General features: G+C 38.1%; 2 protein-coding genes and 1 long non-coding RNA gene across 4 annotated transcripts; 2 read left to right on the top strand and 1 right to left on the bottom strand.

Annotated features, from left to right (window-relative positions):
* Positions 1-35,357: 35,357 nt before the first annotated feature.
* LOC107767234 (phospholipid-transporting ATPase 2) lies at positions 35,358-92,226 on the top strand. 2 transcript variants are annotated; one of them, XM_075232908.1, is made up of 25 exons: positions 35,358-35,494; positions 39,773-40,001; positions 40,340-40,553; positions 40,948-41,064; positions 42,136-42,228; positions 42,329-42,503; positions 44,234-44,400; positions 46,767-46,871; positions 49,045-49,142; positions 49,232-49,374; positions 55,021-55,117; positions 55,286-55,395; positions 55,489-55,653; positions 63,055-63,221; positions 63,382-63,462; positions 63,632-63,752; positions 65,795-65,901; positions 68,362-68,493; positions 75,615-75,768; positions 76,168-76,285; positions 76,368-76,541; positions 76,735-76,786; positions 79,304-79,431; positions 90,321-90,471; positions 91,381-92,226. In XM_075232908.1, the coding sequence occupies exons 2-25, from the start codon at positions 39,877-39,879 to the stop codon at positions 91,714-91,716; spliced, it is 3,330 nt and encodes a 1,109-aa protein (XP_075089009.1). In that variant the 5' UTR covers positions 35,358-35,494; positions 39,773-39,876; the 3' UTR covers positions 91,717-92,226. The 2 variants fall into 2 exon arrangements, with proteins under 2 accessions (XP_075089009.1, XP_075089010.1); XM_075232909.1 differs by having other exon boundaries at positions 63,067-63,221.
* A 1,040-nt stretch (positions 92,227-93,266) lies between these two features.
* LOC107829007 (uncharacterized) lies at positions 93,267-95,810 on the top strand. Its single transcript, XR_001657822.2, has 2 exons — positions 93,267-93,406; positions 94,436-95,810. It is a non-coding gene; the product is annotated as an uncharacterized LOC107829007 (long non-coding RNA).
* Positions 95,811-96,571: 761 nt separating this feature from the next.
* Positions 96,572-101,737, bottom strand: LOC107767235 (tetratricopeptide repeat domain-containing protein PYG7, chloroplastic). Its single transcript, XM_075232910.1, has 5 exons — positions 101,386-101,737; positions 100,379-100,439; positions 98,556-98,848; positions 97,572-97,718; positions 96,572-97,157 (listed from the first exon to the last, which is right to left on the bottom strand). Exons 1-5 carry the CDS (start codon positions 101,548-101,550, stop codon positions 96,876-96,878), a joined length of 948 nt encoding a protein of 315 aa, XP_075089011.1. The 5' UTR covers positions 101,551-101,737; the 3' UTR covers positions 96,572-96,875.
* Positions 101,738-144,179: the final 42,442 nt, after the last annotated feature.

Here is a 144,179-nt window from a genome sequence, read left to right on the forward strand (position 1 = left end):
TGTTATTTATAACCTAAGTATCAATAATATATGATTTCTACTTCGCTTCATAACCAATTTCGTGGAAAAATCTAAGTTTTATCAAAACCCTAGGTTTTTCTCTAACCCCATGATTTTACCTTAATCTTAGTGTTTAATCTAGGTAAGACACAAATATTAAACTAAGAATATGTGGGATAAACTTATCTCAAGATTCTAGGTGGAAGTCTTCTCTCAAAAGCTCCAAAATTGCCCAATGAAGGAGTGAAAATGACAAAAATAACTTAGAACACGTATTAAATGAAGCTCACTGCTTCAGCGATTTTCGCATTTGCGGTCCTGGGCCGCACCTGCGGCCACCGCATATGCGGAAGGGAGCCCGCTTCTGCGGAATTTCACCTGGGCCGCTAAGCCGCATCTGCGATTTGCCAGCCGCTTTTGCGGCTTCACTTCTGCGGAGGAATTGCTACTTCTGCGGCTTTGGGCTTGGCCTGGCTTGGCCGCATCTGCGTGAGATTGACCGCTTCTATGGTCTCGTACCTGCAGTTGGCCAACCGCAGGTTCGGTTATGACAGCAACTAAAGCTTCAACCCTTCTCCAATTTTCCCAACTTCACTCGAGCCTCATTCGATTGACGCTTGGGGCTCCCGGACCCCGCCCGAACATACCGACAAGTCTGAAATCATAAAACGGACCTGCTCGAACCTTCGGAATGCCCGAAACAATGCTAAATCTAAGAATCACCCCCTAAAATCAATTGAATCATACTTATGAACTTCAAGTTCTTAGTTCACCTCTAACGAGCCGAAACACACTTAAACTACTCGTATTGACACCAAATTTTGCGAGCAAGTCTTAAATGTTCTATTGGACCTGTATCGGGCTTCGGAACCAACATACGAGCCCGATAGCAATGTGATCAATCATTATTTAGTTTCTTTAAATCCTTAGAATTTCAGTTTAACAATTTTCAATAAAAATTCATTACTCGGGCTAGGGACCTCGGTATTCGATTCCGGGCATACGCTCAGGTCCCATATTTTCCTATGGACCCTCAGGGATCGTCAAAACACAAATTCGGGTCCGTTCGCTAAATATGTTGACCAAAGTCAAACTTAGACTTTTAAGAAAATCTTAAGGAATCAAGTGAGCCTATTTCAACCCAATCTCTTCCAAAACCCAAACCAACCATCCCCGCATGTCATAGATCAATTAAGGCAAGCGCGAGAAGTTTTATTTAGGGGAACGGGGTTCTAAAAAGAAAAATGACCGGTCGGGTCGTTACAAAAGGTATTCTCGAGAACTGATAAAATGTGCTTACTTGCAGGATTATTGGAAAATGAGACAAAGAGATGAAAATCAACTCAAGAAAGAGTAATTTTAGACAAGGAGTGAAACAAAACAAAAAAGAGCAAAGTGCGGACCGCACAACTTTGTGTGCGGCCACAGAGCATGAAGAGACCTCTATTAAAATTTTTTTGCAAAGTACGGACCGCACAATTATTATGCAGCCGCAGAAGATGAGGTTCAGAGAGATGTGATTTTGGTCCATGAAGAAGTGCGGACTGCACCATTATTGTGCGGCTACAGAATCAAAAGTGCGACCGCACTCAGAAATATGCGGTCTGCAGAAGTCTCTTATGTTAGAGCTCAAGTTCAAGAATGCGGTCACACTCATAAATGTGCGGTCTGCAGAATCTGAAGAAGTGCGGCTGCAACCCAGAATTGTGCGGCCGCAGAAGTTCATCCTGTAAAGACAATATCTAAGTGCGGACCGCGCACGGAATTGTGCGGCCGCAAAACCTTCGTAGGGGCAATTTTGTCCGATAATTTTAGCTGTGTATAAATAGTATTTTTGTCAAGATTAGGTTAAGTTTGAACATCAGAAAATAGATAGCCGTTTTTCCTTTACTGCTTTGGGTAATTTTGTAATAGTTTATCATTTTAACATTGGATTTTCTTCCCTTTATCATCTATTATGAGTTTAATCTTATTTTTTTCTTTAGTTTCTTCAATTTTTTCTATGAGTAGCTAATTTCTTAGCTAGGGTTGTGACCCAACCCTAGTGTGGATAACTAATGGGTGTTTAATTTAGGGTTTATTTGTGATTAGGTGAGTGATATTCATCCTAGTTCTTGCTTGAATTTAAGAATTAATGGTTGCAAACATTGATTCAGACTCTACTTGAGAAAGAGAGACTAAGTCTAGGAAACCTTGGCTAACAAGGAACTGGGGTGAACTCAGGAAATTAATAGCCCCAATTAAAGGGTTGAATCTAGAGATAGTAAGCCCGACTTGAACATCTATCACTTGTTTTGTGCATTACCCATTTAAACCCGAGAAAGCCAAATTGGGCAAAACCATTCTAACTACCGAGAGGTATTGAGTGGGTAATTGTATGTGATTGCTATATTACGACCCCGACCAATCAAACTTAACCTAAAGCCCACAATCCACTAGGTAACCACCTAGGTGGAAGTCACGACCCTAGATCTTTTATAAACTCGAAAAACAACAACACCAAAAATATCATTTTCTAGCTTTTCATTTGCAAACAATAGCATAATCATTAAAAGTAGAAAGAAAAATCCAAACGTGTGGAAGTGCATTTTGGGAACATCATACACTTAGTCTAGATATATACCTAATCCAATATAAGCTCTCTGTGGAATCGACCCTGACTCACGTTGGGTAATTATAATTGCATCGATCTCTCACAATCCCAATCAGTGGTGTGAATTTGGGCGACATCAAATTTTGGCGTCGTTGTCGGGGAGCTAAAAATGGATTTAGCTATATATTTGGTTTTGTATGTGATTTGCCTTCCTTTCTTTCCGAGTTACTAATCTTCTCATGAAACAATTATAGATGATACAATGGCTCTCAACAACAATGATCCTCTTGGAAACGTGCAATTGAGGGATGATGAGGAGGATGACCAAGTTGAAGAGGTTCCTCTTGAACCTCATGCAAATAGACGAGGTCGGCTGCCTCAAGACAATGTTCCTGTTCCATCCCCACCTCCTCCAAGAGCGGTGGCACACCGCATGTTGCCAAATGAAGGATACGCAAGTGCCATAGTCCAGCCCCACATTAGGGCAAAAAATTTTCAAATCACAAATGTTATGCTTACGCTATTGGAATAACGGGAATTCTTCATCGGGGCTTCGAATCAAAATGTGTACAAGCACTTGAAAGGGTTTTTTGACACTTGCTAGGGAAGTAAATAGACAAACATCTCCGAGGATGCTTTAAGATTGAGGTTATTCCCTTTCGTTCTACAGGGGAAGACTCTGGATTGGTTAGAGAGGTTGCCAAATCATTCTATCCATACATGGGATGAATTGGCCGAGAAATTCATTTCCAAGTTCTTTTCTCCCGGGCATATGGAAACTCTTAGGGATGAGATCCTAGCTTTCAAACAAGAACCTAATAAGACTTTGCATGAGATATGGGAAAAGTAATGTACTATGGTGAAAGAGTGTCCGAACAATGACATGAAGGAGGCTATGATTCAACAAACTTTTTATAGGAGGATCAATACTACCAATCAATGCGTGGTCAACCAACTTGCCAGTGGAAATTTCCTGACAACGCCGTATGCAGAAGCTTGTGAGATTCTTGATGAAATGACAGATACTTCATCGGCATGGCAAAGTAGAGAAAACATTCCTCAAGGCGATCCAAATGTGATTCACTTGCATAAGGAATTACATGATCATGGGCAAGCAATTGCAAAGAAATAACAATCAAGGCCCAAGTCAACAACAATGGCGACCACAAGGAAATCAAGGAAATTGGAATTTAAGTAATCAAGGTGATTGGAACAATCAAAACAACCAAGTGAATTGGAACAATCAAAACAATCACGAAAAATTGGAATGGTCCAAATAACCAAGGCAATTGGAATGGCAATAATCAAGGCTATTGGGGAGGTAACAACCAATGAGGGTGAAACAACAACAACAACCGAGGGTCAGGTTTTCAAAGGCCTTCGATGTTTCAACAACCAAGAAATCCACCTCCCTATCCTTCACAAAGTCCGAGTTCTTCCAACAATGAGATGGTCCAAATAGAGAACATGTTCAAACAAATGATGGAGAAGAATGTTGACTCCGATGCTCAATTAGCCTCTCACAACACTTCAATTCGCAATTTGGAAGTTCATTGGGCCAAATCTCACAAGCTTTGAATACTCGTCCTCTGGGGGCACTACCAAGTGATACAGTGGTAAACCCGAAGGGTGGGAACAACACAGCATATGCCATGGTCGTGACTACAAGGAGTGGAAAAGGTGGGAAAGCAACCACCTCAAGCCAAAAGAAGATTGTGGATGATGGACATTTGGTACAAGAAGATGAGATGCCAAGCAATGAAGTGCAAGCTCAAAAACGATATTGAAGTCAATGTGTAGGAGACTCAAGAAGAAGTGAACCTCTCTCGGGAGTACATAGTTGACATACTGGAACCGGTAGTGCCAAAGGCTAAGGCACCAATGCCAAGGCCTCCTCCTCCATATCCTCAACGCCTTGCCAAGCAAAATGGCGAGAACCAATTCAAAAAGTTTATTGATATAATGAAGAGTTTGTCTATTAATGTTCCATTGGTTGAGGACTTGGAGCAAATGTCGGGTTATACAAAGTTCATGAAGGACTTAGTGACAAAGAAAAGATCGATGAATTGTGAGACTATAAAGATTAAACATTATGTGAGTGCAATTGTGCACTCAATGGCTCCTAAATTGGAAGATTTGGGTGCTTTCACAATTCCATAAACAATTGGAAGTGCCGACTTTACCAAAGCTTTATGTGATCTTGGGTAGAGTATCAACTTGATGCCCTATTTGGTGTTCAAAACTTTAGGTATTGGGAAACCAAGACCCACATCCATAAGGTTGCAAATGGCGGATCGTACAATGAAGAGACCTTTGGTATTATTGATGATGCGTTGGTTCGTGTTGACAAGTTCGTCCTCCTAGAGGACTTTGTGATTCTTGATTTTGAAGTATACTATGAGGTGCTTATTATTTTGGGTAGACCTTTCCTTATTATGGGGAAGGCGCTTATTGATGTGGAAGCCGGTGATCTCACTTTTTGGGTGGGTGATGAAAAGATGGTCTTCCATGTGTGCAAATCTATGAGGCAACCGAATAACAATGAAGTTTGTTCGTTCGTAGATTTGGTGACCGATGTGATTATTGATGATGCTAGTGCCACGATGAATGTTGAGGATAATTTGGAAGCTATTTTGCTCAACCTTGATAATGATGAGGAGAAATAAGGCTATGTGGAATGTGTGAATGCATTGAAAGGAATGGGGTCGTACACTTATGAAACCCACAAGTTATCCATGGATCTTGAAAACTGGAAGACTCCTCCAATAAAGCCCTCAATCGGGGAGCCTCCCACTTTGGAGTTAAAGAGATTGCCTCTGCATCTTAGGTATGAATTCCTTGGCCCTTCTTCTACTTTACCGGTTATTCTTTCCTCTTGTTTGACTAACATGCATGTAGAGTCCACATTGGAGATTCTACAAATAAGGAAGAGAGCAATTGGATGGACATTGGCGGATATCCGAGGCATAAGCCCCGTCTTTTGCATGCACAAGATTATTTTGGTGTGAATTGTGGAAAAGTTTATGGTTGTAAGTAGTCCAGATGTTCCAGAGAATGAAAAGGAAAAGTTGAGTTGTGGGAACTTCAATTCTGTGGTAGATGAATAGAAGGTGAGTGCGTGTATAATGCTCTTTAAGCCATTCAGAGAAAGATGTTGCATGCAAGTTAATAGGGAAGAAGCTCCATACAGTCTGAAAATTGATGCATTCAAAGAATAAGTGTTGGAGCAATCGACATTCTGTTAAGAAATGGAGGGACCAAACTAGGGGTGTTCAAAACCGATCCGAAATCGAAAATCGAACCAAACCTGAAACTTATTGACTTATTGATATCGGGTTAACGGTTTAATGGATGGGGAACAGACTGAATTTTTTTATTAACGTATATATATATATATATATATATATATATATATATATATATATATATATATATATATATATATATATATATATATATATATATATATATATATATATATATATATATATATATATATATATATATATATATATATATATATATATATATATATATATATATATATATATATATATATATATATATATATATATATATATATATATATATATATATATATATATATACCATTGAAGATCCATTCAGAGATTGCATTAATAATCAAAAGACAGAAACCCTGACGCCTAAACTAGCAACCACCAGTAGTCCAGCAGTACTCTATCTCGTCAACTTCCAGGCTTCCAGCACTCTATCTCGTCGACTTCCAGCACTCTATCTTGTCGACTCGCCGTCTCGCCTTTCCCTCTCGCCATAGCCAGAGCAGCAGTCAGCAGATGGTAAGTTTCTTTTCTTGTTGATGTCTTTAAAATCAAAGAGCATCTTAATTCTCATTAGATGGCTCATACATGACTGAAAATGGACCATAACTTAAAGAGCTTCAATTTCAATCTACTTTGTCTTAGACTGTATGTTGCCGATGAAAGGGCTTGAAAATGAGTATGATTTTACTTCCAATTATCCATCTTTTTTACAAACTATGATATCAGTGATGAGTATGATATGAAATTTAGCAGAGAAAACTCTTTTATTTTGTATGTTCTTCTTCCATTGATAGCCATTGTATATTATCTGTTGGATGCTTTCTTGGCTGAGTATGTTTCAACGTAGAGTTCCTTTTGGTTGGGTGTGAAAGTTACAAATGCAGAATTTCTTGATTCAAATTGGTGGCAGGCTTATCATTTGTGCTTCTGATTTGGTGTTTTTGCTCTTTAAGTTATGGTCCATTACAACTTGATGTCCTTATTCTCACTCCTTTTCTTTTCTTGTTGTAGTGACTCATACATGGCTGAAAATATAAAAAGTGATAACGTGATGATGGGTGAAAGGTGGGCTTCTACTTCAAATGTAATAAGCCAAGCTCAAACAACAGAGTCAAATATAACCAAAAGAAAAAGAAAAACGTCTGTTGTGTGGGATCATTTTACAGAAATTACTTCTTCTGAAGGGAGTACAAAAGCAAAATGTGACTATTGCTTTATTGAGTATGTATTTAAGACCAAAGATGGTACGTCGACACTTCTTTCTCATATGCTTAAGTGCCCTAAACGCCCTGCTATTGTTGATAAAAAATAATCAAATTTAGGCTTTCAATTTGTTCCGAGGGTAGTCATGGTGACGTTGCTATTGCTACTTGAAAATTTGATCACGAATGTAGGAAGGCGTTATGTCGTATGGTAATAGTTGATGAGCTTCCTTTTAGCTTTGTTGAGAAATAAGGTTTTAGAGACTTTATGAAAGTGGCGCAACCTTATTTTCGGATCCCTTCTCGTAGTACTGTAACTAAGGATTGTTTTGATCTTTTTAATGAAGAAAAGCAAAAGTTGAAGAGGTTTTCTATAGAAACAAAACAAAGAGTATGTATTACCACTGATACCTGGACTTCTATACAAAGAATCAATTACATTTGTATCACTGCCCATTGGATTGATAGTGAATGAAATATGCATAAGAGAATAATTAATTTTTGTCCTATTGTTAGTCATAAAGGCGAAGATATGGCAAATGGTATTGGTAGGTGCTTACGTGAGTGGAGGATAAATAAGATCTTCAATGTCACAGTTGATAATGCAAGCTCAAATGATGTGACAGTAAAAGAACTGTCTAAGCAGTTAACAAAAATGTGAACTAATTTGATGAATGGTACACACCTTCACGTGATATGCATGGCTCACATCATGAATCTTGTGGTCTAGGATGGTTTAAAAGAATTTTCAGTGTCTATCGAACGTGTTAGGCATGCAGTGAGATATGTTAGGCAGTCTCCTGCGAGGTTGAAGAGGTTTCAAGAATATTTTAATGATGAACAACTCAATTGTAAAAAAACTTTATGCTTAGATGTTCTAACTAGGTGGAATTCTACCTACTTGATGTTGCGTAGGGCTGTTGAATTTGAAAGTGCATTTTCACATTATGCTTCTAGTGAAACTGGCTTGAGACATTATCTTGAGCATTCTTATATTGATGTTGGAATTCCTACAGGTGAACTTTTGAGTAGTGATTGAGAGAATGTTAAAAGAATTAAAAAGTTTCTTGAAATCTTCTATCTTCTTACTTTGAAGATATCTGGATCACGTTATATTACATCGAATATTCATTTTCTTAAAATTTGCGCAGTTGCTGTTTATTTGAAGCAATTGATAGCAAATGAAGATACAATTTTAAGTGAAATGGCAAAGAATATGAAAGAAAAGTTTGATAAGTATTGGGGTGATCCAGGGAAAATGAACAAGATAATTTTTATATCATGTAATTAGATCCACGTTATAAGATCGAATCAGTTGGCTATGCACTTATAAAGATGTTTGGTGTAGATCCGGGGGCAACTATACAAGCAAAAGTGACGAAGTACATAACTTCATTATTTAGTGAGAAAAGGTGTTGTACTTGCTTCATCTTCAGATTGTTATTCATTGGACACTTCGACTTTTGGGCTTTCTGACAGTCAAGCAAGCACCCAAAATATAGGACTTTTAGAATCACTCATGCAAGATATAAAAAAATATAAAAGTAGGAGCGGAGGTGTTGATACTAGAACAGAGTTAGATAAATATTTAGGTGAAGAAACTGAGGATGACACTAAAGAATTTGATGTTCTTCTTTGGTAGAAATTGAACGCAGCTAGATTTTCTATTATTGCAAAGATGGCTCGTGATGTATTAGCTATTCCGATTTCAAGTGTGGCATCCGAATGTACATTTAGTAAGGGAGGATGTCTTCTTGATTCATTTAGGAGTTCATTAACTCCTAAATTGGTGCAAGCTCTAGTGTGTCTTCAAGATTGGCTTTGAAATGAAAAATTAAAATAATCTATTAGTATTGAGGAAGATCTTGATAAAATCGAGCAACGAACAAGGGAATAATAATATTACTATATTTGTTATATATAAGTGTTGCTGATATGCTTATATTTATCGCACGACTCATTATTTTAATTTTTTTCTTCAGATTTAGCCAACAACGGAAAAGACCCTTCTGTAATTGACGTGTAGTGTTAATATATTTGGTAGGAATTTGAATTTAACCCATCAAGGTTTTAAGTATTTGTTGTATATAAGTGTGTATTTACTCTCTTACGTACTACGCATCAGAAGATCCCAGGCTTGGCTTAGCTTAGCTTAGCTTATTCTCCCACCCTACGTTTATTGTTAATTGAACTAACAGTGGGAAGCACACGTTTGTTAGGAGATCTAATCAACAAGATTGTTTAAGCTGTTGTCTATGGTTCACCTCTGCTTTTGTTTTTGTAAACTAATTCATGTTGTGTATGTATAAATTGGAACCTTCTTTTGTTAGGTTTTGGTTCGTGGCTGGGAACTGAGTTGAAGTATGATGACTTCTCTTGAATGGCTGATTTGGGAACTTCTGCAACTCTTCCTATGTAGTTAATCATGTTAATAAACAGATTGAAAATTCTTTTGTAAGTTTGGCAACAGAAATTAGTTTTGACATTTAAGCACAAGAAGATCGAATGGATCCATTTCAGCTACCTGAGTTAGTGCATCAGATGTTGCCATAATTGACCTTTAGTATACATTATGCAAGAGGCTATTTTGTTTGGTTTTGGTTCGTGGCTTGTGCTTTCGACTTCTGTTCAGATGCTAACGTATGTTGATGATACTGTGAAAAAGGGTTACTTTTACGTTCACCTTGCTCTATTCTGAAATGGTTTGTGTGGTCTTCAACCCTTCTTATTGCCTCAAGACCGTAGTATTTATCAGTCTCTACTTCATTGCCTAATGCTGAAATTTGATGTATGCATATTTTTTCCAGAGATCTACTCACTTATGAACTTTGAAGCTGCAGAAATTCAAGAACTGTTAGGCATTAGCTGCATACCAAATATTTCTGTGCAGTGTGTAGTCTGCTAACTTATGGATTAATCATTTTGAAATATGTATTTTGGACTCAGTTTGAATATAGACTGGAATTTTCTATTCTGAATTTGTATGCTAGGCGTTAATAGACATATGTATTCTGCTTTTTGTATGCTGATTTGTATTCTAAATTAGTTTGCTCACTTATGGATTAACAGACATATGTATTCTGAATTTGTATGCTAAGCCTACAATGTACAATGTGTTCTGCTTTTTTCACTTTCCAACACATGACACACTACATCATTCATATGTAGGCGCTAATAGACATATATGTCTGGACTCAATGTGTAATTTCGATTTCTGAATTTGTATGCTAGGTTGTTAGCAAACAATTAATGCACACAATATAGATTGAATTAGGCTGATAAACCGCCCGATAAGAGCTAAACCGATACCAATCCGCCCGATATCTTATTGGGTGACTAGCGGATTAATACATTTAAAAGTCGATAACCGATAAGCCAAACCGTTAAGAGTAAATAACCGCCCAATCCACCCGATAAGCAGCCCTAGACCAAACCCATTAGATATTTGGTGGATTAGCAGGAAGGTTGCAACGGGTGTTAATAAATAAGTGATATGTGAATTTAGTAGAAAAGAAACCTGAATTGTTCGGAAACCAACAAAAGTCATTTGTGCGTGATGAAGTGGGATTAAAGTAAGTATTATGGGTGAGAAGTGAGATATTGTAGGTAGTTCAAAGGAGAGGGCACTAGTATTCCAATATCCATTATGAAGAAGATGATCTAGTGTAAGATATTGCTTAGTATAAGTTAAAGGACCGTAAATAATACTACGAAGAGGAGAATTATTTGGAAGCCAAATGTCATTCCAGACGTTAATGGTTGTGCTATTGATGATGTGCCATAAATAGCATTTTTTTATATTTATGTCACAACCGAAAATCTGACCTTGAGGATTGTGATGGCACCTAATCCCTAAGACTAGGTAAGATTAAAACATGATGAGTTATTATCACGACCCAAATCTACCATGTTGTGATGACGCCAATCGTGGAACTAGGCAAGCCGATACATTACCAAAACCAATCAATATTTTCATTCTTAAGATAAAATCAAAGTTATTTAACAATAAATCTTCATAAAGTGTTTTAATCAAAACAAAAGTGCGAAAAGAAAACCCGGTATCAGGGTGTCACTGGTCATGAGCATCTACTAAGAACTGTCTGATAATACTAAGACCAATACAATCTGGAACCCAACTAATAACATCTATAGGAAGATAGGAGGGAGAAGAGCAAGGTTGCGATCGCCATGCAGCTACCTTGCTAACTCCAACAGATCCACGATGGATTAAATCAACACTCACAAGCACGTCCAGCAACCCCCTGGATCTACACATAAGGTGCATGGAGTAATGTGAGTACGCCAACTCAGTAAGTAATAAAAGTAAATAAAGACTGAGCAGTAGTGACGAGCAATAAAACATATACAGTCCATATCACGAAATCTCAGTAGAATACAACAAGCTTTTAAAATCAGGATTTTGAATCAACTCAGCTCATTTAAATCCAGTTTTCGTAAAAACCATTTAAAACATCTTTCAACAGTTTTCAAACAAAGTGATGAAATAGTGAGTAAAAATGATGAAAGCATAATCAGCCCCTCGGGCGAAACTCACTCGTATACAGCCCCTCGGGCATAACATGAATCATGAACAACCCCTTGGGCAAAACATCATATCACTCACTCATGGTACTCGCGCTCACAGGGGAGTGCAGACTCCGGAGAGGCTCCTACAGCCCAAACGCTATAATAAGCACGGATAACTCACATGCTATAACATCAATATCAGAATCCGTACGGATAACTCACGTGTTGCACAGACACCTCATATGCCATAGTCTCAATATCTCACAATCAGGCACTCGGCCTCACTCAGTCATAAATCAGTAACAACACACTGCGGTGTATAACCCGATCCCATAAATATCCTCACAAAAATAGGCCCTCGGCCTCACTCAGTTATAAACCTCTCAAGCCACTCGGGCTATCAGTAAAAACAGGGTGCTCAGCTCAAAATAATATTTTTTTATGCATCAAAACGGGTAATGAAGACTGAGTTATGAAATCAGTAAACATAGCATGACTGAGTATAGATTTTCAATCAAAACAGAGAGAGGATAATAAGAAAACACCCTTAAGGGTCTAAACAGCTCTCGCACAAGGCCCAAATATGACATTCAACCTAATTTATAAAAATTCTTTCTAAAACACATAAGTATCATATAATTCCAGTCAAGTACACAACATTATAGTTTCTACGGGACGGACCAAGTCACAATTCCAATGGTGCACTCTCACACGCCCGTTACTTAGCATGTGTGTTACCTCAAAGCAGTAAAACAATGTGAAATTTGGGGTTTCATACGCTCAAGACTAGATTTACAATCATTACTTACCTCAAACCGGTCAAATCCCTACTCTGCGACGTCCTTGCCTCTGGAATCGGCCTCCAAATGTCCCGAATCTAACCAAAAGAAATATAATGCAATCAATATAGGCTAAGGAACCAATTCCTTACGAAAAACTATCAATTTATACCAAAATCCTGAAATTCACCCCAACCCGACCCTCGGGCCTACGTCTCGGAATCCGATATAAATCACAAAACTAGAAACTCCTTTCACTACCGAGTCTATACATACCAAATTCATCAAAATCGGACATCAAATGGTCCCTCAAATCCTCAAATCAAACTCTCTAATTTCCAAGCTCTAATCCCTCCATTTCATCCCTAATTTCTACCAATTGCATGCTTAAACAACTGAGAATCACCATAATCACGAGTATTGAGCTCAAGAAATTACCTCAATGAAAATTCCCTTGATTCCCTCTTCAAAACTCTCCAAAAAGCTCCAAGTCTGAATAAAAATGGTGGAAAATAATCCAAATTTCGCAAAGTCTCCAATTTATAGGTTCTGCCTAGCAAAACTGCATCTGCTGGACCGCTTCTGCGAAAAACTCTCCGCTTCTGCAGAATTTCATTAAAAGACCACTTCCGCTTCTGTGATTGCCTGACCGCATATGCAGTCATCGCAGATGCGGGGACCAAAGTGCACCTGTGATCCCACCTGCGCACATGCGCCTCAGACTCGCTTCTGCGGACATCGCACCTGCGGTTCCCACTCCGCAAGTGCGGTAAGACAGAATCAGCAGCTTCAACTGCATTACAAAATTTCCAAACTCCCCATTAACCATCCGAAATCATCCCGAGGCCCTCGATACCTCAACCAAAAATATCAACAAGTCACATAACAACATAAGAACTTAGTCGAACCTTCAGAACACTCAAAACAATATCAAAAACCCGAATTACCCTCGGATTCAAACCTAAGAACTTCTAAACTTCCGAATTACGCAAGCGATGCCGAAACTTAACAAACCTCATCCGAATGACCTGAAATTTTGCACATATATCACAAATGACATTACTAACCTACTCCGACTTCCGGAATTCCATTTTAACCCCGATATCAAAATTTCCACTGTCAATCGAAAAACGCCAAATTTTTAATTTCGTCAATTCAAGCCTAAATCTACCACGGACCTCCAAATCACATTCCGGACGCACTCCAAAGTCCAAAATCACCTAATGAAGCTACCCAAATCATAAAATTCCAATCCGAGATCGAATACTAAAAAGTCAAAACTTGGTCAAACCTTTCAAATTTAAAGCTTCAAGTTGAGAATCATTCTTTCATATCTATTCCGATTAACCTGAAAATCAAAATCGACGATTTACATAATTCATAATACATCATATAGGGCTAGTCATGCCCGAGAACTGGCGAGAGAAGTGCAAATACTCAAAATGACCGGTCGGGTCGTTACATCCTCCCCCACTTAAACATACGTTCGTCCTCGAACGTGTCCAGAATTGTTCTCAAAGCCATCAAACCGCCGTATAACCTTACCATGCACATACCCGGGGGTGATCTGATGTCACCCTATCCCATATAGGCCCGATAGCACAACATAACTGTAGTTCTTAATTCCACCCAGTCCTTAGAATCCAATTTCCAATATCCACAATTTCTATAAGATCAGAATCTCGCATCTACACACTGTATAAGTTTGAACAAGCTGTATCAAACCATATCCGTAACCCAAGATGTAATCACATGATATACTACATAACTCAAACACTCATAGCGATAACTTCTAATCACAGCAGTTGCTCAAACAACTCAATACCAGTAATAAACCTCTCATCAACAAAGCCTCATTACAATATTTTCGTATACCGCAAATGATGAAAGAAACATGCATGAATTATAACCATTCTTCTGATCAACCAGTCATGGAGTTCCCTCTTCTTCGGCAAGGACTATAGTAAATTTCTAAGCCGAATTTCAATATTATCCTTCCAACATGCTGAAATCGATTCCGATAGCAATCATCCTAGATCCCCAATGACCTCATCTCATCCATCACAACTACTCTAGCGACAAGACACATCGATACAATCTAAAGCCATGACCCGTGCAACCCGTACACCAATAAGCAACAGTCCAAATGTACTCAAATCATGGAAAATGACTCAAATGAGAGAGTTGTACCACAAGCTCACCAGTACCACCACAACACGATGCTAAGAATCCATCACACACCGTAGAACTAGAACACACGAATCTAACCCGGAGGAGCATACCTCCACATAACTCCGCTACAACGATGACCCCATCCAAATGCTGGTCTGCATTATATACCTCGAGCCGCCCTGCTCAAAATCCATAACCATTCAGAATTCAATATCAAGGACCTAGAGTGTATTACCATAACCACGAAGAAGCAAATGACATAACACCACATAAAACCCGTAAGAACATAACCAATACACCATCCATCAAGCAATACCACATACTCTTGCCTCTCAAATTCCGTTTTGAGACCCTAATAGAACAGTACCATATGTGTATATAACCAACAAATCATAACTCCCCATAACACGGAAAGGTAACTCATAGATCACTCCAGAACACGAATAAGCTCAATAACAATCGAACGACACATTCCTTAATAATAGCAATTCAGAGTCAACAAATCCGACTCGATGCAGAACTCACATCCATATTGGCCTACCAACAAACAAAATCAACTCTAGTCACGCACACTAGATAAATAACTCTCTGAAAGTTCACAATGATTGAATCATGGCACATACTATCATCTAACTAGCTTTGCCCACATCTTCACAGTCCGCAACCACGAGATAACTTGTTTATGAGAACTCTCAGTCTCCAAATCCATAAAGCACACTAATCATTATATCCAATCCCAACTCCACTTCCCATACATATAACGCACCTCTAATATTCGATCATTCCACGAGGGATACTCCTATAATTCTTCTGTGCCACCAAGCAAACTTGAATATCAGTAGTCGATCAAACAAGAGAGTGCCGCAATACTAATGAAGTATCCTTAACTCAAACACATTGCCCTTTCTGAAATGTATACCCTCATCAAGCCACCCCAATTAGTAATATCATTTACCTAGTCATTTGAAACTAATGCTGCCTAAGAATTTACGACCTTCCTTTCAAAACTGAATCGTGATCTTACATATGCAAATCTCAACCAAACACAACATACCGCATATATCATGCCATCCTATGATAAACATGAGAACTTCATAATCCATTCCGAGCAACAAGCAACTACATACTCAACTAGCCAAGAACTTTCCATTTGATCCTATCTAGAAAACAAATCACTATACATCACATGCTCCTCACGCCAGTGGAAAATATACATATCTAACCGTGGTAGAAACCATCAAGAACTCTCTGAATCCCATTTATACAAAATCGAACAGTAAGGACTGAATCCTTCTAACTCAACTAAACTACGCAGGTCACCAAAAACACAAGAGCATTGCCATGAAACACTTGTAGAAACTCATTACCTCATAAGCACCCAAAAAGTTAATCATATCCCTTACCATGCCGATCCGACCTACTACCAAGCTGTCCTATTTATCTAAGTTCCATCTGAATTACCTTCAAATTGATGCTTCTCTTTGCCATAATACCACAATCCTCAACCCAGACTCACCGCATGAGACGCAAACATAAAACCACACCGTCTAAGGCTCATAATCGCCGAATACTCTCTTAAATATCCCCAAAGTACCACATTCAAAATACTTATCCTGAAGAGACTTTCTGCGAATCTAAAGCCATTACATTTACCTTCCTGATACTGATATGTAGAATTCATAATGATATAGAAATGCCACAAGTCTTAACACCCTCCAATGTAAACCTCGGTTTCTAGCCAAATAAACATCTTGAAGATCTCCAATTATTACTTGTAAATCTTTAATCCATTAAAACCATTCTCGGGAGTTATCCACTCTACTCAGGTTTAAATTAAACTGATCAAACGAACCGAATGACATGTGCCCCATTAGTACATCAACACCTAAGGAAATAACCCATCCTTCTAAATAGCCGAGTGATTTCCTACTTCATACCTGTTACATCCCTTAATACAACAACTAATTCATCCAACATTTCTCATATACCTATAAATCATACCACAACCCTTATCCAAATTTCCTTTACTCGAATCATCCTCGACCTCAACCTCTGTAAGCCATAACTGATTCACCAGCATACCTCAAGCTAAAATTAACACGACACTTAGCCGTGCAATCAACTTGTCAGTAGTAGACTCCCCCACTTGGCTCAAAGCCATAGGTCAAAAACACACAGAAACTTATAATACCCCTACTCTATTACTGCCATAATACCATATTGAGATTAAACTAAATCCTTCATAAGCTCGTGCAACACAAACCATCTAGTACTTCAAATCATCTGCAAATCTCGCATTCACCCTCGTAATAGTCAAGTCCACTCTCATAAGCGATCCAAACTCAAATTACAACACATATATTTCACTAGTAAAAGAGGACTTCCAACAAATAACATAGGGATCACACGCCCTTAGGACACCCCGCAGGAGATAACCCACCTACTTCGCCTCAAACTAACATCTCTTCATACCATTCCACCGTCATAAACATCACACAATCACCTAATCTTACTAAGTCTAAACTCATATCACAACATGAAATCTACGTCACTCCCTAACTAAACAACATGAAAAGATCCTTCAACAGACCCATAACTCGGGGCTATACATCAAATCAAGATGGAAATCAAGAACCAAATAGTTCTTTCTACCCTTAAGCAAACCATTCTCGTCATATTCAAATAATATATAACACATCTCATAGTCACAACATACTCATCACGTAGCCATCCAGCCATCACTTCCACTAATAAGGACACTACCGAATAGATAAATCCAAAAGCACATGCTCACACAATCAACACCTCAGTGCTCAAGCTATAGGAAAAACCCGACGTTAAGTCATCCAGACTGGCCCAACATCAACACATAGAAATCACATCTCGCTCCTCGTTTAGGGAATCACAAGCCATCAATACATATATGATACCGAGCGCTCATGCGCGTATACGAACGCGTGGAAGGAATTCAAAGAGTTGCATTTCAAGCTGAATCAATGTCACACGATAAGAATTCAAGAATGTGGGATTTCCTAAAAGTTCAGCAGCCTCTCGAAGATAAGTACAAACGTCTTCGTACCGATCCGCAAGACTCTACTAAACCTACTCATGACTCGTGGGACCTATGTAACCTAGGCTCTAATACCAACTTGTCACGACCTAAATCTACCATGTCGTGCGCCTATCGTGGTACTAGGCGACCCGACATATTATCAAAACCAATCAATATTTTCATTCTTAAGGTAAAATCAAAGCTATTTAACAATAAACCTTCATAGAGTGTTTAAATCAAAACAACAGCGCAAAAAGAAAATCCGGCATCGAGGTGTAAGTAGTCATGAGCATCTACTAAGATTTGTCTGATAATACTAAGACCAATACAGTCTGGAACCCAACTAATAACATCTATAAGAAGATAGGAGGGAGAAGAGCAGGGCTGCGATCATCATACAGCTACTTTGCTAACTCCAATAGATCTGCGATGGATGAAATCAACACTCACAAGAACATCCAGCAACCCCCTGGATCTGCACACAAGGTGCATGGGGTAATGTGAGTACGCCAACTCAGTAAGTAATAAAACTAAATAAAGACTGAGCAGTAGTGGCGAGCAATTAAACATATATAGTCCATATCACGAAATCTCAGTAGAATACATCAGGCTTATAAAATTAGGGTTTTGAATCAACTCAGCTCATTTAAATCTAGTTTTCGTAAAAACCCATTTAAAACATCTTTCAACAATTTTCAAACAAAGTGATGAAATAATGAGTAAAAATGATGAAAGCATAATCAGCCCCTCGGGCAAAACTCACTCGTATACAGCCCATCGGGAAACATAAATCATAAACAGCCCCTCGGACAAACATCACTGTCACTCATATACAGCCCCTCGGTCATACCTAACAATCACTTGTAAACAGCCCCTCGGGCATAACATGAATCAAGAATAGCCCCTCGGGCAAAACATCATATCACTCACTCAGGGTACCCGCGCTCACTAGGGGTGTACAGATTCCGGAGGGGCCCCTACTACCCAAGCACTATAATCCGCACGGACAACTCACATGTTATAACATCAATATCATAATCCGCATGAACAACTACTGTTCTGTACAAACAACTCACGTGCCATAGTCTCAATATCTCACAATCAGGCACTCGGCCTCACTCAGTTATAAATTAGTAACAACCTGCTGCGGCGTGCAGCCCGATCCCATAAATATCCTCACAAAAACAAGCCATCGGCTCACTTAGTCATAAACCTCTCAAGCCACTCGGGCTATCAGTAAAAATAGGGTGGTCAGCCCAAAATAGTATTTTTTTATGCATCAAAACGGGTAATAAAGACTGAGTTATGAAATCAGTAAACATAGCATGACTGAGTATAAATTTTTAATCAAAATAGCGAGAGGATAATAAGAAAAAACCCCTAAGGGTCCAAACATTTCTGGCACAAAGACCAAATATGGCATTCAACCCAATTTATAGAAATTCTTTTTAAAAACACATAAGTATCAAATATTTTCAGTGAAGTACGCAACTTTATAGTTGCTACGGGACGGACCAAGTCACAATCCCCAACGGTGCACGCCCACACACCTGTCACCTAGCATGTACGTCACCTCAAAGTAGTAAAACAATGTGAAATCTGGGTTTTCATACCTTCATGACTAGATTTACAATCATTACTTACCTCGAAACGGTCAAATCCCTACTCCGTGGTGCCCTTGCCTCTGGAATCGGCCTCCAAACGTCCTGAATCTAACCAAAAGAAATACAATGCAATCAGTATAGGCTAAGGAACCAATTCCTTACGAAAAACTATCAATTCATACCAAAATCCCAAAATTCACCCAAACCCGGCCCTCGGGCCCACGTCTCGGAATCCGACAAAAATCACAAAACTAGAAATTCCTTTCACTCCCGAGTCTATACATACCAAATTCATCAAAATCTGACATCAAATGGTTCCTCAAATCCTCAAATCAAACTCTCTAATTTTCAAGGTCTAACCCCTCAGTTTCATCCCTAATTTCTACTAATTGCATGCTTAAACAACTGAGAATCACCATAATCATGAGTATTGAGCTCAAAAAACTTACCTCAATGAAAATCCCCTTGATTCCCTCTTCAAAACTCTCCAAAAAGCTTCAAGTCCGAATAAAAATGGTGGAAAATAACCCAAATTTTGCAAAGTCTCCAATTTATTGGTTCTGCCCAGCAAAATTGCATATGCTGGACCACTTCTGCGAAAAACTCTTTGCTTCTGCGGAATTTCATTAAAAGATCACTTCTGCTTCTGTGATTGCCTGACTGCATTTGCGGTCATCACAGATGCGGGGACCAAACCGCACCTATGATCCCAGCTGCGCACCTGCGCCTCAAACCCGCTTTTGCGGACCTCGCACCTACGGTTCCCACTCCACAGGTGCGGTAAGACAGAATCAGCAGCTTCAGCTGCATTACCAAATTTCCAAATTCCCTATTAACTATCTGAAATAATCTCGAGGCCCTCGAAACCTCAACCAAAAATATCTACAAGTCACATAACAACATACGAACTTAGTCGAACCTTCAGAACACTAAAGACAATATCAAAACACTGAATTACCCTTGGATTCAAGCCTAAGAACTTCTAAACTTCTGGATTCCGCAAGCAATGCCGAAACTTACCAAACCTCATCTGAATGACCTGAAATTTTGCACACACAAATGACACTACGAACACCATATATTAGTGCAGAATCCAACATACAACTCTACCCAGAATTTGGTGTCACAATCCCACAGACTGTCCAAGAATACTACTAACAGTGGTCTGAAAGATAAATACAAAGATGTCTCTGAAATACATAAAAGAAACAGAATGGAAATATATAAGGAAACGCCAATGCCTGCGGACGCCTGCAGGGCTACGTCGGGTTGCCTGATTGACTGAAGGCAGCAACCTCACTGTGGTCCAAAAGCTGCAGCACCGGGATCTGGATAGTGCAGAGTGTAGTATCAGCACAACCGACCCCATGTGCTGGTAAGTGCCTATCCTAACCTCGGCAAAGTAGTGACGAGGCTAGGACAAGACTACCAAATAAATCTGTACAGTTAAATCATATACAGCGGAAAAATAAAGGCAGAAATTTACAGTTAAAGATAGGAGGGGAAAACTTGATGTGGGGAATATCAGGTAACAACAGAAAATCAATAGAGGAATGTAAAGAAAGCCATAATTCAATTATCAACAAGAATCAAGAACTCAATAACACGTGCACGACATCACCCTTCGTGCTTTTACTCTCATCCTCACCATAAAAATCAATAGAATTGACACGACATCACCCTTCGTGCTTTTACCTCACATAATCATGGCACGGAATTATCTTTCGTGCATTATCACTCATATCATGGCACGGTAATGTACATCGTGCGGCAGGGCATCACCCTTCGTGCTTTTACTTCACAATATCGGCACAACATCACCCTTCGTGCATTAACACTCTCAAAATCATGTACGGTATCACCCTTCGTGCTTTACACTCTTCCTCACCCAAGCAACAATCACAAAGCAATTTGGGCAAAAAAATCAATAATATCACAATAAAATCCCGGCAAGGGAACAATAGCATAACAACAATATCCCGGCAAGGGAATAATATCATGAGTAATAAAATCCCGGTAAGGGAGATAATATCAAAAGCAATAAAATCCCGGTAAGGGAGACAATATCATAAATCTCTTCTCTTTTCCATAATTACTTCACAACTCAATTCTCAACTTGATCCAACGCTCTACAATGTTCAATTACCAATAATATTTCCACAAGCCTTGTTCAACAATAGAAATTATCATATAAAGCATGAACAATACGAAATGGAGTCACATTAATCATAGTATAAGACTCAAGGGCATGCTTGACACAGACGTATAGATACTCGTCACCACACCTATACATCGTACTCAACAATTAACACATAGCAAATAAGACACAACTCTTAATCCCTCAAGCTAAAGTTAGACCAAACACTTATATCAATGCCACGAACATAATTCAAGCCTCAACTACCGCTTTACCTCTTGTTTCCACCACCAATCCGCTTGTATCTAGCCACAATTTACTTAACGATATCAATAAATGCTAAATGAATCAATTCTAATGCATGAAAATAGGTTTTCTAAAGATTTCCTCAAAAAGTCAAAAATTGATCCCAGGCCTACATGGTCAAAACTTGAGGTTCGAACTAAAACCCGATTACCCATTCACCTACGAACTCAAATATATAATTTGTTTTGACATCGGACCTCAAATCGAGGTCCAAATCCCCAAAATTTGAAAATCCTAAGTTCTACCCAAAACACCCAATTCCCCCATGAAAACCCTTGATTTTGAATTGAAATCATGTAAAAAGATGTTATAGATTGAAGAAAATGAGTTAAAAATGACTTACAGTTGATTTGGAGAAGAACTTTTCTTTAGAAAATCGCCCAAGAGAGCTTAGAGTTTGAGAGAGTTTGAAAAATGAAGAAAATGCATCTAAGTCCCAATTAACTGGTCGCAGATGTCGCAATTGCGATCTCATGTTTGCAAATGCGAATTCACAATTGCGGCCAAAGCTTCGCAATTGCGAAGAAAGGCTGGCCCTGTTAACCTCGCAAACGCGAACTACTGTTCGCAATTGCGAACACTGTTGGAGTTGCTTTTGCGACGGGAGCTTCGCAAATGCAAAGGTCACCCCTCTGCCTAATCATCACAAATGCGATGGTTAGTCCCAAATGCGAGCTCACATTCTCGAGCCAGGCTTCGCAATTGTGAAGCCTGCAGACATGCAATACACCAGCAGTTTTCCTAAGTCCAATTTCACTCCGCGGCCTATCCAAAACTCACCCGAATCCTCGAGGTTCCAAACCAAACACGCACGCAAGTCCAAAAACATCATACAGACTTGCTCGTGTGATCAAATCATTAAAATAACATCAATAACTATGAATTAATCCTCAAATTCATGAAATCATTCAAGAACATCAAAATTTTCAATTTCTCAAATAAAGGTCTGATTTATACTAAACGGGCTTCGATTCTTACCAAACTTCACAAATTCAACTTAATTATTATATCAAACTTGTACTGGGCTCCGTAACCAAGATACGGGTCTGATACCATCAATTTCAAACATCTTTTCATTTCCAAAACTCTTATATTTTCCAGAAAATAATTTTCTTTAAAAATTCATTTCTCGGGCTTGGGACCTCAGAATTCGATTTCGGGCATACGCCCAAGTCCCAGATTTTACTAAGGAGCCTACGAGACCGTCGGATCATGGGTCCGGGTCCGTTTACCAAGAATGTTGACCAAAAACAACTTTATTAAATTTTAAAAGCCAATTTCCTTATTTTACTTAGTTTTCACATAAAGCTTTCCGGAAACGCGCCCGGACTGCGCACCCAAATCGAGGTGAGATAAAAAGAGGTTTTTAAGGCCTCGGAACACAGAATTTACTTTCAAAGCGAGTGATGACCTTTTGGGTCATCACAACATAACATGAAGTAGAGTATTGCTCTAAACCAACTAGGAACTCAACAAGAAAAGATGAAGTTATTTTTATGGAATCTTTTGAATAAAGAAAGTACAATTTTCAATTAATATACAACATTGAATGAGTTATCACCTTTACCATGGGATTTAATAAATTACAACTTAGTAGAAATTCCTGTTTAAGTAGAATACAACCTCAGACGATGTAAGGAAATTTAATTGAGAAACTAATTGAATCAAAAATGTAAAGATTATTGAGATTTGAGGTATTGAAATATATATATATATATATATATATATATATATATATGGCAATCTATTGACAACACTATGGGTTCCAACACAAAAGATCACAGCAGTAAGGAAATCTAAACTGTTAAAACACTTGAATTGATAATCAACAAATAAACACAGCAAACAGAAAGTGCACGGCATCACCCTTCGTGTTTTTACTCTCGTTCTCACCATAGAAATCAACAGAAACAGCACAGCATAACCCCTCGTACTTTTACTCTCAATAATATGGCACGACATCACTCTTCGTGCTTTTACTCTCAATAATAAGGCACGACATCACCCTTCGTGCTTTTACTCTCACAAAATATGCACGACAACACCCTTCGTGCATTAAAGCTTACAGAATATGGCACGACATCACCCTTCGTGCATTAACTCTCATAGAATATGCCACGGTATCACTCTTCGTGCATTAACTCTCATAATCATGGCACGACATCACCCTTCATGCATTAACTCTCACTCACAATATCATGTACGACATCACCCTTCGTGCATTAACTCTCACTTACAATATCATGCACGACATCACCCTTCGTGATTTACACTCTTCATCACAATATCATACACGGCATCAACCTTCGTACTTTACACTCTTCCTCACCCAAACATTAGAAACAATACATCCCGGCAAGGGAATCAACAATATGAATAATAACACCCCGAAAAGGGAATCAATAACAATCCAACAATCCAATCACAAGGAATTCCACCACTAAGAGTATGATTACATAGCAATAAGAGAATCACAGAGAAACCAAGAAGCGCAATAACCTTAACAAAACAACAAGACATAATAAGCACGTGATAACTACACCGACAATCACAACTTTTTGAACACAAAGCATATATACATAGGGTCATAGAGGAATTTCCAATTAAGAGACAAAAAATAATAAGGAGAACAATTAATTCAATTAAGGCAAATAAGGCCAAGTAACAGGTAAGAGTTAGAGGAAGGCTAACAATATCGTATGGAGCATATAGAGGTAAATTATGCAATTAGATAACTCAATCATAATGGAATACTTCCCACATAATGAACATAAGGACCTAAGAACCCTAAAGGCAATTTTCCTAAAATAAGTTCGAGCACACACTCGTCACCTCGCGTGCACGGACTACAATTAGCATAAAAGACTCAAATCCTAAGGGGAAGTCCCCCACACAAGGTTAGGCAAGATACTTACCTCAATCCGGCCAATTCAATACTCAATTTAGATTTTCTTTTACCAATTCATCAACATTCGGCTCAATCTAGCCAAAAAATGACTTGAATACATCAAACAATGCAAGAGAAAATAATTTCAATTGACGAAATTATGATTCTAATACAATTTGCACAAAGTCAACAAAAGTAAACTCCCTAAGCCCGCACCTCGGAACCCAACAAAATTCACAAAAACCGAACACCCATTCACCCACGAACCCAAATATTTGTTTTGAAATCCGACCTTAAATCGAGGTCAAAATCTCCAAAATTTGAAAATCCTAATCTGTACCCAAAAATCCCAATTTTTACCATGAAAACTCTAGATTTTTAGTTGAAATTTTGTTAAACGTTGTTAAGGAATGAAAGATGTAATTAGAGATCACTTACCAATGATTTGGAGAAGTTTTGGTCTTTGGAAAATCGCCTATTTAGGGTTTGAGAAAGTTGAAAAATGGGTGAAAATCCCGTCAAAAATCTCACTTAACAGGCCTCAGATGTCGTATTTGCGACCCAGGGTTCGCAATTGCGAACCCTCGCAATTTGAGAACAAGGCAGGGCTGGAAGAAGTCGCATTTGCAAACTAGGCATCGCAATTGCGATGAAAAAGTTCGCATTTGCGACCACACCAGAAACCAACAATTTTTTCCGACGGGAAAATGAGCATAACATCCTCATACGATGTCCAAATTCGATGATTCTTTTTCCTATGGATCCGTAATTTCGATACGGATCTAATGGTTCAATAAAAACTTAATTTAGATCTCATTTTTTCAATTATATATCATTTTTTTCTTGAAGTAACGACGATGAAGTATCCAAAAACAAGCGCAACATAGCCTAAACCTATCCGAAACCCACGCAAGCCCTCGGGACTCCAAACCAAACATGCACACAAGTCTAAAAACATCGTACAGACTTGCTCATGCGATAAAATCATCAAAATAATATCAAAAACTATGAATTTAACCTCAAAAGTCATGATTTTCTAACTTTTCAACCGAACATCCAAATCACATCAAATCAATTTCGATTCTCGCCAAATTTCACAAATAGGACTTAAATATCATAAAAAACTTGTACTAGGATCTGGAACCAAAATACGGGCCCGATACCAATGAGTTCAAACATTAATTCAATTCTTTATTTCCTTTAAAAATCAGCACAACAATTTTCTTCAAAAATTGTTTTCTAAGGCTAGGGACCTCGGAATTCAATTTTGGGCATATACCCAAGTCCCATATTTTATCGTAGACCTCCCGGGATCGTCGAAACACAGATCTGGGTCCGTTTACCAAAAATGTTGAACAAAGTCAACTAAAAACCAAATTTTAACTCTAGAAATTATTATATTTTTCATATTTTCACATAAAAGCTTTCCGGTTTCACGCCCGGACTGCGTACGCAAGTCGATACATATAATATGAAGCTGCTCGTGACCTCAAACTACCGAACCGTACGTAATTTCTCAAAATAACTGGTTGGGTCATTACAACAAGTGTTTAGAGTAAGCTGGTATTGCTTTTAGCGTCACCTGAGAACGATGTCCTGTGTAAGAGGCTTTGTTACTGATTTGCGGATTCTCGATATGCTTTACAACATTAGCATGGCCGGTGGTACGGATGTGCAAACTTTGTTGCCTGGTGCGGAATGTCATGGGGAGTGAATACCACAAAAGGTTGTATAAGTGTGACATGTAGTCACTTGATTGATTAAATATTGAAACCAAGTATGGAAGTTGTGGTACTTTCGCTAATGTGAGAATTTATGCCTGAAGGGAGCTCTATTCATTTGGTTGTAGATTGTAGAAGTTTGTTCCGTATTTGACGATTACTCTTGTGTGTCATGGGAAAAAGGTTATTGTGGATCCTTGAAAGGTTATTAGCCCAGTACGGCACGATCAAAATCGTCTTGAGGTCTGTAGATAGATCGAAATGTGAATATAGGCTCTATATCAGGCCGAATGTGTTCATTTCAACAGAGCATTTTTTACGAAGGAGTCTTCGGGCTTTCGATGTTATTTCTATCGTCGGCTATTCTATGTAATCTCTATATGCCATGTGGTTTGTGAGATGGTATGATTATTCAGACTCATATTGAGATCCCATGTAGTTTGTGGTGTTGTGAGAACATGATGGCTCTCGAGATGCAGGTCATTTATTGCACCTCAGTTGTGCTTGACTTTAGTAGCGTATGACACTATCCGTCTCCCCAGGATTTGTATTATGCATTTGGAAGGCTTGTGGTTGATATTCAGGCATTTTGTGAGTACAAGCGTTACGACTTGATGTGTGTTTTCTTTTGATCGTATTGTTTGGATCGGGTGGCACGCCTCCACGGGTACATTATTTGGATCGGGTGGCACGCCGCCATGGGTAACATGGTTGGATCGGGCTGCACGCCGCAAAGGTATCATGTGTGGATCGGGTTGCACGCTGCAACAATGTGATGTTGAGTACAGTTACCCCATATCTATTCTTGTGTTTTGTTTCTCATTTTCGGAGGAAGGTTCATAACATCTTTTCGGTTGTCTAAGTAGTTATGTGGGTTGAGTAGTCCTTTTTCCAGAGTTCATTTTTCCTTATGTGTCACATTCAAGTTGCAGCTTATTGGCGCATTGATGGCATCATATGAAATCTTAGATAGTGTTTGTGGTGGCTTATTGCCGGAGCAGCTTGTACTGGGTGGACAAGATTTTCAGACATGGGATCAGTGAGATCAAATTTATATAAGGCATATTAAGGATCAAATATCATTATTTAGTTCAGAATAAGGTAATCCCTAATTTGTGATTTGGCAAGTGGCTATGAGTTTCTACACTTCTCTTCCGTCGTGGCAGTATTGTGAGAGTTAGAACAAGGCTTATATTTGTTATGAGGTATACTACGGGCTTCAGGTCAGTGGAAATTTTAGCTGTTTTGCTTGGGGGAGATTGCCTTAGGCAAATGAGTTACGCGGTGCATGGTGTGAATTCAGTAAGGGTATACAATCATGTTTGGTACAATGTGTAGTGATTGATACGGTGTTTGTATGTTGGAAACAGACCTGGTAGAGAATTTCGGATGTTGGAATTTGGCTCTAAGGCTTATTTGACTAAATAAAAAGGAGGATCTTCAGACTGGCTCGAGCCAATGTACTCAACTGGGTTGTGGTAGCACGGGTAAGTGCTCAAGGGGTTAAATAGTGATTTCGGACAACTCCGAAGCAATTCTTAGCACGTTCGAGGACGAATGTATGTTTAAGTGAGAGAGAATGTAACGACCCGGTCGGTATTTTTGAGCTCTAGCGTGTCATTCGGAGGCTTGAGGCCTTAAGTAGCTTCACTTCAGGTATTATGACTTTTACGTCGGAATTGAATTTCGGGAAGTTCGAAGTTGATTTGGAAAGAAGATTCTTATTTTGGAAGCTTTAAGTTGGAAGAATTGACAAAGATTTGACTTTTGAGTAAACGACCTCGGAATTGCGATCTGAAGGTCCAATAGGTTCGTATGATGATTTTGGACTTGGGCTTATGTCCGGATCAGGTTTTGGATGACCCAGGAGCGTCACGACGCTTATTGTGGTAAGTTGATATTTTGGAAGAATTTCATGAATTTGGAGTAAAGTGTATTTCAATGTTATCAATGTCACTTTGGGATTCTGAGCCTGGGAATAACTCCGCATGGTGATTCTGGTCTTAGGAGCGCGTCCGGATATGGATTTAGAGGTCCATAGGTCATTTTGGGGTCGTTTGGCCAAAGTTGAAAATTTGAAGTTTTTTGGGAAGTTTGACCTGTAATGGACTTTTTGATATCGGGGTCGGATTCCGATTGCGGAAGTGGGAGTAGGTCCGTGATGTAAATAATGACTTGTTATAAAATTTGAGGTCAATCAGACTTGATTTGACAAGTTTCAACGTCGAATGTAGAAGTTTGAATTTCTAAAGTTCATTAAGCTTGAATTGGGGTGCAATTCGTGGTTTTAGCGTTGTTTGATGTGATTTGAAGGCTCGACAAAGTTCGTATTGCTGTCACGACCCAAACCCCGCTCCGGTCGTGATGGCGCCTCTCGTGAAGACAAGGCCAGCCAACAAATCCATACCACCTTTTCAAATATAGCTAAACATTAATAAACCGTTTAAATATGATTTAATGATATAATTAACGGAAGCACAACCCGACACAGCCCTAACCAGGGTGTCACAAGTCACGAGCATCTACTAGGGTATAAATACAACTAAAAGCCTGGAGTGTACAAATATAGACTAATGAAATGAGGAGAGAGAAAAGCAATGCTGCGAACGCCGGCAGCTACCTTGCTAAACCCTGATGACTCTGCCTCTGATCAGCCAAAACATACCTAAATCTGCACACAAGGTGCATGAAGTAATGTGAGTACTCCGACTCAGTGAGTAATAATAATAAATAAAGACTGAAGGCAAGAAATCACGCAAAAACACAAGGTATTCCATACTGAAGCAGTAAAATCACTTTAAATAGTAAAGCAGTGAGAAATCAAGTGAAAATCCTTTTTTTCCCAACAAGTAAAGCAAGTAGTTTACAAGTGAGTAACAAAAATGATAGAAATGTAAACATCCCCTCGGGCAAAACATGTACAACAAACCGCCCCTCGGGCATAATATCAACATAACCAGCCCCTCGGGCTCAATATCAGAACAGTAACAGCCCCTCGGGCTCAATATCAGATCAGTAACAGCCCCTCGGGCTACCTCACAATCACCCATATCAGCCCTTCGGGCATAGTATCAATCACTCAGAACAATGGGTACCCGTACTCACTATGGGTGTGCAGACTCCGGAGGGGCCCCTTACGGCCCAAGTGTTATATCAAGCCACCTCGTGGCATCATCACTCAGCATATCCTCACATCACTCAAGCCAACGCGTGGCATATAAAGTATCTCAGGCCCTCGGCCTCATATCACTCGGCCTCACATCACTCAAGCCACCTCGTGGCATAAATAGTATCTCAGACCCTCGGCCTCACATCACTCAAGCCACCTCGTGGCATAAATAGTATCTCAGGCCCTCGGCCTTATATCACTCGACCTCACATCACTCAAGCCACCTCGTGGCATAAATAGTATCTCAGGCCCTCGACCTCATATCACTCGGCCTCACATCACTCAAGCCACCCCGTGGCATAAATAGTATCTCAAGCCCTCTGCCTCACATCACTCAAGCCACCTCGTGGCATAAATAATATCTCAGGTCCTCGGCCTCATATCACTCAACATATCCTCACATATGGCCCTCGGCCTCACTCAGTCCAGAAATCATCATAAGCCCCTCGGGCATTTGTAAAACAGTAGTTCTCAGCCCAAAATACCATTTAGAAATATCATTTGAGTTTTCAAATCTGCATAAAAGCGGTTGAGTTTGTAAAACAATAATTATCAACATGACTGAGTTTAAATATAAGTCAAAACAGTGAGGAAATAGTGATAAAAATTCCCAAAGGATTCAAATAATTGGCACGAAGCCCAAGTATGGCAATTAGCCCAAATTATTATGATAACAAATAAGTTTCAATCAAATATGCGGTAAAATCATCAATCGAAATGGACCAAGTCACAATCCCCGGCAGTAAAAGACCCCGCGCTCATCATCCAGCGCGTGTCTCACCTCAATATAGCACTATGATGTGCAAATCCGGGGTTTCAAACCCTCAGGATATCATTTACAATCATTACTCACCTCGAACCGGCTAATCATCTAGCTCGTGATGCCTTTGTCTCTCAAATCGACCTCTGAATGCCTCGTATCTAGACACAATAATTCGATTCAGTTAATAAAAATTATAGGAATTAATTCCATATGAAATTCTACATTTTCCATTAAAAATTCGAAATTGCACTCAAAATTTGCCCGTGGGGCCCACGTCTCAGAACCCGATAAAAATTACGGAATATGAAACCTCATCCAACCACGAATCCAACCATACCAATTTTCCTAAAATCCGATATCAACTCGACCCTCAAATCTTCAAATTAAACCAAGAGGGTTTTCAAGGTTTTCCCAACTAAAATCACCAATTAAATGCCAAAACTAGTACGTAATAGATTCGGGTAATCTAACCAACATTAAGTTAAGAACACTTACCCCGTTGTTTTCTCTGAAAATATCCCGAAAATCGCCTCTCCCCGAGCTCCAATTTGGTAAAAATGAAAAATGGGACAAAGTCCCATTTTCAGAACTCAACATTCTGTCTAGAATTTTCGTGGTTACTGTTCACGCATTTTACTGTTCATGGGTACTGTTCATGGGTACTATATATGAGGTATTGTTCATATGCACTGTACATGGGTACTATACACGGATACTGTTCATGTTTACTGTACATGGATACTGTTCACGCAGCTGCGATTACTGTTCACACGTGCGAAAAATGCAGAAACTGCCCAGAAAATTGCAGCAGCTTTTCTTTTCACTAAAAAGGCTCTAACTCCATCATACGAACTCGGAATTCGATAATTCTTATTCCTATGAGTCAAAAATAATAATACGAACATAGACCTTCAGTCGAAAATCAATTCTGAGCTCATTTGCTCAGTTCAATACCCATTTCGCTCGTTAAACAATTAACTCATGTTTCGTGTCAAAAATCCAATCGCAACTTGATAAAATTAGACCAAACTTTCCATATCAGTCCTATAATTCATTATCAAAATTCCGGAAGTCTCAAAATCAAATTTCGATCTCTAGAACTAAAAATGGACCTTTGGATCATTACATGCTTATGCTCAAAACGACAAAATCTTCCAAAAACTCTTCCAAAACATATCCGAGCCTCATGGGACCCCGACCAAACATGATAACACACCCCATGACATAATTCAAACTTGTTCCAGCCTTTGGAACACTGAAAACAATATTAAAACATCGAATCACCCTCGGATTCAAGCCTAAGAATTTCAAAACTTCCAAAATCCGAATTCGATCAAAAAGTCAACCAAACGACGTCCAAATGACCTGAAATTTTGCACACACATCAGAAATGACATAACGAAGCTACAACAACTCTCGAAATTCCATTCCGACCCTCGGATTAAAATCTCCCCTATCAACCGGAATTCGCCAAAATATTAACTTTGCCAATTCAAGCCAAATCCTTCCACGGACTTCCAAAATGCATTCCGATCGCGCTCCTAAGTCATAAATCACCCAACGAAGCTATCCAAATCATAAAATTTCCAATCCGAGCTCATACACAAATAAATCAACTCTTAGTCAAACCTTTCAAATCAAAGCTTTCAACTAAGACTGTTCCTTCAAATTCATTCTGATTTTTCCTGAAAACCGAAACCAACGATCTACATCAGTCATAATACGTTACACGGGGCAAGTCATGCCCGGGAACTGGTGATCAAAGTGCAAAAGTTCAAAACAACCGGTCAGGTCATTACAATTGCGTTTTGGGATGTGTTGGTATCAATGGTTGAAGTCCCGAGGGCCTCGAGTGGATTCTGGATAGTCAACAGATCGAATTTGGATTTAGAGGAAGAGTTGAAGCAGCTGGCAATCTGGTGCGATCACACCTGCATGAAAAGGGCCGCAGGTGTAAGCCCGCAGAAGCGGCCTAGTGGTCGGAGAAGCGAAAAGGGAATGAGGGACTGGGAATCCGCAGGTGCAGAAGATTTTCCGCAGAAGCTGATGTGCACCTACGGGTGAATGGGCACAAAAGAGGAGGAGCTGGCCTTGGGGGAGAGCCACACTTGCGAGGAATCCTCCGTAGAAGCGGAGGCACAGAAGCGGCTAAAGGACCGTAGGTGCGAAGGCCGGGCTGGGCAGTGAGTTTTTTTAAGACGGGATTTGGCCATTTTCTTTCATTCTCTCTTGGTTAGGGGCGATTCTTGGAGAGCTTCAAGTGGAGGTTTTCATCATCAATGGCAAGGTAAGTTATCCCCACCTATTGTGAGTCAAATACAAGGATTTTATATGGATTCAAGAATGAAAATTTGTAGAAATTTGGGATTTTGAAGAAAAACCTAGAAATTGGTATTTTTATATTTTGACCATGAAATTGGGAATAAATTATATATTTGAGTTCGTAATGTTATGAGTAGTATTTATCTTCAAAAAATTTCGAAATCCGAGCACGTGGGCCCAGGGGTGACTTTATCGACTATTCGAGGGGAGTTGGAAATTGTTATAAATTAAATTATAATAAGTATTAGAGTATATATTTATGAATTTGCACATTAATTGACTAGTTTTGGAACGATGAGCATCGGTTTGAGTTGTTGGGGGAAAAGCTTTGGAGTCGGTTATGGAACTTCGAAGCGAGGTAAGTCTCTTTTCTAACATTATAAGAGGGAATTAACCCCGTAGGTGAATTGAATTAATATGAGCTTCTATTTGTGGGGGCTACGTACGCACAAGGTGATGAGAGTCCGTACATAACTACTAATTATGCTTATGTTCGGGTAATCTTAGGTTTACACCATGCCTTGTTGGTACTATTATTTGATTATGCTTATTATTTGCCTTGAAAAGTGTTAAGATTGAGGATTTCGAGATTTAAAAGTTTTCAGTTTGAATTTCTTATTTTTTAAAAGAATTGAGGAATATTATGACAACTTTGAGAAATCTATATTCACTCGCATCGCAAGTATATTCCGCGAGCTAGGTAAATTCCATTACTTTCATGGGAGCGGGTCGTTCGCCTCGGCAGGTTAATAGATGCATCTATGGTTCGTGCCATTCGACCCTCGATAGTGCACATTTTATATATTTGTATGTTGGATCGGATTGTACGACCTCGGCATACTTCGTGCTAAGAATTCTTGAAGTCCAATTATAATTGATATTGTTTCATTGGCTTGAGAGATTAATTTGTTAAATGATGGAAATTAATTTGGGATTTATCATTAGTGAAAAAATTGTTTATGTATTTTTTGTTATTGAATTTTCAGCTGTATTTATATAATCCATGCTTAATTATAATTTCGGTACTTTATTGTTAGCCCATGGTAAGTGTCGAAGTCGACCCCTCGTCACTACTTCTTCGAGGTTAGACTAGATACTTACTAGGTACGCGTTGATTTACGTACTCATGCTAACTTGCTGCATATTTTGTGCAGGTACATATATGTTTAGTGGTCTTGTGGGCATAGAGGCACGACTATTGCGGGGACTTACGCTGAGCTGCATTCCATGTATGGATCCACAAATATAGAGTCCCATCAGAGTTATTTACATTCTCCTGTCTAATTTGTATTCTAGACAGGTGTTGTATGCTATCATATTTCCTAGTTGATGCTCATGCACTTATGACACTAGGTCTTGGGAGTTCCTACTGGATGTTTAGTATGGTAGTTCACATAATTATCATTGTTTCACCTTGTAAATTCTATTTCGTATTATTTATTCGATGGAAATTATGATTTCAAAAATAATAAAAATAAGTAATTAAGTGGATCAATCTACGTTGCCTTGCCTGACGGCGACGTTAGGAGCCATCACGACCTATAGTGGATTTTGGGTCGTGACAAGTACAATATTTATATATTTTGGTTTGGTATTTTCGGTATTCAGTTTCTTAAAATGCTATACCAATACCATACCTAATTAAATTCGGTATGGTTCGGCTTTTCACGTTTCGATTTTTGTTTATTCGGTCTGGTAACTTCGGTTTGATCGACTAGAATATTAACTAGTGTATAAAGCCATAGATTGCAGTATTCTTAAGTAAGATACTCACATATACAAAAAATAAGAGTATTATAATATATAGTAAAAAGAACGAAGGAAAAAAATTGCTAAACCTAGATGGGGAAGGTTGAAACGTAAGTAAGCAACCAAAGAAAAGAGGGGAAAGACAAGTACATTGGAAAAAAAGCGATAAAGGTTAAGGAAAACTGTAAAAGTAATAGAAAGTAAAATTTGAAACTTTAATATTTACTATGTTATAATCAATAATATGTAACTTAGTATATATTTTGGTATAGTATCAGTATTTCAGTATTTTATTTTTAAATACCAAATATTATACCTAATACCATTTTTAAAAAAAACTTAAACAAAATACCATATCAAATATCAAAATATCGAATATCAAATATCAAATTTTTCACGTGGTAATTCGATATTAGGAGCTATTCCTATTTCAAAGTAGTGCAACAAATTTCCAAACATTTAAATTATCTCATATTATTTACATCCTATGTAATTAGATATATTTTAATGGTCACAACTCATAATCACCACTATTTATTCAATTAATCTCTCAATAAAACTATTAATTCTGAATCAATCATTTCGAAAATAGCATCAAATGATTTGAAAAGTAAAGCTAAAAGTATAAAAAGGTTTTATATCCCGATTTTAGCCATCTGGACAATATTTAGCATTTTTCTAAATATCTTGGGAAAGAAATGTTAGTTCCAAATAAAAACTTTGCTTAGAAGAACACATTAAAACCACTTATTAACTTTTTTGAATAAACGTTTAGCTAAAACCTGTTGCAATTCTTTTCTTAAATGAATACGTTTGTTTGAATTATTTAAGCTACACTTACAAGCAATAATTTTTTTATATTATTAATACAGTTTAATTTGTTATAATATATTATTATTATTATTATTATTATTATTATTATTATATTTCTCTTTCATATAAAACTTTTAAAATCTTTGCAAAGATACCAATGATTTTTCCACAAATAAAGTTTCGTTCCATATAAAGATACAAACGCAATTGCATAACGTACAATACTTACGTAGCACATAATGCTCTGTCTAAAATAAAAGTTCATCTGACAAATATCACATCGTTGATTTTCCTGAAACTCACCGTTTGCGCGTGTCAACGGCAGAGCTAACACCACCTCCCTCAGCCACCATCGGCGGCGACTTCATTATAATCTCCGTGATCCTCTCGGATTCCGTAAGCATCTCCTTTTATCTGGACAACTCACTGTAAATTGGAAGATTCTAGAATCAAAGTCTATTGGCGACTCTATTGTTTCAGTAGTAATAATGATTTTCTTTTCTATTCCTTTTTGCTTAAATTTCGGTTTATTTGTACTGGAAAGTCTGATAGGTGACTAAGTTGCTATAAAAGTAGTTTGCAATTAATTTTACTTTTAATTTTTGTGTTAATTAATCACCTTCTAATTGTCGACTATATTGTTCTGGAAGTAATTGCGATTTTGCTCGTTCATCTATTTATCTCCTTGGGTGAATTCAGATCGTTTCCTTTAGAACTAGCGTCTCATTGGTGACTGTATTGCTCGTAGAAGCAGTTATGAATTTGCTTTAGTGCTACTTTTTCGTTTTTTCTGTCTCATGAATTTGGTTCATTGTGCTCTATAAACATAAAACATAGACAAACTATGAGAAGAGGGAGCATGGGGCTTATAGGGGGAGTTGGATATTATGTGGAAGGAAATGTTATGTTGCATTTAAAAAGTTGCACGTGAAGTGTTAGGTTTGTCTAAAAGTTTAGGTGATCCTGGTGGTGGAATGAGGAGGTGCAAAGAATTATTAGTGCTAAAAGAGAGTGCTATAAGCAGTTACGAAAAGCAGAAGAGGGAGAAGCCTTTGAAGAGTATAAGAGATCTAGGAGCGAAGCTAAGAAGGTGATTAGTAAAGCTCGAGTGGAAGCCCTAGGTGACTTGTACCAAAATCTAGGAACAAGAAAAAGAGAGAAAGAAATGTTTAAACTAGCGCAATGAGGAGAGAAAAAGAGTAAGGATTTAAATCAAGTGAAGTGTATTGAAGACTGATTCTCTGAAGTTTTGAAAAGGTATAGTGCACGATGGGACTTTTGCTATACTCAATAGAATTAGACGACAGAGAAAAAGGATGCTATGAAAATTATGAAGATGAGAAATGCTTGTGGTTCAAATAGTATTCACGTAGAGGTTTGGAAGTGTCTCGGAGGGTTTCGAATGGGTGACTTATCAAGCTATTTAATGCTATACTAGGAAGTCATACGATGCCCAATGAGTAGACTTTCTAATTTATTAGAAATAAGGAGATATTCAAAGTTGTGTGGACTATCGTGACATTAAATTTTATGAGTCATATGATGATACTTTGGGGAAGAGTGATAGAACATAGACTTAGGGATACTACAGGAGTGACTGAGAATTAATTTGGATTTATGCCCGGTAGATCTACAACAAAGGCTGTATTCTTGCTAAGAAGATTGGTGAAAAACTAAAAATTTATTGCGAGAGGAAGAAAGATCTACACATGGTGTTTATTTACCCGAAGAACATATGATATGGTACCAAGAAAGACTCTTTGCTGGGTGTTGGAGAAGAAAAAATTCATGTTAAATATATAAATGCCATAAATGACATGTGCGAAGGAGGCATCACTAGCATGAGAACAGTAGTAGGCGATACAAAAGATTTCTCCATAATTGTGGGTTTACGCCAATGATCAACAATTATTGCTTATAAGCAATACACTAAAGATCGATATTGAGCCCCTACTTATTTATCCTAGTTATGGACGAGCTATCTAAAGGTCCCATAACATGGTATTTGTTGATGATATTGTGTTAGTTGACGGAATCAGTGATGATGTCAACCAAAAACTTGACTATAGAAAAACATTCTAGAGATTAAGGCTTTTAGGATTAGTAGAAGTAAGATTGATATGAGCTGCAAGTTTACTTTGCATAAGTAGAGTGACTGTGATGTGAGATTAGATGGTATTCTAGTGCCTAAATGCAATTGAGTATCAAGTGAGAGAAGATCGCTTGAGATAGCTGGTCATATCATCCGTTGACCTCTAGATACACTGGTCATAAGTGTGAAAACATGGCGAATTAATGTGTTAAAAAGGGACGAGGTAGACCTAAGATCACATGGAAAGAAATTGTCTCGAAAGACCTACAATCTCTTGGAATCAATGCAGATTTAGCGAAAGACATGGCATAATAATAAAAAATATTTATATAGGCGATACCAATTAGTTGAGAATATGTATTGGTCATGTCAATACATTTACATTAGGTCCTATGCTTTCTAGGAGTCTTTTAGCCCCATTAGAGATTCTTATGTTATGAGGAAATATAGAGAAATTCTAGTACTTTTTATTTTGTATAATGTTAATTTGAGATGAGTTTAAATGAGAAAACATGGTCGGTGACGATTCATTAACATATCAATAACTGATCCCCAATTTGGATGTTATGAGTTCTAAGTTGGAGTTTCTGTGTCCCCCAAAAAAGGGAACCCATAAAGAACAAAAAGGAGTGTACATTGTGGGACTCAAACCCAAGTATTACTGCTTAATACCATTCAAACTTAAAGGCCTATTGAACTGGGTCCACAACTGAAACGTAGTCTGATCGGCGACTCTATTGCTATAGAAATATTGTGTCATGTTATAGATTTACTCAACATTCTTTTGTCTTTTTTGTATGTGGTTGTTTGCCCTAGAATTATTGTCTGATTGGCAATTTGTGTTGTCGTAAGAGCACAAATTGGTTGTAGAATCACAATTTATCATTGTTCTTGAAGTAGTACCATTTCAATTTTGTGAGACTTGTGAGTTACACAACTTGGGTAGGCCAAGGATTCTTGTAGAGCAATAATAATTAATGATATCATGAGCTAGGTGATTCCCTCCCATCCACTAAAGTCTTAGAGAGCAGAGTTACCATAGTAAGGTATCTGTAGTGGTGGAGATAGTAGATATCTACCAGAATAGTCAAGGTGCACCCTAGCGGACACGACACCGCCATTATAAAGAGTGATATCATGAGCTGAGCTGAATGCATGGTTAGTTGGTTATATGCTATTAGGGTGTGCTTTGGGCAGGGATGGTTTCAAGATAAAAAGTCATCTAAACCTTAAAGGTATGCTATAAGATTCGTCTATGTTCGATTCGACCCCACATTTCAGTATGATAAAGAAATGGACATTTGGCCTAACTCAATCCTAAAAGTTAGCTCATGAGGTGAGGATTCTCCAAGACTATATAAAGAAACCTTCCCTTCCCTTGATGACCTATGTGGAACTCAACACCCCCTGCACAGCGGACGCCGTGGATTGGGCATCTGGAGCATGAACAATATAAGATGGAGGCCTAACATCAAGCAAACAATGAATTATGATGGATACCATGTTAAAGAAATAGACCTTGGGCCTACCTCAACCACAAAAGTTAGCTCATGAGGTGAGGATTGTCCAAGACCATATAAGGAGACCTATTTATATTTTTCCACTCGATGTGGGACTCAACACCCACTCCCACGCCCAAGGTTGGGCATCTGGAGCGTGAATAGTAATGGGGCCCAACATTGGGTAAATTGGAATGGACATGAGCTCTGATACCATGATAAAGAAATGGACCTTGGGCCTAGCTCAACTCCAAAAGCTAGCTTATGAGGGAGGTGAGGATTGCCCAAGACCATATAAAAGAGACCTTTCCATCCCTTGATGGCCGATGTGGGACTCAACACAATACCTTTAAATAATTTTTTTTTTAAGGAAAATTAAATAAACTTTAGAATTTGAGGTTCTCTAAATCTCACACTTATGTCACATTGACATAAAATTTCTGATTAAACTAAAAGGAGGCTAAAGGAACACTCGGAAAACATTGGACATATTGTATGTTAAACTACTAAGTTTTAATCCCAACAAGTTGATATCGCTTGTATAAGAAATTTTCTTTCGTTATGTTTTATTTTTAACGAGACGAAGAAGCACCGGTTCCATGAAAGTTTACGTTTTTTGAGACAACTTCCTTCCATATGATTTTAGGTATACTCATATCCTTCTAGTGCCTCCAATTATCAACCTTTCAGTAATCTGGAGGAGAGATATACCAAAAAGTAGAGAATTTACAATAAAACACGATTCTCTACGAAAGACACCAATTATCTAATACAAATATGAATCTCATGCGTGCACCAAAGAGCAATCAAAGACAATAGGCTATTCCGAAATGTTCAAAATCATGCATTATGTCTGTTGTTAAAAGATAAAATCCTACATATCTGTCTATCGGACTCCTAAGGGGATGGTCTCATGCTGACCATTATCTTTGAGCAGCAATTCTTGTTCTGATAATGTTTGGCTTTGGATGAGTCAGATTTTCTGGTCTTTATTGTTTTCTGATCATTGTCCAGTTTCTTCCGTAAGTCCTTATTGTTTTTGTTATGTAGTTGTTAACCTTATCAGTTTTATCAATCTTGCAGGTGTACTTCTAATTCTTTAGTAATGAATAGACCCATCTGACGCTAAATGTGCTTTAACCTCAAAATCAGCAGCTATTACATGAAAACGTGCATATAAGTCAACAATGAAGCGTTATGTTTATATTGACGATGATGATTTGTCAAACAATGTTTACTGTGACAACCGTATCTCGAACAGAAAATATACCGTATGGAATTTTCTTCCAAAGAACTTGTGGGAACAATTCAGGTAACTTTTTTAATTTGTTTCATAAAATTTTTGCATTCTATTCTATATTGCGTCAGTGAACATGTAGATTTGACATTTTGGGTTTCTCACGAATGTTTTGCTATCATGCAACATTGTGATTTAGTGCGCCAATTAATTCATTTGTGCTTGTTTCATTACATTATCAATTTTATTTTTAACCTTCTTTGGGGTCTGTTATTATCCTATTCGTTGTTGTCTAGATTGTTTCTTGCATCGAACTTTGTAAAAGGAACCAACTCTTTCTTAATTTGTTGTGAGCTTGAATTTCTAAATCTATCTCTCCCTTTTCCTAACAGCTTTATCTTTTTTGTTTCCAGCCGATTTATGAACCAGTACTTTTTGTTGATTGCTTGCCTTCAACTATGGTCACTCATCACTCCAGTAAATCCTGCTAGTACATGGGGCCCTCTCATCTTTATATTTGCAGTCTCAGCAACAAAGGAGGCATGGGATGATTACAATAGATATCTTTCGGACAAGAAAGCTAATGAGAAAGAAGTTTGGGTTGTGCGGAAGGGCACCAGAAAACATGTATAACATTAGTGTCTACATTTTTCATTACATTTTTATTCTCTTATATCAGAAAGTTCATTTCTTATTTGATTTAATTCAACTTTGGATTTGTCTGATTTCTTTCACCTATTCTGTCCCGAATTGAACATACCCCCAAAAGTTACGTGGTCAAACTTTAGTTTCTTAATACGACCTTCCATTGTTCTTTTCCACTAAGTTGAAAAGTTAATGTGCAGCTTCTCGTATAACACCCTTCGTAGTCAGAATATGATTTTTACTTTTGGCTTGAGCGAGTATCTTGACTCACTTTTACGTATTCTATTTCATCATCTCTGTAATTATTTTCTTGTTTATTGTTTCACCAGAATTCTGATACTGATTAAATGTCTACTTTACTTGTATTTCCTTGTAGATTCAAGCCCAAGACGTTTGTGTTGGTAACATAGTATGGCTTCGTGAAAATGATGAAGTGCCTTGTGATCTGGTCTTGATTGGTACATCTGATCCACAAGGTCTTTGTTACGTGGAGGTAAATCATTATGCCTTCATCAAAGTTTTTCTGTTGTAGAAGATTATGTTGCACCTCTTCCTCTTTACCTGAAGTACTAAGCAGACGTGTTAGGATCTGAAGGTTGTCGTTAGTTAGGATAAAGCATGGTTGTTATTGCTTGGAAGGGTATCACAAGAGTCATGAGATTCTTGAGAAAAATTATACTTGATGTTTTAGACTTATCTTTCTTTTTTATAAGGTAAATACTCTTATTAATAATGGGAAAATCACCCGTATACAAGTAGTATACAAAAAATGTAGAGATCAACAACATAATATATTTCTACAAACAACACCCAATCTTCTATACACACTGGAGCTTCATGGATGCACCAAAAAGTAACCAGAAATGAGGATAGTCCTCAAGCGCATTGTTCTCTATCCCATCAAATGTTCTCCTATTCTTTTCCTTCCACAGGATCCACATGAGTGCTAGTCGCTCAACATCCATGCTCTTCGACTTCTCTTTCTTCTTCTGAATTTTCCGTTGGAGAGTACATCCGTAACTGTGCCCAGATCAACCATTGGATCCAAACCATCTCAAAATCTCACACCACAAGCAAGCTGCCAATCGACAATGTAGTGGTAGGTGATTCACATCTTGACCTGAACTTTTGCACATGAATCACCACCTGACATATGTAATCCACCTTTTTTCCAAATTATGTGCTGTCAATATAGCTCCTCTCACTGCTATCCAAGTGAAAAAGCATACCTTTTTTGGTGCTCTGGGAATTCAAATGGATAAGTGTGAAAAATTTGGCTCCACGTCACCAAGAGCTTATGATAATATAACTTTATTGAAAACTTGGTGCATGCAAATTGTGGATGCTCCAATGTAAACAACGGGACTAAATCAAAACACTTCTTACTTGCATCTTTTACTGATGGATGTGCTCTATTTGATTTTAATTATTTATTAATAGATTTGCTGGCTTTTTCCTGATGGATGACCCTATGCTTTTCAGTCTTCTGGAATAATACACTTTGATGGTCACCTCTATTCAAACTGACTTATAGGACATTTTTTATTGCTATATCATATTACAGACAGCTGCCCTTGATGGTGAAACTGATCTTAAGACAAGGGTGGTTGCCTCTGCTTGTATGGGAATAGATTCCGAATTGTTGCACAAAATCAAGGTAAATAATACTGCTTTCTATTGCAGGGAAATAATCTGTTAGTATTCGTTCTGGTGAAAGTTTCTTTTAGTGTATTCTACATGTTGATGTTCTTCTACAGGGTGTAATTGAGTGTCCCATTCCGGATAAAGACATCAGAAGATTTGATGCAAATATGAGGCTATTTCCGCCGTTCTTGGACAATGATGTATGCCCTTTGACCATTAAAAATACAATTCTCCAATCATGCTATTTGAGGAACACAGAATGGGCATGTGGTGTTGCTGTTTATACAGGCAAGTTTTCATGTGAAGAAAAAATAGAATGAGGGAACATTATTGATGAAAGCATAATTTGCTATCAGATACTGCAAGTTAGTGATGTTTGATAGAAGAATTAATAGGATACCAATATGCGTATTTTTTAAGCTTGGTGATATTTCTTCTAATTAACACCAAGCTGACAGATGACTAATAGGAGGGGAATTGGTCCAAGTTTCTTGGATGTATTACAGGACCATGGTTGGGGTTGTCTCATAGCTGCTTATATGCGCATGATTTTATCGTGATGACCAAATATCGATATTCGTTATGTTTTATGATCTTTTTTTCCTTTTTGTGTCCCTCTAAACTCATTATTTGTGCAAGAAATAGTTTTCCGTAAGCTACTGCAATTTAGTGAAGTTTGGCAGAAGAAGTAAGAGGATACTCATCACCTAGCTTATTTTTGATGAATATAAGGGAAATTTGTGCAATCGTAGATTTAAGTAGATCAGAGGTTTGTGTGATTTTTAGAAGTCCCCTTAAATTCTGACAATCTAGAGGGGATGTCAACTTAATGTAATTTGGGTGCAACCTCAACTTTTCTGCACTGAAACATATCCTGATTCATGTGTTTTGAAGTGTCCACTAACTTGGTCCTGTATCAGAACTGAAATTTGGTTTTTCTATCATCCCACTTCTTCTCCTGCATAATCACGTTTGTCATGTGAAAATCATTTAATATAAATATTTGATGGACAAAATGAAAGTAGTTTTCCAATTAAACGCAGGCAGATTTTGTAAGTTTTGGTACCGAAAATGCGATACTTTGTTCATCTTTAGAGATACAGATTTATAGAAAGAGAAAAAACAAACTAGAGAAACTATCCCTTGACTTTTGTCAAATTGATTTTCCTGCTTGTTTCCTAATTTTATTGTCAAATCAATAAATGTTTCAGCTGACCGACACCCACACACCCTGTCTCTTTCAGAAATCTAGCACGTACTTCCTTTGTGACACCATAATGCCTTCTTTTCATTAAGGGGCCTCCAGGCCCAAAAAAATACTTCAAATAACCCAAATCTTTGATCATAGACTCCGAAGCTAACTGATCTCTTAAATTCTTCAGTTCTGGCAAGTTATCTTCTGTAAGTATGATCTCATCAACATACACTATCAGGATAGTTGTCTTTCCCTCAAGTGAATGTCGAATGAACACATGGTATGATCTACTTGCCCTTGAATATACCCTTGTTTTTTAATAAATTGAGTAAACCTCTCAAACCAAACTCTTGGAGACTGTTTGAGCCCGTAGAGATTTCTTTAGCTTGCACACTCTAGTTCCATACCTTTCTTTAAAGCCCAGAGGAGGATCCATGTAAACCTCTTCTTGAAGTTATCCATTCAATAATGCATTCTTCATGTCTAGCTATTCAACAGGCCAATCAAGGTTGGCAGCGATGGTCAGAATTTATTTATTCATTTGTTCTTTTTCCCTTTTTATTTTCTTGCAGTCTGTTGAAAATCAGTTCAATTGCCCTACGCACTTTTAATATTCAGTTATCTTCTTGTCATACGCAGGGAAATGATTTCTCTAAGATTAATTTTCTGAATTGCCCAACTTGTTTCTATTATTTTCCTGTCCTCATAAAGTTCTAAAGTATGAACTAATGCTATCATCTTACTTATAAGCTATGATAACCTTAGGTGCCTCATTTTTCTTCCTTCGTGAAGTATATTCATGACCTCTCTCTCTTTCTTTCAGGGAATGAAACAAAGCTTGGCATGAGTAGGGGCATACCAGAACCAAAGCTTACAGCCATGGATGCCATGATTGACAAGTTGACAGGCGCAATATTTGTTTTTCAGATAGTCGTTGTTATTGTTCTGGGTATTGCTGGGAATGTCTGGAAAGATACAGAAGCGCGCAAGGTTTGCATCATATAAAACATGTTAATGATATTATTTTTAAAATTTTGAGTTAATATTCAAGTATATGTAGGGAGTTATTGAACCTATACTGGTTAAAAGTCCTTCATGCTGTAATTGTAAAACAGAATTATGTTGTGACCTCTTTATATTTTACTTTTTATGGGTAAACCTTGTTAATTATCTACATTGTTGAAGTATGTGACCATCTGATCTAAAACTTAAGCTATTAAAGAGACCACAATGTAATTTACATAATTATGCCTTCACCCCCCCCCCCCACTGCGAGCTTGATCCTATTTTTTTGGGGGCCAAACACAGGAAAAATTTGTGATAACAGGTGAACGTGAGACTTGAACCCAAAACCATGTGTGTGACCATCTCATCTAAAAGGTTAAACTATTAGAGAGACCACACTTTAATTTATTTAATTATGTCTTCAACACATATAAATCATGGTGTCACCGTTTCAAAAATTCTGTTTTGGGTGGACTAGACATCATTTTATAACATATAAGAAGATTTCTGCTTTTTGATTTTTTGATGCATTTCTTTCATCCCTTTCTTTTTTTCTTTTGGGTGGGTGGGTGGGTGGGTGGGGGGGGGGGGGGCGTAGTTTGACCAAAAATTTAAGGCCTTCATATTAATTACTTATCCAGGTCAAGGTGAAACGAATCTAAAATAAGGTTGACAGGAATGCTAGAATGACAACTTGCATTCTGATGCTCAACTATATTTCTTCTTCCAAAGGAATTCCAACGAGAACTTCTGAATGATGTGCAATCGTATAAGGAATAATGTGTTTCGGCTGTTTTTCTTCGACATGGTAACCCCACCCCACCAACCGCTTCACCTAGGAATCAAATTCTGGCTCTTTCCCACCTTGCTTCCTGGAGACTCCATATGGTTTTGGAGGTGGAGGGTCCTTATCACTAGGCTATGCCTCCCTTGTCAAAAGTGTTTTGGTTATATATATTATGTATAGAGTGTTAGGACTTGGGACCTTGTTATCTATGGAGATACTGACTAAGTTGTGGACTTGGGACCTAAGTCTTGTTTTAATGACATGTGTTATTGTTGTTGCCCAAATCAGTTACTCCGTCCCAATTTATGTAATGGTATTTCCACTTCAGTCTGTCTCAAAAAGAATGGTAGCTTTCTGTGTTTAGAAAGAATTTAACTTTAAACTTCTCGTTTTCCCTTAATAAGATGATTTATAGCAACACAAATACCTATGACTTGTTTTAGACCCAAGTTTCAAAGTCTCTTTTTTTTCTTTCTTAAACTCCTTGCATGGTCAAACAACATCACAACTTCTGTTTCCCAGTAGTTCTGGAATTTGCTTGAACATTATTAGAACTCAGGAGCAATTGCCTATTTTACTATATAGATGCATACATATGCGTCTGTGTATGTATATATATATCTACATGTATGTGAATCCATTATAAAAAAACTGTCTGGGGAGGGAGGGAGTCAGGGAGGTGCACAACTCTGAACTGCTATGGAGTATTTGGAAATTATGAGCTCGGTTGAACTAACTCTCAATCCCAAACTTTTATGAGCTCAGTTGACTCATAAATATGGCTCTATGCTTGCACTTGATCTATGTTCCATGAGTGATGATGCCAGTCAAGATTGAGCGATGAAATCAAGATATATGTACCATTTGATATCACAACAACAAAAACAACAACCCAGTGAAATCCCACAAATGGGGTTTGTGAAGGGTAGTGAGTACGCAGACCTTACCATCTGATATCACACTCCAGTTAAATGTGATTCTGCTGTAGATGTATTTATGAGAATTAGATCAATAAGAAGTCACTGAAGATGTAGCATGTGGTGAATTAATTTTGCTGTCTCATGGGGTATCCGTCTTGTCTCAATCAGCATTGCTGTGTTCTGGGAGTTCATAATGTGTTTTGTGTCTTTTTCTTATATGCATGTTGAGACATAATATATCAGGTATTAAAACTGTGCTCTCTCTAATAGCTTAAGCTTTTAGATGAGATGATAACATGGTATCAGAGAAGGCAAGCCATCCAAATTCCACGTATTTGGCCCATGAAAAAGAACCAGGCCCATACGTGAGGAGGCATGTTGCAACATAATATAATTGGGTAATTAAAAGTATGCTCTAAGCTTTTTGATGAGATGGTCACACATTCATTATTTTTGTATATAAAAAGAGATTACATAATGCGTCTTAGATTGTTTCCTCTTGGAATAGTTTGTTTCCCCTTTCTGGCTTGCTTTCTCTATGTTTGATGGTTGAGATCTCAAGTAGCAAGCTCTTGAGGTCTGTAAGATCCTTGTTTGGTGTGGATTTTCATCTGTCTGATTGCAGGTTTTTGTTCATCTTGTAGCTATGGTATGTCCAATATCCAAATGAAGGTCCATGGTACGAGTTACTGGTCATCCCTCTTCGGTTTGAGCTTCTTTGTTCCATCATGATTCCCATTTCAATAAAGGTATGCTGTAAAGTATCCTTTGCAATATGGTTGTCGCATTATGGTATTTTTTGTCATATTCTAGAGTATTTTTGTAATCCTTTTTTTTTGGGTAAGGTAATAAATTTCATTAAAAAAGAGTAAAACATGCCCGTATAGAAGGAGTATAACGAAAAGTAGAAAACCTTACAAAGGGACATGGTTTTCTACGAATAACACCCAATCTTCTATACAAATAGGAACCTCATGGGTTAAATAAGGGAAAAGAGGCTACTACTCCTCAAGGGTGAACAAGATCTTTTTATGCTCCATCATAAGCTCTCCTATTCCTCTCATTCCAATCAACCCACATGAGTGCTAGGGGAGCAACATTCCAAGCTCCACATTTTCTCGTCCGTCTTCTGAAGGCCCAACTAAACATAGCTTCTTTCACCGTGCCTGGCATCACCTACTTGAAACCAAACCAACTCAAAATTCCTCCCCACAAATAAGATGCTATCCGGCAATGAATAAGGAGGTGATTCACATCTTCTCCCGATTCTTTGCACTTGAAGCACCAACTAACACATATAATCTTCTTCTTCCTCAAATTCTCCGCCGTCAAGATCACCCCTCTTGTAGCTAACCAAGTAAAGAAGCACACCTTTCTCGGTACCCATGGAATCCATACCGAATTATATGGGAAGACATGCTCCTCCCTAGATAGAAGCTTCTCACAATAGGACTTCACAGAAAAAATGCCATTTCCCCCATCACTCCATCTCCATGTAACATGACTATCTAGTGAAATTTTTTGGCCGTGAAGCAATCCAAGCTAGTTTTGAAATTCTTCTACCTTCCATTCTTGCAAGTTCTTCTAAATCTCACATCCCACTGCTCTTCTCCTCCTTGTAGACTCCACAACCGTTGGACATGCGTTTTTGTAATTCTTAGCAGTCCTTTATCAAAAAAGTTCCTTTTACAGCAGTTACGTTTTTCTATTGTAGAATGTCCAAAAGCAAGGGTACCTAGGCAGAAGTAGCAAAGCAATCTGCTATACTTTTATTCAGATTAAAAAGTAATTTGTGCGTTCAAGTTGATTGTTGTACATCTTAAAGACCCAATTTTCTTGAATTGTCCAGTTTCACTGGTAGCCTAAAGTATGAACTTTTGGGGAGCAAATAGAACTCCAGGCTGGTAGTGGCTATACAACTGGAGTCATAACTTCAACTTCCACTATTTTTGGCTCCTTTGAATCATATTATTACAATATTACTGTATATACCAGTGCAGATGAGTGTTCTTTTCTTCAGATCTTTATTATGTTCTGGTCTGAATGTTGGTTCTTAATGGTTAAACCTGTCCTATGTTGCATGCAGTGAAGAGGAAATTAATGCATAGTTAAAATATATCTTACTACATTCTATACCAATTTCTAGTTATATCCGATAATAGAGGTAGTTGATACTTGATAGCTACTTTCTTGATAGTTCTGCATAATTCTGTCCTTCGTCCCTTTCTTTGATGGATCCTGGTGTGATTTCCTCTCGCTTAATTCTGGCATATGCTGACTATAATTCCCACATTCTTCATCCTTTTCACCATATTCAGCGTCTTAACCACCATACACACCTTTTCTGTATTTTAGATTCAACTAGTTTAGTAATTTGCTTTTAAATGTTATTCTGTCATCTCCTTTTACTTTTACTTTTTCAATATTTCTTGTGACATTTATTTCATAGGACTCTATGAAGTTAGATGTTTTGAGGAATCGACAGTGTTACTCAAGTTATCCTTAATATCCTGATCTGATTGAAGTAGCTTTGAAAGTGGTCTAGTAAACTTAAGCACATTATAGAACTAATGGCAGTAGGTGATTGAATTCTTTCTCAACCTTTAATCTTAGAGGAAAAAGAACATATTTTTAGTTCTATTTATTCTAACTGAAATAATTCCTGCTGAACCAATATACATACTGAGGGTAACTGTTGACACAAAAATGTAGGGTATTGTCTCTATTCATGCTATTGTAGTGGTATAGACATAACAGTAAATATATGCAACTTTACAAGGATAGGTATGATAATGCTCCCAATTTAAGTTTTTAAATTTAAAAATAAAATTGGCAAGGTTAATTTATGCAATTAGAAGTGTACTTTTTCCTTTTGGATTAGAAGATATATGGCTTCAAATGTCTGTTTGTTCTTTTTGATAGGTATCGCTGGATCTTGTGAAAAGCTTATATGCCAAGTTCATTGATTGGGACAATGAGATGGTTGATCCGGAAACTGGTACTCCATCCCATGCAACAAAGTAAGAAACATTGTCTTAGTTTTAATTTTTGTTTGCTGGCATATTTGCTATTCCATTTGCTTATGTATCTTCTTTCTCTTTCATGGCAGCACAGCAATTAGTGAGGATTTAGGGCAAGTAGAATATATATTGACTGATAAAACTGGGACGCTTACTGAGAACAAGATGATTTTTAAAAGATGTTTTCTTGGTGGAACCTTCTATGGGAATGAAAATGGAGATGCTTTAAAGGGTAAGGCCTTAGTTATATTTTCCGTGATTATTTATTATTGACTCGTGTATTTTCAACTTCTTCCTATATGCTGTCAAAGAAATAGATACAGAAACAGTGTCTCGATAACTTGGAGTACGACCTGATGTGGACTCAATTATCCCCACTAATGAATTTCATGTACCCATTAAAATGCTTTCAGCTTTCCAATGTGCTATTTGAGATCCTACTTTGGTGTTTAAAGATGCCTATAAATTGGAAAAAGACTTGATTTTAGACTATTGTCCAAATAAATTGCAAGCAGATTTTAGTTCCGGTTTTGATACAAGGTGCTTAGTGTAGGGCAATCCACAATCCTAAGAGTTATAGATCTATTTTTCTATTTTTCTACATCCACCTCTATTTAGCTTTTTCCTTGGTTATCTTATTGAGATGTTTAAATCGGTAGCTAGCTTTCGCACCCAAGAGCATGGCCTAGTGGTCGATGAAGTGGGTTGAAAACCATGAGGTCTCAGGTTTAAATCCCAACGGAGGCAAACATGCTAGGTGATTTCTTCCCTTCTGTCCAAGCCTTGATGGATAAAGTTACACGGTACCAGTCATGGTGGGAGATAGCAGGTACCCTGTTGAATTAGTCGAGGTGCGTGTTAGCTGGCCTGGACATGACAATTATAAGAAAAGTAGCAATCTTCTTTCTGCAAGTTCTTGTTTAGTGCAAAATACTATTTTTGTTAGTCTTGGGTTTTGAGTTTAGTTTCAGAGTGGACCATGATTTCGCTACTTTGTTTCTTGTTAAGTAGTTAGTCATGTATAGTGTCCCACATCGGGAAACAGATACTTATTATTATGTAATCACCGTATATAAATAAGGTTGTACAACACTTTAATTAAGCACTAATATTTTCTCCTGTGCTTTTTCACATGGTATCAGAGCATTGGTGAGATAATTATCGTTGTGCCTCATTCCAACGACATCCGGGAAGAAATCAGTCGTCACCGTGCAATTTTCCGGTGACCTGAGAAGCTGATTGCGTCAAAATCACTTTTTACCGGTGTTGTGCATGAACCAACACCACCACAGTGTTCTCCATCCCCGGGCGACCAAACCCCACCGGAAAACACCTCCCCACGCGCTCTCACGTGCCAGTCAAAGAAATAAATTCCAGCAAGATTTGCTCCACGCGCCGGCACGTGGGGACCTTTCCGGAAACTTTTTGAAAAAATTTCTTTAGGACAGCTTGCTCGCAAGGGAATTCCGAGCCTACCCATCCAGATTATTTTTCCGGTGTGAACAATAATTTCCAGAAAATTTCTGCTTTTTCGGCGCAACATTATAATGGCATTCGTATCAGAAGCCTTTAACTCACAATCCGTTGAATCCAATTCATTGGATCCAATCCAGACGGTTTCTTTATCGGATTATGTTGAGTTCCTTCGGTACAAAGTGTCAAAATAGACATCTTCAGGGATAGCTTCTGTTGTTCAAACAGATAGTAGCGTGACTTGTGTCTCCCAATCTTCAACCTTTGAGTCTTGGGTCATTGATTTAGGTGCATCTGATTATATTTCTGGTAGCAAATCTCTTTTCACTACTATTTCATATTCTCAATCTCTTCCAACAATCACAATGGCCAACTGATCTCAAACCATGACAACTGGAATAGGTCAAGTAAGCCCACTTCCTTCTTACCTTTAAATTCAGTTCTTTATGTTCCCAATAGTCCTTTTAATCTCATAGCCGTTAGTTGCTTAGCCAAATCACTTAAATACACTATTTTATTTCTTAATAACCTTGTTTTTATATAGGAATGCAGTACGGGGCGGATCATTGGTATCAGGCGTGAATCAGATGGACTTTATTACCTTATCCTTGCAAAATCACATGGACTCACATCTTGTCTTCCTTCAATAACTTGTCTTGTTACCGATTCGCCAGATTTATAACATAAACGGTTGGGACATTCCAGTTTGTCAAAACTTCAAAAAATTGTACCTGGTTTATCTCACTTGTCCATTTTAGAGTGTGAGTCATGTCAGCTCGATAAGCATACCCGCTTCCATTTCCCTCGGCGTCTTGATAATCGAGCAGAGTCACCTTTCACTTTAGTCCATTCAGATGTTTGGGGTCCTAGTCGGGTTAGTTCTACCTTGGGATTCCGCTACTTTGTCAGTTTCATTGATGATTATTCCAGGTGCGCTTGGATATTTTTGATGAAAAAGCGGTCTGAGTTGTTTTCTATTTTCCAGACCTTCCACGTTGAAATTCAAAATCAATTTGGGGTTTCTATCCGCACATTTCGTAGTGATAATGCCCTAGAGTATTTGTCTTCTCCATTTCAGCAGTTTATGAACTCTCGCGGGATTATACATCAAACATCTTGTCCGTACACATCTCAACAAAATGGGGTAGCTGAAAGAATAGCTGAAAGAAAGAATAAACATCTTATTGAAACTGCTCGTACCCTACTCATACAATCTCATGTTCCGTTGCGTTTTTGGGGGATGCAGTTCTTACATCTTGCTATCTTATTAATCGTATGCCATCTTCAACTATCCAAAATCAAGTTCCATTCTCTGTCCTGTTTCCCCACTTACCTTTGTTCTCTCTTCCACCCCGTGTCTTTGGAAGCACGTGTTTTGTTCATAACCTTACTCCAGGAAAAGATAAGTTAGCTCCTCATGCTCTTAAGTGTGTATTTTTGGGTTACTCGAGAACGCAAAAGGGGTATCGATGCTACCTCCAACGATACCTTATGTCCGCTGATGTTACCTTCTTTGAAACCCAATCATACTTCACAGGTCCAGGTAATCACTTAGATATTTCTGAGGTGTTACCAGTTTCATCTTTTGGAGATTCAGTCACTATCTCCCATTCATCTTCCTCTACAACTCCAGTTGCAGCTCCACCACCTACAGCTCCAGTTCCACCACCTAGTCCAGTTCAACCTTCTGCAGCTCCACCACTCTTGACTTATCATCGTCGTCCAAGTCCAGCATCAGGCCCAGATGATTCACGTCCTACATCAAATTCTGCACCTATAGTGGACTTGTCTCCTCTTAGTCAACCAATTGCACTATGCAAAGGTGTACGATCCATACTTAATCCTAATCCTCATTTTATCGGTTTAAGTTATCATCGTCTGTCATAATTTCATTATGCTTTTATATCATCTTTGTCCACTATTTCTATCCCTAAGTCTACAAGTGAGGCACTATCTCATCCAGGATGGCGACATGCTATGATTGAGGAGATGTCTGCTTTACATGCGAGTGGCATTTGGGAGCTTGTTCCTATTCCTTCAGGTAAGTCTACTGCTGGTTGTCGTTGGGTTTATGCGGTCAAAGTCGGCTCGGATGGCCAGGTTGGTCGGCTTAAGGCTTGTCTTGTTGCAATAGGTTACACTCAGATTTGGGCTTGATTATAGTGAAACTTTTTCTCTCGTGGCTAAAGTAGCATTTGTACGTCTTTATTTGTCCATGACTGTTGTACGTCATTGACCTCTTTATCAGTTAGACATTAAGAATGCTTTTCTCTACGGTGATCTTGAGGAAGAAGTTTATATGGAGCAACTACCTGGTTTTGTTGCTCAGGAGGAGTCTAGTGGTCTTGTATGCCGATTGCGCATGTTACTATATGGTTTGAAACAGTCCCCTCGAGCTTGGTTTGATAAGTTCAGCACAGTTATTCAGGAGTTCGGCATGACTCGTAGTGAAGCTGATCATGTTTCATCGGCATTCTGCTCCTAATCTGTGTATTTATCTGGTGGTTTATGTTGATGATATTGTTATTATTGGCAATGATCAGAATGGTATTACTAATCTGAAGCAACATCTCTTTCAGCACTTCCAGACTAAGGATCTGGGCAGATTGAAGTATTTTCTAGGTATTGAGGTCGCTCAGTCTAGCTCAGGTATTGTTATTTCACAGCGGAAATATGCCATAGACATTCTTGAGGAGACTGGAATGATGGGCTGCAGACCTGTTGACACTTCTATGGATCCAAATGCTAAGCTTCTGCCTGGACAGGGGGAGCCTCTTAGAGATCTTACGAGATATAGGAGGTTGGTTGGCAAATTGAATTACCTCATAGTGGCTAAACCTGGTATTTCTTTTCCAGTGAGTGTTGTATATCAGTTTATAGATTCTCCCTGTGATATCACTGGGATGCAATTGTTCGCATTCTTCGGTATTTAAGGTCAGCTCCCGGCAAAGGGTTACTATTCGAGGATCGAGGCCACGAACAGATTGTTGGGTACACAGATGCTGATTGGACAGGATCACCTTCTGATAGATGTTCTACGTTTGGATATTGTGTTCTAGTAGGAGGTAATTTGGTCTCTTAGAAGAGCAAAAAACAGAATGTAGTTGCTCGATCTAGCGCCGAAGCCGAATATCGGGCCATGGCTATGGCAACGTGTGAGCTAGTTTGGGTCAAGCAGTTGCTCAAGGAGTTGAAGTTCGGAGAAATCCGTAAGATGAAACTGGTGTGTGATAATCAAGCTGCTCTTCATATTGCGTCAAATCCGGTGTTCCATGAGAGGACTAAACACATTGAGATCGACTGTCGCTTTATCAGAGAAAAGATACTCTCAGGAGGTATTGTTACAAAGTTTGTAAAGTCGAATGATCAGCTAGCAGATATTTTCATTAAGTCTCTTACTGGTTCTCGTATTAGTTACATCTGTAACAGGTTCGGTACATATGATTTATATACACCGGCTTGAGGGGGAGTGTTAAGTAATTAGTCATGTATAGTGTCCCACATCGGGAAGTAGATACCTATTATTATGTAATCACTGTATATAAATAGGGTTGTACAACACTTTAATTAAGCAATAATATTATCTCCCATGCTTTCTCACACTTCTTTTGAAAAAGAAAAAAAAAGTACGAAAGTGGCTGCTTGTCTGCTTTAATCACAACTTTGCTGCTTGCCTGATGCGGCAAAAGTTCAGAAAAAGGTATTTCCAGCTCTTTCTTTTCCTTTTCCTGTCAATCCAAACTGTGTTGACTCTCTGTTTGAAATGAGGGAGACTCCTCAAGTGGGTACCCTACAACTTGAGCATGTGAAGTATGCAGATAATTAGCATTGCATGAAACAAACATACAGGACCTCACTCAATTCTAAAGCTTGGGATTTAGATAGTTGCTTCCATGTTTGAGAATGATGAATTGGAATAATATTTATAACTAATTTGTGGAGCCTATGATTTATAAGTGAAAAGGTTTTGTCAGGTTGTTTTCTCAATTCAACCTATCAACTTTTCCTGCTTATCTACATCGTCTACTCTTATCTTACTATTGAGTTCCTTTCTTAAGGAAAACACTTCCAATCCATGTTTGAATGTTTAGCTAGTATGGGCTTGCATTTTGTATATCTGGATAACGTTGTTTGTTCCAGCTGGAAGTTTTTACTGCTCTCTTCTGTGTCTTGGAAATCTGTTGATCAACACAACTTCAAACTTTTGATCCTAGGGAGGACTATAACATCTTTCGCATAAAGTAGTCTCTCTTCTGTGCATCATCTTCAACTTATTTTGACCTTTCCTTATCTGATTTTCCTCTTTCTCTGGGTTGAGAACTAATGTGTTCTCCATACTCTTTTTCCTTATCAATTACCCTTCTCGCAAAAAAGAAGGTTAAACAAAACTTTGTTTCTCGTGCAGATTCAGAGCTGCTTAAAGCTGTTGCCGCTGGTTCCCCAGATGCTATCCGATTTCTTATTGTCATGGCAATATGTAACACAGTAGTTCCTGTACAAAGGTATTGGATGATTTGTCTCTGTCTTGATGAAGTCATCAAATTTTATATATTCTAGGATGGTCATTATTGGTGTCTCTGTTTTCTTTCTGCAGTAGAATTCTGTTTCCTGGTACCTTATAATTATTTTTCTTTCATTAACTTTCATATTTCTTCTATTACTGCCCATAGCAAAGCTGGAACTATTTCATACAAGGCACAATCTCAAGATGAGGAAGCGCTTGTGCGTGCTGCAGCTGGCTTAAATATGGTTTTTCTTGAAAAGAAAGGGAATATTCTTGGTATGAATCTGTGTGAGGAAGACAATAATACTATTTACATTTTTTATATAATTGTAATATTCTTTTCTCTTGGAACCTTCTTTTCTCACGCAGATATCAATTTTAGTGCTTCATTGGTCCAGTATGAAGTGTTGGATACCCTAGAGTTCACTTCTGACAGAAAAAGGATGTCTCTGGTGGTCAGGGACTGCCAAAATGGAAATATCATACTTCTATCAAAGGGAGCAGATGAGGCTATTCTGCCTCATGCACATGCTGGTGATAATTCTTTACCCAGTAGTACTGTGTTCCATAAATTAACGGAGGAGAATTCTGAATCTCTGTGAAAGTTGATGTTTGTGTTTTTCTGTTAAAGGATTATACCAACATTTTATCTACAATTTCTTCTCTCATATGACACTATGTATTTGCTGCGAATGTATCATGTCACCTACTCCAATAACTTTGTTTTACTGCTTCTATCATTACTGCACAAGAGTAACCCTAATCCCATATGTATTAGGAGTAGGACATGTTATGTGTGTGTATATATATATAGGGCTCATTGTATTGTGTTTAACATAAGAGAATAATATCAATAATATTTTCTCCCGTGCATTCTCACAACCTACTCCAATAACTTTGTTTTACTGCTTCCATCATTAAACCCACCCAAAACAGTTGCCGTGCATCAATTCCGGCGACCTTTTAGGGTTGTTTTTCGAAAAAAATCAATTTCCATCAGTGTTGTGCAAAAACCAACACTACCCAACATCCCCCAACCCTGGCGACCAAACCCCATCAAACACCTCCGGCAGACAACCTCTCACGCGCCGCCACGCGCAACCCGGAGGATTTTTTTTCCGGCGAGATCTGCTTCACGCGTCGGCGCGTGGAGCCCTTTCCGGCCATTTTTTGACGACGAATCTTCATAACAGTTGGGTCGACTACTAATTCCGACCCTACCCATCCTATTTTCGTTTGATTCCGACCACTTTGCGTTTTTTCCGGCATCTACACTGATTTTTTCTGGCAGCTACAGTAATTTCCCAGCAAAAACAGTGTTTGCTTCATCTGTTCCAGCGAGTTTTCACGATGTCTTTGGGAGTCTATGCTTTCGGGTCTAAAAACCCGGGTTCTGGCAGTTCCGGTGTTATGATTACCTCATAACCTTTAATGGAGATTCAAACTACTTAGCTTGGGCTTCGTCTGTCGAGTTGTGGTGTAAAGGTCAAGGAGTTCAAGATCATTTAACAAAAAAGGCTAGCAAAGGTGATGAAAAGGCCAAAACACTATGGGAGAAGGTCGATGCTCAGTTATGTAGTATCCTGTGGCGATCTATTGATCCCAAGTTGATGCCTTTGTTCCGTCCATTCCAGACATGTTATTTAGTTTGGGAAAAGGCTCGTAATTTATACACTAATGACATATCTCGTTTCTATGGTGTAATATCGCGAATGACAAGCTTGAAGAAATAGGAATTGGATATGTCTACTTACTTGAGACAAGTACAGGCAGTCATGGAAGAATTTGAGACATTGATGCCAGTTTCTGCTAGTATTGAAAAGCAACAAGAGTAACGAAAGAAGATGTTTCTAGTTCTTACACTCGCTGGACTCTTTAATGACCTTGATTCAGTACGTGACCAGATTTTGGCTAGTCCGACTGTCCCCACAGTTCATGAATTATTCTCTCGATTACTTCGCCTTGCTGCAGCACCAAGTCACCCAGTGAGCTCATCACAGACACTTGACTCATCTGTCCTCGTATCCCAGTCAGTGGACAATCGGGCATCTCATACTATGGAGAATAGACGAGGAGGAGGTCGTTTTGGAAGATCTAGACCCAAGTGCTCTTATTGTCATAAACTTGGACACTCATGACATGTACTATTCTTTACATGGTCGCCAACCCAAAAATGCTTATGTTGCTCAGACTGATACTTCTGTTGCTGGTAATCTTTTGCTTGTGTTTCTCAGTCTAGTACTCTTAGACAATGGGTTGTGGACTCAGCTGCTTCTGATCATATCTCTGGTAATAAATCACTTTTGTCAAATATTGCGTATTCACAGTCTCTTCCCACTGTTACTTTAGCCAATGGGTCTCAAACCAAAGCAAAAGGAGTTGGACAAGCGAATTCCCTACCCTTTGTCACTCTAGATTCCGTTCTCTATGTCCCTGGCTGTCCTTTTAATCTTGCATCTATTAGTCGTTTGACTCGTGCCCTCCATTGTGGTATATATTTTATTGATGATTCCTTTATTATGCAGGACCGTTGTACGGGGCAGACGATTGGAACAGAACTTGAATCAGAAGGCCTTTACTACTTTAACTCACTCAATTCCTCCAAGGAATGTCTAGTTACAGATATTCCGGACCTAATTCACAGACGTTTAGGACATCCAAGCTTCAGAAGATGGTGCCTAGTTTGTCTAGTTTATCTACATTAGAGTGTGAGTCATGTCAGCTTGGGAAACATACCCGAGCCTCCTTTCCTCGTAGTATTGAGAGTCATGCAGAGTCTGTTTTTTCTTTAGTTCATTCTGATATATGGGGTCCTAGTAGAGTCAGTTCAACCTTGGGATTTTGTTATTTTGTTAGTTTCATTGATGATCATTCAAGATGTACTTGGATTTTCTTAATGAAAGATCGTTCTGAGTTGTTTTCTATATTCCAGAATTTTTGTGCTGAAATTAAAAATCAATTTGTTGTTTCTATTCGCACTTTTCGCAGTGATAATGCCTTAGAATATTTATCCTCTCAATTTCAGCAGTTTATGACTTCTCAAGGAATTATTCATCAGACCTCTTGTCCTTATACCCCTCAGCAAAATGGGGTTGCAGAGAGAAAGAATAAGCACATCATTGAGACTGCTCGCACACTTCTCATTGAATCTCATGTTCCGTTGCGTTTTTGGGGCGATGCAGTTCTCACAGCTTGTTATTTAGTTAATCGGATGCCTTCCTCTCCCATCCAGAATCAGATACCGTATGTAGTATTGTTTCCCCAATCACCCTTATACTCTGTTCCCCTCGTGTTTTTGGGAGCACTTGTTTCGTTCATAACTTAGCCCCTGGGAAAGATAAGTTAGCTCCTCGTGCTCTCAAGTGTGTCTTCCTTGGTTATTCTCGTGTTCAGAAGGGATATCGTTGTTACATTTTCGTTGGTACTTTATGTCCTCTAATGTCACATTTTTTGAGTCTAAACCTTTCTTTACCTCTTCTGACCATTCTGACCACCTTGATATATCTGAGGTCTTACCTATACCGACCTTTAAGGAGTTTACTAGAGCTCCTCCTTCACCTTCCACCATAGAAGTCTTACCCGAGTCTACTATAGCTCCTCTTTCACCTTCCGCTACAGAATTCTTACCCATTCCAACTGTTGGGGAGTCTAGTGTGGCTCCTCCTAGACTCCCTACCACAGGAACACCACTCTTGATATATCATCGTCGTCCGCATCCAGCATCAGGCCAACTGATTCATGTCCTGCACCTGACCCTGCTCCTCCTGCGGACTTGTGTCTTCCTAGTACACCGATTGCACTTCGGAAAGGTATACGGACCACACTTAATCCTAATCCCCATTATGTCAGTTTGAGTTATCATCGTTTGTCATCACCCTATTATGCTTTTCTATCTTCTTTGTCCTCTGTTTCCATCCCTAAGTCTATAGGTGAAGCATTGTCTCATCCAGGATGGCGACATGCTATGATTGACGAGATGTCTGCTTTACATACGAGTGGTACTTGGGAGCTCGTCCCTCTTCCTTCAGGTAAATCTACTGTTGGTTGTCGTTGGGTGTATGCAGTCAAGGTTGGTACGGATGGTAAGGTTGATCGTCTTAAGGCTCGTCTTGTTGCCAAGGGATATACTCAGATATTTGGGCTCGATTACAGTGATACCTTCTCTCCCGTGGCTAAGATAGCATCAGTCCGCCTTTTTCTATCCATGGCTGTTGTTCGCCATTGGCCCCTCTATCAGCTGGACATTAAGAATGTTTTTTTACACGGTGACCTTGTGGATGAAGTTTATATGGAGCAACCACCTGGGTTTGTTGCTCAGGAGGAGTCTCGTGGCCTTGTATGTCGCTTGCGCCGATCACTTTATGGTCTAAAGTAGTCTCCTCGAGCCTGGTTTGGTAAGTTTAGCACAGTTATCCAGGAATTTGGCATGATTCGGAGTGAAGCTGATCACTCTGTATTCTATCGGCATTCTGCTTCGAGTCTCTGTATTTATCTGGTGGTCTATGTTGACGACATTGTTATTACCGGCAATGACCAGGATGTTATTACTAAATTGAAGCAACATCTCTTTCAACACTTTCAGACTAAGGATCTGGGCAAACTAAAGTATTTTCTGGGTATTGAGGTCGCTCAGTCTAGCTCAGGTATTGTGATCTCACAACGAAAGTATGTCTTAGATATTCTTGAGGAGATAGGAATGACAGGTTGTAGACCCGTTGACACTCCGATGGATCCGAATTCTAAACTTCTGCTAGGACAGGGGGAGCCTCTTAGCGATCCTGCAACATATAGACGGTTGGTTGGTAAATTAAATTACCTTACAGTGACAAGACCTGACATTTCCTTTTCTGTGAGTGTTGTGAGTCAGTTTATGGATTCTCCGTGTGATATTGGGATGCAGTTGTTCGCATTCTTCGGTATATAAAATCAGCTCCAGGCAAAGGTTTATTGTTTGAGGATCGAGGCCATGAGCAGATCGTTGGATACTCAGATGCTGATTGGGCAGGATCACCTTCTAATAGGCGTTCTACGTCTGGATATTGTGTCTTAGTAGGAGGAAATTTGGTGTCCTGGAAGAGCAAGAAACATAATGTGGTTGCTCGGTCTAGTGCAGAAGCAGAATATCGAGCGATGACTATGACGACATGTGAGCTAATTTGGATCAAACAGTTGCTCAAGGAGTTGAAATTTGGTGAGATTAGTCAGATGGGACTTGTGTGTGATAATCAAGCTGCTCTTCATATTGCGTCAAATCCAGTGTTCCATGAGAGAACTAAACACATTGAGATTGAATGTCATTTTGTCAGAGAAAAGATACTCTCGGGAGATATTGCTACAAAGTTTGTGAAGTCGAATGATGAGCTTGCGGATATTTTCACCAAGTCCCTCACTGGTCCTCGTATTAACTACATATGTAACAAGCTCGGTACATATGATTTATATGCACCGGCTTGAGGAGGAGTGTTAGAATAGTTATGTAAATAGGAGTAAATAACCCTAATCCCATATGTATTAGGAGTAGGACATGTTATGTGTGTGTATATATATATAGGGCTCATTGTATTGTGTTTAACATAAGAGAATAATATCAATAATATTTTCTCCCGTGCATTCTCACAACCTACTCCAATAACTTTGTTTTACTGCTTCCATCATTACCACACAAGAGCAACTATTAGTATGCCTTAATCTCAAACTAGCGGGAGTTGGTTATATGAATGCAACATCTAGTTCGCTCTATTTGGATCAACTTGGCAAACACCAGATCTAGTGTAAGTTTATCAATCTGATTAAATCTTAATACCAATTATTGGTATCACCTCTGTAGATCTTTTGCTTCCATTTTAATTATAGTCTATCTTTTGCTTGCAAAGTCCACATAAATCCAGAGAGATGTCGACTTCCTTCTACGTGATTTTAAGAGTGCTTTTAATGGGACAGAAAATGACTTCGTAAATTTGAAGGAATAGCCTCTTATTCTAGTTTCCTTTTGGTGCATCCATGAGGTTCTGGTTTGTATAAAGATTGAGTGTAATTCGTAAGGAATCATATCTTTTGGTACGTTCTCTACTTTTTAGTAAACTAGTATATGGGAGATGTTCCCAACATTGAGAAAATTATCTACCTTATAAAAAATAAAAAAATTCTACCTTGTTCCTTTTAACATCTTAAATCATCATAGTGTCACACCTACAAACTGGTGCTTCCATCACAAAATCTAATAATGAATTTAATTTATTTGGAAAATCTCCTTTTTGCATCGAAAGTCAAAAGTTGGACTGGGAACTCAGTTAACAAATGGTGACCCCCTTTTTGTCTGTGTTCACCCTCTTCTTCCTCTCTTTCTGCTTGTCTCTTTTCTCTGTTCTCCTCTAGCAGCACTCCTCAGTGTGTCTCGTGTCTTGTCTCTTCTATCTCTTTTGGAGTTCTTGAAATTCTTAGACGAGGCGATAAAAAGGTGAAGGTGGCTCTACTTACTTTTTTCTTTCTTTCATTTTCCTTTTCTTTTTGGTAGGGCTAAGTAGGGAGTGATCTTCCAAGAAACATTTGATTGTATTCCCCACGCTTTACTACCATTTTAGAGTGACTTTTGTGGAATATTTCTGATGAACTAAAATTTTGTTTTTCGTCTTTGTTCTAACAAGTGGGTTTTTGGTGGGAATTTTAGGCTCATTAGGAGTACTAATGAGAAAATTTCAGGATCAGGGTTAACAGTAGTTTGAGAGGTTTTGATATTGTCACTCGAGATTGTGACATAAGGGATATTCCTCTTACCAATACCCATTTCGCTTGGTGTAGGCTAGGACATTATTCAATTGCAAACTTGCACATATTGCGTCCTTTCTTCAGTAGAATGAGACATTTCCTTATATAGTACAAGAGAATCACCCCATGCATTTTCTCAGATCATTTTCGAGTTGTTCTCCATTTTCCTCAAGTTTTGCTGGATCAAGTGGGTTCTATTCCTTTTAGATTTGAACTATGTGGCTTTCTACTAGGTTTATCCCTCCTTTTGGGAAATGGTCAAATGTTGAGTAACGTGTGGTGGGCTTCTACTCTTTTCAGATTTAAAATATATTCTTTCCCATGTAACCTAGCATTCTTCTTTTATCTCTTACTTTTAAGTCATCTTTTGCTTTCAAAAGTTCGTCCACTTTCATTATTTTGTTTTTGGCTGACAAGGAGAATCTTTAGACAACTTTTAGTTTGCACGAGATAAATAGCTCAAAAGCAGCAGCGTGCATTTGAGGAGGACAGTAAATGGCAGATAGGAGGAGACTGGAGTGTAGCAGGATAGGTGCAAAGTAAGGTAGAAGAGTCATCAGGCGAATAGTCCTGAAAAAAGAATCTCACCTTCAAACAAACTGCATCAATGTGGAAATGAGGGCATGGCTGGGAGGATAGCTCTCAGTTTGTCACCCTTTTTATTTTTGGAATTTGCTTTTATTTCTATTGTAACATTTTAAATTTGGCACGGGGGAGAAGAAGTGCAGACAGTGTTTAGTTTGTGCATAACAATAAGTAGCTCCGGAACTCTGCGCAATACTTATGTAAGTGTATTCAGCAATGTTTTTGTTCTTTCATCTTAGTCCCTTTCTTAACTAAGTGTTCCCTTTATCCTTGACCACTGCTAGAGCATCTTAGATCTGACAAAATGATGGCATTCTACTATTTTGAAATACTTTTCTTTGCTACTGCATCATCAATTCATCTGGTTGCTTAGGAGAGTTAAAATCTCTAGTTGCTATGCATATTTTAAGTTTCAAGATTGAGAAAGAGGTGCATTTTTCTTTTTGGTTGTAAATATTTGATAATCTCGTGCTGAATTGTTCTGAAATTTATGCTGAGACAATCTAATTTTGTTATGTAAAGTTGTATATTTACTAAGCCATCCTGCTGCTCAACTGCCAATGCTTCTTATTTATTGATGGAAAGAATATGTACTAGGACAACAAACACGAACCTTTGCTGAAGCTGTGGAACAATATGCTCAACTTGGTCTGCGGACGTTATGTTTGGCATGGCGTGATTTAGAAGAAGAAGAATATCATGAATGGTCATTACTGTTTAAAGAGGCTAATAGTTCATTGGTCGATAGAGAGGTGAGAAATCATCACTATGGTTTATGCTTGCTACTATTTGCTTTTTTCTTGCAGCGAAGATTAGATCACCTGCGTTGTGTACCCAGTGTGCTCTGGACTTTCTGTTGGGTGCTGCACAAGTTTTCAATTGACTGAATGATCCAATACTTGTGTGCTGCAGTGGAGAGTAGCTGAGGTCTGCCAAAGGATAGAGCATGGCTTTGAGATTATTGGAGTTGCAGCAATTGAAGATCGTCTACAGGTGACACTGCTTTCTTTTTCTTCTCTTATCCTGGTAAGGCTTGCTTGCCGTGCTGACACAATTCTTGCAGTTATGCGAAGATGTTCCTTTTAGAACTATAATTCATCTTGTCTCAATGAGTTTCGTAATCTGACTTTTCACTTGTATATATATACACATATACATCCAGGATGGTGTGCCTGAAACAATTGAGACACTCAGGAAGGCAGGAATACACTTTTGGATGCTGACTGGTGACAAACAGAATACGGCAATACAGATTGCCCGTTCATGTAATTTTGTTTCTCCTGGTATGCCCTGTTGATTCTGTTCTCCTTCTGGTTCTTTTCTAATTTGTACTTTCTTGTACAACATCTCCAACTGTTTGATGACATATTCATGCCGCACTCTTAGATAGCTCAAATGCCTGACTGAGTTTTTACAAAAGATAAGAGACAAAGTTATGCTGAACAAAAATTGCATTAGGACTTTAGAGTTGATCTTCTGTTAAAGAAGTATTGCTGCTTCCCATGTTTGTGATTAACAAAATCCTTCCAATCAACTCCTCGTACCTTATGCTTGTTGCTAGATGCATTATCATAAAGGATTAGTTTGAGTCCAGGTAAAGGTTTCCTGCAGTTGTCTGGGAAAGTAAGGAATATTTTGGGCTCCTTTGAATTGTCTAACTAAATGAGCACGAATAGTCTTGTGATAGATGTGAAGTGGAGGGTCAAATAATCAAAAGAAAGAAAGTGGCTTTGGTTCAGAGATTCTTCATTGTAGCATTGGAAGTCGAAGAACTCTAGTGCCGCTAAAGAAAGGAAAAGACATATGATTCCCTACAATGATACTGATGAACAAATGCACTAGAGTCCAAGTTGATACCAAATAAAATGGACAGACGGTGACAGTTTGAGAGCCATTAACAGATTCCTGCAACTCTTGAGTAAATATCAGAAGCTAGGTATCCAACACTCAATCACAGCAAACCTTCTTAGAGCATATATGGAAAAAAGATAAAAAGATGGATGAGAAAATAGAAAAATAAAGTGACAGTTTGAGAGCAATTGATAGGTTTCCTATTATCAGAAGCTTGGACTCCCGAAACAAAGTCCATCCATCTTATTAGAGCATATACGGTGATAAAGATGGGACTAGTGTTAAAATTTGGTCTTAGGTTACCCAACTGCGGAATGGTGCAATGTCTGCAAGTTCCACTTGCAGTAGGAATGCCATGCAGCCTCTGTGCTGTCTTTGTTTGTACTGATTGCATAGAGATCAGGGAATTGTTCCTTTGCTAACCATTTATCTGTCCACATTTTCACTATCTTTTCTTTCCTTATTTTCATTTTTGGGAACGAGAAGTAGCACCTCTAGCCATTATATGGACCATTTTGTTATGGGTATTTCGGGGGTGGGGGTGGGGGTGGGGTGGGGTGGGGTTAAGGGTTTTCGGAATTGGAGATATTTTTTTTTATCATGGCGGTGTTAGGGCCATTTTGCCTACACCTCGACTGCTCCACTAGGTACCTCCTATCTCCCACAAGTACAAGTACTGGATGACTCGACTCACCAAGGCTTAGGACCTTAGGCAAATGAGAAGACATGACCTAGCATTTTGTCTCGTTTGGAATTCAAACGATGGTCTCTATTGATATTCACCCCATTTCATTAATCGTTAGGCCATACCCTTGGGTGCAAAGGGAGAGAAAACTTTGTACCGCCACCGGCTTTCAGGGATTTCTTGGTTATCTAAAAAGGAAAAAATCGGAATATCTAAAAGACCATAATGCTCTTGGCTCCAAAAAGTTAATGGCTAGCCTAAATATAATCCATCTTCCAAAGCGAGCCAGATGCAAAATGAAGTAGTGTTTTCTGATTTTTCTGTGATAAAAATTAAGATATATTCGTTATTGAATCTTTTCGTGTTGAGGTTTAATTTTCTTATGATTTCTAATTTGACCCAAAACTGATTACCGACATAAGTATGTCGTATACTAGGAGAAAGGTCCATTTGATTAGATCAAAAGATGCAATGCTGAAAACAAGTTGGTCCTCTAGTTAAAACAGAATCAAATGGAATAATATTCTAGGCGATCTCCTGCCAAGCACTCTTGTTGCGTGACACATCCAATAATGCCGCAAGCCTTCATCTTCAGAAATGCTTTTCAGCTGCATGACAAAAGCAACTAAATAAGATTGCTTCAAAGTGAAAAAGGAAAATGGATATGCTAAAGGCAGACTAATCCTCTGGATTGTATTCTCTAATGCCATCAATTGTGTCGAGAGAAGTTTTTCCTTCAAAAAAATTGTGCCGAGAGATGCTTTTATTTTCTGAATGACATGTTTGCAGAACCAAAAGGCCAGCTTCTGCTGATTAATGGGAGAACTGAAGATGAAGTAGGTCAAAGTCTGGAGAGAGTTCTTCTCACAATGAGAATAACAAATGCAGAACCCAAGGTATGTTGAATTGAATTCATATCTATCTTGACAAGTGTTCTATCTTATTGACTGGTATACAAACTCTTTCATTTGCATCAGCGCCTAATAACTGCGAGCATAAATGTTTGCTTGACTTACAATTTTATAATCTCCTTTGCTAAAGGATAAACAGAGATCGCAAATAATTGAATATTCCAGCCATAACTGCATCTTCAATTGCGTCATTTTCTTAGATCTGGATAATATGAGCCTCTTTCCTTGGTCATTGTACTAGCATATGTAGAGCTTGATGTCGACGTAGGATGTGCACTTGCTTCTGAGTTTCTCTTTGTATTTTTCAGTAGTGCATGAAGTAAAATATGTATCTTTGAGTTGTTTGTTTTTGGAACTTCATGATTGTCCGTGAAGCTTAATGTTTGTGAATTTGTCAGGCTGGGCTCTAAATTTGGATTACTTGAAGAGATTCTTAATTGGTTAATGATATCCTAAGAATCAATTTTTTGCCTGCCTTAAATAAGGCTGTCTAGAGTGCGTTTAGAGTAACATACAAAGAAGTTCACAAGGATTATACATCAACTCTCAATTGGAAGACTAATGGCTACAGTCACGGGAAGATGGAGGTCTTCCCTTTTTTTTGTGTGGGTAATTATTGCTTAATCAGGAGACTCTAAAATCATAGAAGTGCTTTGTCTCTTCGAAAATATTTGGAGGACTTATTTCAGTAAAGGCAAATCTTATCCATGATGGTCTGGTGAAACATTAAAAAGGGCAGTCCGGTGCACTAAGCACTCGCTATGCCCGGGGCCTGGGGAAAGGTCGGACCACATTAGATATATTGTATGCAGCCTTATCTTTCATTTCTGAAAGATTTTGTTTCCACGGCTTGAATCCGTCAACCCTGGTTATACAGTGGCAACCCCTACCGTCGTGCCAAGGCGCCCCTCAAATGAAACGCCAAATCAGATTTCATTTTACAAGATCATATCTATAAAGGTATTACCGTGTTGACAAGGAAGTTTCTCCACACAAAGCTGAACAACTTTCCTTTTCCCATAGTTGGTTAGTGTAGAATAAAGTGTTGATTTGCCAGGGGTAAAACACCTAAACCCTAGGTTAGATCATCTCCTTATCGGTGATGCAGAAATCTGAATGTACATTACTGCAAGTAGATAAAGCCTTGCTGGGAGCTTCCATTTTTCTCCGTTCTATTTCAGGGATGAGTCGCATTGTCTGAACAAATAAACATTATAATTTAAGTGGTCTTGTAAAATGGATTATTGAAGTTCCTTTCTACAGGGTATTTAGACTATCAGACATATTGGAGTTCCTATGTTCTAATTTTTTTTCCTATTTCATTATGCTTGCAAAATATGAAAAGTAGGTCGTGTCCTCGTCTGATAACTTCTCTAATCTCAACCTGCTGTGTCGATGAAAACATTGTGAAAGTGGAAATAAAGCTGGAAAAGAGGATTTTTGGTTTTAAAAAGGTGACACTACGATCTTCATAGCACTATCTCAAAAAAAAAAAAAAAGAAGAAGAAAGAAAGCTGACACCGCGATGTACTGGGAGTTAGTGTCTGTTTGCCTTTTTTTTTTTTTTTTGGATAAGTTAATGGATTTCATAGAAGGCATCAAGACGATGCAAATTCAGAATTTACAGAGCAAAGAAATAGAAAAAAAGACAATGTTAGCTCAATTACAAAAGGTCTAGTCTAAAGTTAAGGAGCTAACAAAGTCCAAAAAAGCTTCAGAGGAATTGACAGGAAAAGATTACTCCAACTACAAAGACTTGTTAAACATCTAACCTTAAGAATGTATTTGGAGTAGTAATGCCTTCAAAGCATCTAGTGTTTCTTTCTATCCAGACACACCAGAAAATACAAGCAGGGATCATCTTCCAAACTGTCCTGATGGATTTCCCAACCTTTCATGAACTCCAGCTAACCAGGGCATCTTTAACACTCGGGCATAACCCAGTTAAGACTAAAAGCTGAGATAAACAGTTAGTGTCTGTTTGCTTCTTGGCCAAATATGCTAAGGTGTCTGATGGGATGGGATGTAATGTTGTTCAGTAGTCTGTATAGCTGACTTCGTACAGTGATTTTGTACAAAATTTTTCTGGCACTTACAGTCGAGTCATTCTTATGGTGCTGAAATAGTCTTTAAGTGAATGGTAGACTTATACAAGTCCCTCAGTCGTTCCAGATAGGTTCTTTTCCCCCCTATTGATAGCTTCATCTTCTGTATGTGTACTCTAGAGCATTATCTTGTAAATCTTAGAAATGTACTTTCAGAGAGGGAGGAAAAAGAAAAGAACAAAAAATTAATTTCCTTTCCAGATTTCTGAAATAACACTAATGTTGGACTGTGTGGTGCTTTTTCTTTTAGTTTTTCGTCTTTCATGGTACATGACTCTCACTTGAATTTATAATAACCCCTGTCAACTCCCAAGCAGATGACTTAGTATTTATCACACAGGATGTTGCTTTTGTTGTGGATGGCTGGGCTCTTGAAATTGTACTAAAACATTACCGGAAGGCATTCACGGAACTTGCTATATTGTCGAGAACAGCTATATGTTGTCGTGTTACTCCATCACAGAAGGCACAGGTATTATGTCGGCTGTCAATTTTTTTTTCCATGCATTATTTTAAGAAGAGAACAAAATCTGTGTTACCTATTTTGATAATGCAAAGTTCATAAGTTCCCGTCACAACTTTTTATGTGGCACTTAACTTAAGCCCTGCAAATAAAGTTCAAGCAGTGGAAAATTATAGCAAGCTTTACTAATTGTATTTAATCTGTCATATCACTATATAAATTTGGTAGTTTTTGTATTTGCTTCATTCCTTTTAATTCCTTGTCAGAGTTAACATTCTCTTTATTTGCATTGCAAGTTGAAAGAGCAACTTATCTGGACAAAATGTTTTTACTACTTTTTACTACTATAACCAGTTCAACAAGCCCCTTAAATTTTATTTGTTGCTTATCTCCAGATGTGTGCATTTATTTTCTTAGTCATAATGAAGTATCTAAATTCTAGCACATCAAAGGTTGTTCTAAATAAACATGTTTGAACGATGAAGAACATGTTAGGAAACTCATGCACAGCCTTAATCTGAATATTTTTAGAAGTTTCTCTCTGGAGCATTAGACGTGGATATAAGTCTTGCTACATGTTCCCAAAACTACAACATTCATGGCAGATATCTTAGAATAGAAACATGGGCAGGGGAAAGGAAAAAAGCTATCATTATCCCTGAAGGTTCTTACAACAAGGGGTGGGGTGAAATTGCAGGGAAATTATTACAATTTTTGGGGGAAGCTTTAAACTACAAATACAAGGAAATCAAAGACTTAGGGAGAAAATCCTTCTTGGCTGCTGCTGAAATCTCAAAATGGCCTTCTCAACAAGAAGATGGAGAGTTCTCCTCAGAGAACTCCAAATTTCTAGCCAAGTGCTTGGTTGGATGCTTCAATGACTCTTTCCACTCTAACCTTAATCCTGAAGTCATCCAGCAGTGGTTCACCAAAATATGGCAGGTGACGGCGGGCCTGAGAATCACCCCTCTAGCCCACAACCAATTCCTTTTCGAACTTCCTTCTAGGCAAGAGGCTGCAAGAGTAAAGGCTGGAGATTGGTTCTAGAATGGGAGGCGCTTGTCCCTAGAGTGGTGGTCACCAGAAGCAGGGTCGTCACCGGTGAATAATGAAGCTGGACAAAAATGGTTAAAGGCTTTTGTGGTTCCTTTGCATGGGTGGACAATGAACAACTTCCGCTTTATCGGTGACTTTTGTGGCGGCTTCGTTGGAATAGATGAAGACACGAAATACAGATCCAACCTTCTCTGGGCTTGTATCTGTGTTCGACGCGAGGAAGTCGACCTCCCAAAAGAGTAAACACTGGTAGTTGATAACTTGAAATACAAAATTTCAATCGTAGAGGACCAACTAATCAAGATAATTACAGAAGAAGAGAGGTTTAATGGGGCTAAGGAAAGATTGAAAGAAAAGATGGTGGAGATGGGGCGGAAGGACGGCAGAAGGAGCCTCTGGTGGAGGCCTCTTCGAGTTTCTCGAAGCTAACAGTGGAAGAACCGGTGGATAAAAGAACAGGGCACAAACATCAGGGCCACTTTAATTCAAATGCATTTAATGAGACCCATGGCAAACTGGGTGACCCACCACATAGGGATTCCACCAACCCAGTTTTATAAAGAGGGCAGTGGAGGGGCTAAGAAGCTGGGTAGGCAACTGGATCTCTCTTATTATTCAAAAGGCCCAAAGGCTAAAAACCTAAAAAACCACCGCCCTCACAGACAAATATGGAAGGCAATTGGGCCTTATCTTGACCCATGTTCCAAACGTAACAGTCCATTGCACTAGTCTAACAGATTCGACCCTCTCAGTGTTGAAATTGAAGCACCAGGTGAAGACCAATTTTCAGAGCACCAGTCTGTATCTCTTGCATGCGACTCCCCTTCTGATGCAGACGATGAGGCAGAGCCAATGAACCAGATTATCCCAAGAACCCCACTGACAAACCCCTTTGGAATGGTAAGCATCTCTGAAGCAGACATCTCCTGTTGTGATACACTACCTCTTCCCTAGTATGGCATGGGCCACCCAAATTCTCGAGACATGGGCACATCAGCAATTATTGAAACCTCAAGATGAACCAAGGCAGCGATGCTCAAAGCGTGTAAGGTCTTTGGGGTTAATGTTGCGGGATTCGAACACGAAATCTTTGATATGATCCTCTCTACCCTTCGGGGTAGGGGTAAGGTCTGCGTACATATTACCCTCCCCAGACCCACTTGTGGGATTATACTGGGTCGTTGTTGTTGTTGTTGTTGTTGTTGTTAGAATGGAGCAAAAAAGACGAGCAAATTCAGAAGCAGAAATCTTCAATCAAGCCCATCACAAAAGGGAAGAAAAAACAGTCACTGGAATTGGAAAGGCTGAGATGGGGAATGAATTATGATGGTAACAAGGCCGGGGAAAGGGACAGGCATTACAAAGCCTTTTCCGGATGAAAATCAAATTCTAAGTTGGAACGCGCGGGGATTAAATGAGGCAGAAAAAAGAACCTCAATAAAATCTCTGATCCACAGATGGAAAGCAGATATAGTATGCCTTCAAGAAACAAAAATTGAAGAATGGCCTACACAATGGATTAGACAAGTCTGGGGCAATAGATGTGTTGACTGGGTAGGGCTAAAATCAATAGGTAGAAGTGGTGGTATCATTGTCCTTTGGGACAAAAGGGTTTGGCTTAACAGAGGGGTGCACCAAGGCCATACACAATTTCATGTATGTTTGAAAGCGCACTAGAGAACTTTAGGTGGTGCTTTACAGGGGTCTATGGGCCTCACAATAACTCAGAAAGGGAGAATTTTTGGCGCGAGCTTGCAACCATCGGAGGAATTTGGGAAGATCAATGGGTCATAGGGGGTGACTTCAATGTCCGTAGATATGAGAGTGAAAGATATAACTGCATAAGGAGATCTAAGGCCATGAAATCCTTCACTGAAACCATACAAGACTTGGGCATCATAGACTTGGTTTAGGGGTGAAGACTCGCTCCAGGCATCCAGAATTGACAGGTTCCTCATTTCTCCAGAATGGAATGACAACTTCAAAGCAATCAAGCAACTAGCCCTGCCTAGCGTTGTCTCTGACCACAGACCTTTGCTTCTGGAATGTGGAGAATGGGCAGCCAATCCCTCATATTTCAAATTTAAAAATATGTGGCTTCAGGCTTCAGGCTTCATGGATAAAATAAAGGAATGGTGGCTTGATTATGCAGTTGATGGTAGCCCTGACTTCATTCTTCTGCAGAAACTAAGGTGCTTGAAAAAGGACATAACAAGTTGGAATAAGGAATCTTTTGGCCAGTTGGAAGCGAGGAAGACCAAGCTCCTAGAAGACCTAGCTCTTCTGGAATCAACAACTGAAGGCAGATTAATGTCACAAGAGGAAAAAGAAGAATCAATGCGCATAAAGCTGGAGTTGCAACAGATGGCAAAGGCAGAAGAGATCTCATGGAGGCAAAAGTCCAGGTGTTTATGGCTCAAAGAAGGAGACAGGAACATCAAATTCTTCCAGAAAATGGCAAACTCCCATAGAAGAAATAACTGTATAGACAAACTGATGATTGGGGATGATATCTGTGAGGACAGTGAGGAAATTAAAGCTAAAATCTTGAATTTTTATCAGGATCTATACACTGAAAATGAACCATGGAGACCTAGTGCTAAGTTTGAAAATTTAGCTACCCTATCAGCAGATGAGATGATATGGCTAGAAAGAACATTTGAAGAAGAAGAAGTGAAGGTAGCAATTAACTCCTGTGCGCCGGATAAAAGCCCAGGCCCTGATGGTTTCACGATGGCTTTCTTCCAAAGAACATGGGATATAATCAAAGCTGATCTAATGGGGGCTCTTAATCACTTCCACCAACACTGTTACATGGTAAGGTCTTGCAATGCATCCTTTATCACTCTCGTCCCTAAAAAGAAAGGTGCAATAGAACTCAGAGACTTCAGGCCCATAAGTCTCATTGGAAGTGGGTACAAGATCATAGCCAAGCTCTTAGCAGAAAGGTTGAAGAAAGTCATTTGGAAGCTCGTATCAGAAGAACAAAATGCATTCTTGAAAAATAGGCAAATCACAGATGCTTCTCTTGTAGCAAATGAGTTACTGGATGAGAGATTAACGAGTGGGGTCCCAGGCATTCTATGCAAGCTAGATGTAGAGAAAGCTTTTGATAAAGTCAATTGGTCTTATCTACTCTACACGCTGAAAGAAATGGGGTTTGGGGACAGATGGATCAAATTTAGCCTGACCACTGTTAAATACTCCACCCTAATCAATAGATCTCCAGTAGGTTTTTTCCCCTCAGAAAGGAATAAGGCAAGGAGACACCCTGTCTCCCTACCTATTCATCTTAGCTATGGAAGGTTTGAGCAAAATGCTGGACAAGGCAAAGCAAGTGCAGTGGATTGAAGGGTTCAAGGTGGGAAGCAATACTGATCTATCAGTTTCAGTCTCCCACTTGTTGTATGCAAATGATACTTTAATTTTTTGTGGGGCAGAGAAGCTTCAAGTTCAGTACCTAAACTTGACTCTCCTTCTTTTTGAAGCCATCTCAGGACTGCAATCAATATGGCAAAAAGTGTGATCTACTTGTGAATGAGGTGTCTAATCTAGAGGAACTGGATGGCATTATGGGTTGTGTCACTAGCTCGCTCCCAACAACATACCTTAGGAGCAAAGCACAAAGCAACTGAAGTCTGGAATGGAGTCATTGAAAAGGTAGAGAAAAGATTGGCCTCTTGGAAAATGCAGTATTTATCAATGGGGGGCAGATTGATGCTGATTAACAGTGTACTGGACAACATCCCTACTTATGTCATGTCTCTTTTCCCAATGCCATGCAGAGTCCGAAAGCATCTAGACAAAGTCGGAAGAACATTTTTATGGGAGGGCAACAGTGAAGACCATAAATTTCATTTGATCAAGTGGTCCAAAGTCATCATGCCAAAGAACCAAGGTGGCCTAGGTGTTACAGATCTACAAAAGCACAACAGGAGCCTTCTATTGAAGTGGTGGTGGAGGTATGCACAAGAAAACTCATGCATGTGGAAGAAGGTGGTGACAGCTAAGTATGGGAAGTTAGACAACTGGAGCACTAAGCAAAGTAGAGCTCCACATGGAGTAGGGCCTTGGAAGCATATCAACAGTATAAAACAAGAATTCTTTCAAGAGGTATCTTTCAGAGTAGGGGATGGCAGCTCGGTTAAATTCTGGAAGGATAGGTAGATCCTACACCAACCTCTAAAAGACACTCACCCAGGCATCTTCCAGATAGCTATAGACCCAGACTCAACAATTGCCCAGAATAGAGAAGGGAACTTATGGGAACCCCATTTCAGAAGGAATTTGCAGGACTGGGAACTAGATGAGCTCTTTGATCTCTACAGAACCATTGAAGGTTCCTCCATAGATCTTCAATCCTCAGACAGGCTAAGATGGGGCAATTCTAGCAAGGGTGTATACACAGTGAAGGCAGGGTACAACAAATTGTGTGAATCCAATGAAATGATTGATAACTAGCCATGGAAGCACATATGGAGGTCAAAATTACCTACTAAAGTAATGTGCTTCTCCTGGATTGCCCTCAGATATGCTGCCTTGACTCAGGGATAATCTATGCAGAAGGAGCCTCCAACTGGTCAACAGATGCTACATGTGCTACAGCAATGCTGAATCAGTGAATCATCTCTTCTTGCACTGCCCAGTGGTATCCGATATTTGGAATATGTTCTTAGCAGTATTCTGCCTCAGTTGGGCCATTCCTCAGGACATCAAGGAAGCAATCGAAGGCTGGTGCTCTTGGAAAGTTGGGAAATCCATCAGAAAAACCTGGCAAATGATCCCAGCTTGTATATGCTGGAGTATATGGACAGAAAGAAATTCCAGGTGTTTTGAAGGAATCTCAACTTCCACTAGCCGTCTGAAGTCTAAGTGTCTAATGAATCTGTTTAGTTGGAGCAACCTTTCCCCTGTAAATGATGTTATTCCCCTCCTAGATTTTATTAGCTCCTTTAACACGGCTTAGTGCCTTTCTTTTGGTTATTGGTCTTGGTTAACTCTAGTTTCATAGGTTTTTGTCTTTTAAGAGTTAACCAAAGACTTACACTTTGTATCCTTTTTGGCATCTTCTTGATGCATTCATTCAAACATCTTATTTCATCAAAAAAAAAAAAAGATTAGTTGTATGTTTTTACATAAATATTAAGTTTGAAGAGTTATTTATTAAGAAATTCTTTGATAAAAAAGATAGTCCAATAGACCAATGTCTTCTCCGTGTAGTTTTAAAAACAAAATGGGCAGATATGAATGTTAACACAAGGATAACCCATAGACTCCACTTCACTTTGAACACCCTTGCCCATTGGGCTACTTTGTCAACTGTGCAAAGGGTGTTCAAAATATATATGTTCAAAATATATATATATGCATATAAAGTGGTATTTGACCTATATGCATAATATAATTTTCGGCGAAGGGTGTTCGCTTGACCACTCTTATCCCAATGTAGCTACGCACTGGAGCAATAAGTAAATCCAGCTAAACAATATCACATGCTTAAATAGTCATTTTTTGGGTGTGGGGTGGTGGTGGGTAGTAGTGACTGTAATATTTCTGCTGTGCTGTTTGAAGAGTGATACATAGGGGGTCTTGTTATTTTCATTCTTTTTTCACTAGCAAAGACCCACCACCTCATAGAAAGGTTACTGCATGTTGATGTAGCAGAAAGTTTCGCCCGCTACATATATATTTTAATGAGATAAAATGGAATTGTTGGACACAGAACAGTTCAGCTTCTATAAAGAAAACTTATTATAACTAGAGCAAAAATACTTGGAGTTTCTGTATTTTGCTTTTCAACGATGACACTTTTGAACAAATTGGTTTTCCTTGTATGGCCGGGTCAATTTTACCTATGTTTGCAGATCAAGCATTGAAAATGATGCTTCAATCTCTTATTTAAATATACATTAGTTTGAATTTAGGAAAGCAATAAAAATTCATAAGCTGTTTTTGTGCTGGTAACTATGGGATATGGTCTTTGGATAGCAGAATGCTCTTCATGTTGATGCTTGTAGTTCGTAAAAGTACAGCTTATGGGTGTGTAGATCTCAACTACATTTTATTACTTTCAGCTGGTAGAACTCCTAAAATCCTGTGAATATCGAACACTGGCAATAGGGGATGGCGGAAATGACGTAAGGATGATCCAACAAGCTGACATTGGAGTTGGCATAAGTGGGAGAGAAGGACTGCAGGCAGCAAGAGCAGCTGATTATAGTATTGGAAGTGAGATCTCCAATGCTCTTCTTTTTTATGTTTCAACGTCTTACTTATGACGATTATAACAGCTGCTTCTTAATTTACCTCACATCTTTCCTGTGGCAGAAAGAATGTCAAGAATATGAAATAGGTAGCATAATAGGTGGCAGTCTAGTTTAGTACTCACTAAGATTTAAAAGCTCTCTCGCTAAAGATCGGAGGTGATGATAGATTGATAATTATGCATTTGTAACCAGTGGTAGACCCAGGGATTTGAGCAAGTTGGTTAGACACTTGGATATTATATATATACTCCTGCTGAAATTCATCTATCATTTCTTGGGAAATGCTAAAACAAAAAGGGTACTTATAGGCGTTAATATTTTGGTATTTACCAAACTCATTATCTTTTAATGTTTCGTGCAGAATTCAGGTTCTTGAAAAGACTGATACTTGTCCATGGACGTTACTCTTATAATAGGACAGCATTTCTATCCCAATATTCCTTCTACAAATCCCTCCTAATATGCTTCATCCAGATTTTGTAAGTGCTAAACTTAGTTTGTCGTTGAATGACTCTTGACAGCTGTGACTATGTCCTGTACTAACATTACAATGCATACCAGCTTCTCATTCATTTCAGGTGTTTCTGGAACAAGCCTTTTCAATTCTGTTAGTTTGATGGCATATAATGTTTTCTACACAAGTGTTCCTGTTCTAGTCAGTGTCCTTGACAAAGATCTCAGTGAAAGAACCGTAATGCAGCATCCACAAATACTGTTCTACTGTCAAGCAGGAAGGTTTGGGATTTGTACTCATTAAGTCTTTTGCATCTTAATTATTGTAGATGCTTTTCATCTGTTCCAAAAGACGCAGTTGGATTATAGCTTTGCTTTTTGTGGCTTCTCTTTCCATGAAGGATTATTCATTTAATTTTCACGTTCTCTGATATTATACTAACCCCTTTTTTTCATTAAACCATTTTCTGAACAGGCTTCTTAATCCTAGCACATTTGCTGGATGGTTTGGACGGTCTCTCTTTCATGTGAGTACTATTTGGTTCAAATTTCTAATGTCATTTAGTGGAGTCCTTACAACTGCACATCAATCATTTTGAATTTGCAGTCTCTGGAGATTTTGCAAGTCCTGGAAGTACATAGACTTTGGTGTAGCCAGTCATTATTCATATTTGCTTTAACTTAGTTTGCTTATCCTGGATGTTTCCAGTTTCAATTTACTTTAGCTGTTCCCTCCTCCAAAAAGTTTACCTTTACTTCTTTGTCCATTTCAAAACACCCATCTATTTCCTTAAGTGGAAAGTTTCTCCTTTTGCACTGATCAAAAGAAAGTTTCTCCTATGAGAATTCTATTCAATATGAACCAACACTATGTGACATTATTTTGATCTTGATATAACATCTTCAATGGGGAACTCAACTTCTTTTACGTTTCAAAAAGTTTACTCTTTCTCTACCAACTTTAATCTAGGCAAACTTTCTTGTATTGGTCTTTTAGCAAGAAGAAGGTTTACTTTTATTAGATGGAGGGAGTACTTTTTGGTCCAATGCATATTATAGAGAAGTGTAATGTCACAGCCCAAGTCCATGACACGTATTATCCGCTTTGACCCAAGAGACCTCACGGCTTTGTCCCTTGGGTCATCGTCGAGCCCTAAAGTGCACGTACCATGTGAGCTTGTGCTTTATCTTATATAACACTTCACTCTTCTCTCTCTTTTTGATGTGGATTGGCCTAAAGTGTCATATGCCTCCCTTCTTCAGAAGCTTACCAGCCTAGAAGCCTTCTAGTCCTTCTCTTCGTCCCACCCTCATCAACCTGCCCTCCATCATAGGCGTTACATATCACCCCCTTAAGGACTCGATCGTCTGAGGATTGACCATATTTGTTATAGCCCATGCCATGGCGTGTATTGTCCGCTTTGGCCGAATAAACCTCAAGGATTTGTTCCTTGGTACGCCATCATCAAGCCAAAAAGCGCGCGTACCATGTGAACTTGTGTTCTGTTTTATATAGAATTTCACTCTTCTCACCCTTTTGATGTGGGATAGGCATAAGTGTCATATGCACCCCTTCGTTGGAGCTTGTTAGTATAGAAGTGTGCCAGTCCTTCTCTTTGACCCATCCTCCGTCATGGATGTCACTTACACCCCCTTAAGGTTTGCGCTAACATCATTCTGTGGGAGTCCGATTCCGATACCATACTTGTCACATCCTAGCCCATGACACGTATTGTCCGTTTGGCCCAAACAAATATCATGGATTTGCCCATTGGGTTGTGCCATAATTGGCCCAAAAGAGCATGTACCATGTGAATTTGTGCTCTATCTTATATAGCACTTCACTCTTCTCTCCCTTTTGATAGGAGATTGGCATAAGGTGTCATATGTACCCGTTCTTCAGAAGCTTACGAGCCTAGAATCCTGACAGTCCTCCCCTCAAGAGGAGGATTCCTTTTTATTTTGAGAAATAGTTTCATTCGCACTAAAACAACATCATACTTTCAAGGCTAAAGGAAGATCTTTTGACCCAGGAAGCCATACAGACCCAATCTTCCATGGCTACTTCCTCAAATAAGGTGATGATTTAGCCTTCTCATTTTCCTTGACCCACCCTCATCGGCCCTCCCTCCGTCATGAACGTCACACATAACCTGCTTCCATCCTTTATTTATCTAATCAAAATACTGAACTAGGTCAAACTGTCAAACTTTCATAGATTACCTTTAATAATATAATATCAGGCGAGGCAAAATAAACCCGAGCTTCAAATTAACAAACAACTTTTTTGGGGTTAGTTCGCATACTAAGATGGAGTTTGTCTTTTAATATGAGTCGTCATTATACAGACCCATACAAACTGTTATAATCAACTGGATACAAAAAAATTCCTATCATGTCAAAGAAGAAAACAAAAAGCAGAATTCTTTCATATCTGAGACGTATTATCTGGTTTCTCTGCTGTTGACTTGGAGCTTGACCTTTGTGGAGGCTTTCCTAGAGAATGACGTAGGCTTATTCTGATGGGTATTCATCTGCGAATGAAACTATAATTCTGCTGATTTCTAGTTTTCTTGGAATGTTATACAAGTTTGCTCAATAATATTTGCCACATTTTTGCTGAAGGGGCTTATGGCCTTGAGCTGAATAAAGGAATTTCATGGAGAAGTCAATGTGTCATTTGTTGGAGAAATTTGGAAGAATTTGTAGTTTAGATTCTTTCACTCATTTTCTGATCAGTTTAAGCATGCGTTCTCTTTTAACTTTTTTTGTGTGGGTACGTTGACATTTTTATCGTCTTTAGTTTGGTGTAAATGTAAGATTTGACTGTCAGATATCGTTAACCTTATTTTGTTTCACCGAAAAGCTAAAAGAATTTCTTGGGACATATTATGCGGTATTTGCATGTGTATGTGCCTGCATACAACTTATTGAAATTATCAATCGCTTAATAGTTGGTTATATCTGCTGCTACCTGTTTCTAGTTGTCTCTGTTGAATCTGGTTTTAATATTTAGCCATAATGATTGGAGGTGGTTTTTTCAGGCTATTGTTGTCTTTGTCATCACCATACATGCATATGCTTTTGAGAAAAGTGAGATGGAAGAAGCATCCATGGTGGCACTTTCAGGATGTATTTGGTTGCAAGCATTTGTTGTAGCACTGGAAACAAAGTAAGTATATGTTCTAAATTTCACTACCTTATCCACAGATTCTAGCCCCCGGTGCTTGAGTAGGAAAGAGGATTCTGGCTGCGGATCCTTCATGAAAGTTGGAAATTTAGTTGGTCCTCAATTTTAGCTGGTTTTCAAGCCCATGCCACATGTCAGCACCCTAGGGGTATGTTTAAAGGCTTCACTTTCTTCCCATTGAAAAGAACTATAGAGAAAAGACATAAAGAAAAGGAGAAAGCAGGTCTTACTATCATCATTGCTATCTTATCATGTGTGGTTGTTCGTACCTTTAGAGTCTCTTTGTCTGATTGTTATGGTCCATTGCAAGGTATTGGACTTGAGTCCCACGCTGGTATTGCAGTGTTCGCCCGGGGCTAGAAAGGTCTAGCGCACAGCCGTCGGGGACGACGGATGCAGAGTGTGGTGGTTCGTTATAGTCCATTGCAAGGTATGGGACTTGAGTCCCACATCGGTATTGCAATGTGCTGATGTGGGATTTATATGGCTGTTAGAGATAGCTATGTAATTGTCCCACATTGGAATAGGAGTAGTATCCCCTTTGTATAGAGTAACTATAAATAGCACCTCTTGTATTGCATCACACACCATATATCAATATATATCATATTTTCTCCCGTGCCTTCTCACATGGTATCAGAGATTTTCACTGGGATTTGGTCGCCGGACAGTGACTACTCTTGTGGTAGTGTTGGATTTTGTGCACAACACTGACCGAGACAAAGCAAACGTCACATTTTTCGAGTCTAAACCTTTTTTCACAACTGATGTCACTTCTGCTGACCACCATGACATATCTGAGGTCTTACCTATACCAACTTTTGAGGAGTTTAGTAATCCTCCTCCACCTTCAACCACAGAAGTTTCACCCATACCAACTTTTGAGGAGTCCGGTGTTATCCCTCCTATTTCCCCAGCCACAGGAACACCACTCTTGACTTATCATCGTCGTTCGCGCCCTACATCAGGCCCATCTGGTTCTCGTCCTGCACCTGACACGGCTCCTGCTCCTAGTACACTGATTGCACTTCGAAAAGGTATACGGACCACATTAAACCCTAATCCTCATTATGTTGGTTTGAGTTATCATCGTCTGTCATCTCCCCGTTATGCTTTTATATCTTCATTGTCCTCGGTTTCCATCCCTAAGTCTACAGGTGAAACATTGTCTCATCCAGGATGGCGACAGGCTATGAGTGACGAGATGTCTGCTTTACATACAAGTGGTACATGAGAGCTTGTTCCTCTTCCTTCAGGTAAATCTACCGTTGGTTGTCGTTGGGTTTATGCAGTCAAAGTTGGTCCCGATGGCCAGATTGATCGACTTAAGGCACGTCTTGTTGCCAAAGGATACACTCAAATATTTGGGCTAGATTACAGTGATACCTTCTCTCCAGTGGCTAAAGTGGCATCAGTTCGCCTTTTTCTATCCATGGCTGCAGTTCGTCATTGGCCCCTCTATCAGTTGGACATTAAGAATGCCTTTCTTCATGGTGATCTTGAGGATGAGGTTTATATGGAGCAACCACCTGGTTTTATTGCTCAGGGGGAGTCTCGTGGCCTTGTATATCGCTTGCGTCGGTCACTTTATGGTCTAAAGCAGTCTCCTCGAGCCTGGTTTGGTAAGTTCAGCACGGTTATCCAGGAGTTTGACATGACTCGTAGTGAAGCTGATCACTCTGTGTTTTATTGCCACTCTGCTTCAAGTCTATGTATTTATCTGGTAGTCTATGTTGATGATATTGTTATTACGGGCAATGATCAGGATGGTATTACTAATCTGAAGCAACATCTCTTCCAGCACTTTCAAACTAAGGATCTAGGCAGAGTGAAGTACTTTCCAGGTATTGAGGTTGCTCAATCTAGCTCAGGTATTGTTATTTCTCAAAGGAAATATGTGTTAGACATTCTTGAGGAAACAGAGATGACAGGTTGCAGACCTGTTGACACGCCGATGGATCCGAATTCTAAACTTCTGCCTGGACAGGGGGAGCCGCTTAGTGATCCTGCAAGCTATAGGCGGCTGGTTGGTAAATTAAATTATCTCACAGTGACTAGGCCCGACATTTCTTATTCTGTGAGTGTTGTAAGTCAGTTTATGAATTCTCCCTGTGATAGTCATTGGGATGCAGTTGTCCGCATTATCCGGTATATAAAATCGGCTCCAGGTAAAGGATTACTGTTTGAGGATCGAGGTCATAAGCAGATCGTTGGGTACTCGGATGCTGATTAGGCAGGATCTCACCTTCTGATAGACGTTCTACGTCTGGATATTGTGTTTTAGTAGGAGGAAATTTGGTGTCCTGGAAAAGTAAGAAACAGAATGTAGTTGCTCGGTCTAGTGCAAAAGCAGAATACCGAGCAATGGCTAGGGCAACATGTGAACTAGTCTGGACCAAACAATTGCTCAAGAAGTTGAAATTTGGTGAAATCAGTCGGATGGAACTTGTGTGCGATAATCAAGCTGCACTTCATATTGCATCAAATCCGGTGTTTCATGAGAGAACTAAACACATTGAGATTGATTGTCACTTCGTCAGAGAAAAGATACTCTTTTTTTTGAATTGGTAACTATTGTATATATTAAAAACATCAGTACATGGGTTGCACTGAAAACCAGATTTACATAAAGAGGATTAGTAGACTTTCTAATTCGAAACCTAGCAAAATCCTAGTATGTCTATGATTGTCAATGTATCTTCTATGTAAATCTGTTTGCACCAAAAACAAAAAAGAAGAATACAATTGAGTTTAATCTTCTGCACTGGATTGCTTCTATCTTCAAAACATCTATTGTTCCTTTCCCTCCAAACTGTCCACCATATACAAGCCGGGACAGTCCTCCATCTATCTCTACTAGTTGCTTCAGCTCCAGCTTCTTCCCAGCTATAAAGGACATCTTTAAGCCTGTATGGCATTGACCATGGAATACCCCTAAGACTAATAAAGATTTTCCATAGTTGGTCTGCAATCTTGCAATGTAGAAACAAATGTGTGACAGTTTCTGCATTTTTCCCGCACAGAAAACATCTTGAGCATAGAGAAATTCCCCTTTTTATAAGATTATCCTGGGTTAATACCGCCTCCTTTGCTAGTAGCCAGGTGAAGCAAGCTACCTTGTATGGAAATCTTTCCATATATGTTTCCAAGGCCATGGGTCCAACTGTTGATTATTATGATTCAAAATCTTATATGCATCCTTCACCCGGTAAACCCCTCTGTTGTGCCTCTTCCACCAAAGTGAATCAAAACCTTCCTGTAATCCTTTTAATGCTTCCAGCTCTTTGTAAAGGTCAGCTAGTCTTGTTATCTCCCAGTCATTCAACTATCTTCTTAGAACGATTTCTCATCCTTGATGACTCCTCATATCAGCTACTGTCTTATGCTGGTTTTGTGCTAAACCAAACATATCGGGGTATCTTTCCTTTAAGCTTCCGTTTCCTAACCAATTATCATTCCAGAATGATGTGTTCCTTCCGTTGCTCACTCTTATGGAGGAGTGATTCTTCATTATAGGCCAAAGTTTTCTGATGGACTTCCACACACTTACTCCATATGATGTTCTGACTTTTTTGACACCCAGTTATTTTCCTCACCATACTTTGCTTTGATCACATTGCCCCATAAAGATTGGGGTTCTTTAGAGTACTTCCATAACCGTTTCATTTTAAGAGCCCTGCTATGATTCTTCAAATTCCTTATTCCTAAACCACCTTGTTTTTTATCCATTGTGAGTGTCTTCCATTTAACTAAATGGAATACCTTTATCTCTTTATTACCATGCCAAAGGAATGATCTTCGGAGTTTGTCCAATCTCTGTAAAATGCCTGCTGGAATTGTGAACAAAGACATCATATAAGTAGGAAGTGAGTCTAATACTGAGTTGATTAGAACTAGCCTGCCCCCCAAAGATAGGTATTGTGATTTCCATCTTGACAGCTTCTTCTCACACTTTTCTATGACTGAATTCCAGATTTCTTTTGATTTGGATCTTGCACCAAGAGGCATCCCAAGGTAAACAGTTGGTAGGACCCCACTTCTCCTCCCAATATCTGTGTCAGTTCCTCCATGTTGTTAACTTCATTAATGGGAAAAATATTGCTCTTTCTCCAATTGATGTGTAATCTTGACTCCCTCAAATAAGATCAAAATGATTCTTAGGAATCTAAGTTGGTCCTTTTCGGCATCACAGAAGACTAGAGTATCATCAGCATATTGGAGATGTGTGATCTCTAGATTGTTTGCCCCACTCCTGTTTACCTCAAAACCTTTAACCCATCCACTGACTTTAGCCGTTTTGATCATGTTGTTCAATCCTTCCATGGCTATAATGAATAGAAAGGGAGATAAAGGATCACCTTGTCTTAGACCTCTGTGTGAATGGAAAAAACCTTTAGGAGATCCATTTATGAGAATGGAGAATTTTACAGTAGATATGCAAAATTTCATCCATCTATTCCATTTCTGCCCAAAACCCATTAGTTCTAACATTCTGAGTAGGAAGCTCCAATTTACATGATCATAGGCCTTCTCAATATCTAATTTGCATAAGATTCCAGGTTCCCTCTTTCTTATTCTTGAATCCACAGCTTCGTTGGCAATCAACACAGCATCTATTATTTGTCTTCCTTTGATGAAAGTCATTTGTTGAGCATCGACAATTTTACCTACCACCCTCTTAAGTCTTTCGGTTAAGACTTTTGAGAGCAATTTGTAGAAGCTCCCTATCAGACTGATCGGTCTGAAATCTCTCAATTCTTTCGCACCTGTCTTCTTTGGAATCAAAGCTATATATGTTGCATTGAAGCTTTTCTCAAACATCTCCTGAGAATAGAAGTTGTTGAAGGCTGCCATGATGTCTTCCTTCAAAATGTCCCAACACTTTCTGAAAAAGCCTATTGTGTATCCATCCGGACCTGGGCCTTGTCACTTGCACACATCTTCAGACAGGTCAAAACTTCTTGTTCCTCAAAGTTACTCTGTAAGAACTCCCTTTCTGATTCAGAAATTCTTGAGCTATTTTCGAAGTTGACCGTTGGTCTCCACTCTTCAGGTTCTTTGTATAACTCCTTGTAGAATTCAGTTATCTCAATCTCTATTTTGTCTGGATCCTCGACTACTTCCTGTCGTATCATTAGTTTATCAATATTGTTGTTTCTCTTGTGTGCATTTGCAGTACGATGGAAATTTTTTGTATTCATGTCCCCTTCTTTGAGCCACAGAGATCTTGATTTTTGTCTCCATGCAATTTCTTCATTCTTGAGTTGTTCCTCAATCTCCATTAGAGTAGCTGTTTTCCTCACTGATTCCTCCTCTATCAGCGCTCTTAGTTGTTGTGTTGTCTCAAAACCTGCTAGTTGACTTAGCAGTTTTGATTTTTGCAGTCTCAAATTACCTTCGTAAACTCTGCTCCACTCTTTTAGCTTGCCCTTGAGAGCTTTTAACTTGCAAGCTAAAATGTAATCTGGTCTTCCTGAGAATTCAAAAGATGTCCACCAGTCTCTAATTCTGTCATCAAATCCTTCCACATTCAGCCACCAGTTTTCAAACTTAAAATATGATTTAGCTTGATCCCACGCACCACAGTATAGAGCCACAGGTGAATGATCTGAAATCAACCTTTGTTGGATAGTTTGCTTGATGTTTCTGAAGCTTCATCCCATTCTTCTGAAATGAGAAATCTATCGATTCTTGAAGCGGCCGTATGATTGTCCCCTTTGAACCAGGTATAGTTGCCTCCTTCAAGTCGTAGATCTATCAACTCCATATCTTCTATAAAATTCGAGAATTCCACCATCGCTTTGGACCTCCTTGAACATTCCCTTTTTTCAGAAGGGTACCTTGTAACGTTAAAGTCGCCACAGACCACCCAAGGACCTTCCATCAATCCCCTCACTGCACCAATTTCTCTCCATACTATTTTCCTTTCTATTCTACAATTTGGAGCATACACTCCTGTTATGTGACATTGAAAATTCTGTAAAAGAGCCTCGAACTTGCAGTCAAAGTGTATGCACTAGTCTGTAACACCTCCCCTTTCCATACTCTGCAATCCCATAATAACAAAATCCCCCCTCTCGTGCCGCTAGCTTCTAAACTTGCATACCTCACCCATCTACCACCCCATATTTGACTGACTATTTCCTTAATCTCCCCCTCCACTTTTGTCTCTTGCATGCATATAATGTCTGCCCTCCAGTTCTGTACTTGACTTTTTATGATCTCCCTTTTCTTCTTGTCGTTTAATCCCCTTACATTCCAGGAAATTACTTTGATCTTCATATTGGAATGATTGATAGATCTCTTCCCCTACTCTTTTTCCCGTCACTCTTGAATTTGACATCAAACGAAGTTAAATCTTTTAATTCCAGTGATCCTTTGGATCTTTGTTTCTTCACCTCCAACTCTGTCTCCACCCTTCTAACATGTCTACAACTGTCAATTTGCATTAACAACTCCAAAGCTTCTTCTTCATGGCCTTGAAAATCTACTCCAAACATTTTCCCCATTTTGATCATATTTTGATGGACCCATAGTGTTGCATCCATGTCTTTATCCATTAACGGATTGTGTTGCTGAACTGCTAAAGGATTCACCTCTTCAATTACCCAATCTTGGATAGAGCTAAAGTGTTTTAGTTGTTCCAGAGTACTTCTAGCTTGATCTTCTCCCATTTTTGTGTTTGTGCTCTGCTCCCCTGCCTTCTGTTTCAGTCTTGCTATCTCTGCTCCACCTTTTGGCTGGCTGCAACTGTTAAGTGTTACCTTTGTCATACTTTCAAGGTTTTCCTTGGGATTGAGTCCCCTGGAGTGAACTCTTTTGCCCCCAGGTAAGAAGGTCCTCCCATTTCCTCATAGCAAGGCTTCAGCCTAATATCGTCAGGATACTCACACGAGAGATCATTGAAAATGACTTGTGCAGCCAAGTCGGAGTCATAAGATTTCAGCTCGTTGTTTGTAGCTTTACTGCTCTGATTCATCGAACTCGAACCTTGTGTAAGTTGCACATTTGCCTTACCTTTATCAGTGTTTTGCAATATGGTGCACCCCACTAGATTGTTCAAATATCTCTCTATTTCAAAACATTGTTCGTTTTCTTGCAACTTCAGTTCATATCTTGTGTGTCTTTCAGCCCAGATTGGGATGAAAAATTTGATACCGTCACATTCAATCCCAACCTCATTGGGAGTCTTTCTGCCATCACCAACAATTTTAATTCTTGCCCACTTAAGATGATTTTTGAGATCTGTTTCTTCTTCAGTAGCTATCAATCCCCCATAGAGATCTCCTATTTCTTTGAAGATCTTTTGTGACCATAGTTGTAAAGGAATCCCCATGGCTCTAATCCAGCATGTTTCCTCAATTTGTGAGTTTGGAATGCATCCAGCAGTATGACTCCACCATTCCAGATGAAGCTTGAACTTTTTCCAACTCCATTCTCCTTGCATGATCTGCTCCGCCATGAATCTGTTTGGAAATTCAAAAAGAAACATGTTGCCTGTCATTTCATACATGTTTACTCCATATGCTTTGTTCGATGACGCACTAGCCCATCGCCTTATGTCTGCTAAAGTGGGTCTTTCGTTGATTTCTTTCCCAAAAAACCCGACAATGCATCTTTTTAGTAGACTGGAATCCTCGCTACCCGTCGGTTCTACAACAGAGATATCTCCATTGTTTATGCTGACCTTTGCCTCTCGAAGGGTATTGAGTTGCCATTTACTCTCCTTGATTGCTTTGACGTAAGGGTAGTTGTCCACAGTGATTCTAGGTGGGACTGTGGGATTTATTTTGGGGGTCTGATGTATGAATCTTTCTATCTTAGCTGCTATGTCTTTCCAGCCTGCATTCACAGCTAACTCTGGAATTATAATAACAGACCTCCCTTCTCCCTTCAGTGACAGAATGCTCATGTATCTTCCATGAACGTTGAATTTCCTGGTACAGAAATGTTCTGTCATATATTCCTTGTACTTCCATCGCTTCACTAAATTCATTTGATCTGTCGACGCTTCTTTAAGTACAAAACAAATCCATTTCATTGCCTTTCTGCCCATGGATGAACGTCTTATCATGCTGCGGCTTCTCTCCACCCATTCGAACCATACATCTTTGTTGGAATTCCATCTGGTGATGTCAAAAGATTTGAATCCTGCGTTAAAATAAATTCGGTTGTCTCCCATATTGTACCACCCAGCTGTTCAGGTTATGGAAAGGAGTGTTTGCTGGTAATCACAGTTGAGCTGTTGATGTGGAAGATACTGAAATCTGGACTAAAACAGAGGTTCCCCGCACCCCGGAAAAATAAAAATCGTTGGAAATCTGATTTTTTTTTTACAGATGTGGTCGGAATTGTCAGTAGGGCAAGCTGTCCAAATTTTTTTTTGAAACCCTGCCGGAAAAAGGCTCACGCGCCCGGCGCGTTGATTTTAGGTCGCCGGAAGGTTCCGCGCGTGGAGGCGCGTGGCAGTCAGTTCGTCGGAAAAATTTCAGTGGGGTGGTCGGAATTTTGAGGCCTTTCTAATGGTGTTCATGTAAAACTAAGATTCCTTGTTCCCAGGCTCCTCGGGGAGTGTGCCTGAGAGCAGTCAGTCGTGTGTTTTGAGAAGGTAATATTCTAATTAATAAACTGAGAAATTCACTTCGTCAGAGAAAAGATACTCTCAGGAGATATTACTACGAAGTTTGTGAGATCGAATGATCAACTTGCAGATATTTTCACCAAGTCCCTCACTAGTCCTCGCATTGATTATATATGTAACAAGCTCGGTACATATGATTTATATGCTCCGGCTTGAGGGGGAGTGTTAGAGATAGCTATGTAATTGTCCCACATTGGAATAGGAGTAGTATCCCCTTTGTATAGAGTAGCTATAAATAACACCTCTTGTATTGCATCACACACAATATATCAATATATATCATATTTTCTCCCGTGCCTTCTCACAATGGCATTGGGCTCTTCCACCTTAATAGCTAGCTTTTGGGGTGTGGTTCTCCCTAAGTTGTATCACTGACCTGTACGATCTTCTTATTTGAACCTGGTAAGGAGAGAGGAGTATACAAAGGGAATCTAAACTGGGCCAGGGAGTTAGAACGGGAATATTTTACTTAAAAGCTTGACATTCCGAATATTTTAACTCTAGCATTTTAACACATACCTCAATGGGAAAGTAGAGAAACCAATTTGAGTTTGCTTATTTTGAATATAGTGTTACGACATAGTTAAGTAAAGATTAAGCTTTTAGATAAGGTGGTGACACAATTCAACATTGTATTAGAGGAAGCAAAAGGTTTTGGGTTCAAGCTACCCTTATCAAAAGGAATTTTTCAGGTGCTTGATCCATGAAAAAGAACTAGATCCACACACTAGATCCACACACGAGGGTGTGTGTTATGTTTAAATAAATATTAAGTGTACCCTCTCTACCAACTTAAACTTTTAGATCAGCTAATCACACAACTCAACATATAGCAGAGTAGTCAAAAGCGAAAAGCACAAAGCAAGCACCAAAATTCTTTGGGTCCTTAAGTTGAAAGCACGATTAAAGCGTTGACTTTAGCAAAGAAAAGTGCCGATGAAGAAAACATAATCGAAATGTAAAAACTGTAAGCACAATCAATTTCAGAGACCATGTTAAATTTCTGCTATAGATTGAAGAGATGTACTTTTAGGTTTTTAGTGGCTAGTTTCTTATAATGTATATCTAATTTATTTTTTTGAATCACTAAAGGTTCGGTCATGATGTTTTCTTAACAATTAATGCATCACTTTGTCAATTATATTTATTGTCTATTGCTGTGCTCTTAAAGACAGAGCTCATCAGTGAAGATGTGCACACCTTAGCACCTTCAAGAATATGCTAAAGCACCAACTAAGTGAGGTGAAGCATACAACCCGAACATCATTTAGCTTCAGGGCTTAAGCATGCTTTAAGTGAACCTTAAACAACACTGACACAGAGAAAGCAGATAGTCTCCAGAATGGTTTTCGGTGAACAACAACAACATACCCAGTGTAATCTCACAAGTAGGGTCTGGGAAGGTTTTGTTGGAATCTTGATGGAAAAGTGTTTGGTTGCCTGAGTCTTGCCGAAAACGTTTCAGCTGCAAGATCATTGGACAGAGTTCAGTCCAAATTTTTGCAGAAATAGTGGTCGAAAAAATGCAGGTGCCTTCGTAATTGACATTCAAGAGGCATGGTATAGCCGATAAAAAGGAAATAGAACTGCAATTAAGCAAAATATAAAAAGTAATACCAAGTAAATGAAGTTCTGGAACCATTTTAAATTTTTTATGCGGAGGCAAAGATACAGTTTTTAGCTTTTAAGATTTAGTGACAAGTTTTCTAAATTTCAATCTTGTAATTCTTAATCACTAATATAAGTACCGATGATGCCTCGACTGTGGCAACAATTTATTTTTTGGTGTCATTCTATTCAAGATAGAGAACCACTTAAGCAAGTTGGAACCTACATTGCACCTAGTCTCTCAGTTTTATATTCCTTAAGCGTGCCTTTAACAATACTGACAGTGACTTGGATGGGAAGAGGGCAAAGGATAGTGCTGGTGGGCCTGGCTGAAGATTAGGGTGGTGACAATGGAGACTGATTGTCTAAGGATCATTGTTACCATTATTTTGATAAGTTCTCTTGAAGGATCGTCTCTTTTTCTCCTTATGAAGGAGAACATTTGACTGGTAACCAGTGAAAGCAAAAACGGATAGTAACATTTTCACCTGCCTAGTGAGTTACTATATAATCTTTATTTAGTTGGACAAAATATGTGTATGAGTGAGTACTTGCAATGCATGGTAGTATGCAATACTGGTCTTAAATCTCTAGGGAACTAAATTTGTCTCAATATTTACAGCTCTTTCACAATATTGCAACACATCGCCATATGGGGAAATCTTGTTGCTTTCTATGTCATCAATTGGATTGTCAGTGCCTTCCCATCCTCTGGCCTGTATACAATAATGTTTCGCTTATGTAGACAGCCCTCATATTGGATTACTATATTTGTAAGTAAACTTTTTCTTTTTCCATGTAGTGTTCACAATTTAGAGGGTTTTTTATTTATTTATTATTAATTTGGATGGTATTCAACTCTATGGTTCACATACTTTCTGAATTTGAAGCTCTCTTTGGATTGGATTTTACTTTTGTCACCATGATGAACTTGCTTAACAAAAGCACAGTAAAAAAGTCGAGATAATGCTTCAGATTAGTTACTTAATCCATCTAATTTTGTATAATATAGTGTGGCTGGGTACAATGTTTTAGGAGATGATTTACTATTATACCAGCAGTATCAGAAGAAATACTTGTAGTTGGATACTTCATTTAATTGGAGAAACATTATCTAGGAGTTGATTTTTCGAATTGTTGCATGAACTCAAATTCTTTAACACTTGAAAGTGTAGATACTCTGTTGAGTTTAAATTAATTTGAAATGTCTGAGAAAAGAATGTGTCATGTTACTTGGGCCAGGTGTAGTTAGTCTTCAGATTATTCTTGACATCATTCTTTCACCATCTTTCCTTGCTGATCCAAAAATAAGCTAGTATGTTTACCATTTAAGTGAAGTTGTGAATTTTTTAAAATATTTGTTGTTTAAATATGGATCCATTGTAGTAGATCACCAAGGCTAGAGAGTGTAACACCTTGTGAAAGTCGATGCTCCCACACAAATTGATTACAAAGTGATGGAAAAGTATGTACTTAAGTCTACTCGTTTTCTATATACTAAAGGTGATAAGGTGCTCCTAATTGTTATATAAAATGCTTTGTTGCACCTAATTAGATAGGATGCATGAAATGACTCCTTTTTTTTATCAATTATCTTACAAGAGGAACTAATTTTGTTATTCCCTCTTTAAGTAGCAACTATAATATAAGAGAACTAATTTTGGTTTTCCTCCCCCTTCCAGATCATTGTCACAGCTGGCATGGGTCCAGTGCTAGCTTTGAAGTACTTCAGGTATACCTACAGATCAAGTAAAATTAACATACTTCAGCAAGCCGAACGTATGGGAGGACCTATATTGACCCTGGGTAATATAGAGCCTCAGTCGAGATCCTTGGATAAAGATGTTACACCTTTATCAATTTCTCAACCCAAGAACCGTACTTCTGTCTATGAACCACTACTCTCAGATTCACCTAGTGCTACAAGACGTTCTTTTGGACCAGGGGCTCCATTTGATTTCTTTCAGTCCCAGGCCCGGTTGTCTTCAAATTATACAAGAAACTGCAAGGACAACTAATATTGGCAGTTCTCCTGGCAGGACATGCGGAAATTATACAGATCACATGTAGAAAAGATATTACAGTGAGGACACTAACTGTCGATCCGTTTTTTTCAACTTACCAGCATCTTATTCTACACATTTTCTATGTTGCGCGTGTTACAGTTGCATCAAACTGCCTATGTCATACTCAGGGCTGTATTTGGCAGCTTATGGCGTAAAGATCAGGACCGATTACTGTTCCCAAGGTATGAAGATGCAACACGTTAGCACAATTTGATTATTGTTTGTTGGAGGAAACAGTGAAACATTTCGCAGATTCTGACACCCCATTTTTGAGGTGATATTAATTTACGTACTCAATTAGAATGGAATCAAAGAGATCTATTTGTCATAGGAATATTCATTTCACATTTTTTTTTTCTCAAGGACGATGCTATTGATTGTATCTGTATAAGAGTAAGGACATCAATGAGCTGGAAACCTCAATTTCAGAAAATGAAGTTCCTGCGTAACAATTGCAGTCAACATTTATGAGTCATATTGACAAAGGTCTTTCGCATTTGTTGAAATGCTTTTTCTTGCATTCGCTATGGATGGTCTTTCTGACATATTACACTACTAGAATAAGGATGGAAATTAAATATAGAAGTAATAAGAAAGAAATAGGTTTAAAAAAAACATGGGTAAGGAATCAGAAAGGGGTATGTAAAGGGGTGTAAATGCAAAATTGACATTTCGGTGAGAACTAACTGTTTAGTATAAATTTCAATGCTGGAGCAGAAGTTGAGAACCTAAACAAGTTGTACAATTAGTTTGCGATGCAACTTTATACCTAAAGAGGGTGAACATTTAGTTTTATAAGATACTATGATTAAGTGATAAGCTAAATAAGGATGCCTATTAATCACTTGTAATATATTCATAGGATTGGTGTAAGTACCCGGCTGGACAAATTTTCTTTCCTCTATGTTGTTCAGTGGCAATTAAAATTCGCTTACAGTTGTAAAAGAAAAAAGCACAAGTACTCCCTAATTATGAAGTTTATATCAATTTTACCTCTATTAATGTTCTGTCTCAGTATATGATATTGTTAGCATACATTTTGTTCACAGGAATAACATACTTTATTTGTATTTGACGAATTCTACTTCTACTTTTTTTTTAAGAAAAAAAAAAAAAAAATCTTACAATGATCCCACAGCTTATGAATAATATTGAAGCGCAAGTGAGAAGGAAAAAGAAAAGCTAAACGTTTTATAACAACTTTTAACTAAATGTCACCCAAAAAGTATGTCGAACAACAATTATGGGAGGGAGAAAGTAAAAGTAAGACGAGCAAGCTATTCGTAGTGGAGTATTCCTAATGGATTATCATAAGAATTGTATCTCATTCTATATTTAGTAACTTTTAATATTTTAGTTTATTTGTAATGACATCACTAGTAGGAGTGGCATGGCATATTTGAGACCATAACATTCATAAATGTATTAAACCATAGTGATATAAAATAATTTTGTCTTTTCCGTAATAACAAAGTGCAATCTAGATAAGTACAAACAATTATCAATAATCCAATAATTGTTTTATTCTTTTCTTGTTTGCACCAAGAAATTGCAGCCAGTCAAATTGGAAGAATATTTTCATCGTTGAGGCTTTGATAATGTCGAGTTAAGCAACCAAGAAGGTATCTCAGGCAAATCACTGGTAATTTACTTCTCTCTGTATGTGTTTTTTTTTTTTTTTTCATAACTTCGTTTTCTTTAAGATCAACATGCTGTTGACTTTGGTTGATTGCCCAAAAAAATGATTGTTATCCCATCCGCTAAGTTTGTATGTACCCAGGAACTATTCTTTCTGGCTGTCCCTCCCCCGGGACTTTGTCCTTGGGTTTGTCAACCAACCTGACATGTTTATATTGGAGCGCCTCGACGATGATGTAGTCGTAGTAGTCCTCTGATGGAAAATCTGTTAAGATCCGCCCATGATTCATGGAACTATTCTAAAATTTACCCGGCATTTCTCTTCCCTTCAGAAAAGTCTCCTTAAAATTCTCTTTTAATCTTCTTTCTCTATAACCAAAAAAAAAAAGAACTTTTCCCAATTTGTGGGGAATAAGGTGATTCTTTTTAGTTGGAATCTGTCATGAGACCTCCTCTTCCATTCCTACTTTGAGGAAGATGTGTAGTTATGCTGTTTAAAGAGTTTAAGATAATTACATGTAAATATCTATGAAAAATATTAAATAACATATTGAAAATAGTAATTAACCTACTGTCACATATTAAACGACATTAATAGTCAATATTTACAATATTAGTATATTTGATCTAAATCTTACTTCAAACTGAATTAGGTTAAGTTCTTATGACAAACATGACCTCGCAACAACAACCACCCAGTATAATCCCACTAGTGGGGTAGTGTGTACGCAGACTTTACCCCTACCATGGGGTAGAGAGGCTGTTTCCGATAGACCCTCGGCATTCTTCCCTCCAAGAACTTTCCACCTTGCTCTTGGGGTGACTCGAACTCACAACCTCTTGGTTGGAAGTGGAGAGTGCTTACCATCAGAGCAACCCCCTCTTGTCAAAAAACATGACCTCGCAACCATGTATATAAAGTAGATAAATTTATATAATGAGTTAAAATAATTACTTTGAAATTATAAAATTCTTTACACTGTCAGCGTATACAACTTAAACCATATTACATTATGTTATGTGGCCTTTACAGAAACTCTCGACAAAGGTAGAGCCTGATCAAGCAGCATATATGTATGGCTACAAATAAGCATGAGAAAGGGCATTCTATGTCCTCAGCTGAAGCAATTGAAGCTAGTGATGACCTTCTAATGAAACTACTATTATGCCTCCCACCAAAACCACTTTTCATGTTCAAATTAGTATCCAAAAGGTGGATATCCACCATTTTAGTCCTTATTTCTCTTCCCTTTGGAAGCCTAGGCCTACCTCTGGTCTCTTTGTGAGCTTATCTTCAACATCAAATATACTTATATATCCCTTATACAACCTAAACAAAATCCAGTGGTACCTCTTCAATGCCTTGATTTTATTAAAGATTCTTGTGGAGTTGAAATTTTACAATCTTGTGGTGGTTTATTATTTCTTTGTCGATCGCGTGCAAGTGAATCTAGTTTACAATACTATGTATACAATCCAACAACAAAACATTTCTCAACATTCCCATATCCAAATCTACTCGACAAATATCCAAGAATTTCATGCTTGAATTTGGCATTTGATCTATCTAAGTCACCATATTGCCAAGTTATCCACATCTATGGTGAGTACAGATTAAACATTGTATTCCATATTGAAACATACACCTTTGAGACCAACACCTGGAGATACTTTGGAGGTCCATTCGTCGGTCCAGTTGGCACGAGCTTTTCTAAGGGTGTTTTCTTGAATGGTACACTTCACTGGCCTACAGACTACTCAGAAACTTCAGTATGTTATGATGTTTATGAGAAGCGTATCAGAAAATTTCCAATGCCTCCACTTCAGAATGCATATGGTCGAAACTTGAACTATTTCGGGGAAGTTGAAGGGAAGTTGCATGCTATTGATTATACAGAGTGTAATGCATCAAATTTGATGTCTTTGTGATGGAAAATGACTACTCTTGCTGGTTCAACAAGTACCATATTGATCTTGACACAGTGGCTAAATCATTTCCTGAAATGGTGGTCTATAAGCCCGATCCATGGACAGATAATACAACAACTTTTCTCAGATACAAAGTACATTCAATCGTTGAAACAGAAACGCCAGATAGTCCATCTTTGGTGCTTTATATACATGATGATAAGTTCATATCCCTGAATTTGACAGATAATACGTTGTTGAAGCTGTCTGATTTAAGTAGACGATCGTCTGATCAGCAGAAATCATATTTTAGGAAGTCTCGAGCCTTCCAGTATGTTGAAAATCCATTTTGGATATAAGCAGAGACAGATCTAGGTATGGTTCTGTGAGTTCAACTTATCTCATTTGCTTTCTGCTCGAACTATGTGTGATTAGAAGCTGTAAAACTGTACTCACAGTTTCTTATATTAATGTATTTAAAATGGAAAATTATGCAACTAGATCAATCTTCTGAAACAACATGATAATGAGGTGGTTTTCATATGGTTTGATTAGTGAATATACATGCCAACAATCTCTTAATTAAAACGCGGACCTCCCTTTAATTGTCAAAAATGAAAAAGAAAAGTTACTCCCACTATCCCAATTCAAATGTCTTGTTTGTCTAAAAGATGAAAAGGTTGAATCTAGAATGTTTATTAAGTTTATTCTTAAAAGTGGATTTTCATTTCTCCTAATCTTAGGTAAAAAATTAATCATCTTAGTAAAAGAATATGGAGTCCGGAACCTAGGCGGAAGGTTTTTGGAGTAATATTTTAAGTAAGTGGAAATAATTCTCAATTTTGCGGGTAATTGATTAATTATCGGGTAACGGGATATTACCTAATTAATTGGGGATATATTTGGATAAGATTAATCCCTCCCCTATGCCACCTCCCCCCCCCCCCGCACAAATCCTCCCATTTTTAAAATTATTTTTCCTCCATTGGAGCCCACACAAGTCCCACAAAAAAAAAGCAAAATATTTTTTTTCTAAGATTCAAGGAACAAGATCAACCCTAGTCATTTGACACAATTATATAGATCAAGAATATTTTCCATCAATAAACAAAACAAATTTTTCAATTTGGGAATGAATAAAACTATGTATAACCATTCATAACATCAAACGGAGTGCATCCAACATCAATAGGATCAAAATGGCGAATCTTGGCTTTGCTGCTTAACTTTCATACGCTGAGATGAAGCCTTTTCAAGTAAAGCGCAGAAAAGGGAAATAAACTTGAAAGAAAACACAAGGAAGCATCAAGTGTCCTGCTGATTCTATGCAGATAAAGAAAAATAGACACTGTTCATTTCATTTACACCAAGGACATAGGGATGAAGAAGTTCAAAAACTGCTTGCCCTCTTCTGTTATGAAACATCCAAGAAATCCAGCATAGCCACCATGACGAAATTTCACTCGTCAAGAAGAAAGACGGCAGGAAAAGAGGGGGGGGGGGGGGGCAAGCTCCTCCAAGGATAGTCAGTATAAGTGTGTAAAAACAACAAGAAGCTCCCCATATCAACTCTTCTTAGATTTCACAGGTACTCCTTTGTACATCTGTACTTTATCCTTCAATGCATCGCGCCTAGGACGAGCTATTTTATTATTAGGATCAAAAAGGAGGACCTCTTCAAATGCTCTTAGAGCGGATGTTAAGTCTTTTGTTTTCTCGTACGCATCGCCAAGGTTGTTCCATGCCGTGACATAACCTGGTTGAAGTTTTACAGCATTCTCAAACTGAGCAATTCCTTTGTCGATTTTCTCATCAAGAACATAACTGACACCAAGGGCATTGTAAACCTGTCAAGATGCGCAAAATATAAGGGAAGGGATCTGAATACAACACTCAGATGCCTGAAAAGACTTGGTATGCAACAGCAAGTACAGCATAGGCAAGCAATAATTCTAAAACGGTCCAATAATTTGTTAGCTGAGAATTTGAGCAGTTTTTACATGGCTTTTGAACTTATACATTTTATAGCGTAAGTTATGTGATTCAGGGTAAAAGAGATTCTTCACATGTTCAGCAGGATAAATGTGCATTCACTTGTTTTGAGTTAAAACGGCAGTATATTTTTAGGTCAATTCACATAGAATATTTACAATGTATCAGGAATTTATTATGCGAAATAGCAATTGGCGTAGAGAAGGTCCTTTATCATTTATCTAAAATTAAAAAAAGAAAAAGAAACTGTTAGAAGAGATAGTTCATACTTGGGCAAGATCCTGATCATCTCCATCCCACTTTTGTACTGCCTGAAGCAGGTACTTTGTAGCAGCTGGGTAGAATTTTCGCCTCAACATCACAGCTCCAAGTTCAAAAAGTTCTGTTGCACTGGCATCACCGCTTCTAACTTGCTCCTGTGTTAATGAGTCAAATAATACAGTGTGTTCAGAGAGAGAGAAAGAGAGTTGCATTCTCACATCTATGAGCAAACAAGCAAGTCGTTCTTGCAAGTGATATAGATGTCTACGCACATGATACCAAATTGTCCGTTAAAAGTAAGCTTTTGTCCGTAGGAAACAAATAGAATAATAACTTGTTTGGCCAAGCTTCTAAAATCAACTTATTTCGAGAAGTGCTTTTTTGCAAAATTACTTTTGGTAAGAAGCAGTTTGTGTTTGGCTAATTAATTTGAAAAACAGTTTTGAGCAACAATTAGTGTTGGTCAAGCTTTTAAAAAGTGCTTCTAAGTGTATTTTCTCAAATGTGCTTTTAAAAAAAATGCTTTTGGGGAGAAGCTACTTTTTTCTGCTTCTCCTCAAAAACACTTCTTTTTCTTCCAAAAGCTTGGCCAAACACTTCAACTTTGAAAAAAAGAAGACCTTTTTCTGGAAAAAAAGGTGCTTCTAGGTTTGAAGAAGCTTGGCCAAACAGGCTATAATTCATATTGATATCTAACAAGTCGAGATTGAATCACAATCATTTCTCTTTTAAAGTATTATTCTCCTGCTCTATATATATATATATATATATATATATATATATATATATATATATATATATATATATATATATATATATATATATATATATATATATATATATATATATATATATATATATATATATATATATATATATATATATATATATATTGCTTTTGTAGATCCAAACCATACAGATGCATAATATGTATGCTTCAAATGAATGGCGACGCATTTATAAACAAAGAGAAAAGTTATTGTGTCGCGTACTTGCAATTCTTTGGCAGAAAGATCAAGCTCTCTGCGGACAAGGACTTGCCGAATCACAAAGAAGCTTCCAGCCCCAAGCAATGCTAGTAGTATAAGCAGGTAGGTAAGTTGGATTCCCAATTCGAATAACTCTCCGACCTCATAAACCATGTTTACTCTGACACTTTCACTTGCTGATGCCACTTGCCCGGATGTCAACCAGAAGATATATCCACATGAGAAAGCAGATAGAGAAAGAACCTGTCCTTTACTAGTAGTAATATCTCCACCATTCAGCAACTTCTCTGATGATTCTGCAACGGAAAGCCAATGATGGTTCCTTTTAGTTCATGCAAAATCTCTGTGACAAAGCACTATTGTCTCATATTTATTGTACACAGCAAGTAGATTATGCAATCTTCCTCTGTTTCTGTATAAAGAACTAGAAACAAAACAGGAAATTACTGAAGTTTTGAACTTCTGTTGGAATGATTTAATTTATTTGTTCATGGAAGAATAAGCTGATGAAGGGGGGTCTTAGAGCAAGGGTAAATTTGTCCCGACTGATCTATAGGTCACGGGTTCGAGCCGTCGAATCGGCCACTGATGCTTGCATCTGGGTAGACTACCTATATCAAATTCTTGGGGTGCGGAGTCTACCCAGATCAAATTCTTGGGGTGCGGCCCTCCATGAACGCATGATGCTTCGTGCACCGGGATGCCCTTTTTATAAAAGAACAAAATTGATGTTTCCTTGGAAATTAAACTCAACAATATACACAGTAATGAATACATTTATAAGTCCAAAGTTTGGACTTGCGTAACAGGTCACAGAAGCTGATTGAAATTTTCTGTTTGCTTTCCATCCTGAGGATGAGGATGGAATTTCAGTCTTTTGATCAAGAACCAACAAATCAGTCAAAACACATCAGCATAGTCAAATATGTAATCATATATTATGATATTGTTTCTGGAAAAAGTATCCTTCAAACTATATTATATACTTCCTGAAAAATACATACTTTTATGCTTATGTAAAATGGAAATTAACAAAACAAAAGGATGAAACAAAAGAAAAGAAAAAGAAATGGTGATTAGAAGCTATCACATTGTAAACCTACAAAAAACTAATATATTCCTGTATTTAAAAAGAAATATGTAAATGCTAAATCATTCTATCCTTTCAATAACTGCTATCTCATCACCTCTTGATATTTCTCAAGCTTGGAGTTTATTATGTCTGCATACGTTTCTAATTGAAGATCATAACTTTTTTTTTTTGGCAAGTCTATGGGAACATGATAATTATTTCCTATCATTTGAGAGACTGGCAAAACAATAAAAATATGTAAATATACCCGTTAAAGCGGCAAAAGAAAAATATGCGAACAAAAATTCACATTTCTCAGCTCTTAACTATACCAATGCAGGGACCTAGAACTAGCACTTCAAAATGTAATAATCCCTCCTTCCCAATGTGTCATATTTTCATAATCAGCATGGGGGAAGGGGGTTAGCTATACAACGAGTATTTTACTTACAGATGACATCAACTGGTTATATTTCTTCTCTTTAGTTTGGCTTGAGTATTACATAATCAGTAAGAGAAGAAATATAACTAGTTTGGTGTCATCTATAAGTAGAATACTCGCTGTATATAACGGAAAACATCCAATCAAAGTTAAAATGTGACTAGTTAAATAAATTTGAATCCTTGAAACTTGTAAAAGTTACATTGGATAATGTTATTAGTGGAATGATATATAAAACTTTCTGATGTTCCAAATAGAAAATGACATATAAACTGTGACAAAAAGGAGCATTTCTAAAAGAAAAAGAACTACCATCATCTTTCTCTGGAACCAAAAGTGAGAATGATTCTACTTTCCTTGCAAAAATCTGCAGCTGTACACAAGAGAGACAAGACTTAGGAATACTCAAAAGAGGTGAAAAAGATAGACAAATGTATCACCAAAACAATTTACTAATATGTATTTGAAGGAACTTAATTTGTGAGTCGCTCCGTGCATGGAAAAGAATCATGTGACAGATTCATTGATCATAAAAGAGCAACCAGAAATACTAGAGTAGTTCTTGGACTCAAGAGTGTGAGCTATGCTTCCTTTCCAAAATGAAATTCTTGGACTCAAGAGCTCTTTCATTTTTTCTTCCTTTGATAAAGACCTCTTGCATTATAGGATAATAATTGAATTTTTTAGTTGTATACCCTATGTCATAAAACATACTCCATCTTTCTTTCTGTTGTAGGTTATCTTAAAATAAATGTCCACTACTTAAAAGTTAAAAGGGAAATTATCTGTTTGCAGTTACCGATACTTTTTAATCATTCTCTAAACCAAACTATACTATGAGACCAAATTTTCTTTTAAATAGTATACAAACTTCCACATGTGGACTAAATTAGTGTAAATATAAATAAAATCCCAACCCCTAGCTTACTAGTTGTGTTCAAACCAATACCTTTTTTTTAACAAGAAGCTCAATGGAATTTATTATTTGTATTGTTAAAGTTCCCGAAAATGTCCCCCTTTTTGCTTTTGCAATTAGATTCTTTTCTTTCTATTTCTATTTTATTTCATTCCTATTCCCCTTTCTCAGAAAAAGAGCCTAACACTCTTGGCAGAATGACTCCCAGCATACCAATTCAAACATAATCTTAAGGGGCTTTCAACTCTTGGCAGCACTCTCTCAATTAATCAACAAAAACTATAGTAATAGGTTATTGACAACATCAAGAAAAAAATATCACAATTGAAAGTGAAGGGCGCTTACCGTCAGAGCAACCCACCTTGTCTATTACTATATTAAGAAAACACAGTAAAAATAATACCTGAACTGAATTTCGCTTGATGGGTCTTCTTGGAAAGTGAAAAGAAACTGATGGTGAGCCAAATCCGCCATGTAAAGCAAGATAACAGCCATGTTTGCCAATTTGAGATGGAACAAGTAGTGTTTTTTGGACAGGAGGAGAAATGGTGGATTGTATCATTAGCATTTCTTTTATTTATCTTCTTTAAGGGTCTTTTTGTTAATCTATTGTCTGAGTGATACTTGGTATTAGAGAGTGAACTAGGAAGCATCAAGATTGAATTTTTTGGGGCATTTCAAGAACCATTCTTGGTAAAATTTTCTCTGTTTTTGTTGTTTGAAGATAATAAAGTTTATCTCAACCAACTCTATCAGAACTAAACCGGACCGGCCGGTTTTCTTTTTATCTTGCGACTTGGATCACTCTTTTTGTGTTTACTAGTTTTCGGACACCCTATGATAATTAGTAATTTTAAAATATTATACTAAGTGTGTGAAGAAAAAAAATACAATCTCAATATTGAAGCACAATCATACTGAAAAATTATTATCAAATAGATTTAAAAGGTAATGTTTGAACTACTTCAATTATGCAATTCTATAATATATCAAGTATTCATTGACAAAAATTCATTTTTTTTTAATATCTCAACAAGAAGTAAATTAGATGTGAATTTAAGTAGTGTCGGCTATAATTACAAATGTTTCACATCTTAAAATTTTTGCCCTCTTTTGAAGAAGTTGTAGCCCTCCCGCTTTACTGCCGCATACATGTCAAGAAGGTAGTTGAATGAAAGTAATATTTTATAAAAAAATGTATAGAAATTCGATCAACACGTGCCTTCCTTAAACGGATAACATATTAAACAAAATTCTTATTGAAAAAGAATAAAGCTGGAATTCACTGGTGTTGCTTAATTACATACTCAACTGGAAAAAAATGTATGACTCTAAGAGAACACGATTTACTAATCACTAAAGTTAAACATTATCTAATTCACAATAAGAATAACAATAATCTAATGAGAGCGAATTATTGAATATGTATGAGACCTTTTTTTGTTTCTCATCCAGTATCCCACTAATTTAGATTCGTCCCGTGAAGTTCCACGGGGCTCTTCATACCAAAGACGACTTCACTCTCAAAATTTAACGAGATATTCGGTTAGAAATGAATGAATACCTAATATTCCACCATGACTTTTGTTGGTATATATGTATGAGACCTTAGTCCACACATACCATAAAAGTCAAACATTAATATAGTTTTTAGTTAAATACTTATGTTGGTTTTTTTTTTTGGCTAATAAGGATACAATTTTATTAAAAGCTATATAATAATATTATTATAAAGGGGGACCAATCGTGGTACAGTAACGTCCGAAAGGTCCTTATTGTGAGCATCGAAAGTAAAGGGTGGAAGAATGTTGAATTGTCACGTACCTGTTGAGGACTTCCCTTTTTACTTGTTAGGAGAAAGAATTTTTTTTCTTTCAACCAAAACAAACTTGGCAGGAAAAGTGAAGAAACAAATTGAAAAAAAGCATCGTGTTATAAATATATTATATTATGGATGTTCATTTAGTACTCCATTGTAAAAAATCTTCCTGAAGAAGCTTATCCATATGGGACTCCACCGTAAATATGTTAATCCATTTAGTACTCTATTGGAAATAAGCTTCCTGAAGAAGCTTATCACTTCGGTACCCGGTTATGGATAAATATTACCCTAGGTAGAAGATTATCCATACCGGGTATAATAAGCTTATCCATTCAGTACTCCGTTATGGATAAACATTGCTCTCAGTAGAAGATTATCCATATCTGGTATAGTAGCAGCTTATACAGCAGCTTGCAGTAGCAGCTTACACAGCAGCTTGCAGTAGCAGCTTAGACAGCAGCTTGCGTAGCAGCTTACACAGCAGCTTGCAGTAGCAGCTTACACAGCAGCTTGCAGTAGCAGCTTACACAGCAGCTTGCGTAGCAGCTTACACAACAGCTTCCTTTCTTCTATAAATAGAAGACAGCTTGTAGTAGCAGCTTACACAGCAGCTTGCGTAGCAGCTTACACAGCAGCTTCCTTTCTTCTATAAATAGAAGAGATTTCAGTTCATTATGTACATCAGTTTGAATCAGAATAATATATCAGTTTTTCTCTATACTTGTCTTTACTTTACAGTCTTTATTTTATAACACGTTATCAACACGAGACTCTGACATCTCGAGCAAATACTTTGAAAGTATTAGAGGTAAGAACTTTCTTTTCCTAAATAATGTCAAATCTTTCTAAACTTGAATTTGTAGCCCTGGATATATCGGGCAAAAACTACATGTCTTGTGTGCTTGATGCTGAAATTCATCTTGATGCGATGGGTCTGGCAGACACCATCAAGGATAAAAAACAGGCATCAAACCAAGACCGTGCCAAAGCAATGATATTCCTACGCCATCACCTTGATGAGGGCCTGAAAATGAAATATCTCACTATTAAAGATCCAGTCATACTATGGAATAATTTGAAAGATAGATATGACCACCTAAAGATGGTCGTTCTTCCACAGGCACGTTATGATTGGACTCATCTAAGGCTACAAGATTTTAAATCTATCAGTGAGTATAATTCTGCTATGTTCAGGATTATTTCCCAATTGAAATTATGTGGTGATAATATTACTGATCATGATATGTTGGAGAAAACATTCACCACTTTTCATGCTTCGAATATGCTCCTGCAGCAGCAATATCGAGAGCTGGGATTTAAAAAGTATTCTGAACTTATCTCATATCTTCTTATAGCAGAGCAACATAATGGGCTATTAATGAAAAATCATGAAAGTCGACCTATTGGTTCTTGTCCATTCCCTGAAGTGAATGAGACGAACTTCCACCAAGCTAAACGTGGAAGAGGTCGTGGCCCCAGTCGTGGTCATGGCCGTGGTCGGGGAAGAAACCTCAATCATGGTAATACTAATGCACCAAAGAAGCCTCCTCACCACCAGCAATGGAAAAGGAAGGAAAAAAAGCATGAAGCGGTGCAAGCGCCAAATGCAGAAAATGCATGCTATAGATGTGGAGGAAAAGAGCACTAGTCACGTACCTTCCGTACGCCAAAGCACCTAGTTGAGCTTTATCAAGCCTCCCTGAAGAAGACAGAGAAAAATGCTGAAGCAAATTTTATTTCTGAAGATAATTTAGACTTCATGCATTTGGATGTAGCTGATTACTTTGCACTCCCAGAATGAGAAACAAGTCATGTAATCGGTAGTGAATCTGTAGAAATGTAAATATTTTAATTTTTGTTGTTTGTAATAGATAGTATGGTTATGTAATTATTGTACATAAATAAAAGTTATGCTTTGATAATGATGTTTACTATAATATATTTTATTTATGTTATTTTGAAGAATATGGATAACCCTCAAATTATGTTTGGATCAAAGACAAATCATGAAGATATTTGTGTTATTGATAGTGGAACAACTCATGCCATATTCAACGATCAGAAATACTTTTCTTATTTGCATAAGGAAAAAACAAATGTTTCAACAATATTTGGTAATATAAGTTTGATTGAAGGCTCCGGAAGATCCATAATATTTCTGTCTAAGGGAACAAAACTTATTATAGACAATGCATTGTTCTCCTCCAAGTCCCGAAGAAACTTGTTGAGTTTTATAGATATCCGCCGAAATGGGTATCATGTTGAGACGATAGATGAAATGAACAGGGAATATCTTTGTATTACAAAGAATATTTCTGGCCAGAAATGCATTGTAGAAAAGTTACCAACTTTATCTTCTGGCTTATACTATTCAAAAATTAGTACAATTGAAGCACACTCTATCGTAAACCAGAAGTTTACGGATTCAAATACTTTTGTGCTTTGGCATGGCCGTTTGGGCCATCCCGGATCAATAATGATGAGACGAATTACTGAAAATTCGAGTGGGCATCCATTAAAGAACTTGAAGATTCTTACAAATGACGAATTTTCTTGTGATGCTTGTTATCAAGGAAAAATGATCACTAGACCATCATCAATGAAGGTTGGTATTGAATCCCCTGCCTTTTTAGAGCGTATACATGGGGATATATGTGGACCTATTCACCAACCAAGTGGGTTGTTTAGATATTTTATGGTCCTAATAGATGCATCTTCAAGATGGTCTCATGTGTGCCTACTATCATCTCGCAACCTGGCGTTTACAAAGCTATTAGCCCAAATAATTCGATTAAGGGCACAATTCCCAGATTATCCTATAAAGGCTATTCACCTTGATAATGCTGGAGAATTTTCATCTCAAGCGTTTGATGATTATTGTCTATCCGTTGGGATAAAAGTTGAACATCCTGTAGCTTATGTTCATACTCAAAATGGCCTTGTAGAATCATTTATTAAATGCCTGCAATTGATAGCAAGACCACTATTTATGAAAATAAAATTGCCCACTACTGCTTGGGGTCATGCTATCTTGCATGCAGCATCACTTATTTGTCTCAGACCGACACATTATAATAAATATTCTCCGTCACAATTAGTTTTTGATCATGAACCAAATATTGCCCATCTACGAATTTTCGGATGTGCTGTATATGTGCTAGTAGCACCACCACAACGTAGTAAGATAGGACCACAAAGAAGGATAGAATATATGTTGGGTTTGAATCACCCTCTATTATTCGCTATCTTGAACCATTAACAGGAGATTTATTTACTGCTCGATTTGTAGATTGTCGGTTTGATGAAACAAATTTTCCACAATTAGGGGGAGAGAAAAATGAAATCAAAAGAGAAATTGTGTGAAAAATTTCATCATTATCTCACTTTGATACCCGTACCCCTATATGTAATCAGGAGGTCCAGAAGATCATCCATTTACAGAATATAGCAAATCAAATGCCAGACGCATTTACTGATTTGAAAAGGATAACTAAGTCACATATCCCAGCAGAGAATGTGCCTATCCGAATTGATGTCCCAGTAGGACCATCTACTAGCATGAGAGATAGTGAACCTAAAGCACGCCTGAAGCGTGGTAGGCCTTTGGATTCTAAGGATCGAAATCCTCGAAAAAGAAAATCGACAAATGATCAAAACAATACTATGAAGGGATCTCCTGAAGAGACCCAAAATCTGATTAGTTCTGAGATTCCTGAAGAAATTAATGAACCCGAAGCTCAAGTGAGTGAGGAACTTTTAATAAGTTCGATCGGTGATGGGATTAATTTAAATCGATCTGAAATAGTGGTGGATAATATTTTTGCATATAATGTTGCACTTAATATTATGCAAGATAGTGAGGATCTTGAACCTCGATCTGTCGAAGAATGTCGACAAAGATCTGATTGGCCAAAATGGCAAGAGGCAATTCAATCAGAATTGAAGTCACTTGCTAAAAGAGAGGTCTTTGGACCAGTAGTCCAAACACCTGCTGGTATAAAACCAGTTGGTCATAAATGGGTTTTTGTGCGAAAAAGGAATGATAAAAGTGAAGTTGAAAGATGCAAAGCTCGTCTTGTTGCACAAGGATTCTCACAACGACCTGGAATCGATTTTGATGAAACATATTCACCTGTTATGGATGCCATAACATTTCGATATCTCATCAGTTTAGCAGTACATGAAAAGCTTGAAATACATCTAATGGATGTAGTTACAACTTATCTGTATGGTTCACTTGATAATGAAGTTTATATGAAAATCCCTGAAGGATTTAAAATGCCCGAAGCAAAATCTCAGGAAATGTATTCAATCATATTACAAAGATCTTTGTACGGTTTAAAGCAATCTGGGCGCATGTGTTATAATCGTCTTAGTGAATATTTGCTGAAAGAAGGTTACATAAATGATGTTATTTGTCCATGTATTTTTATAAAGAAAATGGCATCAGAATTTGTTATACTTATTGTTTATGTTGATGACATAAATCTTGTTGGAACTCCAGAAGAGCTCCAAAAGGCAATTGAATATCTTAAGAAAGAATTTGAGATGAAAGATCTTGGAAAGACAAAACTTTGTCTTGGTCTGCAAATTGAACATTTAGCAGACGGGATCTTTATCCATCAATCTGCCTATACAGAAAGGGTCTTAAAACGCTTTTACATGGACAAAACGCACCCATTGAGTACACCAATGGTTGTTCGATCACTTGAAGTGAATAAGGATTTGTTCCGACCTCCAGAAGAGGACGAGGAACTCCTTGGTCCTGAAGTACCCTATCTCAGTGCAATTGGTGCACTAATGTATCTTGCTAATGCTACAAGGCCTGACATAACATTTTCTGTTAATTTACTAGCAATATATAGTTCTTCTCCTACATGGAGACATTGGAACGGGATTAAGCATATATTGCGATATTTAAAGGGAACTCTTGATATGGGTTTGTTTTATGCTAACAAAGATAGTGCAGACCTTGTTGGTTATGCAGATGCAGGTTATTTATCTGATCCCCACAAAGCTCGATCTCAAACCGGCTACGTATTTACATATGGAGGTACTATCATATCATGGCGCCCCACAAAGCAATCTATTGTTGCTACTTCTTCAAATCACGCTGAGATAATAGCTATTCATGAAGCAAGTAGGGAATGCGTATGGTTGAGATCAATAATTCATTTTATTCGAGAAAAATGTGGTTTGGAATGTGAGAAAAGACCCACAATTTTATACGAAGACAATGCTGTATGCATAGCCCAATTGAAAGGAGGATTTATAAAAGGAGATATAACGAAGCACATTTCACCAAAATTATTCTACACACACGATCTTCAGAAAAGTGGTGACATTGATGTGCAACAAATCCGTTCAAGTGATAATCCAGCAGATTTATTCACTAAATCTTTGCCAACTTCAACTTTTGAGAAGATGGTATACAAGATTGGAATGCGGAGACTCAAATATTTGAAACAAGGTTTTCATCAGGGGGAGTAAAATACGCGATGTACTCTTTTTCCCTTACTAAGGTTTTTTCCCATGGGGTTTTCCTTATAAGGTTTTTAATGAGGCACCTAGCAATGCGTATTACTAAATATGTGTACTCTTTTTCCTTCACTAGGATTTTTTTTCCCACGTAGTTTTTCCTAGTGAGGTTTTAATGAGACACATTATTTTTTAATGAACATCCAAGGGGGAGTATTATAAATATATTATATTATGGATGTTCATTTAGTACTCCGTTGTAAATAATCTTCCTGAAGAAGCTTATCCATATGGGACTCTACCGTAAATATGTTTATCCATTTAGTACTCTATTGGAAATAAGCTTCCTGAAGAAGCTTATCACTTCGGTACCCGGTTATGGATAAACATTACCCTAGGTAGAAGATTATCCATATCGGGTATAATAAGCTTATCCATTCAGTACTCCGTTATGGATAAGCATTGTTTTCAGTAGAAGATTATCCATATCTGGTATAGTAGCAGCTTACACAGCAGCTTGCAGTAGCAGCTTACACAGCAGCTTGCAGTAGCAGCTTACACAACAACTTCCTTTCTTCTATAAATAGAAGAGATTTCAGTTCATTATGTACATCAGTTTGAATCAGAATAATATATCAGTTTCTCTCTATACTTGTCTTTACTTTTCAGTCTTTATTTTATAACACATCGAAAGTAAAGGGCGGGGGAGTGTTGAGTTGTTACGTACCTGTTGAGGACTTCCTTTTTTACTAAGGAGAAAGAATTTTTTTTCTTTCAACCAAAACAAACTTAGCAGGAAAAAGTGAATAAACAAACTGAAAATAAATAATAAACAAACCTTCTAGCAAAGCTTACCACTGAAACAATGAACAGAAAAAGTTGTAATCCAGCAAGAAAAAATATGACTCATATGATTAAATAAAAGATTGTATTATTGCAAAAAAATTCACGCACCAAGAAATTCAGCTTATATACCATAACAAATGAAGAAATGTTTAATTACTTATGAACTGTATATCCCAAAATAGTAATGTACCTTTTACTTTTTTTTTATATGCCAAGGTATTGTCGAGATTTGACAATCAATTCATTAAAATATAAAAACTTTCTATGCAACTATTGTTGTGTATAGCCAAGCGTCTAGGAAAGGCAAAAGAAAGAGTTACAGAAATTAACAAAACTCAGATGAAAAGTAAAAAGGAAAGAAAAAAGTTTACCTGATTTGAGAGGTGTATAATGGTGGTGTGTCAGATATACAGATAAATTATGGAATTGCGTTAGCTTATGTTTAGCAATAAATAAAGATAGAGGGAATGCTCCCGTTTATTAGTATGCATTCTGCGTAACTGTTGAAATTAAAAGGAAGAGAAACCCAAAGGTTAAGATAAAATATTCTAGCTCCTATATGTTTTCACTAACCAATGGAGATGAAAGTACTTCAAGTAAATTGGAAAGGCTGCAGTAGTGGATGAAAGTCCAAACATTTGTCCTTTCATTATTATATTCATTGAAATTGAAATATACGATTTTTTTGTAATTGAAATTTAGGTTCTTTTCCATAGAAAAACATATATATTGAAATAATGTTCAAGTGAAAGGTAAAATAGTCATTAAACTTTTGAGGGACAATTTCGTAATCTAACTTTAAGCTTAGGTCTTCCCGTTTATAATATAGTATGATGACGAGGATGATTTTCTTTTATCTTTTTAGTTTTTAATAACTTACACTCTAAATAATTATTTACATTACGGGTGTGTTTGGTATGAAGGTCAAAAAATATTTTTTATTTTTTTATGTTTAGTTGGCTTAAATATTTTGAAAAATATTTTTCTCATGAACTTATTTTCCTCAAATTGGAGGAAATTGTTAAGATTTTTCAAAACTTTTTTTCAACCATCCCCACCTTATTCCCCATCCCCATCCCCACCCACCATCCTACTCCATCCCCCAAACCACCCCTACCCACCCACCCCAACCTCTACATCCCTACCACCCCCACCCTAAATAGAAATATTATTAAGAGTATTTTTTTTCATGTTGTAGATAGAGTACTTTTTTTTCCAACAAAAATAAGTACATTCTTTTCATGACGTAGAAAAAGTATTTTCTTTCATTTCAATAAAACGAGTACTTGGTTTTACGATGTAGAAAAAATATATTCTTTCATTTCAACAAACTAAATATTTTCGTTTCAACAACTTTGTATCTTGCATAATTGTGTTGGGGAAACCTACCTCGTAGAATTGGGTTTAATTGTAAAATTTGAATTATGTGGAAGACGTGTACACAAGGTGACGGTGGGTACACGACCTTATATGTGAAAATTTACTGGTTTAGACTCTTAGATTTCTTACATGCATTTAATTGAAGTTGTCATATCATATTTTTATCTTTAATGTCAAGTATACTCTTATATGCTTTACTTGAGGTTGTTACCTCTTTTATTGTTGCGTTATTTTTATTTGAAGTTTGCATTACATGTTTACCTCTTTCATTGTTGATTTATCCTTATTTGAAGTTGTTATTACATGTTATCACTTTCATGGTTAAGTTTATTCTTATATGCACTTGATTGATGTGTTATTATATGAATTATCTTTCGTTATTGAGTTTATTCTTCTGCTTCAATGTGTTGTTGTTGAGATTCTTGCATACATTATTGTTAAGCCATGGGGTTATGCATTGTTGTGATATGGGTATTGTTATTTTGGTAATGTTGTAGTATATGAGCACGTGTGGTGCGAGTTGATATGTTGTGCTGTTGTGACTTTGGCACATGTGAAATTGTTGATAAGATTGTAGGGGTATTTTCACGTGAGTTGTCCATGCTATTACTTTTATTGAAATTTACACATGTGTGTGTGTGTGTGTGTGTGTATATATATATATATATATATATATATATATATATATATATATATATATATATATATATATATATATATATATATATATATATATATCGAGTTTGCACATGTGGAGAGATAAGGTGGTATAATTATTGATGCGTGTGTGGCGAGACAAGGCAGACATTTACTTTAATTTATTGTTGCGCACACGACGAGACAAGGGGGCTATGTCAGGGATGATTTGTGATGGCCTGAGGGCGTTGTTATTGATGATATTTGTGTGGTGGTGTGACTTTCTTTCATGCATATTACGGGTTTTGTTGTGTTGTTTCTAATGTGCTACTCGGTATCTCTGATTTTACATATTGACTTGAGTTGTGATAGAATAATGGTGGTGTGACTTTCTTATACGTGTCATGCGTATTACGGGTTTTGTTGTGTTGTTTCTAATGTGCTACTCGGTATCTCTGATTTTACATGTTGACTTGAGTTGTGATAGAATATTTACACAAGCATACATCGTAACATGTCACTTATATCAGCCTAGGAGCATGAATCTTAATGTCCATTGATCATGTACGTCTATTCTTGTATACCTGCCTTCTGTGGATTGATTGAACTGGTGGAGCGTTAGTCGGATATGTGATATATTCACTGTTGACACATGAGTTGTCCGTGCGAATATGAAACATTGTTACTATTGGCATGTGAATTGTCCGTGCAATACGTAAGTTATCCGTGCAGATCCGAAATATTGATGTTATTGGCACATGAGTTGTTCGTGAAGTACATGAGTTGTCCGTGTGATTGTGATTAATAACGTGGGCACGAGGTGCCATGTGTATTTATTTATTATAATTATCCCGCGGTTGATCACCTACTATATTGAACTGTTAAAAAGGCTAAGTAAAAAGGGTTAATGCATCTATAACACTCGGCTTGCCTAGCTTTCACGAGTAGGCACCATAACTGTAAGCATGTGATTTTTGACCCTCCCCGAGAATTTTCACATTTTTAGCATGAATATGTGAAATTGGGTCTAGTATAGCTATTTTAACTATTTTTACTTTATTTCGTTGCAAAAAAGAAAAAAATTTCAAAAAAATATATATATAAATATTAGTTTATGTATCTCTCATAAACTTGAAAAATACAAAAATTGCACTTTATTTTTGTACTTTATATAATTTCGAAAATTACAAAAAATAAATAAAATATAGTTCTATTAAGGTTTTATAGTCATTTTAACTTTGAAAAATACAAAAATATTACCTCATATTTTATCTTAATATTTAAAACGAAAATTACAAAAAATAGTTTCATTAATATTTTGTAGCTATTTTAAATCTTGAAAAAATATTTAAAAAAGATATAGTTTTGTTTAAATACTAGTCTTATTTTTGGTAGTTATTTTGCCTACATAGGACTAGTTAAGCAACGTGTTCCTATTTCTCGGGTCCGGGCAAAAGAATAATATTCGGGTTCAAACTTACCCGGTTTTAGGCCTAATTTCGGACCTAGCCCATAATAAACCGTGTCTAGGACACATGGGGAACCCCACCACGCGTGGGGGACATAAACCTTGAACCCCACCACGCGTGGGGCTCATTTTTCTTGGCAAAACATTACAAAACACGGACAAACACATTGGACAAGAGGACTGGGGGAAAATTTTGAAAACAAAGAATGACTGTTCATGTTTCTTCTTCCTCCGGTGAAAACGAAAAACCTACTGAACCCTAATTCACTGTTCCTTCCTAAAGAAGAAGAAGGAAAACTCCAGCGACCAACCAGTCCCTCTCCGTCTCGCCACCTCCGTCGAACAACCAAACGGGCTCGTCGACCACCGCTCGTCGCAACCAGTCCATCACCTTCCCCGTCACCTTCTTCCTCCTTTTGAAAACTAGAAAACCCATACCCCGAAACCACCTGCGTCCACCCCCGTCGCCTTCCCCACCGTGAAACCACCATAACCAAACAGAAACCAGTCGCAAACCACCCCCCCTAACGCCTGAACACCACCGGACAACCCCGACCGGAACTGCTCCACCATTTTCAAGCTTCGCTGCATTTCCGAGCAGCTGGTTCTGCATGCTTTCCCATCGCAGCCCCAGTCCCGTCGACCTCAACCAAAAACCCAGCAACACCCATCGACCACCCGTCAAGCAGCAGCCATCGCTGCTGCGTCGTCCAACCACCCCCTTCGTCAACTGCCCAAACGATCCCTCCAACTGCGGCTTCACGTACACAGGTGTCGCGCCGGAAAAATACAGCAGCAACCAAACAATCCCTGGTCGTTGACATTTGTGGGTCCGAGCTTTCTGTTCGTCGAGGTCCGGTACGTCGAGGTGTTTGTCCGAGGTTTCGTCGTTGTTCCTCGTCCAGTGAGGTCCGGCTTGAGTTCCGTCGGGGTCGTGTTTGTCGTCCTGAGTTTGCCGAGGTTCAAAGGTTAGTAAACCTCAAGTATTAGATAAGAAAATGTTACGTTAAATGTTCGAAGATGCAATATAGAAATTGGTATGATAATTTTCTGCTTATGTTTTCATCGTATGCATTTTTGCTCATTTTGCGTTATGTGATTCTTGTTTATTTGATGTCATGTAATTAAGTTTGACTAGTTGTTCTATGACACAAGTTTGACGTTAATTTGTTCATTCTTTACTTCGCTTAGTTCATTCAAATTTTTTTTATTATTAGTACATGTTATTACTACTCCCGAAATACTCATTCGCTAAAACTCTTTTTATTAAACTTCTAACAAGTTATGAGATTTTATTTGTAAAGAAGCTGTAAGGTTTAGTATGGTTAAAAGCGTAAAAATGGCATCCCTTTAAAAATATAAAAAATAAATAAATAATAAATAATAATAATAAAAAATAAAATGAGACGAGCCTCGCCAAATAAAAGGGACAAATTGCGGGGCCCTCACAAAATATATGTATTAAATACTTAGATTCCGGGATGGGTCGTTTAGCAAATTTCACGGCCCTACCCAAAAATAATAATGCGCTAGTTGCTTTAGGCGCGCCTTTAATAATGTTATCTCCCTAAACTCGGGTGCACATTTATGTGACCCAAATCCAAATCTCAACGGAGTCGAAATATGTCTCTAGTCACGGGCACATTGATTGTGATGTGGCTCGGGACGCATTTCCACGTCGTTGCAAATTCCTTCAAAAAATAAGAATGAGATGAGCCTCGCCGAATAAAAATACAAATTGTGGGGCCCTCAGTAAATACTTGTTTTAAATTACTTAGAATTCAGGAGGGCCGTTTAGCGAATTTCACGGCCTTCCCAAAATAATAACACGATAGTCTCTTTAGGCGCGTGTTTAATAATCTATTTTCTTAAACTTGGGTGTGCATTTCATGTGACCCAAATCCAAATCTCAAAACATCAAATAAAATGTGTTCCGGATTGTGGGTGCATTTCATGTGACGCAATCCAAAGACGTGTTTTAAGCGATGTTCACATTCTTTTGAAATAACAATAATAAAGCGGTAAAAAGTTAAAATTGGCACATTGGTTCATAATTGTATTTAAAATCAGATAAATAAGCCGAATATAACAGTTGAGCGACCGTGCTAGAACCACGAAACTCGGGAATGCCTAACACCTTCTCCCGGGTTAACAGAATTCCTTATCCGGATTTCTGGTTCGCAGACTGTAATATGGAGTCATTCTTTTCCTCGATTCGGGATTAAAATTGGTGACTTGGGACACCCTAAATCTCCCAAGTGGCGACTCTGAAATAATTAAACCAATCCCGTTTCGATTGTCCTTTAATTGGAAAAACTCCCTTGCACCCCATCGGGTGCGGAAAAAGGAGGTGTGACAACATGTACGAATGTGCTGGGGATGATGACCCAGAACCACTGGTTCAGGGTTATAAATTCGAGCTTAGACAAATTGTTATATTTGGTTTTATCTGATTTTTACATGTTTGAGCCTAATGTGCTAAATGCTACTTTTACCGCTTTGATATTATTTGAACTGTATATAAACTGTGCCGAAACCCTTCTCTTCTTACCTCTGGGGATGTGCTTACTGGTTGAGACTCCCTATTCTGTTAGTGTCGTACCCTAAATAAAAGAGGCTCGGAAAGTTTCTAAGCCGGTTGGCCTTTTGGTTCCCGGAAAGGAGCTCCTTCCTCAGATCGAGTTGTCCGCTCGGGTACACTGTCTAGAACACCGACCCAGGTTTTGAACATAGAATAACGTGACTTCATGACGGATCCCTAGTAGGAACGCTTATTTGCATCACGTTGCATTTGACTTAGGGGACTCAACACAGGGGTTGAGTCCGTCTAGGACTAGCAACCTGATATGAAAAGATCATCCTGAGGCATCCTATTTGTTTTCCGTGCATTTATTTTGTCTCGCTGACCGGTGTTTGAATATTATGAATATTGTGAAATTGAAAAAAAAAAGAAATAGCGGTTAGGGAATTGATTATTTATTTTTGAAAAAAAACTAATACACAAATACTGTCAAAACTCTGCCGAAATTTTGAGAAAATGAAAAAATATCTGATTAGTTTATTTTATTAAAAGCAAGGGAAAAATAGAAAAAAAAAGAGAGTAGTGGCTTTGTCTTGTTTTTCAAAAAAAAAAAAAACAAATTAGAAAAAAATAGTTTGTCTTGCCATAAAAAAAAAAAAAGAGTCTTGTTTTAAAATGGGTTTTTATTTATTTATTTGTTTATGAAAATGCCAAAATAAAAATAAAAATAATAAAATAAAATGAGTTGGGCGTTGAAAGTGGTTTTATTATTTGTTGCAAATATATATATATATATATATATATATATATATATATATATATATATAAATCCAAAAAGTTTTTCTTTATTTCCAAAAAATGTATATATATCTTTATTTGTTGCAAAAATATTTGTCTTGCCAAAAAGTCTAGAAAAGTTTTTAGACTCCCAATTTTCAAAACAAAAAATCCAAAAATATTTTCCATTATTGACTTCTTTAGAAAGTCTTTTTAATTATTAAAAAATATATATATAATAAAATAAAACAAATCCGAAAATATTTTCCTTCTTCTTTAAAAAATTTTTTTAGAAAGCATTTCTTTTATTAAAGGTAAAATTCCAAAAATATTTTCTTTCTTCTTTAGAATAAGAGAAAACAAATGAAAATTCAGACAAAAAATATCTTCCTTTTACTTTTGCAATTCTCAAAGTTCAAATCAAAAGAAAAGGAATTCTTACAAGTCTTTCTTTCAAAAAGAAAATCAATCAAAAAAGAATATACTTCCTTTCTTATTTTGAAGCAGTTCTTTCACAAATTCCAATTAAAAAAAATGTGTTAGTTCATTTACTTATTCATGATCTACCCGAACTACGCGGGTTTGATTCTCACCGGATGTGAGATACGTAGGCAACCCTCATCGGGTCCAACCCCACCGTTTTGCTAAAAAAGCCAAAAAACAAACAAATAATGAAAAACATGTCGAATTTTAAAAGAGTCGTAAATAAGTCAGGTGATGTTGTTTTGTCATAAATAGCCGAATGTTCCCGAAAGGGACGCCGAAAGGCTGACTTTGCGTAAACAGCCACCTTTTTGGGTCATTTTTTTAAAAAAAGATTTGGTCCAGTTGACCCACACAGCCTTAAAAATCTTCGTCCCCGGGACGTTGAAAGGCCGTGCTTGCAATATTGAGTTTTCTAATTTGAAAAACGACAAAAGAGTCATAAATAAGTCAGGTGATGCTGTTTTGTCATAAATAGCCGAATGTTCCCGAAAGGGACGCCGGAAGGCTGACTTTGCATAAATAGCCACCTTCGGGTCATGTTTAGAATTTTTGGTCCAAGTTGACCCACACAGCCTTATAAATCTTCGTCCCCGAGGCGCTGAAGGGCCGTGTTTGCAACGCCAAGTCTTTTATTGTAATTTGAAAAGAAAAAAAATCAAAGAGTCAGCGGTCATGTGAATACCGTCTTTTGTCATAATAAGCCGAGCCAGCTTCGGCCGCATCTTAAACCGTTCTTGCCGAAATAGCCTTAGAGTATCTTTCAGTTGTCGAAAGGTTATTTTCGTAAAAGAATGGACAAGTTTGTAAAGTGTCGAAATAATCCTCCCCGACCTCAAAATTCATGTGAAATTTGGAAGGAGCCACATTTGCAAAAAATAACCATTTGGTTGCATTTGTCGAACAGAGAAAGGGAGCTGGAATTTTGTTTTTGAGTCTACCAATCTTTTGATTAGAACATGCGGGTTGTTTGATTTTCAAGTTTGCGGGTCATCTTTAAATCCTTGAAACCCAGTTTGTTTCAATATGAAAATTGGAAAAAAAATGTTCATTATTGTTTATCTTTTATTGGCCCGAACTACGCAAGGTCTGATTCATGCGGGGACATGATACGTAGGCAATCTCCATAAGACTCGACCACCACTAAAATGAAAAAATAATAAAATAAAATAAAAGAAAATAAATAAATATATAATAATAAATAAATAAAAGAGAGTGTGGAAGATTTTCAGGGGGCACAATTGCCTAACTGCTTGGGTACATTTTTGATATATGATTGTCTGTCCAATGCCCTAACACTAACGTGATGACTTCCCTTTGATGTGTCCATATATAGAGAGTGGTTGGTTGTGGTAACTCCTCCCTGCAAAGCAAAATCAAAGGACAATGGCTCAGAACCGCAGAACCGAGTGGGTCGGTACTGATGACCGACAACAATTGGTCGAACGGAACAACGGGTTGGTAGAAGAAGTGAAAATGCTGAGACAGCATGTGGCAGACATGTATCAGGCATGGATAACAGGAAAAGCACCACCCCCTCCACCGCCAAGTCTCTTGAACTCGGTCAATTCCCAAGCACCCAACACCATAATGGAAGATCCCCCATACTCTCCATCCCAACCCACTTATGGCAGCCTTCCCAGCTACCCGAGTAGCTCCATCACTCCTCAATGCTTCTCCGCTCCCCAACACCACTTCTTTCCCCGCCATACTTCACTTTCCAGGCACCCGGCTCCACAAAATGCCTACCCACCTACACAAGCCTACCAAAAGCCGCCTGGATCAGGTTTCCGGCCCTGTCAACATGCAAGAATGAAAAGGTTGCTGAAACGAGGAAAGGCTCTCGCCCCCATCGGGGTATCTTATGCCAGTCTGTTTGAAAGGCTAAGGCATGCTGGTTCGATTGAGCCACTCCCCGCATGTACTATAAATCCGCTAGCAAGGAGCTTTGATCCGGCAGCACGATGCGCCTACCACTCCAATGTCATAGGGCACAACATTGAGAGCTGTCATAGCTGAAGAAGGGAAGTAGAGAAAATGATCCGAGAAGGGCGGGTTGCGATTAATAACAGTGACATGGAGCACTCGAACCTCCTCGAGAATTTGCCGACGGAGGTTGATGAGGTTGAAGCTGGTAATGGTCTTGGCAATATTGATGCAAAGCTCAGTGGCTAAGATGCCAAGTTTGATAAAGTGGGAGGACGCTCCGTTCCTTGGTTAGCAAGAGAGAAGCTTGTGGTGGCTTATTTTGTTGTCATTTCTGTTGTCCGGATTATTAAGGTTGTAATTTGGATTTTGTCCTGTGTCAAACCTTCTTATCTTTCCATTTTGTCATAGCAGTTTGTTTAAATTTTGTCCAGTTTGTGTTAGGATTTTATTCTGGTTGTTTTGTTTGTTTTTTTATTCAAACCATTTCGCCGGTAGTCTAATGCAAAATCTGGTCTTTGATTATTCCCAGTCATCTTTTTGTTTAGTCATTTTATCATTTTTGTTCAATGCCGATTCTAGGGACATGACTTGCGCACCCAGTTTGGGCCTAGTCTTAAAAGTTAATCATAAAACCCTGGGAAGGTGATCAAAGCATTTTAAGGAAATAAGAACGGTTTGAGATTATTTGGAGCCCGAGTCATGTGGAACTGGGGCAAGTTAAACACAAAGAAAACCGTTAAAGAAAGATTCGCCTAAATTGGCATGAGGTTCATTCATAATAATGAGAATGAGAGTGTCGCCCAACGGTGCTTTAGAAGTGACAAATGAACAAACATATGTTGAACATAATTGTCAAGTCCAGCACCATCGGAAGAGACTATCAATCTATTGTTTAATTGTGTTGTTTGCACTTGGCATGTTTTGAAGACTGGAATGACGAAGGCATTTTGTTCTGCTACCCAAACACTTTATCCTTCGTTAACCCCTTTTGAGCCTTATTTATTTTCCTTTCATACCCCTCGTTCGGAATTAGTAGCAACGAATAGAATACGCAAGCGTGGCAGGTAAACAAAAGAAAAAAAGAGAAAGAACAGAAAACAACAAAACGAAAAAAAAAGAAAAGAAAATGGTAACAAAAAAAAAAGTCAAATGAAAAAGAGGAATTGGGAACTACGTTTGACCTGATTCCTCAAAGAGGATACGTAGGCGCTTCACGGCTCGGTCATAGTTTTGAAAAATGAAAAAAATTAAGTAAAATATCCCCAAGCAAGAAACTGGGGCAAATGTTGCGTTGATTGTAAATAAATCTAATTCCGAAGGTTGTAACTAATAACCCAAAATTAATGCGTTTTTGAGCCCTTAATACCCTTTCTTTCTAGCCCTATCCAAAACCCACATTACGGTCCAAAGAAAGACCTTCCGATCAGTCTTCAAAAGATGCCAAGTCAGACAAATGAAGAGTCTTACCGGCGAACATAACATTCTGTTCCACAGCAGAAAGGACTCTAATCTCCAGCAGAAAGAGTCATACCGGCGACACTCCAAATCCCCAGCTGGAAAGTGATACAAATGAGAGAGTCTTATCGGTGAAAACCTTCACAGGCACCATAAGGCGATGAAAGCTGAGAGAAAAGCCAAAAATGAGAGAGACTTGATAGTGAACAAAACTTGATTGAAGGCTCCGGAAGAGCCATAATATTTCTGTCTAAGGGAACACAACTTATTATAGACAATGCATTGTTCTCCTCCAAGTCCCGAAGAAACTTGTTGAGTTTTATAGATATCCGCCGAAATGGGTATCATGTTGAGACGATAGATGAAATGAACAGGGAATATCTTTGTATTACAAAGAATATTTCTGGCCAGAAATGCATTGTAGAAAAGTTACCAACTTTATCTTCTGGCTTATACTATTCAAAAATTAGTACAATTGAAGCACACTCTATCGTAAACCAGAAGTTTACGGATTCAAATACTTTTGTGCTTTGGCATGGCCGTTTGGGCCATCCCGAATCAATAATGATGAGACGAATTACTGAAAATTCGAGTGGGCATCCATTAAAGAACTTGAAGATTCTTACAAATGACGAATTTTCTTGTGATGCTTGTTATCAAGGAAAAATGATCACTAGACCATCATCAATGAAGGTTGGTATTGAATCCCCTGCCTTTTTAGAGCATATACATGGGGATATATGTGGACCTATTCACCAACCAAGTGGGTTGTTTAGATATTTTATGGTCCTAATAGATGCATCTTCAAGATGGTCTCATGTGTGCCTACTATCATCTCGCAACCTGGCGTTTACAAAGCTATTAGCCCAAATAATTCGATTAAGGGCACAATTCCCAGATTATCCTATAAAGGCTATTCACCTTGATAATGCTGGAGAATTTTCATCTCAAGCTTTTGATGATTATTGTCTATCCGTTGGGATAAAAGTTGAACATCCTGTAGCTTATGTTCATACTCAAAATGGCCTTGCAGAATCATTTATTAAATGCCTGCAATTGATAGCAAGACCACTATTTATGAAAATAAAATTGCCCACTACTGCTTGGGGTCATGCTATCTTGCATGCAGCATCACTTATTTGTCTCAGACGACACATTATAATAAATATTCTCCGTCACAATTAGTTTTTGATCATGAACCAAATATTGCCCATCTACGAATTTTCGGATGTGCTGTATATGTGCTAGTAGCACCACCACAACGTAGTAAGATAGGACCACAAAGAAGGATAGGAATATATGTTGCGTTTGAATCACCCTCTATTATTCGCTATCTTGAACCATTAACAGGAGATTTATTTACTGCTCGATTTGTAGATTGTCGGTTTGATGAAACAAATTTTCCACAATTAGGGAGAGAGAAAAATGAAATCAAAAGAGAAATTGTGTGAAAAATTTCATCATTATCTCACTTTGATCCCCGTACCCCTATATGTAATCAGGAGGTCCAGAAGATCATCCATTTACAGAATATAGCAAATCAAATGCCAGACGCATTTACTGATTTGAAAAGGATAACTAAGTCACATATCCCAGCAGAGAATGTGCCTATCCGAATTGATGTCCCAGTAGGACCATCTACTAGCATGAGAGATAGTGAACCTAAAGCACGCCTGAAGCGTGGTAGGCCTTTGGATTCTAAGGATCGAAATCCTCGAAAAAGAAAATCGACAAATGATCAAAACAATACTATGAAGGGATCTCCTAAAGAGACCCAAAATTTGATTAGTTCTGAGATTCCTGAAGAAATTAATGAACCCGAAGCTCATATGAGTGAGGAACTTTTAATAAGTTCGATCGGTGATGGAATTAATTTAAATCGATCTGAAATAGTGGTGGATAATATTTTTGCATATAATGTTGCACTTAATATTATGCAAGATAGTGAGGATCTTGAACCTCGATCTGTCGAAGAATGTCGACAAAGATCTGATTGGCCAAAATGGCAAGAGGCAATTCAATCAGAATTGAAGTCACTTACTAAAAGAGAGGTCTTTGGACCAGTAGTCCAAACACCTGCTGGTATAAAACCAGTTGGTCATAAATGGGTTTTTGTGCGAAAAAGGAATGATAAAAGTGAAGTTGAAAGATACAAAGCTCGCCTTGTTGCACAAGGATTCTCACAACGACCTGGAATCGATTTTGATGAAACATATTCACCTGTTATGGATGCCATAACATTTCGATATCTCGTCAGTTTAGCACTACTTGAAAAGCTTGAAATACATCTAATGGATGTAGTTACAACTTATCTGTATGGTTCACTTGATAATGAAGTTTATATGAAAATCCCTGAAGGATTTAAAATGCCCGAAGCAAAATCTCAGGAAATGTATTCAATCATATTACAAAGATCTTTGTACGGTTTAAAGCAATCTGGGCGCATGTGGTATAATCGCCTTAGTGAATATTTGCTGAAAGAAGGTTACATAAATGATGTTATTTGTCCATGTATTTTTATAAAGAAAATGGCATCAGAATTTGTTATACTTGTTGTTTATGTTGATGACATAAATCTTGTTGGAACTCCAGAAGAGCTCCAAAAGGCAATTGAATATCTTAAGAAAGAATTTGAGATGAAAGATCTTGGAAAGACAAAACTTTGTCTTGGTCTGCAAATTGAACATTTAGCAGACGGGATCTTTATCCATCAATCTGCCTATACAGAAAGGGTCTTAAAACACTTTTACATGGACAAAACACACCCATTGAGTACACCAATGGTTGTTCGATCACTTGAAGTGAATAAGGATTTGTTCCGACCTCCAGAAGAGGACGAGGAACTCCTTGGTCCTGAAGTACCCTATCTCAGTGCAATTGGTGCACTAATGTATCTTGCTAATGCTACAAGGCCTGACATAGCATTTTCTGTTAATTTACTAGCAATATATAGTTCTTCTCCTACATGGAGACATTGGAACGGGATTAAGCATATATTGCGATATTTAAAGGGAACTCTTGATATGGGTTTGTTTTATGCTAACAAAGATAGTGCAGACCTTGTTGGTTATGCAGATGCAGGTTATTTATCTGATCCCCACAAAGCTCGATCTCAAACCGGCTACGTATTTACATATGGAGGTACTATCATATCATGGCGCCCCACAAAGCAATCTATTGTTGCTACATCTTCAAATCACGCTGAGATAATAGCTATTCATGAAGCAAGTAGGGAATGCGTATAGTTGAGATCAATAATTCATTTTATTCGAGAAAAATGTGGTTTGGAATGTGAGAAAAGACCCACAATTTTATACGAAGACAATGCTGCATGCATAGCCCAATTGAAAGGAGGATTTATAAAAGGAGATAGAACGAAGCACATTTCACCAAAATTATTCTACACACACGATCTTCAGAAAAGTGGTGACATTGATGTGCAACAAATCCGTTCAAGTGATAATCCAGCAGATTTATTCACTAAATCTTTGCCAACTTCAACTTTTGAGAAGATGGTATACAAGATTGGAATGCGGAGACTCAAATATTTGAAACAAAGTTTTCATCAGGGGGAGTAAAATACGCGATGTACTCTTTTTCCCTTACTAAGGTTTTTTCCCATGGAGTTTTCCTTATAAGGTTTTTAATGAGGCACCTAGCAATGCGTATTACTAAATATGTGTACTCTTTTTCCTTCACTAGGATTTTTTTCCCACGTAGTTTTTCCTAGTGAGGTTTTAATGAGACACATTATCTTTTAATGAACATCCAAGGGGGAGTATTATAAATATATTATATTATGGATGTTCATTTAGTACTCCGTTGTAAATAATCTTCCTGAAGAAGCTTATCCATATGGGACTCCACCGTAAATATGTTTATCCATTTAGTACTCTATTGGAAATAAGCTTCCTGAAGAAGCTTATCACTTCGGTACCCGGTTATGGATAAACATTGCCCTAGGTAGAAGATTATCCATATCGGGTATAATAAGCTTATCCATTCAGTACTCCGTTATGGATAAACATTGTTCTCAGTAGAAGATTATCCATATCTGGTATAGTAGCAGCTTACACAGCAGCTTGCAGTAGCAGCTTACACAACAGCTTCCTTTCTTCTATAAATAGAAGAGATTTCAGTTCATTATGTACATCAGTTTGAATCAGAATAATATATCAGTTTCTCTCTATACTTGTCTTTACTTTTCAGTCTTTATTTTATAACACATCGAAAGTAAAGGGCGGGGGAATGTTGAGTTGTTACGTACCTGTTGAGGACTTCCTTTTTTACTAAGGAGAAAGAATTTTTTTTCTTTCAACCAAAACAAACTTAGCAGGAAAAAGTGAATAAACAAACTGAAAATAAATAATAAACAAACCTTCTAGCAAAGCTTACCACTGAAACAATGAACAGAAAAAGTTGTAATCCAGCAAGAAAAAATATGACTCATATGATTAAATAAAAGATTGTATTATTGCAAAAAAATTCACGCACCAAGAAATTCAGCTTATATACCATAACAAATGAAGAAATGTTTAATTACTTATGAACTGTATATCCCAAAATAGTAATGTACCTTTTACTTTTTTTTTTATATGCCAAGGTATTGTCGAGATTTGACAATCAATTCATTAAAATATAAAAACTTTCTATGCAACTATTGTTGTGTATAGCCAAGCGTCTAGGAAAGGCAAAAGAAAGAGTTACAGAAATTAACAAAACTCAGATGAAAAGTAAAAAGGAAAGAAAAAAGTTTACCTGATTTGAGAGGTGTATAATGGTGGTGTGTCAGATATACAGATAAATTATGGAATTGCGTTAGCTTATGTTTAGCAATAAATAAAGATAGAGGGAATGCTCCCGTTTATTAGTATGCATTCTGCGTAACTGTTGAAATTAAAAGGAAGAGAAACCCAAAGGTTAAGATAAAATATTCTAGCTCCTATATGTTTTCACTAACCAATGGAGATGAAAGTACTTCAAGTAAATTGGAAAGGCTGCAGTAGTGGATGAAAGTCCAAACATTTGTCCTTTCATTATTATATTCATTGAAATTGAAATATACGATTTTTTTGTAATTGAAATTTAGGTTCTTTTCCATAGAAAAACATATATATTGAAATAATGTTCAAGTGAAAGGTAAAATAGTCATTAAACTTTTGAGGGACAATTTCGTAATCTAACTTTAAGCTTAGGTCTTCCCGTTTATAATATAGTATGATGATGAGGATGATTTTCTTTTATCTTTTTAGTTTTTAATAACTTACACTCTAAATAATTATTTACATTACGGGTGTGTTTGGTATGAAGGTCAAAAAATATTTTTTATTTTTTTATGTTTAGTTGGCTTAAATATTTTGAAAAATATTTTTCTCATGAACTTATTTTCCTCAAATTGGAGGAAATTGTTAAGATTTTTCAAAACTTTTTTTCAACCATCCCCACCTTATTCCCCATCCCCATCCCCACCCACCATCCTACTCCATCCCCCAAACCACCCCTACCCACCCACCCCAACCTCTACATCCCTACCACCCCCACCCTAAATAGAAATATTATTAAGAGTATTTTTTTTCATGTTGTAGATAGAGTACTTTTTTTTCCAACAAAAATAAGTACATTCTTTTCATGACGTAGAAAAAGTATTTTCTTTCATTTCAATAAAACGAGTACTTGGTTTTACGATGTAGAAAAAATATACTTTCATTTCAACAAACTAAATATTTTCGTTTCAACAACTTTGTATCTTGCATAATTGTGTTGGGGAAACCTACCTCGTAGAATTGGGTTTAATTGTAAAATTTGAATTATGTGGAAGACGTGTACACAAGGTGACGGTGGGTACACGACCTTATATGTGAAAATTTACTGGTTTAGACTCTTAGATTTCTTACATGCATTTAATTGAAGTTGTCATATCATATTTTTATCTTTAATGTCAAGTATACTCTTATATGCTTTACTTGAGGTTGTTACCTCTTTTATTGTTGCGTTATTTTTATTTGAAGTTTGCATTACATGTTTACCTCTTTCATTGTTGATTTATCCTTATTTGAAGTTGTTATTACATGTTATCACTTTCATGGTTAAGTTTATTCTTATATGCACTTGATTGATGTGTTATTATATGAATTATCTTTCGTTATTGAGTTTATTCTTCTGCTTCAATGTGTTGTTGTTGAGATTCTTGCATACATTATTGTTAAGCCATGGGGTTATGCATTGTTGTGATATGGGTATTGTTATTTTGGTAATGTTGTAGTATATGAGCACGTGTGGTGCGAGTTGATATGTTGTGCTGTTGTGACTTTGGCACATGTGAAATTGTTGATAAGATTGTAGGGGTATTTTCACGTGAGTTGTCCATGCTATTACTTTTATTGAAATTTACACATGCAGCGGTATGTGTGTGTGTGTATATATATATATATATATATATATATATATATATATATATATATATATATATATCGAGTTTGCACATGTGGAGAGATAAGGTGGTATAATTATTGATGCGTGTGTGGCGAGACAAGGCAGACATTTACTTTAATTTATTGTTGCGCACACGACGAGACAAGGGGGCTATGTCAGGGATGATTTGTGATGGCCTGAGGGCGTTGTTATTGATGATATTTGTGTGGTGGTGTGACTTTCTTTCATGCATATTACGGGTTTTGTTGTGTTGTTTCTAATGTGCTACTCGGTATCTCTGATTTTACATATTGACTTGAGTTGTGATAGAATAATGGTGGTGTGACTTTCTTATACGTGTCATGCGTATTACGGGTTTTGTTGTGTTGTTTCTAATGTGCTACTCGGTATCTCTGATTTTACATGTTGACTTGAGTTGTGATAGAATACTTACACAAGCATACATCGTAACATGTCACTTATATCAGCCTAGGAGCATGAATCTTAATGTCCATTGATCATGTACGTCTATTCTTGTATACCTGCCTTCTGTGGATTGATTGAACTGGTGGAGCGTTAGTCGGATATGTGATATATTCACTGTTGACACATGAGTTGTCCGTGCGAATATGAAACATTGTTACTATTGGCATGTGAATTGTCCGTGCAATACGTAAGTTATCCGTGCAGATCCGAAATATTGATGTTATTGGCACATGAGTTGTTCGTGAAGTACATGAGTTGTCCGTGTGATTGTGATTAATAACGTGGGCACGAGGTGCCATGTGTATTTATTTATTATAATTATCCCGCGGTTGATCACCTACTATATTGAACTGTTAAAAAGGCTAAGTAAAAAGGGTTAATGCATCTATAACACTCGGCTTGCCTAGCTTTCACGAGTAGGCACCATCACTGTAAGCACGTGATTTTTGACCCTCCCCGAGAATTTTCACATTTTTAGCATGAATATGTGAAATTGGGTCTAGTATAGCTATTTTAACTATTTTTACTTTATTTCGTTGCAAAAAAGAAAAAAAATTTCAAAAAAATATATATATAAATTTTAGTTTATGTATCTCTCATAAACTTGAAAAATACAAAAATTGCACTTTATTTTTGTACTTTATATAATTTCGAAAATTACAAAAAATAAATAAAATATAGTTCTATTAAGGTTTTATAGTCATTTTAACTTTGAAAAATACAAAAATATTACCTCATATTTTATCTTAATATTTAAAACGAAAATTACAAAAAATAGTTTCATTAATATTTTGTAGCTATTTTAAATCTTGAAAAAATATTTAAAAAAGATATAGTTTTGTTTAAATACTAGTCTTATTTTTGGTAGTTATTTTGCCTACATAGGACTAGTTAAGCAACGTGTTCCTATTTCTCGGGTCCGGGCAAAAGAATAATATTCGGGTTCAAACTACCCGGTTTTAGGCCTAATTTCGGACCTAGCCCATAATAAACCGTGTCTAGGACACATGGGGAACCCCACCACGCGTGGGGGACATAAACCTTGAACCCCACCACGCGTGGGGCTCATTTTTCTTGGCAAAACATTACAAAACACGGACAAACACATTGGACAAGAGGACTGGGGGAAAATTTTGAAAACAAAGAATGACTGTTCATGTTTCTTCTTCCTCCGGTGAAAACGAAAAACCTACTGAACCCTAATTCACTGTTCCTTCCTAAAGAAGAAGAAGGAAAACTCCAGCGACCAACCAGTCCCTCTCCGTCTCGCCACCTCCGTCGAACAACCAAACGGGCTCGTCGACCACCGCTCGTCGCAACCAGTCCATCACCTTCCCCGTCACCTTCTTCCTCCTTTTGAAAACTAGAAAACCCATACCCCGAAACCACCTGCGTCCACCCCCGTCGCCTTCCCCACCGTGAAACCACCATAACCAAACAGAAACCAGTCGCAAACCACCCCCCTAACGCCTGAACACCACCGGACAACCCCGACCGGAACTGCTCCACCATTTTCAAGCTTCGCTGCATTTCCGAGCAGCTGGTTCTGCATGCTTTCCCGTCGCAGCCCCAGTCCCGTCGACCTCAACCAAAAACCCAGCAACACCCATCGACCACCCGTCAAGCAGCAGCCATCGCTGCTGCGTCGTCCAACCACCCCCTTCGTCAACTGCCCAAACAATCCCTCCAACTGCGGCTTCACGTACACAGGTGTCGCGCCGGAAAAATACAGCAGCAACCAAACAATCCCTGGTCGTTGACATTTGTGGGTCCGAGCTTTCTGTTCGTCGAGGTCCGGTACGTCGAGGTGTTTGTCCGAGGTTTCGTCGTTGTTCCTCGTCCAGTGAGGTCCGACTTGAGTTCCGTCGGGGTCGTGTTTGTCGTCCTGAGTTTGCCGAGGTTCAAAGGTTAGTAAACCTCAAGTATTAGATAAGAAAATGTTACGTTAAATGTTCGAAGATGCAATATAGAAATTGGTATGATAATTTTCTGCTTATGTTTTCATCGTATGCATTTTTGCTCATTTTGCGTTATGTGATTCTTGTTTATTTGATGTCATGTAATTAAGTTTGACTAGTTGTTCTATGACACAAGTTTGACGTTAATTTGTTCATCCTTTACTTTGCTTAGTTCATTCAAATTTTTTTTTATTATTAGTACATGTTATTACTACTCCCGAAATACTCATTCGCTAAAACTCTTTTTATTAAACTTCTAACAAGTTATGAGATTTTATTTGTAAAGAAGCTGTAAGGTTTAGTATGGTTAAAAGCGTAAAAATGGCATCCCTTTAAAAATATAAAAAATAAATAAATAATAAATAATAATAATAAAAAATAAAATGAGACGAGCCTCGCCAAATAAAAGGGACAAATTGCGGGGCCCTCACAAAATATATGTATTAAATACTTAGATTCCGGGATGGGTCGTTTAGCAAATTTCACGGCCCTACCCAAAAATAATAATGCGCTAGTTGCTTTAGGCGCGCCTTTAATAATGTTATCTCCCTAAACTCGGGTGCACATTTATGTGACCCAAATCCAAATCTCAACGGAGTCGAAATATGTCTCTAGTCACGGGCACATTGATTGTGATGTGGCTCGGGACGCATTTCCACGTCGTTGCAAATTCCTTCAAAAAATAAGAATGAGATGAGCCTCGCCGAATAAAAATACAAATTGTGGGGCCCTCAGTAAATACTTGTTTTAAATTACTTAGAATTCAGGAGGGCCGTTTAGCGAATTTCACGGCCTTCCCAAAATAATAACACGATAGTCTCTTTAGGCGCGTGTTTAATAATCTATTTTCTTAAACTTGGGTGTGCATTTCATGTGACCCAAATCCAAATCTCAAAACATCAAATAAAATGCGTTCCGGATTGTGGGTGCATTTCATGTGACGCAATCCAAAGACGTGTTTTAAGCGATGTTCACATTCTTTTGAAATAACAATAATAAAGCGGTAAAAAGTTAAAATTGGCACATTGGTTCATAATTGTATTTAAAATCAGATAAATAAGCCGAATATAACAGTTGAGCGACCGTGCTAGAACCACGAAACTCGGGAATGCCTAACACCTTCTCCCGGGTTAACAGAATTCCTTATCCGGATTTCTGGTTCGCAGACTGTAATATGGAGTCATTCTTTTCCTCGATTCGGGATTAAAATTGGTGACTTGGGACACCCTAAATCTCCCAAGTGGCGACTCTGAAATAATTAAACCAATCCCGTTTCGATTGTCCTTTAATTGGAAAAACTCCCTTGCACCCCATCGGGTGCGGAAAAAGGAGGTGTGACAACATGTACGAATGTAGCCTTGATACCTGATGATCTTCCAGAACCACTGGTTCAGGGTTAGAAATTCGAGCTTAGACAAATTGTTATATTTGGTTTTATCTGATTTTTACATGTTTGAGCCTAATGTGCTAAATGCTACTTTTACCGCTTTGATATTATTTGAACTGTATATAAACTGTGCCGAAACCCTTCTCTTCTTACCTCTGGGGATGTGCTTACTGGTTGAGACTCCCTATTCTGTTAGTGTCGTACCCTAAATAAAAGAGGCTCGGAAAGTTTCTAAGCCGGCTGGCCTTTTGGTTCCCGGAAAGGAGCTCCTTCCTCAGATCGAGTTGTCCGCTCGGGTACACTGTCTAGAACACCGACCCAGGTTTTGAACATAGAATAACGTGACTTCATGCCGGATCCCTAGTAGGAACGCTTATTTGCATCACGTTGCATTTGACTTAGGGGACTCAACACAGGGGTTGAGTCCGTCTAGGACTAGCAACCTGATATGAAAAGACCATCCTGAGGCATCCTATTTGTTTTCCGTGCATTTATTTTGTCTCGCTGACCGGTGTTTGAATATTATGAATATTGTGAAATTGAAAAAAAAGAAATAGCGGTTAGGGAATTGATTATTTATTTTTGAAAAAAAACTAATACACAAATACTGTCAAAACTCTGCCGAAATTTTGAGAAAATGAAAAAATATCTGATTAGTTTATTTTATTAAAAGCAAGGGAAAAATAGAAAAAAAAAGAGTAGTGGCTTTGTCTTGTTTTTCAAAAAAAAAAACAAATTAGAAAAAAATAGTTTGTCTTGCCATAAAAATAAAAATAAAAAAAGAGTCTTGTTTTAAAATGGGTTTTTATTTATTTATTTGTTTATGAAAATGCCAAAATAAAAATAAAAATAATAAAATAAAATGAGTTGGGCGTTGAAAGTGGTTTTATTATTTGTTGCAAATATATATATATATATATATATATATATATATATATATATATATATATATATATATAAATCCAAAAAGTTTTTCTTTATTTCCAAAAAATGTATATATATCTTTATTTGTTGCAAAAATATTTGTCTTGCCAAAAAGTCTAGAAAAGTTTTTAGACTCCCAATTTTCAAAACAAAAAATCCAAAAATATTTTCCATTATTGACTTCTTTAGAAAGTCTTTTTAATTATTAAAAAATATATATATAATAAAATAAAACAAATCCGAAAATATTTTCCTTCTTCTTTAAAAAATTTTTTTAGAAAGCATTTCTTTTATTAAAGGTAAAATTCCAAAAATATTTTCTTTCTTCTTTAGAATAAGAGAAAACAAATGAAAATTCAGACAAAAAATATCTTCCTTTTACTTTTGCAATTCTCAAAGTTCAAATCAAAAGAAAAGGAATTCTTACAAGTCTTTCTTTCAAAAAGAAAATCAATCAAAAAAGAATATACTTCCTTTCTTATTTTGAAGCAGTTCTTTCACAAATTCCAATTAAAAAAAATGTGTTAGTTCATTTACTTATTCATGATCTACCCGAACTACGCGGGTTTGATTCTCACCGGATGTGAGATACGTAGGCAACCCTCATCGGGTCCAACCCCACCGTTTTGCTAAAAAAGCCAAAAAACAAACAAATAATGAAAAACATGTCGAATTTTAAAAGAGTCGTAAATAAGTCAGGTGATGTTGTTTTGTCATAAATAGCCGAATGTTCCCGAAAGGGACGCCGAAAGGCTGACTTTGCGTAAACAGCCACCTTTTTGGGTCATTTTTTTAAAAAAAGATTTGGTCCAGTTGACCCACACAGCCTTAAAAATCTTCGTCCCCGGGACGTTGAAAGGTCGTGCTTGCAATATTGAGTTTTCTAATTTGAAAAACGACAAAAGAGTCATAAATAAGTCAGGTGATGCTGTTTTGTCATAAATAGCCGAATGTTCCCGAAAGGGACGCCGGAAGGCTGACTTTGCATAAATAGCCACCTTCGGGTCATGTTTAGAATTTTTGGTCCAAGTTGACCCACACAGCCTTATAAATCTTCGTCCCCGAGGCGCTGAAGGGCCGTGTTTGCAACGCCAAGTCTTTTATTGTAATTTGAAAAGAAAAAAAATCAAAGAGTCAGCGGTCATGTGAATACCGTCTTTTGTCATAATAAGCCGAGCCAGCTTCGGCCGCATCTTAAACCGTTCTTGCCGAAATATAGAGTATCTTTCAGTTGTCGAAAGGTTATTTTCGTAAAAGAATGGACAAGTTTGTAAAGTGTCGAAATAATCCTCCCCGGCCTCAAAATTCATGTGAAATTTGGAAGGAGCCACATTTGCAAAAAATAACCATTTGGTTGCATTTGTCGAACAGAGAAAGGGAGCTGGAATTTTGTTTTTGAGTCTACCAATCTTTTGATTAGAACATGCGGGTTGTTTGATTTTCAAGTTTGCGGGTCATCTTTAAATCCTTGAAACCCAGTTTGTTTCAATATGAAAATTGGAAAAAAATGTTCATTATTGTTTATCTTTTATTGGTCCGAACTACGCAAGGTCTGATTCATGCGGGGTCATGATACGTAGGCAATCTCCATAAGATTCGACCATAACGAAAAGAAAAGCAAAAATAAAATAAAAAAAAAGAAAATAAAATAAATATATAATAATAAATAAATAAAAGAGAGTGTGGAAGATTTTCAGGGGGCACAATTGCCTAACTGCTTGGGTACATTTTTGATATATGATTGTCTGTCCAATGCCCTAACACTAACGTGATGACTTCCCTTTGATGTGTCCATATATAGAGAGTGGTTGGTTGTGGTAACTCCTCCCTGCAAAGAAAAATCAAAGGACAATGGCTCAGATCCGCAGAACCGAGTGGGTCGGTACTGATGACCGACAACAATTGGTTGAACGGAACAACGGGTTGGTAGAAGAAGTGAAAATGCTGAGACAACATGTGGCAGACATGTATCAGGCATGGATAACAGGAAAAGCACCACCCCCTCCACCGCCAAGTCTCTTGAACTCGGTCAATTCCCAAGCACCCAACACCATAATGGAAGATCCCCCATACTCTCCATCCCAACCCGCTTATGGTAGCCTTCCCAGCTACCCGAGTAGCTCCATCACTCCTCAATGCTTCTCCGCTCCCCAACACCACTTCTTTCCCCGCCATACTTCACTTTCCATGCACCCGGCTCCACAAAATGCCTACCCACCTACACAAGCCTACCAAAAGCCGTCTGGATCAGGTTTCCGGCCCTGTCAACATGCAAGAATGAAAAGGTTGCTGAAACGAGGAAAGGCTCTCGCCCCCATCGGGGTATCTTATGCCAGTCTGTTTGAAAGGCTAATGCATGCTGGTTCGATTGAGCCACTCCCCGCATGTACTATAAATCCGCTTGCAAGGAGCTTTGATCCGGCAACACGATGCGCCTACCACTCCAATGTTATAGGGCACAACATTGAGAGCTGTCATAGCTGGAGAAGGGAAGTAGAGAAAATGATCCGAGAAGGGCAGGTTGCGATTAATAACAGTGACATGGAGCACTCGAACCTCCTCGAGAATTTGCCGACGGAGGTTGATGAGGTTGAAGCTGGTAATGGTCTTGGCAATATTGATGCAAAGCTCAGTGGCTAAGATGCCAAGTTTGATAAAGTGGGAGGATGCTCCGTTCCTTGGTTAGCAAGAGAGAAACTTGTGGTGGCTTATTTTGTTGTCATTTCTGTTGTCCGGATTATTAAGGTTGTAATTTGGATTTTGTCTTGTGTCAAACCTTCTTATCTTTCCATTTTGTCATAGTAGTTTATTTAAATTTTGTCCAGTTTGTGTTAGGATTTTATTCTGGTTGTTTTGTTTGTTTTTTTATTCAAACCATTTCGCCGGTAGTCTAATGCAAAATCTGGTCTTTGATTATTCCCAGTCATCTTTTTGTTTAGTCATTTTATCATTTTTGTTCAATGCCGATTCTAGGGACATGACATGCGCACCCAGTTTGGGCCTAGTCTTAAAAGTTAATCATAAAACCCTGGGAAGGTGATCAAAGCATTTAAAGGAAATAAGAACGGTTTGAGATTATTTGGAGCCCGAGTCATGTGGAACTGGGGCAAGTTAAACACAAAGAAAACCGTTAAAGAAAGATTCGCCTAAATTGACATGAGGGTCATTCATAATAATGAGAATGAGAGTGTCGCCCAACGGTGCTTTAGAAGTGACAAATGAACAAACATATGTTGAACATAATTGTCAAGTCCAGCACCATCGGAAGAGACTATAAATCTATTGTTTAATTGTGTTGATTGCACTTGGCATGTTTTGAAGACTGGAATGACGAAGGCATTTTGTTCTGCTACCCAAACACTTTATCCTTCGTTAACCCCTTTTGAGCCTTATTTATTTTCCTTTCATACCCCTCGTTCGGAATTAGTAGCAACGAATAGAATACGCAAGCGCGGCAGGTAAACAAAAGAAAAAAAGAGAAAGAAAAGAAAATAACAAAACGAAAAAAAAAGAAAAGAAAATGGTAACAAAAAAAAAAAAAGTCAAATGAAAAAGAGGAATTGGGAACTACGTTTGACCTGATTCCTCAAAGAGGATACGTAGGCGCTTCACGGCTCGGTCATAGTTTTGAAAAATGAAAAAAATTAAGTAAAATATTCCCAAGCAAGAAACTGGGGCAAATGTTGCGTTGATTGTGAATAAATCTAGTTCCGAAGGTTGTAACTAATAACCCAAAATTAATGCGTTTTTGAGCCCTTAATACCCTTTCTTTCTAGCCCTATCCAAAACCCACATTACGGTCCAAAGAAAGACCTTCCGATCAGTCTTCAAAAGATGCCAAGTCAGACAAATGAAGAGTCTTACCGGCGAACATAACATTCTGTTCCACAGCAGAAAGGACTCTAATCTCCAGCAGAAAGAGTCATACCGGTGACACTCCAAATCCCCAGCTGGAAAGTGATACAAATGAGAGAGTCTTGTCGGTGAAAACCTTCACAGGCACCATAAGGTGATGAAAGCTGAGAGAAAAGCCAAAAATGAGAGAGACTTGATAGTGAAAACCCTTCGGGCACTGCAAGTCGAATAAGATTAAGAATCAGATGGGGAATCACCAATTGAGGATCTTGAAAGATGATTGACGGTAAAGGATAGGCCCCATATGCATGTCATGGCCATTAGAGTCGGTATCTGCGTTTGATAGGGTTTTATTTATAGTTTCTTTTGTAAAAGAGTCATCGTTTCCTTTGTCTTTTATTTTGTTTCTGTTATCTTTCTCCTTTCATAAAAAATTTCCCCAATAGAGTCTGTCCGGTCAGAACAAGTATGAAATGACTTCAAAATATGCCATCAACTTTCCAAGATGAGATCTGACTAGTATATCCAAATGGTATAGTCGGCGAGGAACAAGCGCGAGGCCAGTGTCAAAAAAGATATCCCCAGCAAAGGGAATTGACAAAAGGATTGACGAGCGTCAAGAGAGATATCCTTGCCAAACCCAAACCTCAAAGGCCAAGGCCCATGAACAGAGCAAGGAGAGCAGTGAGCATAATTTGGCGAAATCCATACTAGACTAAAAGGTCGGGGAAATGCTAGTTTCCAAGACATGCCACAAAAGAAGAGGAATATCCCCCAGCAGGAAGGGATTATCCCCAACACATAAGATCATCCCCAACAAGTTGTTGAACGCAGAGCAAGGAAGGAGAAAGGGAAAGCCATCCCAGTAGGAGTATCACAACCAACCGCCATGCTTTGAACTAACAATTTTGTTTGATTTGAAACAGGTAAAGGAAATGGCATTGATGCCAGAACTGCATGCCACAAGGGATATTATCAAACTGGGGCAGAAAATTTTCCTTCCATTTAGAAAATTTTCTGGAAGTCAGGTACCCCCAGCTGATAACATTTTACCCCCCAACAGGTAAGTAAACCAAGGGAGGTAGTCTTTGAAGGAAGAAGCTATGCAAAAACAAAACAAAAAAAGGAATAAAAAAAAAGGGAATAATAATAAAAAATGGGGAAGGTAGAAAAGTAAAATTCATCCCAATCCCCAGCAAGTATTCGAGGTAAGACATTTTCAAGTCTTAAAGATATTTCGGGTTCATCCGCCCTCAAATAGGATATGTCGGGTTCATCCGCCCTTAAATAGGATCTGTCGGGTTCATCCGCCCTCAAATAGGATATGTTGGGTTCATCCGCCCTCAAATAGGATATGTTGGGTTCATCCGCCCTCAAATAGGATATGTTGGGTTCATCCGCCCTCAAATAGGATATGTCGGGTTCATCCGCCCTCAAATAGGATCTGTTGGGTTCATCCGCCCTCAAATAGGATATGTCGGGTTCATCCGCCCTCAAATAGGATATGTCGGGTTCATCCGCCCTCAAATAGGATCTGTCGGGTTCATCCGCCCTCAAATAGGATCTGTCGGGTTCATCCGCCCTCAAATAGGATCTGTTGGGTTCATCCGCCCTCAAATAGGATATGTTGGGTTCATCCGCCCTCAAATAGGATCTGTTGGGTTCATCCGCCCTCAAATAGGATATGTCGGGTTCATCCGCCCTCAAATAGGATCTGTCGGGTTCATCCGCCCTCAAATAGGATATGTTGGGTTCATCCGCCCTCAAATAGGATATGTCGGGTTCATCCGCCCTCAAATAGGATATGTTGGGTTCATCCGCCCTCAAATAGGATCTGTCGGGTTCATCCGCCCTCAAATAGGATCTGTCGGGTTCATCCGCCCTCAAATAGGATCTGTCGGGTTCATCCGCCCTCAAATAGGATATGTCGGGTTCATCCGCCCTCAAATAGGATATGTTGGGTTCATCCGCCCTCAAATAGGATATGTCGGGTTCATCCGCCCTCAAATAGGATCTGTTGGGTTCATCCGCCCTCAAATAGGATATGTTGGGTTCATCCGCCCTCAAATAGGATATGTTGGTTTCAGTCTTTACTTTTAAGTGTTGAAGTTGGGAGCCCGCCCAGATAACAGAGGCATACATTATTCAGTCTTTTTATTTTAAGTGTTGAAATTGGGAGCCCGCCCAGATAACAGAGGCATACATTCAGTCTTTACTTTTAAGTGTTGAAGTTGGGAGCCCGCCCAGATAATAGAGGCATACATTCAGTCTTTTATTTCAAGTGTTGAAATTGGGAGCCCGCCCAGATAATAGAGGCATACATTCAGTCTTTTTATTTTAAGTGTTGAAGTTGGGAGCCCGCTCAGATAACAGAGGCATACATTTCCTCCTAAGTTTGTTTTTACCCATAGGAGACGCACTTCCTAAGTTCATTTCACCCATAGGAGACGCACTTCCTAAGTTTAGTTCTACCAATAGGAGACGCACTTCCTAAGTTCAATTTTACCATTAGGAGACGCACTTCCTAAGAATAGGTTCACCAATAGGAGACGCACTTCCTAAGTTGATTTCACCAATAGGAGACGCACTTCCTAAGCTAAGTTTTACCAATAGGAGACGCACTTCCTAGATCCATTGTACCAATAGGAGACGCACTTCCTAAGAATAGTTTCACCCAGTAGGAGACGCACTTCCTAAGAACAGTTATCCCCAATAGGAGACGCACTTCCTAAGTTTATTGTACCCATAGGAGACGCACTTCCTAAGTTTATTGTACCCACAGGAGACGCACTTCCTCAAAGTTTAGTTTTGCCCATAGGAGACACACTTCCTAAGTTTACTTTTACCCCATAGGAGACGCACTTCCTAAAATATTTTCATTCATAGGAGACGCACTTCCTAGTTCAAAATCATTAAGGTTTCACCCCTAGGAGACGCACTTCCTAAGACTATTTTATTTTAGGAGACACACTTCCTAGTCTGGTTCACTCAGGTTATACTTTTGCTTTAGGGGACGCACTCCCGAGTTTGGCTTTTTAGATTATATTTTATTTCAGGAGACGCACTTCCGGAATTGAGATTTCACCCCTAGGAGATGCACTTCCTAGTTTGATTCATTTTAAGTTCGACCATAGGAGACACAATTCCTAGTCCAGTTTTTTGAAGTTTACTCGTTAGGAGACGCACCTCCTAATCAAGGTCTTTCAAGTTCATAGGAGACGCACTTCCTAGTTCTAGTCACTGAAGTTTTTACCCTTAGGAGATGCACTTCCTAGTTTTGCTCATTCCGATTCAACCATAGAAGACACACTTTCTAGTTTGAGTCATTGAGGTTTTTATTTTAGCAGACACATTTGCTAGAAAGAGTTTTGATTTTACTCATAGGAGATGCACATCCTAGCCTAGTCTTTAGTTTACTCTCATCATTGCATCAGTAGTGTAAGTGAGTTACGATTTTGCTAACGACTCACAAATCTTCCCAGTACAAACTGGGTTAGGAAATTTTGTTTGTTTTGTTTGTTTTGATTGTCAGGGACCCGCCTGTAGAACGGAGGTTGTTGCGTGTCGAAGATAGAAGAAGTCAGGAGTCCGCCTGTAGAACGGGGAAACATTTTTCAAGATCAAGCAGTGGCCCACTGGAAAGCAGAAGGTTACAACAAAAATCCCCAGCACTCAATCCAAGATAGAAGCAACAAGAAGCTCGCCCCAAGAATGCAAGTCAACAGTCTGGGATGATCAACAGAAGCTGGTCACCAAAAAAAAAAACAAAAAAAAAAACAAGAAGAAAAAAGAGAAAAAAAGGAAAAAAACCCAAATTACAGAAGTGGAGAACAAATGTGGTCTGCTCAAGAACTAGCACCTACAACTAGCAAGTATCAAGGTTCAGATCCAAAGTCTGTATGAAGCACCATTCAAGACTCAAGACCAAGTTTCAGAAGACTTAAGAGATAGGAATCCTTATAACTAGTAGCTGGTAGGCTTAGTTAGTCTTTTTCAGTTTTCATTTTTGTTGTAATGACAGGACCGCGGACCGGAACCTCAACGGAACGGCACCTCGATCGGCTCTCCACCTCGGTACACTTCGCTATCTCTCCCATGCCCGAACTACACGTGGCCTGATTCCTGTATAACCAAGGATATGTAGGCAGCTCAGATACCAGGGCTCGGTCACATTCCCTCCCTTTCCTTAAGTGTAGTCCGTCCAAGTAATGGTCGGGTCAAAAACATGTCTAGTCGTTCTTTGTCGGAAAACTCTTCGTGTTTCCAGTCAAAGAGGGGCAGCTGTAAGCACGTGATTTTTGACCCTCCCCGAGAATTTTCACATTTTTAGCATGAATATGTGAAATTGGGTCTAGTATAGTTATTTTAACTATTTTTACTTTATTTCGTTGCAAAAAAGAAAAAAAATTTCAAAAAAATATATATATAAATTTTAGTTTATGTATCTCTCATAAACTTGAAAAATACAAAAATTGCACTTTATTTTTGTACTTTATATAATTTCGAAAATTACAAAAAATAAATAAAATATAGTTCTATTAAGGTTTTATAGTCATTTTAACTTTGAAAAATACAAAAATATTACCTCATATTTTATCTTAATATTTAAAACGAAAATTACAAAAAATAGTTTCATTAATATTTTGTAGCTATTTTAAATCTTGAAAAAATATTTAAAAAAGATATAGTTTTGTTTAAATACTAGTCTTATTTTTGGTAGTTATTTTGCCTACATAGGACTAGTTAAGCAACGTGTTCCTATTTCTCGGGTCCGGGCAAAAGAATAATATTCGGGTTCAAACTACCCGATTTTAGGCCTAATTTCGGACCTAGCCCATAATAAACCGTGTCTAGGACACATGGGGAACCCCACCACGCGTGGGGGACATAAACCTTGAACCCCACCACGCGTGGGGCTCATTTTTCTTGGCAAAACATTACAAAACACGGACAAACACATTGGACAAGAGGACTGGGGGAAAATTTTGAAAACAAAGAATGACTGTTCATGTTTCTTCTTCCTCCGGTGAAAACGAAAAACCTACTGAACCCTAATTCACTGTTCCTTCCTAAAGAAGAAGAAGGAAAACTCCAGCGACCAACCAGTCCCTCTCCGTCTCGCCACCTCCGTCGAACAACCAAACGGGCTCGTCGACTACTGCTCGTCGCAACCAGTCCATCACCTTCCCCGTCACCTTCTTCCTCCTTTTGAAAACTAGAAAACCCATACCCCGAAACCACCTGCGTCCACCCCCGTCGCCTTCCCCACCGTGAAACCACCATAACCAAACAGAAACCAGTCGCAAACCACCCCCCCTAACGCCTGAACACCACCGGACAACCCCGACCGGAGCTGCTCCACCATTTTCAAGCTTCGCTGCATTTCCGAGCAGCTGGTTCTGCATGCTTTCCCGTCGCAGCCCCAGTCCCGTCGACCTCAACCAAAAACCCAGCAACACCCATCGACCACCCGTCAAGCAGCAGCCATCGCTGCTGCGTCGTCCAACCACCCCCTTCGTCAACTGCCCAAACGACCCCTCCAACTGCGGCTTCACGTACACAGGTGTCGCGCCGGAAAAATACAGCAGCAACCAAACAATCCCTGGTCGTTGACATTTGTGGGTCCGAGCTTTCTGTTCGTCGAGGTCCGGTACGTCGAGGTGTTTGTCCGAGGTTTCGTCGTTGTTCCTCGTCCAGTGAGGTCCGACTTGAGTTCCGTCGGGGTCGTGTTTGTCGTCCTGAGTTTGCCGAGGTTCAAAGGTTAGTAAACCTCAAGTATTAGATAAGAAAATGTTACGTTAAATGTTCGAAGATGCAATATAGAAATTGGTATGATAATTTTCTGCTTATGTTTTCATCGTATGCATTTTTGCTCATTTTGCGTTATGTGATTCTTGTTTATTTGATGTCATGTAATTAAGTTTGACTAGTTGTTCTATGACACAAGTTTGACGTTAATTTGTTCGTCCTTTACTTCGCTTAGTTCATTCAAATTTTTTTTTATTATTAGTACATGTTATTACTACTCCCGAAATACTCATTCGCTAAAACTCTTTTTATTAAACTTCTAACAAGTTATGAGATTTTAGTTGTAAAGAAGCTGTAAGGTTTAGTATGGTTAAAAGCGTAAAAATGGCATCCCTTTAAAAATATAAAAAATAAATAAATAATAAATAATAATAATAAAAAATAAAATGAGACGAGCCTCGCCAAATAAAAGGGACAAATTGCGGGGCCCTCACAAAATATATGTATTAAATACTTAGATTCCGGGATGGGTCGTTTAGCAAATTTCACGGCCCTACCCAAAAATAATAATGCGCTAGTTGCTTTAGGCGCGCCTTTAATAATGTTATCTCCCTAAACTCGGGTGCACATTTATGTGACCCAAATCCAAATCTCAACGGAGTCGAAATATGTCTCTAGTCACGGGCACATTGATTGTGACGTGGCCCGGGACGCATTTCCACGTCGTTGCAAATTCCTTCAAAAAATAAGAATGAGATGAGCCTCGCCGAATAAAAATACAAATTGTGGGGCCCTCAGTAAATACTTGTTTTAAATTACTTAGAATTCAGGAGGGCCGTTTAGCGAATTTCACGGCCTTCCCAAAATAATAACACGATAGTCTCTTTAGGCGCGTGTTTAATAATCTATTTTCTTAAACTTGGGTGTGCATTTCATGTGACCCAAATCCAAATCTCAAAACATCAAATAAAATGCGTTCCGGATTGTGGGTGCATTTCATGTGACGCAATCCAAAGACGTGTTTTAAGCGATGTTCACATTCTTTTGAAATAACAGTAATAAAGCGGTAAAAAGTTAAAATTGGCACATTGGTTCATAATTGTATTTAAAATCAGATAAATAAGCCGAATATAACAGTTGAGCGACCGTGCTAGAACCACGGAACTCGGGAATGCCTAACACCTTCTCCCGGGTTAACAGAATTCCTTATCCGGATTTCTGGTACGCAGACTGTAATATGGAGTCATTCTTTTCCTCGATTCGGGATTAAAATTGATGACTTGGGACACCCTAAATCTCCCAAGTGGCGACTCTGAAATAATTAAACCAATCCCGTTTCGATTGTCCTTTAATTGGAAAAAACTCCCTTGCACCCCATCGGGTGCGGAAAAAGGAGGTGTGACAATCACGACTCCCGAGGGTGAAAAATCTGGGTCGTGACATATGTAAATGAGACTCCTTGAACATTCTAAATTGTATGGGTTATGGACCCTATGTACTGAGTAATATGAGAACGTTGTTACGCAAAGTGAGACAGAAATATATGGGCACAAGGTGCCGGGTGTGCCAAAGATTTGGTAATTGAGGTTATGATATGAGACATCGAGTTTGAGATGGCTGGAATTTGTGCATCAGAAATGATATGATTTATTGAGATGACATCGCCTTCCTTATTGAGTACCGTTTTTACTTGTCCAGCTATGTTGGTGTTGATTTCCTTGGTTGTCTTTCGTTACCATCCGTATTTCCTTTTATCATTTCTACTGATTGTAGTTTGTTCTCTCCATGTTGTTGATATTACTTCGTTATCTCTATGTTAATATTTTATTATCATGTCCTCTTCTATTTATTTGACCAGTAGGTGTCCAGACTGTTCCTCGTCACTACTCCACTGAGGTTAGTCTTGATACTTATTGGGCACCGCTGTGGTATGCTCATACTACACTTCTGTACATTTTTGTATAGAGATCCAGGTATTTGATTGATAGTAGCTGTGCGGGTCATTGCGGTGGAGACTCAAGGTAAACCTGCTGTAGCGTTCGCAGGTCTCGAAGTCACCTTCAATTGTACTTATTTCCATATGTTCCTTTTGTTTTGGAACAATGATGTATTTATTTTGTATAACTACTCTTAGAAAGGCTTATGACTTATACCACAAGTTTTGGGAATTGTAATTTGTTTAGAGTAAGTTAATTTAAAGTTAGTAAATATCCATGTTATTACAGAAAATGATAGGCTTACCTAGTTTAGAGACTAGGTGCCATCACGACTCCTTTGGAGGGATTTTTGGTCGTGACACTTGCATTCTTTCCTGCACATCCGAGCTCGTGACATTCTTGTCAACGCCGAACTACAACATTGATTCTCAGCTTTCAATTCCCATGTTGCTCACTACACCTACCATGCCAATACGCGAGAGTACAAGAATTTCATCATGAATCCTGAACCACTAATAGAGTAAACTCTCTATCATATAGAAGCCTTTCACTTACCCATTTCAGGAGAACTATTACAACATTCAATTGAATTCTCATAACTGCAAAAAATACAAACCTCAAGTAGTTGTCTAAACCACCATAACTCTTTCGAGATCCATCTACACATATACATCCAAATAAATCAAATTACGGCGGCCGTCAAGCCTCGCACGTACAACTACAAATCACATATATAACTTAACACGATGAAGGAGCTGATCATTGCCACCATCATGCCAATTCAACCATTTATAATTGATTCAACTTCTTCTAATTTACTCTGCACTTGCCTGAGAAATAATAATAGCTACATTCAAAATATAACGAACCTAATCTGCACTCATCCTGAGTGACCCTATTTCACGAGACCATGTTGTCTTAGAACACATGAACCATCTCATACCCTCCTTGTGCGCACATTTGCATCTTCAACTAGTACATCCATTCCAAATATTCCTTTACGAATCCGAAGTTATTTCTCCCATTCCTCAAATGATATGTCGCAGATCGATGATACCATAGAACACTCCAAGTCCCTTTCATAATCCACTGCAAAAGCTCGATACTTAACTGCACCACGGGCTCGAAATCCTGAGGGACCTCACCTTAATTTTGTTGTTGAACCCACTATGACTATTGTTGATAGTCACCCACTCCGACTTGGTCCTGAACATAATTAACTCCAAGGCTATGCTAGCAAAAGAACACCATCTCAAAGAAGCACCCGACTGAATTACTTTCTTTGTACATCACATCTACACGAAGCATAAACTGTGAGTCTTTCCAAAGCCTGAACATGAATTGATAATGCCAAATATAGCACAATCAACCCGCCAAATTTCTCGAAATCTTCCTGTTAAACATTTCATGAACACTCTGAATCACTAGCTATATTCACATATTCAACCTCTTGCTGGATAGCTAGTAGAATTCCTCGTAAAATCTTCATCAACACCACGCAACCACTAACCTGCCCACAGGAGATAACCCACCTATGGAAATTCCATGCCGACATCTTTCAATGACGTTTCACTATGTAAAATTACTATGAAATCAGTAAACCCTCCTGAGCCTGTGCTTATTCACCAGTTGTACAAGTCTGTTCAATACCCATTAACATCAGCTAAAAGTGTGACAATACATTCCATCCCGAAGT

The sequence above is a fragment of the Nicotiana tabacum genome, chromosome 16 (genome assembly GCF_000715075.1).
Source record: "Nicotiana tabacum cultivar K326 chromosome 16, ASM71507v2, whole genome shotgun sequence".
Lineage (NCBI taxonomy): Eukaryota > Viridiplantae > Streptophyta > Magnoliopsida > Solanales > Solanaceae > Nicotiana > Nicotiana tabacum.

Coding starts and splice junctions, on each gene's coding strand:
- LOC107767234 (XM_075232908.1), top strand. CDS start 39,877: ATGAAGCGTTATGTTTATATTGACGATGATGATTTGTCAAACAATGTT. Junction 42,504..44,233: donor TGGTGTTGCTGTTTATACAG/GCAAGTTTTCAT, acceptor TCTTTCTTTCAG/GGAATGAAACAAAGCTTGGC. Junction 65,902..68,361: donor TAACAAATGCAGAACCCAAG/GTATGTTGAATT, acceptor TTTATCACACAG/GATGTTGCTTTTGTTGTGGA.
- LOC107767235 (XM_075232910.1), bottom strand. CDS start 101,550: ATGCTAATGATACAATCCACCATTTCTCCTCCTGTCCAAAAAACACTA. Junction 100,440..101,385: donor TCAAGCGAAATTCAGTTCAG/GTATTATTTTTA, acceptor TCTTGTGTACAG/CTGCAGATTTTTGCAAGGAA. Junction 97,158..97,571: donor ATGATCAGGATCTTGCCCAA/GTATGAACTATC, acceptor GCATCTTGACAG/GTTTACAATGCCCTTGGTGT.